This window comes from Corvus moneduloides, chromosome 17 (assembly GCF_009650955.1).
Source record: "Corvus moneduloides isolate bCorMon1 chromosome 17, bCorMon1.pri, whole genome shotgun sequence".
Lineage (NCBI taxonomy): Eukaryota > Metazoa > Chordata > Aves > Passeriformes > Corvidae > Corvus > Corvus moneduloides.
Genome location: NC_045492.1, coordinates 2,523,510 through 2,645,405, shown reverse-complemented (window position 1 = coordinate 2,645,405; position 121,896 = coordinate 2,523,510). Strand labels below are relative to the sequence as shown.

Below are 121,896 nucleotides of genomic sequence, written 5' to 3'. Positions count from 1 at the left end.
CCTTGCATGTGGATGAGGGGAAGCAGATGAATCCTGTCTCCCGCACAGCTGCAGCCTCCTCCCGGCCCCGGCAGCCCCGCTAAGGAGTGCAGACGTGCTCCCAAGATTAGCTGTCTGGCAGGTGCTGCTCCCAGATAAAGCCCTGTCTGCACGGCCCCGCTCGCTCCTGCATAGGATCAGGAAGGCTGTTCAGACACTTTGTACTCCAGCAGGATTCAGCCCGCGGCACTTCACTGGGTTTGGGTGGGTTTGGGTGCCCTGCACAGCGGGATAGCCTCAGGGCAAGGGGTGTGTGCTGGGAAAAGTCTGCAGGTGGAGCCAGAGCTGGTACCTGCGCTGGAAAATCATCTCCTGGCAGCGAGGTGACAAGAGAGCCGGCAGGATGCAGACCTGCACCCCTGTGCTCAGTTAGGTGCAGCATGCGGGTGTCCCCGGAGCACACGGACCGTCCCTGTCACCGCAGCTGGTCCTGCCTCCCGCAGCTCCCGCACGGACTGTGCTGAGCTGGCACTGGAATGTGTGCAGGGCATGAAGGGGAGCAGGACTTCCCTGGGGTCTCCTGCCAATGCCCCTGTTGCCAGTTCACTGATTTGTGCACAAGATGGTGAGATGGTAGCGTGGCACAATCTTCCCGTGGTGGGGACAGGCAAGCTGGGGAAAGCCCAGAGCCCCCCTGGTTCTGCTGCCCTGACCCTACTGTCCCTTACCTCTGGCACCTGAGCCAGCACTGTTGCTCTGTGGAAACCAAAGCCATTTTCTGGAAGCACAAATCGAGTATCTAAAGCTGGCTTGTGGCAGAGGGAGCTGCCCTGGTTTAGGTGTCTCCTCTCAGATCCCAGTCCCAAAAGCCAGGCAGTGCCCGTTCCCTTGCATCTTTTACAGATGACACCAGCCCTTCTTGTCCCAGGACACCAGATCAGCTCCTCTTTTCGATACTGGGCACAACAGACTCAGAAGTGTGACTTCCTCCTGTCCTCTGGTGGTATTTGTTTTTAAAGCTCACATCATGCTGAGTGTCTCTCAGTGGAAGCGATGGGCATGGAGCCCATTCCCCTCCTGCTCTGCTCTTCACACCCAGCCAGGGCAGTCTTGTCTCATCCTCTGAGCCAGAGCACCACAAACACTAAAATTCCACAAGGCTGTTCCATTTCCTTCACTCAAACCCCGTGGAAGAATGGAGAGGCTGAAGTGTTTCTTGGGAGCCTGGGGGTTATCAAGGAGTGATTTGGGAACAAGCCAAGCTTTAGCTTCTACCTATCCTTAGTGTCTGCAGCCAGCCCAAGTTCACTTCCCAGCACTCAGAGCATGGTCACTGGCACTGAGAACCCAAAATGCCAGAAATAAACCTACAGGTCACTCAGAGCTTCACCTGGAGCAGAACGAGGGCTCAGACAGAGGATGATGCTTTGTGAGGAGGAAAAAACCCTTGAAGGTAGGACTGGAATCAGTTTGGAGGTGTTAATTTGGCTTCTCATGGGTCCAGGCTGGACACTCCAGTATTCCAGCAGCTATAAAGCTGGAGGTTTGGTCTTACAGACACTCAGCAATTGCTTCATCCCCACTACCACAGCAGTCACCTCTACAGCACATTCCCTTTGAACTTATAGCTTGGAGAGGCAGCAAAATCATCCACAGACATCCTTATTTTCTTTATTTGTGTATGTCATGTTTAAAAAAAAAAACAAAAAGGGGAAGGGGTGACAGCCATCCCAATTTGTTTCTGCAGTTGGCACCCTTACCCCTGCAGGAATTAAATCTGATGGTGGGGTCAAGGCAGCACTGGCTGTTTCCAAGCTGGTAACACCAGAGCCCAAGCCATGCCAAAAATGCACCTTGTGCATGGCTCCTCTACATTGAGGACTACACACATGCAATCATCGAGCATTGCTTCATATATGTTAGCTTAAAAATGATAACATTTAAAAAAAAGACAAAAATTTAGGATTTTTATTTTTAGAGAAAGCACAGTATTGTAATATTCAAAGATTGATTATACAGAAATAATGACCACAAGAATGCAATTCATAGTGGACAGAGCTACATCAACAACCCACTGCCCCCTCTTTTTTACTGTTTTAAACACCAAACCCGAGATAGTTCCACAAGCATTCGGATCAGTGTCACACAAGTTACCTGAGTTTATGTTCTTTATTCTATGCTGTCAGAAAATCAGGGCCTGGATTACACAGCAATTATGAACATAAAACATATACCAACAGCAGCGGTAATAACACCTGTATTATAGAGTTTTTAGTTTGTTTTTCTCCCTCCTCATCACCAGAGATATGAAAATTCTTCTAAGTAAAGGAAAAAAGTTACCTCTTCCACCAATCTGGTAGGAACACACAGGTTGGAAACCCAAGATTAACACCCCAAAAGTATTAACAGTGGCAGACAGACATTATGCCTTATTTTTCCTCCTCCCTTATCTGCTGGGTTTCAAAAGCAGCATCAGAAAACACATTCTGCCCAGGCTGGCATGAGCCAGGCAGACAAACACAACCTGACAAGTAGGGAGCAGCACATGGCTTGGGGTATTATCCAAAGGTCACCTTTGTGCTGATGCAGGGAAAATGAGTTGGAGTCCCAACAGTTGCTCCTGACTGAGGGATCTGCACAGGGTTCTGGTTACTCCACCAACACCAGCATCCACAGCAGCTCCCAGCTGGCTGCAGAGCTCAGTGTGCACAGGGGTCTGCCTGCTTTGGGTCTCTTTCACCAGCCAGGGATCATCCCTGCCCTTCTACCCACACCCAGCTCAGTTTAAAGCAGAGCTTGCCCTACTCTACCAGGGCAAGGAAGTCTCACAGCACCAGTATCAAAGCTCCTCTGCACCCTCTCCACCCTGGCACAGGGTGCCCAGAGAAGCTGGGGCTGCCCCTGGATCCCTGGCAGTGTCCAAGGCCAGGCTGGACAGTGCTTGGAGCAGCCTTGGATAGTGGAAGGTGTCCCTGCCCATGGCAGGGGTGGGATGGTTTTTAAGGTCCCATCCAACCCAAACCATCCCATGATTCTGTGAAAAATGCCCTGAACAGGGACATTTCTCTGGTTATTGCACAGACACAGGGATGGTGGCCAGGACAAATCCCACTGTCCCATTACAGACACAGGTTCACACCTTCCAGCAGCCCCAGCCTCCTCGAGCCCTTCTCTGCAGGACTAAATGGACAAACACAGGTTTTTCTTTCAGAAATACCCTCTCCTTCACTGCCAGCATCCAACACAGCACAGAAAACCTCCTCTAACCCAAATGTCAGGCAGCTGTCTAATTTTCACCTTTGTTAAATAATGCAATTGTCCCGGAAAGGGTTCTCCAGCCATCCCCAGAGCCAGCCCCAGCACACAAGCTGTCCTCCAAAGGGAAGGGAAGCACAGTGGGTATGCCAGGGCAGCAGGCAGCGGCAGTAAATAACCCTGAGCCTGCTTTGTTCCTTCATAAAATAAATGATTAATAGCCCAGGATAGTCAGGCTGCTTGAAAAGCTCAGAATTGCTGAAAACTTTTGATCAGTTTGATTCATTAACCTTTAAAACTGCCTCTAAGAGAGGCTTAAAATCTGAGGGAGAAGCATCATTTTAAACACCTCAATTTTATCCAGTGATCCTCTCTTTTGACAAACTGAGCTAAGACTGAGACACTCTGCTCCTCTTTAGACACTCAGCATCAGTCAGGTGTCAAGGGAGAAATAACAAGGGAAAATAAAGTTGCTGTAGACAAACAACCCCATGTTCATCTTAAAATTCAAAACCAGTCGGGGCTGCAGGGGAGAAAATGGCCCTTCTTTGTGATTCTTAAGCACTTGGCCGATTCGCAGGTGGCTTCCCAACTGTCTCTTTATTTCTTTTGCTTTTAATGCTAATAAAAAAGGAACCCAAACAGGGCACTCAATTCCCCACACAATGCCCTGGGGGAGGGCAGGGAGTGTCACTTACAGATCCCAAAAGTCTGACTCAGACAAATTACTTCTAGTTCACTTCCCTACTACACGCCTGCATTGTTCCAACACCTTGGCAGCAGAAGGGGCTCATCCCCAGCTATCTGGTCCCAGGAACAGCCATGGGGGCTGATGTCATTAAGGAACTGTCCCAATTACTTCCCTGGGGAAAGCAGTGACTTGCAGCTTAACGTCCTGGCCCAGCACAGCGGGAAAACCAACCGTCAGCAAAGTCCCAAAGGCTGTGCTCCCGGGAGGAGCTGCAGCTTCCAGGGATGGCAGCTGCCTCCTGAAGCTCAACTGCAGATGGTTGGAGGCATGGGCAGGGTTTCCTTAGAAAGTGAGAGATTCCCAAGAGAAAAAGGGCGTTTTGAACCAAGGATAAGTCGTGGTCACTGCCGCCAGGCTGATTCCAGACACTGGTTTTTGGCTGGGATTTATTTTCTAGAGAGGACAGAGGACAGAGAGCAGTGTGAAAAGGTCAGGAAAGGGCACTTGTCTTTCTCATGGACACAGAAGTGCTTCACCAGCAGCCACAGCAGTACAATCCCCAGCAAAGGAAAATTATTGCACCTCTAAGGGAATCACAAGGCTTTCTCAGAGAAAGAAATGCCAGCTACAAATTAAACAGATCAAAACCTTCTCACAGACACCCAGCTCACAGAACCAGCCCACAGCATCCTTCGCTGCAGTAATTACACATGGTCAAGGATTTGTGAGTTTAATAGTTTTAGGGAGCAATTCCCAAGCTACAGCTGTCAGCTTGTGGAAGGATTTTCTGAAATCCCATCAAAGCTTGTAGGAATTCAGCAATATTAGCAGAATACCAGTGCTCTTATTTGGAACAATATTGAGGCTTCTGACAGAAAAATTGTGATGCTTCAAATACCCAGCAGTGGTGGAAATAAAGATGTTTATAAAGGAATCAGATCTCACCTGTAGCTTCAGCAGTTTTTCTGTATTGAATCTTTATGCTTATCTATACAGAGAAAAATATTTAACTGGAAGAAACAAACCCAATTCCTAATTTTTCAGCTTTCCTGGGGTCTGATTAAATACTGATGGATGTTCCAATTCAATTATTCAGTCCAGACTGTAATAGCAGTTAATTAGAAGTTAGCAATGAAATTAGAAGTTAAAGGGATCATAGAGAGTTATTATGACAAAGAACTATCTTGGTTTTTGGGCACCATGTACATCATGGATTCACATGGACAAAGAAAAGTGGAAAAATAAAGAGCAGAGAAGCACTTTGATTATGTGCAACAGCAATAAAGGAGTTTAGGAGGACAAGGAAAAATGACTTAAGAAGAAATTCAGAATTTTTTTCTACTCAGAAGCTCCCTGAAGTTAAATGTACTGTTCCAGCTGTACCACTGAATAGGAGAAATTGCCAGAGCCTGGAGGGTAAAGAAAGCTCAAAAGAAGATGAAGGGAGCATCAGCAGGATTATGCAATGACATGGGCAGGTCAGGAAAAAGCAGCTGGATACAGGGAAAGTGAACAAATAGTCCCAACAGAGCCAAAAGGGAACAGGGAACTTAATGACTTTCTTGGAAATACCACCCCATCAAACCCAGTGTACCAGGAATTATTTCAATGCACATCATTGAGTGAACTGTGTAGTGTTATATGGCCCTGTACCTTGCATTATTGAGTGTGAATTCATTAATTGATTAATTAAACCAGTTTTTGTGCTTTCTCAGCTATCTAGTCAATCTTCTGCCACAGCCCAGTGTGTGCTGCCCTATGCTGGGGCTCAGCTCAGTTTTTGAGAGGAAGATAATTAATAAATTAATTCATGGCCTCAGCCTGGCTCAGCAACGAGCCTGCACAAACCACAGGTACAAAATCGGATTCAAATCTGGTTACAGCCAACACGTGCCACTGGTGTGAAGGGCAGATTCTGGACCTCAGAGAAACCCATTCCATGTTCCACCAAAATAAAAGTGCTTGTTAAATGTTGCTCCCTTGGACACACAAAGTCCCCAGCATGAGATCCAAGGCCTGGCTGTGGAGGAGCCCAAGTTGTGTAACTGTTTTTGGTATTAAGTTCAAGTACCTTTAAAGAGCTTTACAAACAAGTTTAAAAGAATTACAGAGTATTCAGTAGTGCACTTTGCAGAGGCACAGATTCAGCCCAAAATGCCAAAGCAAAAATGGTCTTTCCAAGCCTGATTTACCAGGCTTGTGCAAGACAATCTTAACAGTTTTATTCTCACATATTTTATTGTCTCCCTGAGGGAAAACTCTCGAGGAACTCTCTCAAGGAGCACACAACTGTCCTTGTAATAGTTTAAACAGGATTTCCAGCCATCCACAGCAATCAAGAAATGACGGCCCTGCTTTCAGAGTTCAGCAGGTTCCCCACTCCCTTCGCTCCTCGAACACACCACGGTGAGCACAGCAGCACAGAAGAAACCACTTGTGAACATTCAGATGAGCTCTAGAAGATGTTTTCATACTCTCCACTTAGTGTCAGGCTGTCATTTTATAAATATATTTAGTTTTTAAAAAGCAAACCCCAATGCCACACTTGTAGGGAAAATAAGGCCTCTTAAAAAAGACTGCAACAAGTTTCTTTGGGGTGCATGCTTGCTCAAAAAAGGAGCCAAAAGACTGAGCAGAACATTCTGGCCAGGAGACAACAGCCAACTCTGCTTGATAAATGTTAATTTAAAAAAAAATCACAGGTCAAGAGCAACAGAACAACCTTTTCCCTCAGCTGCTGGGGGGTCCCATCCCATTCCAAGGCATTTGACAGTGAAGCACCTACTTGCTGTCTGTCCTTTTGTTGTAAATGAGGAAGTCAGACAGGTCGTGCCACACCTCACTGTCCTCGTACAGGTAGGTCATGGAGGACTGCAGGGAGGGCTGCAGAGTCTCCTTGTGGTATTCAAAGAGCCACAGGACTGTTCCCCACACCAGGGCAGCCACGAGAGGGAAGGGATCCTGCTTGGGCTGTGGGATGTAGCCCTTTTCCACAGCCAGCCGAGACAAACCGAACAGGATCCGGGACAGCAGGTACATGATGATCTGAGGAGGAGAAACCCAGAGAGCAGGGGGTAAGTACTGAGCACAGCCAGCTCCAGGGATTCAGAACTGACAACCCAGCCAAGAGGGGCAGGAACAATTCACCCACTTCAAAGCAAGCAGGCTGTAATTTCCCGTATCAGCAGGCTGCAAAACCACGGGTGTTTGTGTCTTCCCCACGGCCTCAGAGTCCTGCTGCTCTGATTTAGCAATCAACAGGCTGCACTTCACACAACACATCTGTGCAGCTGCACAACTTTTGTCTTTGCCCAGTTCCTGCCACCTCAGATGCACTGATGCAACAGTCCCAGAGCAGTCCTGCCAAGCAGGTGTGAACTGAGGAGTCTGGACACAGCCTAACACCACACTGAAGGCCTGGCTTAAGTCAAGCGCTTTGGATTAATCTGCATCTCTGTGCTTCACTCATTGGTTTGTGACTGTGTGTTAACGCCCAGCTTTAAATCAAACATCCCCTGAGCAACTCTGCTCAGTTTAACCAGTTTAGTTGTCAGTTTAACCAGTTTAGTTCAGTGCAGCTCTAACTCATCAAGTTCTACACTCACAACACTCCAGACCAGGAGCACACAGCACACAGGCAGTGACCACAGCTCAGGTGACACATAGGATAACCCCACATCTTTGGATAACCTGACTGCCCTTCCCAGGAGCTCAGTGCAGCTCTGGAGGCAAACCTGGGCTTCCAGCACTCCAACTGCCCACACTGTTCATGGCAGACACACAACTACCTCTGGGATTTGAGTGCAGAGCAGTTGAAACAGCAATCTGTGCAAAGAATACAATAAAAGAGCAATGCTATGTGGTCAGAACCACCAGAAAAAAGGTGCCACCAACCACTTCTTGACACACCTGTTGTTTTTCCTGGCCAAAGAAACTTTCAGCAAATGCCTTTACCTGGCTGTTGATGGGATTGTTGTCACCAAACACCAGCCAGCCCCCAATGCAGGCTGCAAGGAAAGAATGAAATGGGATTTTTTTCCCCTGCAGCCGGGACTGCGCTGCCAGGAGCCCCTTGTAGGTGAACACAAAATAGGCCAAGTTCCGGGAATGAGCGTACGTAGCCTGGGCAATGGATTTCAGTTTCTCCCTTAAACTGAAGGAAAGAAACAGACAATTAGGAGAGCGAAAAGGCTGGACCCCTGCACTCACTCAGCTTGGTCACTGCACTCCTGACCTACACTGATGGCTTGGGCACTGCAGGAATGTCTTGGGAAGGAGAAATCCCCTCACCTCTGGCTCACTCATCAGAACAGCCCTACCCAGACTGTGGACTGTGCCTCTGTCTAATTTTACCACTACTCAAACAGCTCTTTAAGTTTTTGGGTTTTGTTTTTTTTTTTTTTTACTAAATGCAAACCTCTGGCACTCAAGGAAAGGCACAACGTGCACAGCCATAGTCTGGGTTCCCATATTTCCACACAGAACAGAACATTGCTGTTGGCATCTGCTAATCTGCCCTCTGGTTCTCATCAACGATTCCTTAAGTGATTAACCCCCTCATTTATATGTATTTGTATGTGCTTCACTATCAGAACAAGGCTCAACCATGGCTCACACATCCTTCTGCTTTTTAAACACTCTACAAACATGAAAAGCAGACAGCTGGGATGAAAACGTTTAAAGCAGCAATACAGAAATGCAGAATTAGGGTTCATACCTTCCACTCTTGAACAGGAAAGTCATCACCAGAGCGTGCGGGGCACGGATTTTGGCTCCATAACTGCAAAGGTGGACAGATATTTCATAGAGATTGTTTTATGCTATTTCTATTGTGTTTTTATTCTATTAACAGCCGAAAAAGGCTACTTAGCCAAATATCTATTGCTTTTAAGCTAGCCCAGCAGCACAGCAAACCGCGAGGAGCCCAGCCAGAGAGAGAAGAGCACACGCACCTCAGCGAGCCAGGCCCGAAGGGGACCCCAAACCCAGCTCAAACCACCCCAACTGCAGGTGAGGGAGGCGGAATCGCCTCCGCGCACCCCTCCCACAGCATCCCCGGCCTCCCCACCGAGCGGGGGGACCGAGAACCCGTCCCCCCGTGCCCGGCACTCACACAGCGCCGTTGCGGAAGCCCTTGATGACGGCGAGCGCGGCATGGTAGCGGCGCTTCTGCAGGAGCGCGTTGGCGGCGCGGAGCAGAGCGCGGAACGACTCCGCACCGCCCGCCATGGCACCGCCCGCCATGGCCCCGCGCCGCGCGCCGCTTCCGGGGGCGGCGCCCCGCCCGCCGCGTTCATAGGCTCACACTCCTGTCAATCACTGTTCTGGACCAATAAGCGGTACCACTTCACCCTCTCATTGGTGCGGAGCACCTGCCTTGCAGCCAATGGAAGTTGAGCGAGGTGTCCCGCCCACCCGCTTCGTGAGGGCGGCGGGCACCGCTGGGAGCCCGGTCCGGCGCAGCCCGGTCATGGGCTGGGGGTCGTGGCCACCGTGGCCGTGCTGGAAGCCCGAACAGGGCAGGGGCGGCCGCCGGGCAGTCCCCGCCCGCTCTCCGCCCGCTCTCCGCGGGCTGTCGCAGTGCCGCTCCGCCGCGCCCCGAGTCGAACACGATCCCCCCCCGCCCCCGGGGCCTCCCCCACCCCTCCCGCGCTGTAGGCCCGTAGCGGGCGGCGGGCGCCCCCTGGCGGCGTCGCTGCCGCCGCCGCTCCAAGATGGCGCAGGCGATCTTCGAGGCGCTGGAAGGTAACGGGGCCAGACCGGGGCCGCGCCGGGAGCGCCCGGGCCGCGGCGACAGCCGGGGTGCGTGACCCCCGCTCCTCTGAGCTCCCCCTGTTCAGCGCCGCCGCCGCGCGGGACGAGGGGCCGTGGCGGGGCCGCCCCGTGAGGCCCGGCCCGGCGCGGCGTGGGGCGCTCCCGGTAGCCCCGGGCTGTCTCCCGCGCTGCTTCTCCGCTGCCCGCACGGCGGACGCAGCTGCAGTCCCCGCCGGCAGCCCCCACCGCAGCCCGGGGCTCGCCACGCCGTCCCCGGCTCTCTGCGGCACCTCTGGCACCTCCGGTCCCCCGGCCCTGTGCCACCTCCTGCCTGTGCGCCGCGGCATCCCCGCACCGCCCGTCGCAGTGCTCTGTGCACCGGGTATAGCCCTCGTTAACCGCGGGCCCTGTGCTCGGTGCGCCGCATCCCTACCCTGCCCCAGTGCCCCATGTCCCAAGGCATCCCATTCCCTCCCCGCCCCTGTGCTTGGTGCTCTAAGGCACCTCATCCCTACCCTGTGCCTGTGCCTGGTGCTTCTGGACACACCATACCCATCCTGTTCTTGGTGCTCCAGGGCACCTCATCCTCTCCCTGTCGCTGTGCCCTGCACATTGGGGCATTCCCATCACCCCCGTCTCTGTGCTCAGGAAACAGCCCCACCGATCCCCAGGGCATTCTCATCATTCCTGTGCCTCCCGTGTCCCTGCATGCTGGGGTCCCACATCCTCACCACGCCCCAGGGATCACACCATCGGTCCCACTGCTGTGCCACGCTCCGTGCCAGCCCCAGGGATAGCGCCTGGGTGGGTGCATGTGTATTTTGAGGGGTGACTGTGCTCTTCGGCACAGCCTGGGCAGTGCCTGTTGTGTGGGTGAATGGGTGGGTGATGAAATACATCTCAGTTTAGTGTTGGGACACTGTTACAGCCAGGTGCCATCTGAGGAGGATGTGCCAAGCTGTGGCAGTCTGACGCTGGGCTAGGGGTCAGCCTCTTTGGAGAGAAGCTATTTCACAGGCATTGATTTCCTAAATTGGGTTACAGATGTATTTTCCTTTACATGGGAGAGGCACCACTGCCTGGAAAGCCTGGCACTGGGATTGTCACCTGTGCTTTCGAAAATCACCTGTGACCACAGCAGCAGAGAGAGGAGCAGAGGATAAATATTTTTCTCTATTTTGTCAGGTTACTTGGTGCATTTGCTAGCGCCCTGTGTAGAATCAGGTCCCTATTTCCTCTCTGCAATCAGCTCCTCATTGTGTGAGTTTCCTTGCAGCATTCAGGACAGCAAAGCTTTTTAGGTAATTAAAGAAGTGTGGGTTTCTTTTTAAGCCCACAGCAATTGGCAGCTTTTAGTGTCTGAGCTTGTTTGTTTTGTCTTGTTGATTGGATTACAAGTCGATGATGACTTGGCATTCTTAGAGCAGCCTGGTCTCAGAGTGCTGCAGGGCACAGGTGCATCTTCACCTGTCACTAAAGTACCTGGTGCTCCTGTCAGAAAAAAAGACTTTATCACAAGGGCAAATTAGCACCTGGGTGACATGGACAGTCTTGTTCCATCTCCAGCTGAGAGAAATTTGAAAGGGGAAAAAAAAGAAAGCACGGATCAGTAGTCCTCTGCTTTTATCTTGGCTTCCCCAAATCATCTTGGTTTTGTCAGGCTCTGGGCACCTCAGCTCCTGCTGCTGCCAGGAGAGAGGGAGCTAGCTGGGTTTTTTAAGTTCCATGACTGTGAAGAGCATCCTGCAGACTGGTGCTGGCTGTAGGCAGGGCAGGATCGATCCAGAGCTTTCTCCTGGAGTCTGTGGATTTCTGTGAGTGGCATCCATGTAACCGAGTAACTGCCAGCTTGTCTTCACTGGTCACTAACCATGACCTCAGGGGTTTCCCTCTGGGGAAGTGTGGTGTTGTGCAGTTACTCAGTGAAGTGCAGGGACTCTGAATTGCCAGATAAATTCTGTTGCCGTGGGCGATTTTTCTCCATCAAGAGGCTGAGTGCAACATTGACAATGTTGCTGCATCATTGTGTTCAGGTCTTGGCCTCTCCTCAGGCTTCTTCCTCCTAGTGGGATCAAGGCAACTGTGGCTTTTTTCCTTGGAAGATCTGACTGTGCCAGAAGGAAACCCAGTTGTCAGGCACATCAAGAGTGGGACTGTTTGTGCAACCTTTGCTATCCCCATACTATACTTCACCTGAATTTTTGATCCTTCTTTTCCTTTTAGCTTATTTTTACTGGAGAAGGGCTGCTCCATGTCACTCTCTGCTTTGGCTGTGCTGTCAGAAGCCTGCAGTGCTGCCTTTGCAGTTGGCCAGAGGTTACTTGTGCAGGAGGAGGTGTGTTTTAAAGCAGGGCTTTGGCTGGAGTGAGGTGATCCTCCCGGGAGTGTTCCAGTGGCGTTCTGCCGGCGGGGCTGAGCTGCAGGGCTGGCTCCAGCTCTCCCTGCAAGCCAAGGCTTGCAGAACTGGACCTGCAGCTTTGCTGTGCCTCTGTGATCTGTGAAAGGCTTCCCATAGGCTTGGTGGAAATTTGATGGGAGTGTGTGATGTAGCAGTGGGATCTGCTGCCTTCCAGGCAGCTGCCTGTGCCCTTGGAGGATGGTGCTCTGCTCTCTCACAGGGACACGGGCAGGGTTTGCAACCTCTTCTCAGTGAAAGGATGAAAAAGGTGTTCACAGAGTCTTAATGTGACGTTCTTCACACTGGAAATGCAGCAGAAATGAGTATTTAGGGTATCTTTAAAAGGCTGTAGATTATATGGGTATTCCCCATCAAAAAGGTAACATTCCAGTTATTCAGGAAAAATTTTATGAGAGGAACTTGGGGTAGTGGATGCTCCTGCTGAGCTGTGATCTGCTGTGGTGCTTCACTGTCCTTCCTGCTGCTGGGCAACCTCTCCTCATCTCAGCACAGTCCTCGCCTCACTGCTTTGAAGTGATCAGACAGATTGATTTTCCTTTCCTGTGGCACATAATTCTGAGTTCAGAGCTTTGCAGTTTCGTCTTGCAAAGATCTGGAAGTGAAAAACCACCTAAGACCCCCCCCACCTTTCTTCTCTCCCTTAGTCCACAAGGTGTAACACACAACCTGGCCATGCCATTTGCTTCCTTTGTGGATTCTGTGTCATAAAAGAGTGGTAGGAAGGAGTGATACATAAAAATCACCCCATTCTGGTATTTTTCTTCCAAAATCAGATTGTCCTTTGTGTCTTTACATTCGCTTTCTAAAAAGAAAGAGTGTGTCCTGCTTAATCGACAGTCATGTGCTGCTGGCCAGGTTGTCTCCCTAGATGTGCAGTCCCAGTCTCCAACATTTTAGCTATAGTGAAAAATGTTTGTGCCAAAGCAAGCAAGCTGATTCTAACAACAAATCTGACTGGGCGTGTGTGCCCTGTGTCTGATCGGATCTGGGAATGCTGGCCTTGAAAACAGGGAGGCATTTGTGACACTGCTGCTGGGAGAGCTGCTGCACACAAGGATTTTGTCTGCTCCAAGCTCAGTGTCTGTGCTGCATCCACCCAGGCTTCTGCCCTGTGACATCCCCACATTCCCTGTGACATTCTCAGCTCTTTTCATACCTGTGTTATAAGCATCCTTCCTCTCTGAAGCAAGTGCCTGAAATCTCTTTTGGTTTTCCTTGCCCTTCTTCCCTTCCCTTTTTGCACCAAAGGAATTATGAAGACAGGTGGGAGTGTTGCTGTTGTGTGGTAGTTGATGCTGTGGAGTAGAGGGTGAGAGGATGAGAGTGGCTCTGGGAGGACAGAGCAGCAGCTGGAGAGTGGCTCAGGAGAGAGCTCCCAGTGCCCAAACACTCCCTGTTTGGCTGTGTTCAGTTTACCATCCATGCTTGTGTCTCCTTTCAGGAATGGATAATCAGACAGTGCTGGCTGTGCAGTCCTTACTGGATGGGCAAGGAGGTGTGACGGATCCGTCTGCTCCAAATGTCAACTCCTCCACCACCATCCAGCCCATGGGTGAGTCCTGGTGGCACTGGGAGAGAGGAGAGGGGCAGGCGGGCCGAGTGTGTAAGGTGCTGCTACGAGTGTTGTGTGCCCTCAGCAAGACCAGACAGAGCAGGAGGAAGGAAGGGACAAGTGCCCAAGCGAGCAGTCATGTTTTTGGAGGTGGTCATGACAACAGACTTGACCATGAGCTTCCAATAAAGGCACAAAGGGAGGGAGAAGCCACTGCCCCCACCTCTAGCCCTTGTTACTGTTCACTTCTTTTATTTAATATCCACTCCTCCTCTGGAGATGCTCAAGTGCTCCAGTCCTGGAGCACCTCTGTATGAGTGAATATGGGAACTGGTCATTTACATGCAGGTGGTCCCTCACTGTGCTGGACTAGAACTTGCTGGCTGGATGTGGAGTTATCCCCCAAGGAGTTACAGTCTGTGTCCCCAAAAATGGTCAACTTCAGGCTGACTCAGACAGGAGGAATAGCCTTGTGAGTCTGCCTGAATGGAGTGCAAATGGTGCGTGGTTTGCTAACGCTGCAGATTTCAGCTGGGACATGTAACTGGGTTGTCTTCTTTCTGCTTCTAACATCAAGCAGAGGTGCCAAAAACCAGCAGTGTTGTGGAGGGGTGGCTTTAGGACACAAGCTGACAGTGACTTTGTGCCCTTACCCAAGGTACTTCTTGTGCTTTCTGCAACCTGAGTAATAAAATGTGCCTCAGCCAGCATAATGCTGATGCTTTGGAAGGAGCTGCTTTGACTAAAAGCAGAGAGTGCTACAGGAGAAAGGTTGGTTGTTCCTGTCTTTGGGATGAGAAGACAGACAGTGGGATTAGTGTGTCCCAGGGAAACAGTGGGATTTGTGTATGGGAGCAGGGCTAAGATGGGCTCAATCCCATCAGTTGTCTTTAGGGAGAACTTGGGCTTGGAGAGGGCGGACAGCTTGGCCCTTGCAGCTGATCTCTCCTGATGGTGATGTCCTTGAGGTGCTGAGATCCAAAGGTGCCTGTTACACCCTACATTGTGTCTGCTGAGTGGAGCACTGGGGAATGCAGGAGAAGGCCTGAAGCTCTGCTCTTCTTCACTGCAGATGATGAAGACGTGTTCCTTTGTGGGAAGTGTAAGAAGCAGTTCAACTCCCTGCCTGCCTTCATGACCCACAAGAGAGAGCAGTGCCAGGGCAGTGCTCCATCCCTCTCCTCGGTGTCTCTGGCTGCCAACAGCGTGTACACCCCATCCATCACCTCGGTGCAGCAGGCTCCCAGTGCTGGCCGGCAGGTACCGTGCTGGAGGCACAGGCTCTGCTGCTCTGCTGCTGGGATTTGGGGCTGGGGGGGAATCGGGGTGAGGCTTTTAGATCCAGTGGTGCCTCATGACTGAGCTCTTTTCTAGGAGGCTCAGCTGTTGTTCCTTTGTTGGCTTTTCACCCCGTGGTTCAAGTGGGGTCTCTGCAGTGAGGTGTCCTCCAGCAGGAATGTCTGTCTGACAGCCTTTTTCCAGGACAGGACAGAAGGGATTTCATGTTGTGTCTGTGCTGCAGCCAGCCCCAGTGTCACTGGCCACAAGCCTGGGTGCACTTTCATATTGCTCAGGAGGGCATGGCTCTTGCTGTCCCCTGGGCTGTGGTCTGGCTCATGGGTAGAAGAGGAGCAGCTTCATCCCTGCATCCCTTCCCTCATTCCTGAAAATAAGCCCATGTAACGTGGTGTGATGAACGTTGGGGGAATATCCCCTCTGGAGTAATTCTCATCATTCCCTAGAGAATTCTCCAGTGTGAGTCCCTGGTGTATGACATGTAATGTGCCTGCAGTTGAGGCTTCCAAAAGTACTTTCAAACCAGCTTCTTTTTTCCAATTAATGTAGTTCCAGTGGATGGTGCTTCTTCCCAGGACTGAAAACACAAGTTGTTTCCAGCCAAAAAATTCAACAGTCTTCCTGCCCTGCTATAACCTGAGTCCGGTCTGAAGAGATGAGCCTGACATTTACTGTCTGCAGCCAGAGCATTCTCCCTGAATTTTCCACCTTCCCTTGCTGGGGCAAGCACCCAGGAAAGGCCTGAACTTGTCCATGACCAGTTTGTCCTGCAGATCTTGTTTAATAACCCCTGATTTGAATTGCAGCCAATGGCCACTTTCTGAGCCGCTGTGACATTTTTTTCTGCCTTTCTGAAGAACATTTGTGGAGCTAGAAACTCCCACAGACTCAGCAGGAAGCTGCAGATAATTGCTGTGCTCACTGCTGACCGGAGGCTGTGAAAGCAGAGACCCTGAGGTTCTGTAAAAAGCAGTGTCATTGGTTTTTGGGTATTGTTTTGTCCTGTTGCTGGTAAACAGTGTATCTTTTCTTTCAGCAAATCTCTACATACATCACAGTTCCCCCATCACCTTTGATTCAGACCCTGGTGCAGGGGAACATCTTGGTCAGTGACGAGGTGCTGATGTCAGCCATGTCTGCGTTCACCTCCTTGAACCAGCCCATGCCATCTGTGCAGCCCCCAGTGCAGGTAAGGGGCACGTGTGGATCCAGGGAGTCATGGGTAGAGCTCACCCAATTCCAGCCCCATGGCCATGGGAGTGACACCTTCCACTAGACCAGGTTGCTCCAAACTCTGTCCAGCCTGGCCTTGAACACTTCCAGAGATACTGCCCACACTGCTGAGGTGCCTCCCAGAACATGGTTGGCTTTCAGGGCTGCAAGTGCCCACAGCTGGGTCATGTTGGGCTTCTCATCCACCAGCCCTCCCAAGTCTTTCCCTTCAGGGCTGCCCTCAACCCATTCATAGCCCAGCCTGTACTTGTGCTTGGGATTGCCCTCACCCAGGTGCAGCACTTTGCACTTGGTCTTGTTGAACTCCCTGAGGTTCACACAGGCACACCTCTCAAGGCTGTCCAGATGCCTCAGGATGCCCCATTCCTTCCCTCCAGTGTGTTGACTGCACCCCACAGCTTGGTGTTGCTCGCAAACTTGCTGGATGCTGACATCTTTGTCATGTGGTCTCTCCAGCTTTTTGTTGAGCCCCCATATAGTGATTGGCTTCCAGGGCCCTTGTCAGCTTACTCCATGGGTTCTTCTCCTGGGAGGGTTGTTTGGGCTCCCTCCACGCTGGCTGGCCTGTACACACTCTCCATGCTCTGAAAATATTCCTTGTAACCAGAAGGATTAAAAGCTTTAAAAACAAAGCAATAAAAGCAGTGGGGCTTGAGAGCTTGTGTTTTGGAGGAGGCAGTGTGTACCTGTGGGTCATGCCAAGCCTCCAGCACAGTCTGGTCCAACCTGCCAGCTGGATGTGCTGTGTTGTGCAGAGACATCACCGCTGTTCCTGCAGGCAGATTGGGATTTGGAATGTGTGTGAGGGAGCAGCCCCTCCAGCTCCTGGCTGCTGCATTTCCAACGTGTTGTGTGTCTCTCTGGTTGCAGAGCAGCATGAGTATGCACGCTGGGGCTGGCTACCTGTCCCAGCCCCCCCCTCCACCGCCGCCCCCGCCACCACCCCCTCCTCAGCCTCCGCCTCCCCCCCCAAGCATGGGGGCTCCTGGGCAGCCTGGCACCGGCAGCGGGGTGGTGGAAGTGTACAGTGCTCCTGCTCCCATGGCAGCATCCAGCACCGTGGAGATCCAGACCCTGGGCATGCAGCCCTATCCGCCCATGGAGGTAAGGCCGGGGCTGCTCCTAGGGATGTGTCCTCAGAGAATCACAGAATGGATTGGGTTGGAAGGGACCTTAAAGCTCATCCAGTTTCAATGCCCTGCCTTAGGGAGGGACACCTTCCACTGGACCAGATTGCTCCAAGCCCCATCCAATCTGGCCTTGAGGGACATAGAATTATAGTGTGGGAAGATGGGTTAGGTTATTTGGCAACAATTATTTTCTCTGGGAGAAAGTAGCAAACAGAAGGAGATCAGTAAGATGATGGGGATTCTGAGAACAGGAGAAACAGCTAAGAGGGACAGAGGACTGGCACAGGTTTAGGAGATCTGAACATTTGTTTTTGGCTGAGGGATACCTGCGTATGTTGGGAGTGAGAGGGAGTTGAGGTGAGGGGCTCACCTTCTGTAGAAGCACAGAGCACCACACTGCACGGTTCAGGCTTATGTGGAGAGAAAAATTCAGTCTAAATCTCAATGAGCTTAACATGGTGGCTTTTGCTAAAGAATGGCAAGGTGGATTTACTGGAAGTTCCAGTGGTCAGAAATGGATGGGGATGTTGGATAAGTAGTGGTCTGTGTTAATTTATCAGGGTGGGCAGCAGAAACGCCCTCAAACTATCACCTCAGACTGATCACTGTCTCTAAGTGCCCTTTCCTAATTTTGATGCTGACATAAACAGCCATGCTTTGGCACCTGGAGTTTCCTTGTGCCTTCCTTGCCTTCTGCAGTCCTGCCAGGGCAGGCAGCAGGACCTGCCACAGGGTCAGCAGTGATCCTTCTGGTAACCGGCTCCAGAGGGATAAGAAACTCTTCCAGGCATGAGACATAGATGAGGGACAAGACAGCTCCCTCAGAGTGTTTCTTTGCTGTCCTGTTCCTGCTGTAATAGCTTCTGGATGCTTTTTGATGTTCAGCAGGAGAGTTTCACACTGTGCAGGGTGTTAGTTTTGGTTAGAGACACATTGTTGGACTGGTGAACCAGAAATTTGATCCAGTTTGGCAGAAGGCAGAAAACCCATCTACAGCCTAGTGTGGGTGGAGATGGAGGTTAGGGTATGGTATAACTCTGTAGCAAACCTGTTCCACTGATGAATTGCCCTCTCACAGGTACCGAGCCAGTGTGTGGAAAGCCCTGTGTACCCCTCTCCCTCTGTGTACAGCCCTGGGAAGCAGGGGTTCAAGGCCAAGAGCACCAGTGCTCCCACGCCCCTGAGCAGTGCAGGAGGAGGCTCTGTGGTTGGCTTTGATTCCCCTGCCGCTGCCAAAACTCACCGCTGCAAGAACGAGGGTGGGCTGCAGGAAGGTGAGTCCCTTACAGCTCCTGCCCTGTGAGTCACTGTGCTTGTCCCAGCTGGGCTGCAGGAAGGTGAGTCCCTTACAGCTCCTGCCCTGTGGGTCACTGTGCTTGTCCCAGCTGGGTGGCCAAGCCCCAGGCTCCCCAGGCCCTGAGGGGTGGCACTGGCTGTGCAGCTCTGGAGGGGGAACACAATGCCCTGCATGAAGCTGACGGGTAACCTGGTGAGTTCACAGCAGAACCAGAGCTGAGGCCCTTCCTCTCACTCATGCTGTACCTTTTCCCAATGCCCAAAGTGCCTTTAAGGTTAGTGCTTTGTAGCTGGAAAGGTCCCTGGAAGGCAGTGGTTGTTGCCTGAGGGGGATGCCCTGCCCCACCAGAGTACACTGCTCAGGATTTGTAGAGTTGGCTCAGGCTTTGTTAAATGAATGTTTGTGCCCATAACCACTCCCCAGTCTGACCAGGCAGATCTTATCTTTCCATAAGCTCTTTATTCTTGGTCCTGAACAGTCTTGTCTTGGGGTGAGGGCCCTGTGAAGCAGTGGGGACAGGGCTGTGCCATGTGATCTCATTCTTGTGTGTGCTCTTCCCTTTAGGCAAACCCAAGTCCCCCAAGCTGAAATGCACATACTGTGACAAGGCCTTTACCAAGAACTTCGACCTGCAGCAGCACATCAGGAGGTAACAGTGCCCTACCCTGGACACAGCAGAGTGGCTGCGCTGGAGGCGGGGTACAGCTCTGTTGAGGGAGTCTGTGCAGTCCAGTTTGTTATGTCCCAGAATCTGTGCTGCAATGGGAGGGATTCTTCATCCCTTTCACCCCAGGATACCTTTTCCCCAGTGACTGGAGCGAACACTGTATCATGGATGTAATCATGCTGATTATGTGCTGGGACTGGAGGCTCATTTTCCTTGCTGATGATACCTTGACAGCCAAACCTCTTGTCACCTGATCATTGGAGTAGCAGCATTCCCACTGCTTGCCTCTGCATTTCTCTTTTCTCTCCCTCCCTAGCAAGCTGCAGCCTTCCTGTTTGCTGCTGTTAGCAAGGTGTAAGCCAAGCTCAGTGTCTATACAGGGGGCTCTAATCAGAGAGATTTCCCTGGCAGGAGGAAGCTGAAATCTGTAGAGTTTTTTCCCCCAGTGGAGTCAGCTGGACTCAGAACAGATGGGAAGAAACAAGTGGTGGTTTTTGCACCCCTTCCCAGCCTGGACTCTTCACTTTCTCTTGAAGCAGAAGGGCAGAGTAGAAAGACCTTACTATGGACAGAGGAGAGCAAATTCAGGCAGATCAGGGGTTTGCAAGCTAGAAGAGGTGTGTGCTGGAGAGAGAAGGGTGACAGGGAAGAAATGCTTATACCCTTGAGAAAGTGATGAGGTCCCCAAGATCTGTGCAGAGACCTGGCACTGAATGCCCTGATGTTGCTGCAGAGCTGTTTTCCTCTGCTGCTTCTTCCTTTGATGCCCCGTCATTCCCAGACCCCAGGTGTTTTGTCTGTGCACCAGCCTTGTTTCCCCAGGCCTCTCACAATCCACCTCCTCTGGTGACTCAGGTCTCAAAGCCCTTGTTTGGCAGGCCCAGGTGTGATCTGCTAAACCAAGTGCCCAGCACTGTCCTTTGGCAGCCACCCCCCATGGGCCCTGCCTGGGGGCTGCCTCCTCTCTCCACCAGATGCTGACCTGCTGCCTCCTCCTTCAGTCACACAGGTGAGAAGCCCTTCCAGTGCATCGTGTGTGGCCGAGCCTTTGCCCAGAAGTCCAACGTGAAGAAGCACATGCAGACTCATAAAGTGTGGCCTCCAGGGCTGGGCTGCACCATCTCCCGCAACTCCATCACTGTGCAGGTCATGGCCTTGAACCCCAACCAGCCTGAGGACGAGGAGAACACAGGTTTGCTGCCTGGGGATGGTGTGTGTGGGGCAGAGCAGTGGTGTGAGGAGGCTGCAGGTCTCTGCACCCCCACACAGGGAGGGAGGGGAGCTGTGTGTGCTGTTTGCATTCCTTGGTGGTGTTTAGCAGCTCACACTAAGTGGCATTTGCTCAGCTCCAGCTGGAAGCTGCATCCTTTCATACCCCCATGGTGGGTTCAGGTGCTGGTGGAGAAAGTGGCTCCAAACTCTGTGCCAGTATGTGCATAAACAGGGTAAGGGGTCTTCCCCTTCTCACTCCCTGGCAGTGCAACTTTGGCAGTGCACGAGCCACACCTGACAGCTCTGGTCTAGAGGACAGACAGCTGCTGCTTTAGAATAGCCCAGTGCTCTGGCTTTGCACTGTGCAGGTCATGCCCAGGCTGGATCTGGCCACAGTGGCCACCTGTAAATACTTGAGGCACAGAAGAGCTCCTTGCTGGTGTCTGGATCCTCTTTCTGCTGTTGGCCCCAGTCCTGGTAGGGGAGGGAATGCAGTGACAATGTCATGTCTAGGACAAGGGACAACTGGAGCTGCTCTTTGTAGGCATTATGGACTGTGAGCTACTGGCTGAGCTTATCTCCTGTCTTCTGCCAGTGGTGGGAGTAAATCTGGCTCTGGTTCACTGGTGGAAGCCTGTTCTCTGACTGCTCCAAAGAGCACAGGAAAAAGAGAATGGGCTAGGAAGGGGAAGATGGAGTAGTCAGAGCCCTTAATAATCTGTCAACAAATTTAAAATGACCCTGTTCGTGAGATTCATTTGATCTGAAGAGTCTGTCTTTGAAAGGAAGAGCCTGGCCTGGTGTGTCCTTGGCAGCATGGTGCTTGCAGAGCAGCTTTCAGAGCTGTCTCATGGCAGGCTGTGACTTTCCCTCTCTCCAGGTTTGCCCCAGCCCTCCAGCCATGCGGTGCCCCCGCCCCAGGATCTGAGCCCCTTGGAGGAGAACGAGGAGGGCAAGCTGGAAGCCAAGCAGGTTGTCCTGATCGACAGCTCTTACCAGTGCCAGTTCTGCCCCAGCAAGTTCAACACCTACTTCCAGCTCAAATCACACATGACACAGCACAAGAATGAGCAGGTAGGGACAGAGGGTGCCTGTGTGGGCAGCAAGATTGGGATTGGCTTCATATAATGCACCAGTTACCAGGGTCTATCCTGAGCCTTTTGCTCTGTAGAGCTGCCAGTTCTTCACATGCAGCTCAGCTCTTGGGGTTGTAGCTGTGTGGTCTGGGTGGCTTTGAAAAACTCCTCTGTCTCTACCCTGCTGAGTGAGAATTCAGCCAAGCAGGTTTGGGTGGCTGGAGAGGATGCAAAGAAGTGAAGTGTGTCCAGTTCTGGGCTCTTCGCTTCCAGAAAGACATGGAGGTGCTGGAGCATGTCCACAGGAGGGCAGCGGAGCTGGGGAAGGGTCTAGAGAGTACGGCAGAGGAGGAGCTGGGGGGGACTCAGCCTGGAGAAAAGGAGGCTCAGAGGGGACCTTCTGATTCTCCACAACTCCCTGAAAGGAGGGGGCAGCCAGGGGGGAGTCAGGCTCTGTTCCCACAAGGGACAGGACAAGAGGAAACAGCCTCAAGCTGTGCCAGGGGAGATTCAGGTTGGACATCAGGAGGAATTTCTTCACTGAGAGGGTTGTCAGGCATTGGGGTGGGCTGTCCAGGGAAATGGTGCAGTCATCCTCCCTGGAAGTGTTCAGTAAATGACTACACATGGCACTTGGTGCTGTGCTTTAGTTGACAAGGTGGTGTTTGCTCAGCGATTGGACTTGATGATCTTGGGGGTCTTTTCCAACCTTTATGATTCTATGAAATCCGAAGTTTTCGGCGTAGGTGGCAGCTCTCAGGTCATGGGACAATCACTTGTGGGGTGTTGTGGTCCCATCCACTCAAGTGGTTACAGTCTGTGTTTCTTTCCAGAAAGGAAGGCAATTCTGCCTGTTGGCAGAGGATTTTCCCTGGTTGTTTCCATGGTGAGCCTCTCCAGTTGCTCTCCCTTCTCCCAGGTGTACAAATGCGTGGTGAAGACCTGCGCCCAGACCTTCCAGAAGCTGGAGTCCTTCCTTGAGCACATCAAGAGCCACCAGGAGGAGCTGAGTTACCGCTGCCACCTCTGCAGCAAGGACTTCCCCTCACTGTACGAGCTGGGCGTGCACCAGTACTCGCACAGCCTGCTGCCCCAGCACAGCCCCAAGAAGGACATGGCCGTGTACAAGTACAGTACAATCGCTGCTCACAAGGCTTGTAGGAGTGAGTGGGTGCAGAGCATGCTTGGTGGGACCTTAGAGGGGACAGAGGGCCCTGTGTCCAGTGGCCGTGGTGCTTTTGGACATCCAGGTGGCCCATGGGGGGGCCCCTCCACCAGACTGCAAGGGTCAAGTACTTTGAATGCAGGGAGTCTCTTTGAATGACAGTGAAAAGCTGGGATTGGGTATGTGGGAAGATCCCATCAGTGCAATTCCTCTTATCACCAGTGGGCACGGCTGACCTGCCCTGGGCTGGGTCAGAGACCCAGGGAAGCCCTTTCTAGCCTGTTTTCTCTCATTCTTCACCCACAGCAAAGGGATTGTGGGTTGTAAAAGCTGTGCCCAGAAAAAAATTTCCTATCCCTTTGCTGCAAAAGGGTCTGTTCCTTGGAAAGCTTTTCTACTAGTGTGGAGGGAAAGTGTGAGGCGTTCCACAAGGAGCTCCACAGAGCTTTTGAAATGCCCATAGAGATGTTCAGGAAGAGTAGGAAACCCAGGAGATACTGGAGTCACTTAGGAGCTTCATGGAATAAATACCTGCTAATTCTTGCCTAGACCATGGTTTTTGGTTATCCTTGCTCTACAGAGCTTTGTTCTGCAGCTTCTTGGTGGGGATCCCTGAGATCAGAGCCTGGCTTGTGCTTGAGGTTTTAGTCCGACCTAAGGAGAAGGGGTTTCACAGCAGGAACAGGGTGTGAGTGCCTCTGTCCTCACTGCTGATGGTCTGTCCCCAGTGCCCACTGTCAGTCAGCTTTGGCAGAGCCCTCTGGCAGAAATGCTGCCAGGATGTGTCACTCCTGCCATGCTTTGCCCCCCCTCTCAGCTCCTTCATTGGGACCTGGTGTCTTCAAGCAATGAAGGTGGAAGGAGGTGTTTGAAGTAAGGTGAAGTCCTTACCTAGGGCTTGTGTGCATGAGGAAGCAATGTGGAATATGTGCTCAGGTCTGGGTGCTCCCGTGGCAGCCTGTGGGAAGTGCACTCGTATTTAAAGGCTTCTCCACCCAGTTTTCCAGCATTTCCCTCTCTGAAGGATGCTAAGTGTGAGTGTGAGCTGGCATATGGGTTGCTGAGGTTTTAGAGCACCTGAGTGGTTATTCTCTGTATCAACCCTGTCAAAGATCACCCTGGAAGGTAGCTGGGCTGGGTAGGTCTGCTTGTAGTGTGGGGTTTGCTGCAGGAGCCTTGCTCACAGGCTGTGTCCTTTCTCTCTGCACCAGGTGTGTGAAGTGTGTCAATAAATACTCCACCCCCGAAGCCCTGGAGCACCATCTGCAGACAGCAACGCACAACTTCCCCTGCCCTCACTGCCAGAAGGTGAGTGCTGACCATGGCCTGAGCCGGGCCTGGACACCTGGCAAGGGCTCTGAGGGGAACCCTTGGCTCCATGAATAGGAGCCTTGAATAACAGATTATGAGGAAGCAGAAAGTGAAGTTAACTCTGTGGGGAATGTAGGAACTCCTGGGGTTCCTTGCCCGGTGTTGGGGTCCCTCCCCTGCCATGGAGCCCTGGGAGAGGGGCCCTGAGGGCACAGACACGGGGTTTCCCTGCCCCTGCTCAGCCTCGTTCCCATTGGTTGGTTTGTGTTCCCTGCGCGGGCAGAAGGACCCTTGGTCCCGTGACTGGAACAGTTCCTCGGCAGAGCTCCGGCCATGCGGCTGGAGAAATAAACATCTCTCTGAAACAGCTATCAAGAATCTGTCTGTCCGTATATATTTCCTTTCGGCGTGACTCCTGGTTTGATATATGTATGTTGCAGGATCCCCACTGCAACAGCCCAACCCATCCTACTGCTGGCTTTGGTGGGATACTGGGCATCCTTCTGGGGAGCTGGTCCTCAGCTCTGTGGTGTTACATACTTGACAGCAAGGTTTCAGCTTATGTGTTTCTTAAGAAAGTTTTGGCTTTTTTTTTTTGTTTTGAGTTCTTGTTGGTTTGTTTTGAAGCTGTATCTGTACTTTCTTTATATATCCTGATGGTTTTCGCAGTGCATCCTTCCTGGGAAAGCAATGACTGAGCTTCTTGCTCAGGTTTTCCAGAGAAGCTGTGGCTGCCCCATCCCTGGAAGTGTCCAAGGCCAGGTTGGACAGGGCTTGGAGCAGCCTGGGCTAGTGGAAGGTGTCCCTGCCCACAGCAGGGGTGTTGGGACTGGATGATCTTTAAGGTCCCTTCCAACCCAAACCATTCCATGATTCTTATGTTTTCTATCCAGGCTACACCTCCTATGCCAGCTCCACGATGTCCGGTGCGTGGTGCCGGCTCTGAGCCGTGTTTTTGTGTGTTCCAGGTGTTCCCCTGTGAGCGGTACCTGCGCCGCCACATCCCCACACACGGCGGGGGCAGCAAGTTCAAGTGCCAGATCTGCAAGAAGTTCTTCCGGCGGGAGCACTACCTCAAGCTGCACGCCCACATCCACTCGGGTACGGCTCCCCTGCTCCCAGTGCTCGTCACCTCTGTGCCACAGCCCTGGCTACCCTGTGCCCTGGTAGCGGGAGTGACAGAGTTGGCGCTGAGTCATTTGTAGTAATTTGGTTTCAGATCAATGGGTTTGGTTCAGCCTCGTGCCCAGCACTGCACTAGTTAGAAATGGGGGACACAGGTGGCTTCCCCACTTGCTGTGGTGGCAGAACTAAGGAGTTTGGTCCTGGAGAGCAGGAGCAGTGTGCAGCATGGGTTGTACCCATCCATTTAATGTTTTATTGAGAAGCGGCTGAGGGAGTTGGGGTTGTTTGGCCTGGAGAAAAGGAGGCTCAGGGGAGACCTTATCACTCTCTACAACTCCCTGATATGAGGATGCAGCCAGGTGGGGGTCGGTCTCTTCTCCCAGGGAACCGGCGACAGGACAAGAGCACACAGCCTTAAGCTGCACATGGGGAATTTCAGGCTGGACATTAGGAAGAAGTCCTTCACAGAAGGGGTGATTTGGCATAGGAATGGGCTGCTCAGGGAAGTGGTGGAGCCACCATCCCTGGAGGTGTTTGAGTAAAGACTGGATGTCTTTTCGTGGTACTCAGTGCCATGGTCTGGTGACAAGGTGGTGTTAGGTCATAGGTCAAGTTCTCAAAGGTCTTTTCCAACCTAGTTAATTTGGTGTGATTCTGTGTGATTTGTCCATTGGGCAGTGAAGTTTAGGCAAGTTTATAGTGTGGCACAGCTGGCCTGGTGCCCTGTCCATGGCTAGAGCAGCCTGTGTGGCTGGACTGTCCCTGACCCCTGGTCTCTCTCCTCCCCAGGTGAGAAGCCCTTCAAGTGCTCAGTGTGTGACGCGGCGTTCAATCGCAAGGACAAGCTCAAGCGCCACATGCTCATCCACGAGCCCTTCAAGAAATACAAATGTCCCTTCTCGTACGTAGTGTGTCTGCACATGACAACGTGTCTGAAGGGGCTTGGGATGGGGCTTGGGATGGAAGGAATGTCTCCTGCAGGTATCCTAGGGGACACTGTGGCACCTACCAAGCCACTGCTGCTTGGGGAGGTTGGAATGCTGTGTGCTGTTGAACTGGGAACCCAAGAGTCCCAATTCTTTGTTACTGTCTTCCTGTAAGGCCACATAATTTCATTGGTTCATTAGCCCTGTAAAATAACTCCTGCCTTCATGGGAGGCTTGGGGGAGCACTAGAAATAGAAGGAGCATTATTTGACCACAGAGGTTGCCTGGATGATGGACTCTCACTTACTGCCATGTCTCCAAAAGCACTTGGCAACACAGGACAACACAGCACTTGGCAACATATACAAGCCAGAGTTTAGGAAGGTGCACCCCAAATCCGTGGCTCAGCCATGGACCTTCTGAGATAGCCAAGACTGACTGGCTGTTCTCCCTGCTCCAGCCACCTTGTACCTTCTTCCAAGATATTTCTGTCTCCAGCTGGGATCTTGAACTTGCTGCTTTTGGGAGGATTTATAGTGAGGCACAGACCATGTGCAATACAGGAGAAGCCACATGTCCCTGTGGCAGCCTGTTTATTCCTTGCCCCTCCCCAGAAAGGCCGAAAGAGTGGAACTCCTGCTGAGGCTGCACCGAGATGAACATCTGGGTGCTGCTGAGGAGAAGGGTCATGGATCTCTTTAGGATCTGGGATCTGTTCATACATTGCTCCTCAGCTGATTCCCACATCTCACCAGCATTTGTTGTTGTTCCAGAAGCCACACAGGCTGCAGTAAAGAATTCAACAGGCCTGACAAGCTGAAGGCTCACATTCTGTCCCATTCAGGTGAGTGGTTGGGAATGCAGTGACTGGGATTCCCTGTGGTGCTGCAGGAGCATGTGACAGAAGGACTAAGCCTGAGAAATAAGAATCATTTACTAGCTTTAGATTTTTTCTCTCTGTTTTGCTGCAGGCCTGTTTAAGTGAGGGTCTGTTTAGGATCATGTCTAAGCTTTGGGCTGTTTTCTAAGACAATATAATCTGTAGGCAGGCCTGCTGGTGACACTCAGAAGCTGAGCTGGATTATTTGGTCTATTTGCTATCAACTGAATATCCAGAGTGTTCTCTCCACTCCTCCCCAGTCCCATCCCACATGCAAAAGGAGATCTCATGGGATTTGATTCCCTTCTCTCTGTGTTCCAAAAATTATGCTCCCAATCCTGATAAAGACTAGTAATTTATTCCCATGCCCTAGGGAACAATCAGACTTTTATCTCTTGGGGTAGAACTGGAAGTCTTTCCTTGTGCCCAAAGCCCTGCAGAGTGGGATCAGATGGGATGGGCTGATAGTGTAGTTATGGGTTGTTTCCAAGTGTACATTCCCATATTTTGTAGCGGAAAAAAAGTGAAAATCTCTTTATTTACTAAATACACTTGGAAAAAACCAATACTTCAAGATTGTTTTGCATTTTCATCACAATTACTTGACATGTATTTCTGGTGATATTTTAATGCTCTTTCTTGAGGCAAGAATATTTATTTCCAGTCTGCAGCTTTCTCTTGAGGGGCAGTGGAGGGACAGGCACTGATCTCTGCTCTCTGTGACCAGGGACAGCACCCAGGGAACGACTGGAGCTCTGCCAGGGGAGAGTCAGGCTGGGTATCAGGGAAAGAAAGGTTCTTCCCCCAGAGGGTGCTGGGCACTGCCCAGGCTCCCCAGGGAATGGGCACGGCCCCGAGGCTGCCAGAGCTCCAGGAGCGTTTGGACAGCGCTGCCAGGGATGCCCAGGCTGGGGTTGTTGGGGTGTCTGTGCAGGGCCTGGAGCTGGGCTGGGTGATCCTTGTGAGTTCCTTCCAGCTCCGGACATTGTATGACTCAACAAAGGGTGAAATCAATGGTTAAACACAGACATTCAAGCTGTAGCCACCCACGCTTTGCTGTGTGAGGCACAATGTCTCTTCCCTTTTATCCAGGAGCATCTCCTTGGAGGAGGAGGTGAAGCTGTCCTGCTCTCCCTGGTGGGATGGCTGGGTCTCTAACTAAACTCTCTGTGCAGGGATGAAGATCCACAAGTGCCAGTACTGTAACAAGTCCTTCAGCCGCCGCGCCCACATGGTGGAGCACCAGCGCTCGCACACTGGCAACTACAAATACCGCTGCCCCACGTGCAGCAAGGGCTTCACGCGCCACAAGTACATGAGGGACCACAAGTGCCGCCTGGGCTCGCCCAAGGACAAGGAGCTGCAGCTCAGGAAGGCCCAGAAGAAGCGGGTGGCACGCGGGCGCAAGGCCGGGCTGGCCCTGCCCGGCACGCTGGGGCTGCCCGAGCTCAAGGACGGCGCTGCCGGGGAGAGCCCCCCCGAGGGGGGCCCCAACAAAGAGCCCTTCCAGGAGTCGGACGCCGTCCTGTCCATCGTGGTTGGCGGGTCGGGAGCTGCTGACTCGGAGCTGGTCCCTGGGCAGCCCAACAGCATGGCCTCCAACCTGGCTCTGGCAGAGCTGCAGACGGCCTCAGACGGGCCCTGCACCATGCTGGCTGTCCCTGTGTACATCCAGACCTCGGAGTGACAATGCCCAGAGCCACTGTGTGGCTGGGGGCTGCTGCTGGCGCTGTCTGATTTGGTGCTCAAATTCATCCCTGTGGAAAAGACCAAAGCTCTTCTGGGGAGGTAGATGGATATGGGAGAGAATGGCTTCCATCTCCACTGGTTCTTCCCATCCTTGGGCAGAGGACTGCTTGGAAGTCACTGATGCCTACAAGGCATGAAGAGAGTGGCTCCATTATTTCTTGTCCCTCTGCACCACGGGTCAGCTTAGGGCAAGAAAGACAAAGATCCCTGAATCAGGGTAAGAAGAAGGACCATGCAAACTTGCAACAAACAGAGCTGCTGAAATCAGGTGGCTTTGCAAATCACAGCCTGTCCCATCTGTGGTTTTTCTGGCCTAAAAGCTGTATTGCCCAGTATTTGGGTGGCCCTTCTGAGAGCAAACATCCTTCCTAGTGGAAGCAAGTTCATCCTGATATCCTTTGGGAACACTGTTCAGAAATACCCTGATTGACTTATGTCTGGTATCTTCTCTCTGTCTCTCTCAGTAGAAAGATCACCGTGTCTGTACTACAACATTATAAACACCCTGGACCTCACGTGTGGAGTCAGTGTGTGGGAACGTGTGTGTGTGTGTTGGCTCTTCTCTCTGGGTGCTGTTCTCTCCACAGTGTTTGTTCATGGTTTTTCCCCAGATTCAGGGATCTCTGAGTGCCTTAGACATCAATAAGTCAATCCCTGTGAACAGTTAAATGTGACCCCTGTGTTCAGTGAGGGCACTGAGGGCTGGGTGAGGTGACCTGTCCAGGGTCACACAGGAAAGCTGTGATGCATGCAGGAGGCAATGTTGCAGTGTCAGCTCTGGGCCAGGTGCTGCAGAGAAGCTCTGGCAGCTGCTTCCCAGCCTCTACATCCCCTCAGTTCAGTTCTTGTCAGTAGTTTCAGTGGGGAGTTGGTGTGGTTCAGCAGCAAGGAAGGCTGGTGTGACTGGGACATTTGTTGTCCTCTTGGCTTCTCTGATTTCCCAAGAAGAAATCCCAAATCCAGCAGAGGAGCACCAAACGCAGGAACTGAAATTGTGCAGTGTTGGTGAGGGAGGTGCCTGGGCAGCTCTGGAGCTGGATAGGTCAGGGAGCAGGCAGGAGTGCTGCTGCCTGCTCCAGTGCCCTGCCAGGCTCCTTCCTTCCTGTACTGCCCTCAGCCTCTGGTTTTCCACTGCCACAGGATCCACTGGCTTTTGGGGAAGGATCTGCACCCAGACCTGCACATCCCTGCTGCCTCCAGGCCTTCCTGGGATGTGTCCTCATGCTCTGCTGTCCCATGCTTTCCCCTTCTCCAAGTGTAGGGCAAGCCAAGCTGAGCTTTCCCTGGTGAGTTTGTGAGTTCCCTGTGAGTTTGTGAGCTGCTAAAGGTGTCTGTGGATGCAAAGTGCTGCATTCCCAACCTGTTTATCCAGAGGTGCTTCAGGGTTCAGTCACTCCTGGGTACAGAAATCCTGGCTGTGTCTGGGACTCTGTGGCTGTTCCTGGCCACTGCAGCAGTCAGCCCAGTATTACTGGTCTGACTGGTCTGATCCAGCCCATTGTTTGAGCCCACTGTGTTCTTGTCTCCTTCCTTAAAATCTTAAGTATAGCAGCTTGCAGAGGGCTGTACCCTGTGCTCCCAGACTGTGCCATCTAATGATGGGTTACACTGTCACTCCTGGGACACAGTCCCGCAATTCCAGTCAGGATGGGTCCTGCCACCAGTTCACTTTGCTCACTCACTTGCTAACTTACTTGTTCATTTCAGATTTTTTGTGATGTTTCTTCACCTCCAGCTGTTGGTAGGTGGGAGGAAATGGGAGCTCAGGGCTTCCAGGGGAGGCTGGGAGAAGGGGTTGTTGAGGGTTTACACAAGGTTAAGGAGAGGTCTTGCCCCTGCCTCATAGGAGGGGATAGAGAAGCTGGAGCCAGGCTCCAGAGGTGCACAGGGATGGGAAGAGAGGTGACAGGGACATGTTGGAACATGGCAACTTCCAGTACTTAAAGGGGCTTACGAGAAGGCTGGAGAGGGACTTTTCACAAGGGCCTGGAGTGACAGGACAAGGGGGAATGGCCTCAAGGTGATGGAAAATTTAAATGTGATATTAGGAAGAAATCCTTCCCTGTGACAGTGCTGAGGCCCTGGCACAGGGTGCCCAGAGAAGCTGTGGCTGCCCCTGGATCCCTGGCAGTGCCCAAGGCCAGGTTGGATGGGGTTTGGAGCAAGCTGGGCTAGTGGAAGGTGTCTCTGCCCATGGCAGAGGGGTGGAACAAGATGATTTTTGTTGTCCCTTCCAACCCAAACCACTCTGTGATTCCATGATTCTAATTCAGTATAAGGAAGAAGGCTGCAGAAATGTCCTGAGATCTCAGTACCAATTTGGACAGAGCATCCTGCCCTGAGCAGATGTGCTTGGGATGAGCTGACTGGGCCGGGGACATCCAGGTGGTCCTTCCTCCTTAGGTGTGTCTGTGCTTCTGTGCAAGCTCTTGTCTGCTTTGAAGGGCAGAGTTTATTTACCCACAGTGTTTGTTTTACTCTGCTCTCCCAGGAGGGGAACAGAATCAGGAAATAGTTGGCTAAATATACTTTTCCTCTTTTCCTCCCCTCTGTACCACACTGTATGTGTCATTATGTGGTCTCTGCAGTCGGGTCTATTTTGGGGTTGATGATGTGTGGGTGCAGCTCCTTCAGCTCAGAAGCACCGTCTGGAGACATGGCCTGCCCTTCCCAAATCCTGCTTTCCCCCAGCTCAGCAGGATGCTGGAACCCAGCTTCCACTGGCTACACTGGGTGTAATTCAGGGAGTGGGAGCAGAGCCACACAGCTGCCTTGTGTGTGACTGTTGAGGGATACAAGGCTGAGGACTTTCCTGAACATAACTGGGACAGGAGGGCTCAGAGGTGCCACCCTGGATGCTTGATAGGTGTTTGCATATGGGGTGGTGTTGAACCAAAACAAGTTTTATCTTGAGCAAAATGACTCTTCTCTTAGAGGAAACCTTGAGTGATCGTCCTCCCTGCCCCGCTCTTGTCCAGCTGCTTCAGCTCCTGCAAACTCAGATGTCTTCAAACTCTTCCATTTCCTGCAGGGAAGATTTCTGCCCAAATTTGTTGTTTCTGTTACCACAGCAGAGCCCTGCCCACTGGCCAGGGTAGATTGAAGGTGCTCAGGGCACTGATTTTTCTCCCAGGACCGGTTCCATCCTGTGTCCTGGGCACAGCTGTGTTCTTTACAAACCCACCTCTGGGAGCATCTTGGCATTTTCTGAAGTTCCCAGGAGAAGCCCAGAGCCAGAGCCATGCCCTGGGAGAACTGGATCAGAGCAAAGCTCTGTGGTGCTTGGTGACAGCAGACACTTGTGTGGGAGGAAGGGCAGGTAAAAGCTCTCGCTCCTCCTGTTCTCCTCAGCCCCCTGTGCTGTCAGCTGGGAGCTTTCCGGCCCTGGCAGTGTTTCCATCAGCCTCAGTGGATTTTTCCTGTGTATTTGCCTTTCCCACCTATCTGCATGTTAGGGAGATGGAACAAGGCAGGAGCCATTACAGGGCTCTGTTGCTGAACTCCCACCTGCTACGTGGGATGTTCTTTGTGTTTCCCAGAGCAGTGCTTTTCCCTCTTACTCAAGGCACAAAAATGCTCTGTTATCCAACAAGCATTTATTTGGGTCATTTTTCCTCTTTTCCATGTGGTGTGTGATATCCCAGCTCTGCTCCAAAGCAGTGATTAATTTTCTTGGGTGATTTCCAGTGACAAACATTATTATTATCCAAGTGTGTTGTTCATTAATGTTGTCACAACCCTGCTGTGACTAGAGATGGGGGTTTATCCCTTTTACAGGTGGTTGAGGCCAAGCACAAAGAAACAGAAGTCCAAAGTATCCAGGAAAGGCTGGCACCAGGCTGAGGTACAGACTCCATTTCCTCATGGAATTTTGTACGTAGGTACTGTGAAATTATGGATCACAGCATGGAATTATGTCCATGCTGCCCCCACAGCTCTGAGCACGTGACTCAAAAGTCCAGGAAATGAGTTCACAGCGAGTCACCACCAATTAAACAACCATGGGTTTAAAAACTCGCTTTTGTACAGTTGGCAAGTTAGAAAGGGAAGGTTAAAAGAATAAATTCTCCAGCACGTTATCTCAACAGGAGCCTGGAGCAGGCTTGAGGGGTACATAAAGGGGGGTCACCCCAGCAGCGCGGATGGGTGCTGGAGGAGGAGGCGACTGGCTGGGATTCACACCCAGCCCGCTCCAGGCTCCGTGCCCAGCTCTGGTCCTGGGCAGGCTCCCGTGGTCACTTCTTGACCACTTCAGGTGTGTCCAGAGAAGGGAACAGAGCTGGGAAAGGAGCCCCAGGAGCGGCTGAGGGAGCTGGGAAAGGGGCTCAGCCTGGAGCAAAGGAGGCTCAGGGGAGACCTTGTGGCTCTGCACAAGTCCCTGACAGGAGGGGGCAGCCGGGGGGGTCGGGCTCTGCTGCCAGGGAACAGGGACAGGAGGAGAGGGAACGGCCTCAGGCTGGGCCAGGGGAGGCTCAGGGTGGGTATTTGGGAAAATTTCTCCCCAGAAAGGGTGGTCAGGCCTTGGCAGGGGCTGCCCAGGGTCCCCATCCCTGGAGTGTCCAGGGAAGGACGACGGGGCACTCACTGCTCTGGGTTGAGTGACACGATGGGGATCAGTCACAGGTTAACCCCTCAATGACCCTGGCGGTCTTTTCCAACCTTAATGACTCTGTGACCCTTCACCCCCGGGCCCCTTGCCCGACCCCTGCCCGCCTGAGCCACGGTGTCAGCCCCACCTTCCTCCTCTCGCACGGTGTGCGGGAGTCCGGGGAGCATCCTGGGGTAGGGCCCAGGCAGCAGCCGCTCCTCCCGGACCTTTCCCGGCCGTGTCCCCCCAGCCCCAGCCCCTCCTTCCCTGCCCGACACCCGCCCCGTGACGTCAAACCGCTCCGTGACGTCGGCCGGGCCCCGTGACGTCAGCGCGCCCCAGCGCCACTGCCGGGTTCCGCTCGGGAGACACCTCCTTCCCGGCGTGCCCCGCGCCTCCCTGCGGCCGTGCCTCCATCTCCCAGCAGCCCCCGCGCACGGAGCCCTCCGGCGCGCGCGGCGCGGCGGCGCAAGGCACGACGGGAGTTGTAGGCGGAGCGGGGGCGGTGGAGCGGGGGCGGCGGGGCGAGGCGGGCGGGCGGAGTCGGGTGGCGGCGGCGGCGGCCTCGGGCCTCGGGTCGGTGTGTGCGGGGAGCGGAGCGAGGGGAGCAGGCACCGCAGCTGCACGGCCTCGGCCCGGCCCGGCCCCGCGCAGCCATGTCGGGGCTCTTGGGGAAGCTGTTCGGGACGGGCGCCGGCGGGAAGGGCGGCGGGAAGGGCCCGTCCCCGCAGGAGGCGATCCAGCGGCTCCGCGACACGGAGGAGATGCTCAGCAAGAAGCAGGAGTTCCTGGAAAAGAAGATCGAGCAGGAGCTGGCGGCCGCCCGCAAGCACGGCACCAAAAACAAGCGCGGTGAGCGGGGCGGGGGCCGGGCCGCGCCGCCCCGAACCCGGGCAACAGGTCGGGAGCGCCCTGGGCGGCGCGGACTCGTCCGTGCGGCTTTATTTTACACCCGGAGCCTTTAGTTTATACTTTGGTGCCTTTCTGTTGTACCTATTGCCATTATTTTATGCCTCAGCGCCCTTCCCGGCGGGATTTACGCCCCAGCCGTGTTTCCTCACTCTGGAAGGGAGGGACACTTCCCCTTCCCTCGTGGGGAAAGCCCCGTGTGGGTGTCGCGTCACTGCCTCGTGATTCCGATGTCGCGATAGTGCTCGGCTCCTCCGTGGTGTTCCCTTCCCGTCCCCTGCCCATCTCACTTTGGGGAGAGGTCAGGAAAATATCCCGGCACTGGGTGCAGCTGGAAAAGCTGGGTAGCACCGTGGAATCAGGCCTTGATTTGCTCTGGTGGTGGTTTTTAATTCCAACCAACAAAACTCTTTACCAAAACCCCGCTTAATGTAAGGGTTTAGTTAGATCTATGTTTATTTTTGTTAGCTCTTACCAAAAGTTCTGAGCGTGTCGGGGAGAGCAGGAGTTACAGCTTTGATGTGTGTGGTGTTTGTTGTCCGTGGGATGAAGAACTTCCAGGGAGAAAATTGGCCAGCATGAAAAGGGTTTCTTGAAAACAGGCAAGTTAATATTCCCTCTTCTGGGAAGAGCTTGGGTTGTACTTATGCTTCGTTTTGTGTTCTCAAGGAAATATTCATTCTTTTAGAAACAGTATTTGTTCTGGGGTTTATTCCCACTCCTCAGTCCCCTCCAAGAGGCTCTTCCACACACACTCCTAAAGCTTATGAATGGAATTGGTGTTTCCCAGGTGGAACTTGGCTTCTCTGGGCAGGTCTGGCTGTGTTTTCCAGGCAGTGCTTGATGTGTCTGTGTGTCTGGAGATAAAGCACTTGTCAGGTTATGTATTCCAGTGCTCTGAAAACAAACTTCTTGTGTGTTTTAGCATGGTCACCAAAAGTTTTCAGGAAAGCACATCCTGATTTCTGTGCGGATGTCGCCCTCTCTGTGCAGGAGCAGGAGTGGCTTTGCCTGTAGCACAGGGAGCTGCAAGCACACGTCTAGCAAGGGTTAATTGGCAGTAATTACCCTTAGGAGTTTCATGTCACTACTTCAGTCAGCACTTTAAGCCTCCTTCCACACTCTAGAACTTCCCTGTGTGACGTGGATGGAGCCAGCGTACAAGGGCTCAAGGATGTGTCAGAGGACCTCAGCAGAGCCTGACTTGGTGCTTAACCAAGTCAGTTCTAAATCAAATACATTGCAACAGTTCTAGTAAGTGAGTCTGTGCTGTGGTTTTTGGCCTAGTTTGGTAATGAGCTCGAGAGGAGAACTAAAATATGTCTCTGCAGTTTCTTCATCTTCTGGGTTACACCGGGCCTCTCAAACTTCTAAACTTTCTGTTCAGGTCTTTGTCTCGCTCCACTGTAATGCCATCCATCCCTCTCTTCCTCCCTCCCTCTCTGCTGCCCTTCAGAACCTCGGGTAGGGGAGGGATTAAATTTCCTTGGAGGTGGAGGAAGGAGAAAAACCTGCCCATTCACCGGCAGGATTCTGGGTCAGACTAATTGAGGGCTTGCAGCAGCACAGGATCCTGAGGAGTAATTAAGGAGCTGTGAATAGGAGGAGGGTAGGGATGGATTTCTCTTTTTCCATTTCTGGGGCTGAGAGGCCAACTGTTCTTACTGGGCTGTGAGTTAAGGCAGCTGAGTGTGCCTTGCTGGGAAGTGAATTCCCTTCAGGACACACTCAGTTTTCCTGAGTTCAAGTTGTCAGTCATCAGCTGAGCTCCTACAAATTGCATTTTTTTATAGGCAGTTACTGGATTTTTCCCTGTCTGACTTCAGGCTGGTTTATAATCCATAATCTATGCGATTTTGATGCAAGGTCACTTAAATCCATATTTTAACTGAAAATAAAAATGTATTGGTTTTAGGTGTGAAAGTCTGTCATTTTAACGGAAATACTTTGATATAGTTGGAATGCTTTCAAGTAAACCTGAACAAAAGATAATTAGCTAGAGATTATTTTGTTTAAGTGTTGGATCAACCTTTAAAAAATTAAATATGAAGAATCCCTAGGCTTAGTTCTCCAAGATGTAATCACTTCCCTCTGGAGATGCTGCGTGTCCCTGTTCCTTGAGAATCTCCTGTGGGTGGTGCACATTTGTGATCTCAGCTGGGCAGTGCTACTGATGCTCCTGGAAGCTGCTGCGGGAAAGCCAAAAGAAGATGATGCAGTGGGGCAGGGAACTTACCTGGAAGCTTAAAGCCACCTTGGGAAAACTTGGAATGGCGTTTTTGTTGTCCCAGAGGGAAGACGGGTGTCTGGCACACTTGAGGAAACATTCTCTGCTCCCCAGCACACTGAGTGATTGTTCAGGTGCCAAGTGAGCTGCTTTCCAAAGGCTCATTCACTCATTCCTGCAGCACTTCTGGAGTCTAAGGAAAGCTTAAATCTAAGAAACTTAGAGGCTTCTGGTTCCCATGCCTGCCCCAGGCATATGCAGGGGTTTGTTAATTTATCAACTCATTTTAGATGTGTATTTTCGTGATCTGCATTTAGGGTATCCAGGCTGTGTAACCAGACAACTCAGGAAATTCTGAGGTTATAATAAGGAGCTTTGTAGTAGAAATTTCCTCAGTCTGTGTTGTTTCTTGGCACGGGAGGCTTTCAACTTGCATGAAGAGTTCTGAGTGTGCTGGGGAGACCAGCAGTGACGACTTTAATGTGCTTGCCATGTTTTGTCCATGGGATGAAAAGCTATCAAGATTAATCATCAGTAGGAGGGTTTTTTGAAAACAGGCGAGTTACTCTTCCCTCTTCTGGGAGGAACTTGGGTTATGCTTGTGCTTTGTTTTGTGTTCTCATGGAAATGTTCAATCTTTTGAAAACCCCACCCCTCTGAGAGGCTCTCCCGCACTTTTGCTCTACCTCACGAGTAGTGGATTTATTCCTCTCAGTGAATTTACAGGAGCAGCAGCAGTACCGACTGATTTGAGCACTGATCAGCCAGTGTCTCACTGCATTTTACATCTGCCCTGAAAATAAACTTTGCTCTAACATAAGCAGAGTGCAGCTGTGAGCCTGTCTGGGAGCCCCGTGCTGCTGCTGCCTCCTTTTATTCCGCTCCAGTTTGTCCGTGGCGTTGTTTCATCTGGGATGTTTTCTCAGCGCTCAAACCTCGTGGTACAAACTAAGCTGCTCCATCTATTCCAAGGGTTCTGGAGCTCTAGGGTTCAGTGTTCAGCTTCAGAGCAGTTTAAGCTGATCCTAATCGCTGCTGCTCTGGTGTTTGTGCTTTTCTGTGGCTGTGCCTGATCACGCAAAGCTGAGCTGCCAGAGGAATAGCACAGGCACACAGAGGAGCAAGGGGTTAATTCCTTGAGCTCTGACTACCTTGGGTATAACAATGCCAGGGTCTGTTTCTCCTGGAACCCAAAGCTCAAGTGATGTCTCAGTATGAAGATTACAGCAGGGAGAGAAACTCAGTGCTGCTTTAGAGTGCCAGTGTTAAAAGCAGCTCGCTTGAGCTCAGATCCAGGGTGAGCGGATGCAGTTATGAGCCTGCCTGCCACTGATCTGACCTTTCTATTAATTAACACCACGGTGTTAATAGATGGGTGAAAAGCCAATATTGTCCAAAATATAATCAGACTTTAGCAGGAGAGTGGACATTTCATGGATTTTCCCTCCACTCTGGTTTCTGTTAGCAAGTGGTTTTTCTTTTCTGATGTCAAAGTTTCTCTTTTCAGGGTACATAAATACAGTGTTGGTTTTTTTTTTTCCAGCACTGAGAACACAAAATAGATGCAAACCCACTCCTGGATTCCTGCTGTATAATTCAGGCTTTTCCTGGAAAGAGAACACTCCTCTTCTCCACCCAGCACTAAAACTAAACAAACCAGGAGGTTGGGCATAGGCTGAAGTCCTGACTTTAAGCCCACTTGGGGCTCTCAGTGCTGCCTCTGGTGATGGTGTGTAATGGAAATTATCTGGTTACATCCCTTTGCCTTTTTTAAGCTGTCCCATCAGTCTGTTGATCTGATTTCCCTGCAGCTGGAGGATTCTGGTGTCAGAACTGCCCCTGTCAGTGAACCTGCCTGGAATGTCCAGCTGGGACTGGCTGAGTGAGGCGGCTCCAGGAGCAGCCCTGCCTGGTCCTACCTGTTCCTCTGTGCTGCTCTTGGTGTTTATGTGGGCAGGGCATGACTTGGATTAGTTTGCTGAGCCAGACAAAACCCAACTCCTAAAAAAAAAAAAGGAAGGAAAAGTTGTTTTCCACACTTAACCACACAAATGCTGGAGCTGGCTGGGGGAGGGAGGCAGGAATGTGACGGGAAGGAGGAGGGAGGGCAGTTCTGCCTCTCCTGGCAGCAGTCCCTGCTCAGAGGCACTAACTGTGATAGCATCTGAGGGTGACGTGGGCTCTCCCAGCAAGGGACGAAGGGATCATTAATTAAATCACGGCAGCAGTGCCTGCAGGATGGCTGTGATGGTTTTGTTTAGGACGCTGAGTGCTTCCAAGTGTGGCAAGGATCTGGCACTGAGGGAGGGGAAAGCCGCAGCCTCAGCTCTGGGCATGGGCATGGCCTCAAAGGGTCTGTGACAGTGTGTGCGAGGCCTCAGACATTGCTTGTGAGCGTGGTTTAAAGATCCTGCTTGGCTCTCGGCAAGAGAAGTGATTCTGCTCCCAGAATCCAATCATGAGACCCTGCTTTTGTTTCCATGAATCGTCAGATGCCTTTGGAGGGGAAGCAGGAATCCTGCAGCATTTCCAGCCCATCTTTAGGCCCTCAGCCTGCCTTCTCTGTGTTTTAAGTCACAGTGTAATGCAAAATTGATGTTCCAGGTGCTTATCCATAACCCAGGGCTTCAGTGTAGGAATGTTGATGGCAGTGCAGGCTCAAGTCCTTCATCTTCCCCTAAGGTTGATGGGCATTCACCACCTGCTTTGGGAGAAGTCATAATTGCTCTTTTAAATTAGATCTTAAAAAACTAGAGGAAACTTCTCCTTTGGATTCTACCCTACCTATGATCAGCAGAGCCTTTCGGAGACAAGAGTCTCTGGTATAAAATGGTTTGGGAGCACTGGCAGGATTCACAAACACCTTTTTAAAAACTGCTTTTAAAAGTGACATAAACAAAACCCAAACCCCTGTGGTTCTGCCAGATATTGCCAGCTTTGGTAACTGTATTTGATGCAATATATCCTTCCTCTGTTCCTGTTCTCTGTCAGGAGGGAAGCTTGGCAAGTTTGCAGCCACTGACTTCGTGTTTATCACTTTTTCTCTCAAAATGTATTAGATGTTAGAGTCTAGTATCTCATTAAACTCCAGGCCTAATTACTGAATCCTGCTCCAGGGCTCTTAGGCTAGTTCAAAAATTATAATTTTCAGGTGATGCAAATTGTCAGTTTGGTTTAACCCTCTTTTTACTTAGACTTGTGCAGAGTTGTGGAGTGTTTATCTGGACTGGGACATTGCTGGCCTTTGCACTTGTATCATTCAGGTCCCTCTGTCAACCCTTCTTGCTCCCAAAAACCCAAAACTGCATTGCCCTTTCTTGTTTTTGGGGCAGTATGTGATGCTTGTCCCAGAGACTTTGGGCTGTAGTGTGAGCAGCAGGATATGCCCTGACTTTCGCAGCCAGCAAAGTGTGGGTGTGAGTGGGGTTTAAAGTAAAATCTTGTCATTTACTCACACCGCTTAAAAATGGTTGATTTTTGCAAAACTAAAAGCTGGAGCAGCTCTCATCCCTGACTTTCCATCAAGTTTGCTGCCAGGTGTCCAGCAAACTGGACCTCCTGGCACAAAGTACCTGAAACAAACAGGATGCAGTTGGAGAATCCTAAGTAGGGCAGGCATCGATGTTGACAGACTTTTGCCTTACCCTGAGACAGCCCAAGGCCACAGCAGAGCTGGTGATAAGGAGATTTGTTCTGCTCTGAGTCATCCCTGTGAGTCTTTGAGCAGGAGCAGGGATACAGTTCCTGAAGGAAGGACTGGAGCCCCTCTGCTCTGGAGCCAGGCTGGGAGAGCTGAGGGTGTTCACCTGGAGATGTGAGGGCTCTGAGGAGACCTTAGAGCCCCTTCCAGTGCCTACAGGGGCTCCAGGAGAGCTGGAGAGGGACTTGGGACAAGGATCAGGATGACAGAGTAAGGGGGAATGGCTTCACTGTGACGGAGTGGGATATTGGGAAGGAATTGTTCCCTGGGAGGGTGGGCAGGCCCTGGCACAGGGTGCCCAGAGAAGCTGTGGCTGCCCCTGGATCCCTGGCAGTGTCCAAGGCCAGGCTGGACGGGGCTTGGAGCAGCCTGGGACAGTGGAAGGTGTCCCTGCCCATGGCACTGGCTGATCTTTAAGGTCCCTCTCAACCCAAACCACTGTAATTCCATGGGAACCTTCCTCGTGGCCACTACCAAGGGCAGTGGAGTGGCCACAGTGACCCAGCACTGGTGGGACACAGAAGAGCAGAAGTTTCCCCTGGGTGAAGCTCAGTGCTAGGCTGTGGCAAAGGCAGTGACAGTTCTGTCCATGATGTCCTTCCAGTTGGAAGCCCAGTTGGAAAAGCTCTGCTGTGGCTTCCCCTGGGTTCACTGCTGAGATGAAGCCTTGTCAATAGCCAGTTTCCAGGAGCTAACACAATTATAGGATAATTATGTGGGCAGCTGTTGTCTTGCAGCTCTGGACTGATGGCAGTTTGGAGTTTTCCAGATAACCAGTATCCCCATCTCTCTTGCGTTTACTGGACTCAATGATCTCAAAGGTCTTTTCCAACCTAGTTTATTCTGTAATTCTGTGTGATAATGAGATGTGCATGGTGATCCACGTGTGCAGCAAGCCAGGGCTGTTTCACTCCTGTGGTGGAGTGTAAGTGTTACCAAACATCCACATTGTGTGTGCTCCTCGTGACTTGGCAGGATTTCATCCAGATTTAGGGACTCTGTGTTTACTTCAGGTGAGTGCACAGGGGTTGTTGCTCAGGGGTTGAACTGAAAAGAGAAATGCCAGAGTGGCAGGAACATCAGTGGTATTCAAAAATTTGGAGGTGATTTTGACTGGTTATGAAATAAAACAAGGTAATACAAAGCAAACTTCATAGTGGGCTGCCTGGGAACTGTGCCCAGTCACTGCATCTCCAGTGAGGGTGGTACCTCCTTAAAATGCCTTGGCAGGCTCTCCATGGTGGGCTCTGCACGTGCCCTGTCCTGGGAGGACAGTGAGAGGCAGAAAGGCTTTTTTGTGAGTGCTTCCCTGGCAGCCCCATCAGCAGGAACAGAGTTTATTGCTGGCTCTGGAGCTGATCCCGGCCTCAGAGCATGGGATTGCCATTAAAAACTGCAGTTCACCTCGAGAGAAGTACTGCAGCATTGCCACTGGAGTGTTTGGAGGTTGAGTCAAGAAGTACAAACTTCTTAAAAATAAATATGGTTTGTCTTACTTGCCTTATAACTTTTGGCTTTCAAAAGGTTTGTGTTCTCAGCTTTTCCCCGTAGTCGTCAGTGTTGGAATCTCAGCATTCACGAAAAAAGTAATTTTTCACATCCCAAAATATCTCATCTGGGGAAGTTAGGCTGTTAAGAGAATGCTAAATATTATGACAGCATCAGTGAAATTCTTGGACTTGGCAATGCTCTAATAATAATGGTTCAAGGCTGGAAAATGCCTGCTGGATTCCGAGGCAGCCACTCTTTTAATTCCCCAGGAAGAAATGGTCTTGAAATGTGCCACTTCAGGGTAGGATCTTCTGAGTTTTGAGAATTAATTACAAAAACACTGTTCAGCTTAGGGAACTGGGTTGGTTGGTTGTTTTTTTTGCTATGAGAAAACAGCATTTTGAGATACTTAAGAGCTACTTCTATTCCTGCAAAGCCGAACCTGATGCATTTCTGGCAGAGATTCAAAGGAAGATTCTGAGTTTTCACTGGAATTCTATTTAACAAACTACCTTCAGCAACCACAAAATGAAGAAGAAAACCCAGGAAGAGTATTTGCAGGCTTTGAGAATCTCAGGGACACCTTAGGGAGCATGCAATTCTCATCCTAAAAGTTTAAACTTTGGTTGAATATTGAATAATTATCTCATTTCACATCAGAATTTTATGTGTGCATCAAAGAAGGTGCAGATTTTTAACCAGCAAAGTTAGTGGCAGTTGGAAGGGGTAAGAGAGGATAATTTACTCAGGCAGCCTTGGAAAATACCTAATTTAATTTGGAAAGAAGAAATGTGTTTTGGGTAGATCAGCTTTGCAGATGCCTTGCAATCCCCTGCTGTCATCCAAAGGCATGCAGGAGCCCAAGGAGTGAGGCAGTGAAAACTGGGAAATGCAGTGCAAGCTCTGCTTCCAGAGGGTGGATCAGATTTCAAGTAATGGTTTGAAGCTTCAGGCCTGGATGGTTTTGGCTGAACCAGCATTTCTTAGACTCATTCCAGCTCCTGGGTGGAACAAAGCTGTCTCTGTAACTGGGATTTCTTTTCTGGTTTTCTCATTTGAACTTCAAGGCTCACTGTAGATGACATTTTTTTTCCCTTTTTTTCGACAAAACTGTCCCAGAGTTGCCTGGAGATTATTTTACAGAGGGTTATTGACCACAGCAGTGTTGCCTTGACATTCAAGGGACAGAGGAATCACCTTCCAAGGCTGAAGGAACCCCCTCTGAGCTGTGATGTGGGACAACATCTGCAATCCCTGGTGCAGAGGCTGATGCTCTGAGCAGAGCCAGGGGTGGTGTGAAGGTGATGGTTCCTCCTGTGTTTGCGTGTTGCTGTCTCACAGCCCTGACTGCTGCTCTACAGATGCTTTTTTCTTTATCTCTTGTTTCTTCTCTTTTGTACATTCATAGATTTTTAGAGCAGGAGCATTTATTGTTTTGTTTTCTCTCTTGCACAATAGACTGAATGTGCTGGCAGTGCTGTGCTCAAGAGGCAGTTGTAATCTTGTATTTTAAAAGATTAGGCAGAAACCTTCTTGCATTCTTGGCCTGGGTTTGGGTGCTTTATTGAAGTAGTTTTAGTCAGTCACAATCTCTGAGCTGGGAATAGTTGCCTTCCTTGGAGGGTAGGGTTTGGAAACTGTATTAGAGAGTGAATAAACAGGCATAGAAAGACAAGGGGAGGACCAAGCCTGAACTCTGCCCACGATTCCCTGCTAGAAGTGCACATTTCCCAAAAGAAAGGCACAGGAGGCTGCTGCAGGCACTGGAGAGAGGCCCTGGTATGGGGAGAAATGTGTGATCATGACTTCAGACGTGAAGTGACTTTTAGACCTGAAAACATCCCTGAGACAGCAGAGCTCTTCGGAGGTGATCCTCACGGGAGAGGAACTCCTGCTGCTGTGCACAGGATCAGTGTTGGAATCAGTGAGGATTTATTTATAACCAGGCTTCGGTACCTCTGTGTCCCAACCACTTGGCGATCATGATGCTTAAAATCACACCTGACTTTTTGTGTTCTGAGGCTCACCTGGCCTGGGATGAGCATTCCTTGGTGTGGCCGGGATGCCTTTGTATTGAGCCAGCACGGACAATCCTGGTTTAACAGTTCCTGGAGCTATCAAACCTCTGCAGAAAGATTCTTACTCAAGGCAAAACTCAAAGTTTGGTCAGTCTGTAGTGGGGTTTATATCCACCTTTTTATCTGCTCGTAGCATTGGGGGATAATTTGTCAATTGCTTTAAATTCCCTTCTTAGGGTTTTTTTTGGAGATCTTGAGGGCAGTTTTCTGGCTTTCAGTAGAATGAGAGATAAGGAGTTGCTGCCTAAGATAAAGCTCCCCACTGCAGGCAAGGCAGGCAATTACTCCTTCCACCTCCCAATGCCCCTTGTTCATCCCGTTCCAAGGACAGCGAGGATGTTGTTCCTGATTAAATTTGCTGCCGAGGCAAGTGCCAGGAAGATGGAATGGTATTTTCAGAAGCAGCAAAAAATAATGACGCTTCTGTCCGTGGAGCAGATGATAGCTGGATGCACAGGGTAACGTGCAAAATGCTCTTCCACTATTAAGTTGATTATCTCAATCCTATTTAGTGCCTGGGCTTGCAGCTCGAGGGGCCAAGGCACCCCAGTTTGGGAAGCTCCTCTGCAGCTCTTGCACTCTTTATTATTTTGGCCTGGCTGACATTTGGTGCACGTTATTTTCTGAGGCTGCTCTGGAGCTTTCTCATGCCATATTAATATTGCTGCTGGCCCTGTGCACTGGCATCTCTGCTGCTGCCATTTCTGCCAGAGAGAAAGCAAGAATTAGATGTGAGAGTAAGTTACTTTTCCCCTCAGCTGGAGTAATCAGAAGCTATTAACTCCAGAGTCTTCCTCTGGAGGAGAAGCCTCTCTGTTTGAGGTGTCAGTGTGAGTTTTGGGAGGATTTTGCAGAGGCAGGAGACACCGGCACTATGTGGGGACAAATCCTCTGGCATCACCAACACTTTGACCTTGGTCAGGTGTATTTCTGAATTCAGTGAAACCTCTGAGTTTATTCCCAGTGCTCTTTGGTCCTCTCAACCTGAAATGTGTTTTTGCCAGCAAAACTTGAAGTTCCAATTATGCAGAGAGCAAAGCCTTGTTCTTCCAGGTTTTTATCTGCTGATCTAAACTTTCCTACTAATGATATTTAAAAGCATTAATTCCACAGAATTGCTGTGTGCATAAATATCCCAGGAACACTGCCTGTCCTACCAGTGTGTAAGGAATATTTATTTGCAGCAGGGCTGTTGATTTTTAACAAAAACCACTGACATTCATAGTCAGTTTTTCCTCTCTGAATGCAGTACCAGGTAGTAAAATTGTATTTTTATTATCCTGCCAGCTGCTTATCACAGTGAACATTCATCTCATTTGACTAACAAACTGCTGTAAATATTGCAAAAAAAAAAAAATTAGACTTACAACAGCTCATTTAATAATAATAATTTGCCTATACACAGGTTAAAATAATTCAAAATACATCAAATTCTACAGATGGCATTTCTGGAGGACAAAGTGAAATTATCTGAGTGAGCAGTCATGTTTGTCTGACTGATCTGCTGACTGAGGAGGAGAGGCTGGCTGAATGACTCTGCTCTTTCCATTTCTGGGTGTTCATTAGTCAGGAGTAGCGACTGGAAACCGTCACATGAGTTCCTGCTTCTCACTTCTGTTCGAGGGCTGGGTCGTGCTGTGGTGGTATCCCAGTGAAACCCTGGGATTCTTGGGAATCACCATGGTCAAACAGAAAGTGTAGAACTTCTGCTGGAATTTCTAGCAGTAAGGGTTGCCCCAGAAATTCAAATAAATAGAAAATTAAAATAGAATTTTGCAGTTCAAAGACTGGAAATAAAAAACCCAACCAACAACCAATGACAAATCATCCCCCCCCCCCAAAACCCCAAACCAAAACAAAATACAGAAGAAGGAATAGCTTTTTATGTGTTAAAACGTGTGAAAAATGTTCTTTGAATGTAGTTTTAGGCATGTTTTACATTCAGGAAACTGAAGCAGCCAGCCCAGATCTCACTGGACTCAGCTGCAGTTTTATCCCTCCCTGGAATCTGGTGTTTTCTTTGTGAGAATTTCTCTGTAAAAAGGAACTGCAGAGATCACAGTCTGGTGCTCATTAACAGAGAGAAATTTGACATTGCTTTGCCAATGGAAAAGAGGTAATAAACCATTGATAGCCATTTAACTGGTCAGAGCTCTGTGGGGCAATCTTCATGAACAAAAATTGCCTCCAACATCCCCCTCATAGCTGATAATAAAGACAATTAATGTATCAAAATGTCACATGGAGGAGGGCATTTTGAGCCTGCTCACTGTCTTCTCATGGAGGTCAGGAGTCACCCAGGTAGTTTTAAATGTATTACCTTTAATATAATAGTAACAACAACAATAATAATAAGTATATATAACTGCTTTTCCCTCAGTCACGTGTATTCTCTGAAAGCTTTATTATAATTCAAATAAAATGCAGCTAAGGTTTGTTATCTTCTGTTTGTTTCTTTAGAGGATCTTTTAAGTGCTTGCAATTCATGCTGCACATTGGACTTACGAGTTAAAACACCCACTGGGCCTGTTAAGGAGACGGTGTGGGTTGTAAAAGTTGTCTAAAACACCCTTTATTGGCAGGTTCTTGCTGTTGTCTTGTGAAAACTGTCCGTGGAATGATCAACTATTTTTGCTGTTGTTGAGGGTTGTATGAAATGTTAAATCCCCTCTTGAAGCAGCTGGTGATGTGAACTGGTACTGCTGGGGTTTTTTTTTATAATAGGGATATTCCAGAGTAAATTCAGCCACTTCTGCAGTTGAACCTCTGGATATCAGGCCCTGTGCAGCAGCTGCTGTGAGAGGCTGGCCCAGCCACCTGGAAATCTTGCGTGGCTTTTGGCTCTGAGATAAGGAGTTTGTTCAACTGCTGGAAAGCTGAGATCAGCTGTTTCTAGAAAAATGTGTTGGGGATCTCTCTAGCAACACGTTCTAGGGCATGGGTGAGCTCTGGCTGGCCAGAGGATAAATGCTTTAAACTCGGTGTATGGTCACAGGTCCTGCTGAAGCAGTTCCGCAGCAATTAAAGCTGGGTATGAATTGCATTGTAATTAATGTGATTACTGTCTTGGAAGCAGTAAAGGCAAAATTCAGGGTGTGGGTGCTGAGGAGAGCCTCTTCCATGGCTGTTTGATGTGATAGCAGCCTTTGAGCAGGGCAGAGAGAGGCCCTGTGCTGCTCTGATCTCAGACACACTCGATTCTTGCATGTGCGCAATACCACAGGACATCTGTACCCCACTGTCTCTGGTTCTTATTTATTTTAAAATTCTGGAAAAAGATTTTTTTTTTTTGAGGAAAAGAGCCGAGATAATTCCCTTCAGATTAAGTTTTTATAGCTTTGACTTTAATAAAAACTTAATAAAAATGTGTTACTCTGGCAGTTCATAAGATTTCAATAGGTTCCTGATCTTTGTCCTTGCTTTGGCTTTAGGAAGGAGAGAGGAAAATAAGTATCTTCCTTGGTCTTAAGGGGTAGGAAATGTTTGCAGAAAATACCCCAAATCCATGTGAAGTTTAAGGGCAGTGCAGTTCTGGTACAGAAGTGGTGTGGGTGGGAATGGGAGGGACAGGGTTACCTAACAATCCTGATGAGAACTTCTGATCGTTCACGATGATTCTTGCAATGTTTGGTGTCTGAGCAGCTTGTTTTAAAGTACATGAGCATGAAATGTAGACAAACTGTAATTGTTCTCAGAGAAAGCTGTAGTGGGGAGCTGTACATAAATTGTAGCACTTGACTTGGCTTTATATAATGTTTTATAATGCTATAAAATCTCTGGTTTTGCCAGTAAATCTCCACGAGGCACAAAATTCTAAATAAAGGGTGTCCCCTTGTTGTTGGGCATTTCCCCAGCATCTGTCACTCTATAAACACTCTTATTAACAGTTTTTATCTTTCTGAGTAAGAAAACTTCGTATATCCTAATTAACCCATTAGTGCAGAATGAACCAGCTGAAATATCCCAGTAATGTGTTGCTCATCACTTTATCATCTGGCATAAAGCTGGAATGTTTGGGATATTTGTGTCGTGCCTCATTCTGCAGAGCAAACACTGTCCTTTGAAAACCCCCTGTTCTCACTCCTGTCAAACAAGTGGATGTTGGACTGGCCCCAAAACCAGGGAGATTTACTGGCAACTGGAGTGAAAGTCAGTGCAGAGGCTTGTTTGGGTCCTGGGCTTCTGTTGGAATAGTTGAGGTGTTTTTGCTGGCTTCTGTTAAATCATCCTGAGCTACTCTGTGTGTTTGGCATCCTTAGCTGAGCCTTCCCATAAAAAAAGTGCTTTTTTATTCTCTAACACGTTAGTTAATTTGAAATTAGCCAAATATAGCATATTTATAACCAGTTGCAGAGCTGAAGCTCTGTTTAGGACTTTCAGGTAGCAGGACTTCATCTTGCAGGACTGACAACATCTCAGGATGGCACCTGCCAAAACACCCGGGGTGCCTGTGGGCTTGATCAGCTTTTAGGAGAGCAGTGATTCCATGTGTGCTGCAGAAACATATTGATCACATCACTGAGTTATCAGCCCTCTAGAAGGGGAGATAAGGGAACCTGTCTCTTGTCAGGAGTTCCTACTCCTTGTTTTCTGCTCTCCTCAAAAAATTCTGCTTGGAAATAACATCTCTTAGAGATTTAAAGATTTAAAGCTTTTATTTGCTGCCGTTCCTGGTGTGCGTGACTGGGCTTTTGGGTGGGCCAAGACTGGTTTTTAGCAGAGCTGATCCTGTGTCACATGAAGTGGTTTCTGCTGTGAGACTCCCAGAGATCAGAGCACTGAAGAAATGAAGTCTGTGTGTGGCTGGGTTCAGGAGCTGAGGGTGAGGCTGTTGGAGCAGCAGCTTGGGGCCGAGGTGAGGTTTTAAAGTACACGGGGTATGATATGGCCAGGGCTGTCATGGAGAGGACAGGTCAGTCCAGAGCAGGAGGGGAAGTGGCAGTGCCACAAAGGGAAGCTGTACTCGCATCTTACTCCACGTGACACTTGGTGTTTGTTGCTCCAAACCCTGTCCTGGCCTTGGACACTTCCAGGGATGTGGTATCGAGCACGTCTCATACAGCTACGTGTAAATGTAGTTGGTGTTCCCTGTCAGTGTTTCAGGAATGGCCATGCCCATGATTTCTGTCCAGGTGTCTTGGGAAGAGCTGGCTGTGGGCTGTTGTCAGCTGCTGGGTGCTCCCCTGTGTGGGTGGGGAGGGGTAGAGCAGGTTGGACCAGTCCTCCCACACTCATCCCACAGGTGGGAGCTGTCCTGGGTGGGCTCCTCCTGCAGAGTGCAGGAGTTCTACAAGTGCTCACAAGCAGCAAATTGCTCAAACCGCCTTCAGTGAGGGCTTCTCTCAGCTCAGGCTGTTGTGTGGACAGCACCTTCTAGGAGGAGTAATACAAAATATACATAAATACAATCATTTCTAGAATGTGTATTTCCCAGCATTAAGTGCAAAGCTGAGGGAACATTTCTCCTGGGATTTGAACAAGTTGCTTCTCCCAGGCATTCAGCAGGAGGGGGGACCTGCAGCAGCACAAAGACCTCATCTGGCAGGAGCTGCACCAGCAATGCTGCCTTCCTTGATGGGATGAGGGTGAACAACGGTGTTTTTAAGTGGGTGAGCTTGGATGTTGAAGGAGGCAAATGCAAGGGTGGGGCAACATAGTTGATCTGGGAAGAATGGGCAACAAACACTAGAACATGCTAAATACTTCTCTGGGCTGAGTGGCACTTGGTGCAAATTGGTGAACGGCTGTTTTGGGCATAAATCTCATCAGTCCTACCCTTTCCTTTGCTGCGCAGCTGCCCTGCAGGCCCTGAAGCGCAAGAAGAGGTACGAGAAGCAGCTGGCACAGATCGATGGCACGTTATCAACAATTGAATTCCAGAGGGAAGCCCTGGAGAATGCCAACACCAACACTGAAGTGCTTAAGAACATGGGTTTTGCCGCTAAGGCTATGAAAGCTGCTCATGACAACATGTAAGTTATTCCCTCCTGCATCTTTCCATGGGATCTGTAGTTTGGTGTTTGTTAGGTCTGCTGAATGCCAGGTGTTTCAAACCAAAGGTGGAGCTGGAGTAGCAAAACCTTCTTTTGAAAGGCTCAAACTTGAACTAAAATTGAACAAAATACACAAATATTGATGCTTCCTCAGTTTACTACTGTTTTATTTTCTGTGTTTATCCAAAAGCTGGGTAGCACCAGTGTGGTCTAAAGAAAATGGGAGCCTGCAGCAGTTACAGATCCATCTCGTAGCAGCAAGAATTTTAAGCCTCAAGGGGAGACTTAAAACTTTTTTCTGTGCAGTGGAGTTGGTGTATGTAGCAATAATTAAAGGTAAAACTGCATTATGGGAATGTTGTGCTTGCTCCAGAAGCAAATATTGTGGATGTAATAATGCTGAATCAGGGAAGAGAGCAGATTATTATTAATATCAGTGGTGCAGAACAAAACCTCTCCTTGGTGTCCGTATAACTGCTGGGAGCTAAGCTTGCAGGGAAAAGTTAAAAATACATCTACAATTGTGTTGAGAGCAGGGGGATAAAATCCAGACTTGCATGCAAAGTGTGTTTGGGGAAAGGGCTTTGGAAATATCACCATGGTGTGGCATTTCTACAGAACCCAGGAAATACAGCGTGGATTGGGAACGTGCCTGCTGGTACCGAATTCTTTCCTTTCTTTTCTAGGGACATTGATAAAGTAGATGAATTAATGCAGGACATCGCAGAACAGCAAGAGCTGGCAGATGAGATCTCTACAGCCATCTCCAAGCCAGTAGGATTTGGGGAGGAATTTGATGAGGTATGGCTTTGTTTGCTTGTGTTTTTGTCAGTGAGTCGTGGAATCCTTTGGCTTGGGAAGCCTTGGGATCAGGGAATCCAACCACTCAGCCAGCACTGCCAGCCCCATCACTAACCCTGAGCACCACATCTGCATGGCTTTTGAATCCCTCCAGGAACTGTGACTCCTAGGAGATGTTTCTCTGGAGCTCTGCATGCTGTGTGTGCCTGGGTGCAGTACTGGGGTGTGAAATCTCTCCTGGAACTGTTGGTGGCTGTGACCTGGACTTTATGCTCAGAATGGTCTGGATGGCCTGACCTGAGAATATTTGGACTTGGATCTCTCCTTGTGTCCTCTGCTTTCCCCACCCTCCTCACCCTCCAAGAGATCAAGTAGAGGAATCACATCAGAATCAGACTCCTCATCTCCTCCCTTTGCTCTGATCCTGTTCATTTGTGCTATTTTCCATAATAATATGATCAGCTAAATCTGCTTGTTAATAAATATGACTTAAAGTTCCTTCTTTTTTCTTTTTTCTCCTTGAAAACCTAGGATGAACTCATGGCAGAACTAGAGGAACTAGAACAAGAAGAACTAGACAAAAACTTGCTGGAAATCAGTGGTCCGGAGACAGTACCACTACCAAATGTGCCCTCAATATCAATACCCTCCAAGCCAGGTATGGATCAACCTTTACTGAAACATCCTGGATCATTTAAAGTGTGCTTATTTATCTGCCAGCTCCTCGGATCTGGGAGATCTGGCTGCAGGAATTGCTTCCTGGATCCCAAATCACACCCAGCACCATTTCTCTGTGAGGGGCACCTGCCTTTCACAAGAAGCACAAAAATCATTCCCCGTCACAGGAGCAGTTGTTTGCTGCTCCAGCTCATCCAGGTTCTCTGCAGCCTGGATGATGCTCAGGGTGCAGTGGAGGTGTGGGAGAAGGGAGCCTTTTTCCAGATGCTGCTGGGCCAACAAGGAAGAAATCTTGACAGACACCCTGAGGCTGTAAAAGGGAGGACAGAGTAAATTATCTCATAAAATCCTTAAAGCTGGAAAAGACCTCTGGGGTCATCCAGTGCCAGGCAGGTTCAGATTCCCCCATGGATCCTTGCTGCTGCTTTGGGTTTTAATTTGATCCCTGCTTTTCTGGCCTTTGGGAGGATCTTCCTTGGGGTCCCCTCTTTGGGAAGTCTGTGGCCTTCTCTGCAGTACCCAAAGCGAGGATCATCCCGGTCCTAGAGCACACATATCCAGGGAATTACAGCTAGCTTGAGGATTTTACATGGAGGATGGACAAGAAATGTTTGTATTTACACAGATGGTTCAAAGCTGCTCTTAAATCTGAACTGATCCCTCTTGTATGAACATTCCCCATGGAATTCAGCTGAGTTGGGACACTCCTGGCAGCACTGATGGGAGGGTATGAAGCTTTACCAGCCCATTTTGCTGAATCTGCCTGAAAACGATGAATAAGCTGTCAACTTTGCAGCTCTAGTCCATGTCCTTTTACTTAGAGAAAACAAGTCCAAAAAAACAGTGGATGAAAATAATCCCAAGTGGTCAGTGTATCTATAATTATCCTGCTGCCTTTCCTGGCTTGGATGGACGTGGGAAGCAGCAGGCACTGCCGGCCACCGAGGTTCTGCTTTGTGCCACTGCTCCTTGTGTGTTACACTGCTTTTATTCTGACACCACTGACTTTGTGTGTTGCTAGTTGTGTTCTGTGAGGCAGAACTGCTGACCAGAGTTGGGGAGAGGGGAGAAAGCTCTGTCAGAATACGTGAAGTCTGAGCCTTTATCTGATTCAGGAAAAATAGATTAAATGAACCAGTGCATTGCCTTTTTTATTCCCTGGCTGATTTAATGAGGTTTGTTCTCTAAATAGATTTCAAACACAATGTCGTGGACCCAAATCTACTCTCTGCATTTTGTGACTGCACACAAGTAAGAGGTGGTGTAATTGTGGACAGATTGAAGGAGCTACACAGCATAAAACTTACAGAAACTTCCTGAAGTCATAAAAACTTGTGCACAATTTTGATAGTAAAAACTATGAGCATAAAGCTCAGTGTTTCACAGGATTTATGCTAAGCTGCTTTTGGATGGAAATGAGAATTCCATTAATTCCATTAATGTATTTAAGTGGCAGGCTACTTTTTGCTTCAATAAAGCTGCCTCCAAGGCTGGCACTTGGGAAAAACTGGGATTCTGGAGTGACGTTGGGTGGGGATTTTGTGTGGGTTTATTTTTTTAACCTAAATTGTTTTTCACTTAAAATTGACTTAAAACTGGGATTAAAAGTTTGCTCGTGATTACCATGGGTCAGACTTCCAAAGGGAATGCTGTCCCTGATGGTTCAGGTTCATGTGTAATTGTCCTTTTGGGAATAATAATGTGTCTTTTGAGGTAGAGCTGACTCTGTTAGCTCCTTTTCCATCCATTGAAGGGAAAATGACCATGAGCTTTCCTGCTTTTCGGGTTCTCAGGATCTGTCTGGATTTTGGCTTTAATCAGTCTGAATGAGGAATTTTGTTGCTGGTGGTGTCAGGAGAAATTCAGGCAGGAGCTGTTTTTGATTAATGGAGGCTGGAGGAGCTTAATATAGAAAACCAAGTTCTGGCCTTGTACAAATGTGGGGTCTGGAGCTTGGAGCTGACTCAGTTCTCCTCACGTAAACGTTTCATTTGGAATGACACAAACCACTTGGACCAGGAATTGACTCTTTTTTTTTTTTTTTTTTTGGCATTTTCCAAAATTATTGCAGCTATTTGTGGGTTCAAACATTTTTTTGTTGAGTTCATGGAAACTGGACTTGTCATGTTATGACAAAGAGCAGAATTTTCTGCCCTGGAACAACCAGGAATGAGGAGAAGGCAGCGTCCAGGCTGCTCCCTGCCATCCACATCCACCCAGCTGCCAGGGAGCACAGCAGAAGGAGAGTGGGATGTTCCCAGGGCTCTTCAGCCCCTCCAAATTCTGTACCTGCCTGACCCAAACACCTCATTTCTTGCATTTGCAGTACTCAGTGATGGAATAAGGAATTTACTTTTGATGGGGAAGAGATTAATACTGGAGACATCAGATGAGTTTCTGTAAGAAGCTGCATCCCTCTCAAAGGGGCTTAGAGGCTTGGAAATTATGGAAAAATATCCCACCTTAACTTCCATGCCCACTGCCTTCCTCAACTGTGTGAGCTGTTGTCTTTTTCCCCTCAAAGTGGGAACATCAGGAAGTTTTGCTCTTTCAGCAAAGCACCTTTTACTTCAGGTCAAAAAGGTTTTGTTTATTTTCTGTCCACAGCTGGCCTTAGGTGCTTCATTTACTGGTTGGTCAGTGGCACAGAGGCCACTGCCTTCTGTCAAGATTCCCACTCACTTGTTCTCTTTTGTGGTTTTGCAGCCAAGAAGAAAGAGGAAGAAGAGGATGATGACATGAAAGAGCTGGAAGCTTGGGCAGGAACCATGTAACCACAGCAGCACCTGGCTGGAAAAAAGACTTTGGTTACCTATTCTGGGTGCAAATGTGTTTTGTTGGGGAGAAAGCATAAGCAAAATGTCTTTATCTTTAATTTTAACCCAGAGCAGTGGGAACTGCATTGCTGTTTTCTGCATAGCATGGTCTGCCCAGAGGAGAGAAGGGGGAGCAGGGAGAACTGCCTGCTGTTGATACGGTTGAATTTCTGTAGAAAAGGTATGTGCAAAATCCAACACTCAGCTTTTGGACTGTGCTCCTGCCACTGCTGGATCTTCATCTTCAATTTGGGCCATATATTGAATTGAAATAAGCTGAAAAAAACACTCTGTAATTTTAAGTCAGTTTTAAGTGTGTCTAGGAGTCTTGTAAGGCATTTAAAATCCAGGAAAAATCGTAAGCCACCGTCGGCTTCTTTATTGTGTTTTAGGTGCAAGAATGCTTTAGGTTTTTAGTTCTTTGCCAGTTCTATTTATATCCCTTGACTGCTGTGTGGCCAGCCCTGTGTCTGTCACCGCAACGACGTAGTCACTGTGCCCATTTTAATTGGTGAGAATGATTGCAGTTGATCCACACTCTCTTGAAAGTAGGGATGGTTTCAAGTTCAGTTGTACATTTTTCTACATAGCACTACAATGTTTATTGCTTTTTTGTGATAATTGATAACCCATTCAGATACATGCACACAATTATTTTAATTAAGAAACTACTATGGATTGCACTGTATTAAATATCTCGATTAATTTTCACCTGTGGCTGCTGCTGTCAATTCTATCCTGTTTAAGTGATCTGGCTGTGGTTTAGCTGTAGTTTAGCTTCTTTCTACATGAGGGACATCCACTTTAAAGCCTGCTGAGCTTTGGTTGAGCTCTGCTCCCAGGGAACAAGGCACAGGACAAGAGGAAAGAACCTCAAGCTGTGCCAGGGGAGGTTCAGGTTGGACATCAGGAGGAATTTCTTCACTGAAGCCGTTGTCAGGCATTGTCAGGGGCTGCTCAGGAAAGTGTTGGAATCCCCATCCCTGGAGATATTCAAGGAACAACTGGACGTGGCACTCAGTGCTCTGGGCTGGTGACAAGGTGGACATCAGTCACAGGCTGGACCTTGGAGGTCTTTTCCAACCTCAGTGATCCTGGGATTCTGTTCTGTGTAAAATCCCCCACACTAAGGAGAAATCAGCTGAATTAAGTTTGATACAACAGGTTTAGGGACAGAGCTGGGGCCCTGGCTTTGTTTTTCATCATGGCAATGATCTCTGCTGTGCACTGTGCTAACAGATGTTATTAAAGCAGCTGTATTTTATTCCAGGAATTACAGGGGAGCATCTCAAATGCAGTGAAGGGTCCCAACAGGAGCATTCAGGTGGAGCTGGGAGGGGAAGACCCAATCCTATCAGAACCGTTAATGCTGTTCAGGCTCCTGATGTGGGAGCTCAGCAAGCGGGAGCACCCAGAGGCAGCACCTGGCAGTGCAGCTGGTCCCTGGGATAGCTGGGCTTTGCTGTTCACTGCTGTACCTGAGCACAGAGCCTGCTCTGCACAGCAGGGGAATCACAGCAGCGAGTGTGTGCTGTGCTTCCTGGTTACTGAGCCAGACAGCAACGACAGCCTCAGCCCTTGGAACCTCTTCATCCTCTTATTCAAGGATGGGCTGGTGCCTTAAGCCTTCAGTTTATCAATATGTCTGAGGACTGATCACCTTTCTGCTTTGGGTATCACTGAGTTCCTTAGCTGTTGCTTAACACCAGTGAACAGCTGAGATGTTTGCAGTAAACATTTTGCTGCCTCGCTCCGACTGGTGGTGAGGGCAGAACTTCCCTGTCCAGAGCACCACAGGGCAGTGCAGGAGGAAGCAGCTGTGCCTGCCAGCAGTTCCTGGAGCTGCTGCTCAGGGGCCCAGGGTTTCCCTTCCCTGGGAAAGCCACTCCAGTTCCTGCTGGGAAACTCTTCTCATTTAACTTGCCCTCATCAGACAACTCAAGTTGCAGCTGTGATGGTGTTTTCTCGTGGAGCTGTTAAAGGAGGCAAAATCTGGGATCCAGGTGTTTTCAGTTTATGGATAATCCTTGTTTCTTTCCTCTGAGAAAGGTGGAAAGCATTGTCTGTGTTGTATGTGTGTGTGTGAGAGTGATTCATTTAAAGCAGGGTGAAAAGTTGTGGCTGCCCCTGGATCTCTGGAAGTGCCCAAGGCCAGGCTGGATGGAGCTTGGAGCAGCCTGGGACAGTGGAAGGTGTCCCTGCCCATGGCAGGGGGTGGCACTGGATGGGTTTCAAGATCCCTCCCAACCCAACCCATTCTGGGATTGTATAAAAACACAGACTGGGCTGAAGGGCCTCATCCCTGCTTCCCCCTTGGAATACTTTGAGCACAGAGGGAGCGGCTGTTGTGCAGGTGGAGGAGCCAGGACATGGTATTTGTACTCGGATCCAAGGGAAGCACAACGCCGGGAGGGGCAGGGAAGCATTTTGTATTTGTGCTGCACGTTGGAGTCAGGGGAATCAGGAAGGAGATCCCTCCTTGGTGGCTGCTCAAGGCTCAAAGTCCACTGACACCGAGGATCTGTGTTTGTACCTTTGGAACAGGGTGAACACTCACAGAGCACTTGGACAAGCTGGGCCAGAGAGGCTGAGGTGAGGTGGATAAACTGAGGATAAACAAACCTGAGCAGACATCACTCCTGGGGCTGGAGAGCCCTCATGTTGTGCTGGGGGACTGTTCCCTCGACGAATGATGGAAATCCACAGCTCTGCCCAGTGCTGCTCTCTCTCAGATTATCTCCAGCTGGATCTTTACCTTTCCAGGTGTATAAATGGCTCTCCTGGGTGCCTTTCCTGCTCTTCTCTCCAAGAGATGCTCTTCTGGGACTGTTCTAAGACACAGACATTTAACTTCAGGGCACTGTTAAAGATGCAGGGAATGGGGGGCTCCATCAGCCACTGGGGAGGCAAATTGCTCTCCAGTTGCTTCACTGGTGAGTTGTTAACTGCATGTTTGGGTTAGTAGTGGGTTCTGAGGAGGTGCTTGGTGCTGAGAGCTCTCTGGAGAGCTTTTGGCCTCACATGGAAGCAGGTGGGTACAGGGGCATGCCAGGGGGCCTCTCAGGATGCACTGAGGGGAATGTCCTCACTAAAATCTGTCATCTACCATTTGGTACTTGAAGCATTCGAAGGAAAGCACAACTTCTCCAAAAAATGCCATCAGGTCCTTGTGTGCTCTGCCTGCAGGGAAGCGTCCCCCGGCGCCACACAGGACATGACACTTCCTTAGGAGCGAGAGGTCATGGCTGTCAGTGCCATAAATCAGGTGCCTTCCCCCTGTGCCACATCCCCCCTTCGTGTGACACCTCACTCTTGGGGACCTGGTCATGCTCTGGGACCAGCTGACCTTGTTTCACTGCCAAACCAGCCCTGCTGCAGCTCTCACAGCAGCACATCGCAGCTCCCTGGCTCTGCCCCCACCTTGTCTCACCCAAGTCACTGTCTGGCTGCACCTGCCCCCAGTTTTCCCAGCCCTAACTGGACCCTCAGGCTCTGGAGTCCTGCAGGTGTCTCAGTGCTGGGCTGTCCTGCAGGGCTGATGGGTGCCACGGTGCTGGTGTGGGTGCTGTGGGCTGTGCTGTGCCCCAGGCTGCAGCTGGGAGCCCCAGCCTTGCTTGCTCTGGAGGGAGCTTGAGGGACAGAACTGGTGGCCTGGAGGTCACAGCCTGGGCTAAGCTGCTCATGCTTCTCTCTTCCTCCTCTCCCTACCTCGGACCTGGCCCCTCTGCTAAACCCCACCACAGAATCCCAGTGGGCACTCCCGTGATGCTGCAGCTCCTCCATCCCCAGGCACAACCCCTGTGCCACATCCCGGGCTCCTGGGGACACCGCTGTCGCTCTGGGTGGCTGGTGCCAGGTGAGTGTTTGACAGCTCAGGGCATCCAAACAGCAGGGAGGGCTGGGGACCCCTTTGGCTGCACCAGGGCTGCCTGGCTGTGGGTCCTCCCAGGGTGGTTCCATCCCTCCACAGCTCCCCTGGGATGCACTGCCCACTCTGGGGGTGCCCCCAGGGTGTCCCAGCCTGTTGGGTTATTATGGCAATGTGGCTCCAGCCCCACAGATGCCAACACCAGAGGCCACTCTGTAATCCCTTTGCAGAAGTGTGTTTAAATCTCATTCCTTTCATTAAAAGCGCATTGAAGGCCCTGAACGCAGCGTGTTTATGGAATTAACCTGTAAGGATGAGTTTATTCCCACTCCAGAGGTGTAACACCACTAATTGATAGAACAGGTGAATCCCTTTATTAGGGCCCTGCTGAGAGTTAACACTTGTATGTGAGCCCAACACTTCCCCTCTCCCCTGCTTGTTATTTTTATCATTATTTTGGTTCTTATGACAAAATTGCACTGCTCATCTGGAAAGCTCTTGCCCTTCTAAATCCTGCTCGCTGCTCAACCCTGTGGCAAAGAAAAGAGCTCTCAACTTCATTTTCAAACATCAAGGTCCATTAAATCAAAGTGATGCTTTCCAAATCTTGTGGCTCTCAGCAGCCCAGCCCCATCCGTCCTTCCCTCCTCTGCCTCCAGGCCTTTAGCTCTGCTGGGCATCTCCCAGTCTGCTCAGCTCAGGATTTTGAGGCCACATTTTAGGGCATCATCATCAGAGGTTTCCCTGTCCTTGTCTGCGCTGTGGGAGCCTGGTGACCTTCTCCTATGTGTCACCTCAGAGCTGTGGCCGAGAGCTTCTCTCGCTGGCTGTCCCTTGGGAGTGAAGGAGGGATGGACCTGGCTGGGGCTGGCTCATGTCACCCTCCTAATGTCCTTGGGGTGCTCCTGCCCTTTGCTGAACTGTTCACCTGCACTTGAATTCCATCCTCCTCCATAACCGGCTCCCCGTGGGTGATGGGAGGAGGTTCTGCAGAGGGATTTGCTCAGCAGGGAACAGGCACATGATGTGTGCAGGGCTTGGGCAGATCTTCCCCATCCACAGCGAGTTCTCCAAATGGCTTTGGGGATTAGGTAGAACTGAGGCTTCTAGAGCTTTCTAGGGTGCTGGGTCGGCAGTGCCCTGGCTTCAGGATCCCAAATGTCCCAGGCACCAGTGGGGTTTAGGCTGGGCTGCCTTGCAGAGACACAGCCTAAAAGCTTGTCCTGCCTTGGCCCATCATCTCTGCTGTGCTTGCAGAATCCTCAGGGTTGGAAGGGGCCTTAAAGCCCATCCCATCCACCCCCTGCCATGGGCAGGGACACCTTCCACTACCCCAGGCTGCTCCAAGTCCCGTCCAGCCTGGCCTTGGACCCTGCCAGGGATCCAGGGGCAGCCCCAGCTTCTCTGGGCACCCTGTGCCAGGGCCTCCCCACCCTCACAGGGAGCAATTCCTCCCCAGTCTTCCCCCTCTCCGAGCCGGCTCAGCCGCTGCAGGGACACACGAACACCTTTCCAAGCCATGCCGGAGCACGGGACGGTCCCTGCAATTTCCCACTCGAACACTTGGAGGCAAAACTGCCTTTCTGGACAGACAGACGTGGGACACCGGGATGTCTCCCTGCTGTGGGGGTGCCGGCACAGCTGGCACAGCTGGCAGCATGGCAGCGGCTCCTGCCCACCCTTCCTGGCTCTTCCCCTGAGATTCGGGGGCCACTAACCCCATCTCCTGGGCACAAAGCCACTTGCCCCGGGGTGCTCCGCCAGTCCCCGACCTTCACCGGGGGGCAGAAGGTGATGGGGCACAGGTGACGCTGCCGAGGGCACTGTGACAAGATCGCCCCACACCCAAAAGTAGCAGTGGCTCATCACCCAGCATCCCCCTTCTCTGGAAAACCATCTCCCAACAAAACACTTTCTGTGCCTCTCTCCTGAACCCCGTTAAACTCCTGTAAATTCCAGACCAATATTTCCCTGCTGTGATGGGGTCACTGGCTGCTGGCTTTTAATGAAAAACATTTGTCACCACTTTAACTTTCAGCCCCCTCTTCCCCCAAGGGAAAGCCCGGCTCCAGCCCCTGTTTCCAGGCACTCAGCTGCTTTCCTGGGCACCCAGAGCCTGCACCAAATCTCAAGGAAGGTCCTCCTCGCCCAATCCCTCCGGCCGAGGCCGCCGGTGCCACCGGGATTTGGAGATGCTGTGGGTGCCTAGATGAGCATCCAGAGACAGCGCAGCTGCTCCGCAGGATATTTTGGGAGAACGCAGCCGAGTAAAGGCTTATCCGAGAGGGATTTGCCAGCAGAGGGCAATGCCGGGATGGGTTTCCCTCCCTGCGCCGCTCAGGGTGTTGAACCAGCGCCGGCGTGGGAGGAGGAGGGCGACAGATGCTGGCATCGCAGCCCCCAAAAAGTGCCTCAGCCCCGGCAGGAGGAGACCTGCCCAGCACGTCCCTGTCCCGGCAGGGAGGGCTGGAGGTGACACTGGGAGCTGCCTTCCTCTCAGCGGGGTTGGGGTATCCCAGACCAGGGTGGGCCAGATCCTGGAAGATGCCGAGTGTTGGGACAGCTCACATGGATCAAGGCCTGAGCTTTTTGCTTAGTGCTGGGTTTGGCAGTGCCGGGTTAATGGTTGGATTCGATGATCTTGGGGGTCTTTTCCAGCCTAAGGGATTCTGTGATTCCAGGTGCCAGAGTCCCTGGGATCAGGCACAGCCTCTCCTGGCTCCTGTCCTCACCCGTGCCAGGGAGGGTTTGGTCTCTGCTCCACCTGACCAGTAATGACATGGAGATAAAACACAAAACACCCTTATTTATTGCAACATGGAGCAGCTCTGCCTGGCACATAAGTTAAAACACAAAGTTAAAATACAAAGAAGAGGGAGGAAAAGGGAAAAAAACCCAGCATTTTTTAGTTGAACAGCTGGTGATGCCTCAGTAGCCACCTCCACGGGCTGTCACAGCACTTCCCAATCCAATAACTGACATTATTTTTCAGCCTCATTCAGTTCAGTTTCACCTCAGTCCTGAGCAGGAGCAAATATTGACAAATCTCATATAATCCCACCAGTACAGTCCTTGAGAAGTTCCTTTTGTTTGCAGGGAGCTTGCTACCATCCATATCCCCTGGCCAGGAGCCAAGGGACACGAGCACAAAGTTAAATTGGAAGAGCAACAGCACAGAGGGCAGAGGGGCCGTGTGTGTGTGTGGTTTGCTGGGAGGCCTTTTGGGGACCAGGGATGCTCTTCCCACGTGCAGACCACGGCTGTCAGGGCTGGGTGGCTCTGGGGGCATCCCCCTGTGCCAAGGGACTCCAGTGTCCTGATCCCACTGCAAAATCCTCCAGGGCATAGCATGTTTGCTATAAGAGAATGTGACAAATCTTCCCTCACCCACCTCTTCCATCCCTCACCTGACATTATTCTCCCCTGCCAAACCATCCCTCAGCAAGGCCAGGAGGTCCTAAATCAGCTCTTCCTCAGCACCACGGCTCATGTTATTGCTTGGAAAGTTTGGGGTGCTTTTGTTTTACCCATCTGTCAAACCGCAATTCCAGCTCAGGGAGAGTGATGGGAGCATCGGGATAAAGACAGAGGGAGATCTGCAGCTTCTCCTGGACGTGCGCTGACAGGGTCCCCATCACTTCTGTGCGGCCAGCGAGGAGCTGGGGGCTGTCCTTGCTGGGGCTCTGGGGCTTGGTGACATTGTGGGGATGAACTGGCTCCCTGCGGTTGCTCTGCACACGCTTGGTATTTTAATTGCAGGGGCAAATCCCAGCAGGCCCTGTCCCATGGGAGCCCCTGAGGGAGCAGGGCCGAGCCTGCGAGGTCCTGCAGAGCCTCGCCCGCGGCTCCTCCCTGGGTGTCCCCGGCGCTACCGAGGGACTGCGGGCACCCCCTGCTCCCGGGCACCCCGAGGGGCCAGGGCCGGCCTCAGCTCAGGGCCTCTGCCTTGGCTCGGGCTCCAGGAAGCCCTGGGGACAGTCTTGGCTCCGCGGGCACCTCAGGGTGCTGCAGGCCCGGCCTCAGCTGCAGGGAGCCGGCGGGGCACGGACGCTGTGTCCCCACGGGCAGGGTTTGCTTTGGAGCCTGTGCTTGGGGGAGCACGGGGAGCTCCGAGCTGAGCTGGGCATGGACCCACGGCCCGGCCCTGCCGCCCCTCGCAGCCGCTCCGGGCTGGGGGCCGGGGCAAGGGGACCCCCGGGATCTGCTCCTGATGGATCCCTGCAGACTCCACAAGGAACGGCCGCTGGCAGCAGGAGTCTGCCCGGCGCAGGCTTCATTCCTTTGATTTTATCCCTCTGCACCAGAGTGCGTTTAGCTCCTCCCCAGGGATAACACAAAATTCCCTGCTGTTGCCCGTGAAGCTGCAGCCCCTCCAGGGCTCATCCCTGTCCCCAGCTCTGGGGTCCTGAGCACAGGAAGCACCTGGAGCTGCTGCAGGGAGTGCAGAGGAGGCCCCGGAGATGCTGCGAGGGCCGGAGCCCCTCTGCTCTGAGGAAAGGCTGAGACAGCTGGGGTTGCTCAGCCGGGAGGAGAGAAGGCCCCGGGGAGGCCTCACTGCGGCCTCTGTGGCTGCGGGCTGGGCATGGGAGTGTCCCTCGGCACGCAGGAACCTCAGCCCAGCCCTCTCCTTAACTAGTAAAGGAAAAGAAAAAATATTAAATGGGCAAAGAAAAGGGGAAAATGTGTTTATTTGTGTATCAAGAATTTGGGGTTAAAAAATGAACCAGGTGTCCTCAGGTCTTTTAGGTGATTCAAAGGACAGGGACAATAAGTCCAAGTACTTCCCAGCTGTAGAATCCCCATATTTCCTTGGAGGCCAGCACTGGGGACAGCCAGCTGCCCATGCTGGGGACACCATCCCTGAGGGCTCCGGTGGTTTCTGAGGTTTGGAAGCATTTTTTCTCCAGCTTGTTTTCCTGCTGGCAGGTGAACGGCTTCCAGGGCATCTCTGCTCTCCCGAGCAAGGCATCAGAGGGGTTTAATGCAAGTTGTGTTAAAACCTCTCTGTCTTTATGCACAGCCATAAACTAATCAAGGAAAGCTGAACTCCTGGTAAAAATCATTGGAACACTTTGGACTTCAGGCTTTAATTTTTATCAAGCTTTAATTTTCATCAGGATTTAATTTTATTCAGAACACCTAACTTTTAGGAGATACATCAAGCTTTCATTTTTATCAGGAGCTGCTGGTGAAAGCTTGATGCACTGATCATGGTGAAGGTGGTGGACCTTGTGGGGGTCTCACTGCATTCCCTGGCTTGGACAAGCTACCGTCAGTCCAAGTGTCCTGAACCAGAAGCCTGATGAGGAGAAAGGTTTATGGGAAAACAAGTTTCAATAAAACCTTTCAGTGCTTGTTATAAATGTTGGGAAGAGATGCTGAATATTCCTTGCTCCCCAGGTAAAACTAAAAGAGTCTTTTAAGCATGGAGCTGAGAATAAGCCAACTGGCTGGAGAAGAGGATGATGGCCAGAAGTGGACACTGCCCACCAAGGCAGGAGAGGACCATGCCCTCCCACCCCATGAGAAACCCTGGTGGCTGTGCTGACCCTCTGCCAGGATTCCCTGGGGCTGCTCTGTCTGAACCCCCCCTCACCTGGCTGTGCTTGTCCTGCCTCCATCCTCGTGTGGTTGCACTCCCAGAGAGGTGATTGTGAGGGGCCGTTGGAAGAGCAGATTAACGAGCGAGACACTGAGAATTAAACCAATCCAAATCCACACACTAAGCAGGGCTGCTATCAAGTGCTGTTCCTGAGGGAGATAATATCCCTTCCCCCTTAATTTCTTAGTAAATCCATTATGATTAATGCTATTACAGTGGGAACACTATTATTATAAATACATGGGTGATGGCAGAACTGCAGCATTAATAACCCTGGGTATTACTTAACTAATTAGCTGCTGTTTTTGATAGGACTCTTACCCAGCTGCATTAAGCTGAGCCTTGCAATCACAGCCTTCTCTGGGCTGTCTGTGCTGCAAGGACACAAAATGAGAAGCATCTCCTTCCTTCTGGCCAAAAGCCAACTCCCCGTGGCACTGTCATTCAGCTGAGCTCCCAGCGGCTTGGTGGCACCTGTGGAAAGCCTGGGACACTGCTGGTGGAGTCCTGGGGTGTTGGAGACCAGCAACAACTGAAGGAGGGAATGGAACCAGGACCTGGCATCTCCAGGTGAAGCTCAGCCCTCGGGAGCTGCCCGTGGGAGGGACACGAGAGGCCACTGCAGCCCACGGGGACCTGGGCCAGCTTGGGAACATTCTTGTCCCTCCTTGCGGCCTCATGGCTTCAGAGCTGCTCTGAAGGATTTCCCAACACCTTTCTTTTTTTGCTGTTTTTCATAGATCTGTAGAGTCATTAAGGTTGGAAAAGCCCTCTGTGATCAGTGACTACCAACTGTTCTTCCAGCACTGCTAGGCCCACCACTAAACCATGTCCCCAGGTACCACATCCACAGGGGTTTTAAATTCCTCCAGGGATGGAGACTCCACCACTGCCCTGGGCAGCCGTTCCAATGTTTGACAGCCCTTTCCATGAAGAAATTTTCCCTAATATCCAACCTAAACCTCCCCTGGTGCAACTTGAGGCCTACTCCTTTTGCCCTGTTGCTTTTTGGGAGAAGAGACCAACTCCCAGCTGGCTCCACCCTCCTGCAGGAATGGAATGAGCAGGAGCCCTCCTTAGCTGGAGGTTTGCTCTGCCTTTTGCTGGTCCTGCCTTTTTGCCCTGCCCCTGCTCCCCAGGGACCCTTTGCTGTCCCCAGGGGATGCAGAGGGCCCTTCCCCTCCTCCCTCCCCATCCCCTGCTGCTCCTGACACAAACAGATCCTGAGGTGGCCTGAGGGCTCCTTTTCATGCCTTCAAATTAACACCTACTTAAAATTCACACGCAAAACCATTTTTAATTTCCTTAATTAAAATTATTTCCTCGTTAGAGCTGAATAATGGGATTTGAAGCAGAGAAGTAACAGGGTGTGTCAGGCTGCATGGGAGCCCAGGCACTGGTGAGCACAGTGAGGTCCTGGGAGTGATGGGATCATGTCCCACATGTTTGGGGAGCCAGAATGAGCCAGGGCTCAGCATCCCTCGCACCTCCAGGGAGTAAAATTAACCCAAGTGGCAGCTTAAAATGACATCCCAGCAGTACCTGCTTTTCCAAAGGTTGGAGGTGATGGATTGCTCCCACTGCCTCCCCTACAGCCCAAAATGACACCCAAAGGGGATGCTGAGGGGGCTGATCTGTTTTCACTGCAGGGGACACTTTGGGAGTCAGGGTCTGGGGTGAACATGGAGCAAAATCATCCCAGGACCCCATGAGATGGGGTGAGCTCCTCCCTGTGTGCTGCTTTGCCCCAAGATGCCTCTGCCCAGAATAACTCTGGGGTTTGGGTTTGCAGGGGTTTCTCAGCCTGGAAGTTGTGCCGGTAGGATGCTGGAGAGCCGTGTGCTGGGGGCTCTGGTGAGCATGTGACGGGGGAAGAAAAGGGAGAATACATGATAATGATGAGTTAAAATGTGTTTAATGAGCTCCTGCTGCCCTTACACACCCCAGTGCTGGGGCTTATGGATGGGAGATTCTGTAGCAAAGAGATGGATTAGTCCCACTCGGATCTGATGGAAAGACTACGTAGTGAAAGCACAGATTTCCCACTCAAATCTCCAAAACCTCTCTGCTGTTCTGTCTGGATTCCTCCTACCCCTTCCCAAACTCTCCCCTGTGCTGTATTTGGGAGTTTTTAATGTATTTATTTAAATTAATAATAATTTACCCATTAAAATGCTGCAGATCAGTGGGTTCTTCCTGAAGGAGGAGCGTGTTCGGCTCCGGAGGGTTCATTAGCTGCGTGTTAGGATTGGGAGGTGCTGTGCACAGAATGATTTATACACATCCCTGCCACTCGAGCCAATCCAGCCTAGAATAATTCAAAACCAATTCCATAAATCACTTATTAATTATTACTGAAGTATTTATGCAGCAGAGGTGCCTTCCTGTGAATTGTTGGGGTTTTTTACCAGCATTTTCTGCAGGAACAAAAAAATGTTGACTCCTTGGTGCATCCTGAGTGCAAGAAGATCCAAATCTTGGGAGTCCCCCTGCTCTGCCTGGCTGGGGTTTGAGCCTCTTGGCCTCTTGCTGCAGCCCCCAGCCTGACCACAGCGTGTCTGCCTGCTCCCTGAGTAACGAGCAGGTATCCTAATTAATCCTCATTTCCAGCAGCAGCCCAAAGGAGCTGCAGGATGAGCACGGTGCCATTTGATGCAGATGAACTGTGCTTTGGTGGGAATTCAATTACACAGCTTTTCCTTGCTGAACATAATGCATTTGGACGATACAGTAGTTCCAGTGTTAATGAGATGCATTTTCACTGCTGTGAAGTCTGTATTTCTCCCTGCACTTAGTGCACAGCATCCACATTAATTACAGTTCCAGTGGAGAAAAACCCACAGAGCTACTACCTGCGTTTTCCTCCTGGTAATAGCAGTTTCCTTGCATGGCCAGGAACATTATGGATTCACTTCTCAGCCACATTTTATACCAAACAACTTGATTGCGATAGCAGGGAGAAAACAACTCTGCTTCCCTTCGGCTGCTCAGGCTGTGCTGTAAAAGGGTCATTTGGGGGCGGTTGGATCAGATGCATTCAAGTCAGAACATCCGTGGAATAAAAGCATTTCTAGAAGTTGTTTTAAGAGGGTTTTGTAAGACATACAGAACTCAAGGCCAATTTAAACCAGCAGCTGATGGGCCCACACAAAGATGGAGCATCCCCTTGGGATGGGGGGCTGTGTCTGGCTGGAGCCCATCCTGCAGGGCACCCCACAGCCCTGGAGCCAGGATGGGAAACCACACATGCTTTATTCCAAGGAATGAGCATGTTTGTGCTTTGATTTCTTTTTTTTTGTTGCTGTTTTCGAGAGTTTTCAAACTCCCAAGCCTGGCAGCATGGAATTTCCCTGATATTTCTCCAGCAGGAATTGTGCATTGGGGAATATCCCACTGTTTGCTGCACAGCCCCACATTTTGTTGTCACCATCCCTGGAAGTGTTCAAAAAACAAGTGGATGTGGCACTTGGCAATATAGTTTAGTGGGAATGGTGGTGTTTGGGTAAAAGTTGGACTTGATGATCTCGGAGGTCTTTTCCAACCTTAATGATGCTGTGATTCCATGGAAAGCTGAGCAGTTGTAAGGTGTGTAAAGCAGGAGATCCCAGGGAATAGCACTGCAGAGATATTTATTAAAAAAGTGAAAGGAGTGAGAGGGATTTGTCTGTACAAACAAACTGTGGGTCTGTTGGCAGGTAAAGCCAGATACTGAGAGATGAAAGAAGCAATGGGAAGAACCATAAATTCCATAGGAAAAGAAAAAGGAGGAGTACACATTGGAAGGAGGTCTCTATTAGGTGAGAAGTCTGTACCTCTCAAGTACCTCAGCCAATGGGGAAAGAGAAAGGGAAATGTGGCTGGGAAATTAGGATAAAAAGGAGGCTGCATCCTCCAACAATTTGAGAGACCCCATGGGAAATGCCCATAACCTCTCCCTTTATTCAAATAAAGTAACAGGACTCCTCTGTCTCCTTTTTGGACATAAACCTCTGTTGTTCGTGGATTAATTTTCCTGACAAAAGTGAGCAAAAGTGTTGTAGCACGATGTGTAAGTCACTCTGTGACCTTCATTTAACGCCACTGCCTCACCTGTTAATAGCTGGAAATCCCTTGTAGCCTCTTTAATGCATCATGGCAATTGGCATGGAAACAATTCACAGTTATTAACAGTTATTTCTGTTAATCATTCATGTCTTTATTCAGGTGTTTACACATCTCCCTTTGTTTAGATCTCCCCTCCCTCTCAGGAGTTGAAACTCCTGGAATATTGGGTGTGGTTAAAAATATAATGCCGTGCACAAAGTCTTGGCTTCCCTGAGGAGGAGGGGAAAACACTGGGATCCAGGGCTGTGGTGGTGGGCATGGATGGCAGAGGGGCTTTAGGAAAAGGATTTGCACAGAGAAGTGGGGAGAGACATCCTTGGTCTCTGTGTCCACCTGCGTGTATTTGGGGAAACAGCAATGAGAAGGATCTCATCACACTTTTTCCTTCATTCCTTTGGAAATTAACCTTGCCCTTTTTCCAAAAAGGCTTCCTTATTTTTCTTTTTTCCCCCTCTTTTGACACTGACATTTAAAACAACACCAGAAGCTCACCCTCTCACGCTCATGGTGCAGTTCCCTGTTTGCTGACAGCTTCCAGCAAGAATTTCAGGGGAAATCACCATTTTCTGGAGCTCTGAGCAGCTCTGGTGTGGTGGAGGCTTTCAAAGACAATGGAGCAGGTGTCAAGACCTGAAAAGTCTGAATCCTTCTGTAAACCAGAGCTGTGTTTCCATCACCTGAGCCCTGGTGCCTGCACTGCTCTTTCAGAGGTTGCACTGCTTGTGAGCAACACCTTTTGCAGCCCCTCCAACTGGAAAACTAACAAGAGGATTAAAAAAAAAATAGAGAATCCCTGTCCATTTGCTTCCTCCCTGGTTGGAAATGCACCTGAGCTGTGTTTTTATGGTGTCACCTGTGTCACCTGCAGCAGCAACAGCTGCACCTGCACTGATTTACTGATGGGGGGAATTGTGAAGCACAAGTCTCTGGAAATGCTGTGACTCCAAGAGGCAGAGCATCCCAAAATGTGGAGACAGGAATAAACGCAGGGTGCGTTGCACTAGATGGAGCTCCAGGACAGCTGCCTCTCCTCAGTGCCCAGCTCCTGCTCCTGCCCAGCACTGGAAGGTGCCTGGACACAGGGAGCTGCTGGAGGTGACCTGCACGGGGACATCAGTGGCCACCCTGCCCCTCCCAGCAAAGCCCCCAGGATGCCTTTAGCTGATGTTGTTTGGTGCCTCCAGGCTGGTTTGGCTGCCTGCAGAAGGAAAAAATAAATCCCAAAAATGTGAAATATCAGCTCCTCCTTCCCTCTTCCATCCCTTTGGTCAGCTCCTTGCTGGAGGCAGGAGCATCCCATCCTGCTGGGAATCAGGACAGGGAAGTGCTGGTAGATCTTGCCCTCAGCTCACCTGCTGCTGGCTGAATCTGGAGGAATTTACTTGAGGGTACAGATTTGTCTGCTTCTTTAAATAAAACTTGCCAGCAGGTCTTGTGGTTCAAATTTCCCTTAAATCTGGCTTGGCAGGCACCTCTGGAGGTTTAATTGTAGCTAATAGGAAGTGCTGGGTTTGGGAATTAAGGGGAAATGAATAGAAATGCAGCAGGTGAATGGTTGTGGTGGAGCTTTTCAATATTTCCAAAGTTCTTGGGCTCTCAGTGCGATCCTTCTCTCCAGGCAGGAGTGGTTTTACAAGAAATTCCACTTATAAATGGTACTGAAGCCTCTGTGAAGACTCCAAAAGAATGACTGTGATTCTTTTTCTAGGCCTTCTGAGTACAGTGCTACTGAGGGGCTCTGGAAATCGAAGCATTGTCTATTAAATGAAGGTGGTGTTGGGCTGTGCAGAGGCTCCCCAGGTATCTGCTGTTGGAATGGGGTATCTCTCTTGCTTGAGGAGTGTCTGGTGTTCAGTGTGGCCCTCAGGAGGAGAGTAGGACTGGGTAAAGCAGGTTTTGCCATCGAAGAGATCAGCTATTCCTGTGAGCAGCAGGGAACTGTGTCTCAGCCAAAGCTCTGCTTCTGGGGAAGGCTCCAAGTCTGGCTCTGCGTTATTTTTTTGCATGAAACTTTGCTAATTTTGTGGCCATTTTTGTGTGCCGCTGAAAGCTTTCATGGAAACAGGGGAGCTGTGCCCTGGCTAAGGGTGGGGGAGGAGGGATCTCCTCCTTGGGGTGAGGGCTGGTCACCCCTGGAGCTGGGGATGGTCCCACTGGGTGATCCCCCTTTGGGTGCTGGGGAGTAGGAGCCAGAGGGGTTTTTAAATTTGGACCAAAATCCAAGTGCCTGTGCCTGGGCTGCGAGTTTGGTTGAGGTCCTGCTGCTCAGATCCTGTCCTGCTGCAGGTGGAGATAGGGATGGGGAGGGTTGGAGCACCTCTGATCTCTAGAGACAGACTAGGAGAGCTAAGGGTGTTCAGCCCTGGAGAAGAGAAGGTTCTGGGGAGTCCTTAGAGCCCCTTCTGTACTAGTTTGAAAACAAACCAGTGGGAGGCACCAAGTCAGAATAACAACTTAATGGAAATTAAAGAAAAGGAGAAAATAGTAAAAGAAAACACTGGTTCAAACTGACAGAGTCAAGATACAACCTGACACCCTGTTAATCAGGGTGGTGGTAACAGTCCAGCAGAATGGTGGCTGCAGTCCTCTGAAGCGGTGATCCTGTAGAAAAAAGGGTCTGCTCTTCCTCAGAAGGTCCAGTGGTGGCTGTGTAGCTCCTGTCCTCTGGAAATGCAGTGGAAAGGTTGTCTCTGGTGTTCAGCATCTCAGATTATATCCAGGATGGGATGCTTGGTTCCTCCCTCTGGGTGGAGCATCTCACAATGGGGTCATGAGTCATGAGGCCAAGTGTTGATTGGGCTCATTAACAGAAGATAGTCCGGAGGGAGTTATCTCTGAGTCATTCGGCAGGACAATGATGGGCCATTAACAGAAAGATAGTCTGGGGGGAGGAGGCAAGGAAACACTGCCCCACCTGATTTCAACAGCTCATGAGGATGGTAATAGAATACACTGCAACCCAGGACACCTTCCCATGCCTGAAGTGGCTTATGAAAAAGAGGGAGAGGGGCTTTTCATGCAGGCAGACAGTGACAGGACAAGGAGAATGGTTTTAAACTGAAAGAGGACAGGTTTAAATGGGATATTGGGAAGAAATTTTTTACTCTTGGTTGTGAGGCCCTGGCACAGGGTGCCCAGAGAAGCTGTGGCTGCCCCTGGATCCCTGGCAGTGTCCAAGGCCAGGTTGGACGGGGCTTGGAGCAACCTGGGATAGTGGAAGGTGTCCCATGGCAGAGGGGTGGGACTGGATGGTCTTTCAGGGAAGATCTCTTCCAACCCAAACCAATGTGGGATTCTAAGAGCAGTTTCGTACCTGTGAACACATCTGCCTTTTTTGGGCTTTTGCTGGGAATTGGCTGTGAAGCCCAACCCTGTGTCCTAAGGCATCCCAGGCTCCTCTAATCCCTCCCACCTTTCTCCTCACAAATGCAGGTCTTCTTCAGGGTCTTTGTGGCAAAGCACCCCCAGCCATCTGCTCAGCCTGCCTGAACTTTGCTGTTCATTCTCCTTCCCACGTCTCCTGCACGAACGATCTCAGCTGGGAGGAGAGAGTACCTTGCAAATGCCATATGCCCAGGCTTGTGCCGTTGTGCTTTCCCACAAGCAGTAAAATCTCATAAGCAACCTGCTTGGACATGATTGCCAGCCCTGCTTCACTCACCAGAGGGGAATGGAGATTTGCATCTATTTCAGAGAGGCAGCCGTGATTTTGATTCCTTTTGTGAGATTAATTGAACCACGACAAGTTTTCTGGCTCACCAGCTCCAGAGCTGTGGCCGTAGGAATTCTCCCTCTTCTCCTGCTTGAAAGCAGATGGCAATTGATTCCATAGTCATGGTGGAATAATGTGTGTTCCTGTGCCTCTGAGGCTGGATGGTCAATAGGGAGCAGTCCATCTTCATGTGATTTTAAATATCTTGGAGGACCCAAATGCACAGAGCTGCGCTTGGGGACTTCGTGTAGATTTGTGATCCTTTTTAGAGGAGCTGAGGCCATAAAATGGTGACTGGAATTCAGGGGGACATAAATAGCCCATTTTTATCTGTGGCAGCTGTAACCTTGCTTGACTGTTGCTCGTGTTATTTAGAGGGAATATGGACACGTTTGGGTTGTTTAAACAGTCTGGAAGTTCCAAGACGGGATGGAGGAAGGAGTTCTGATAATGGAATCAACTGCACAAGACTTGGAAAGCAGCTGAATGTCCTCTGGAAGAAAAAAATGTTATTTTTAGGCCTTTTTAGTGGTTTATTTATGGAAGGAGCTCCTGCACTCTGGAACAGAGCTGGGCTGGTGGGAAGAACATCTCTGCCTTCGTGGGAAAGTCACATGCCATGTTTTAATGATTTTTGGAGGTGACTGTCCAGCTCTGGGGCTCCCCTGTGGGTGAAAATCATGTTTGCTATAGTTCAGAGCTGGAAATCTCTGTCCCAGAGATGGAAAAGAGATGGAAAGCATGAGGTGGCTCTAAGATAAGCACAGCTTGCTCACTTCTTGCTCCTCTGCAAGGTCAGCTCTCTATTTTGGGTTTTTAGGGAGTCAAATCATACATATGAATTACTTCTCGTACAAAGTTTTCAATTGTCAACAGAGTGATTTGTGAATAAATGTTTTCATTACTTGGCTGGCTCCATGGATGGATGGATAATATCCATCAAATAAATTATTCATCCCTTTCTCTCCTTGCCATCATCAGATAAATTCCTTGTGATTTATATTTGTTCATTATTCATCTGGCTACGAGGAACAGACATATTAGAGATGGGTTTGGAGCTAAATCTGCTTTATTGAACCCAGCAAGGGAGCTCTGGTTGATATTGGGGTCTGTACCAACACAAACCTCATCCCATGGACTCCGAGTGCCCTCTGGATGCTCGGAGTGGCTCCATGGGTGATGAGAGTCAGAGCCCTCGTTCCTGAAGGCAACCTGCTGTGTTTAACAGTGGAGAGGAAAGGGATGACCAGTCTTTCTGGCAGTTTTTGCAGTGTTTTACACAACACTGGGGCTGAGGCTGCAGACCTTCCTTCCTCTCCCAGGCTTTCAGCTTCCTCAGGCTGCTTTTGCTCCTGACAAAGGCACACCAGCCTCCTGCAAAACACTCCAGCAGCAGGGATGTGAGAAGGTTTTCCACTAGTGCCAGAGGAGGAATGGAGGGGGGAAGAAGGATTTCGTTTGGCTCCTCTACAAAAAGAAGCAAAGAAAACCATCACACAGAAGCCAACTGAAGGGACAGAGATCAGTTGCTCCTGCTTGGAAGTGACCTGATTTATTCATCTGATTTTCAAGTGTTTTTTGCTTGAAACTGAACCAGCTTCAAACTTTTCTGTGGTTTTTTGGTGTTATTCCAGTTCTGAAAAGGGCACCTATGGTTATTTTCTTTTTAACCACTGGGGAAAGCATCTTTCAATTCCCTTCCCCAAGAAAGACAATACATTCTTCAAACCATTTTCCCTCTCAAACAGTTCAGGCAGACACGAAATACAGAAAGTTTCACCTTTAAATAGTGAAGAGCTGGAAAAGTTACCTAGATGTGAAAAGCAGAGGTGACAACAGAGCTTCTTTGTATCCTTAACTCGAGAGTGCTGTGCCAGGCACCCGCTTGTAAGACCTGGCTGATCCCCGTGAGGGGTTTGCAGGCAGCCCTGGAACACCAGGAAAGCTTTGATTTTTCATTCCCGACATCAAATACAGACACCAGCATTGGGATGCAGCTGCAGAGAAGGAAGGACAATGGAGGGAACAGCCCTGTGACTGAGGGGATGAAGGGAAGTGCATCCTCTGCAGGGAGGGAGGAGGAACAAAAGTGGTTCAGGAGTTTCTCCCAGTGCTTCCCAGCTCACCACCAGCCCATGCTGGTTTTCTCTGTGTGTTGTGCTGCAGGGATGAGCCCAGAGATGCTCTGGGATGAGCTCATGGCTCCCATCCCTCCCAGAGTACCCCACAGCAATGCCCCACACAGGTTTTCTGTCTGTTATGTGCAGGATCCACTTCAATGAACACCCTCAGCTGCTGCAATCTGTGTGTTCCCTGAAGAAAGAGAACCCTAAAGAAAGAGAATATGGCACCCAGCAGGGGACCTTCCTGCCTGAAGGACGTACTGGAGTACAATTTGTGGAGTGATTGATGTATTTTAGTTTTAATTTTAATGATATTTTCCCCCTCTTGTCAGTGGTCTTATCCAGGGGACACATCAGTCTTTGAGCCCTTTCCAGTTCAGAAATGAATTTCAGCAGGAATGGTTTCCTTTGCCCACATGGGCGGCAGTGGGAAGGGGAAGGAGCAGGGTTTGCTCTGCTTGTTTTGCATGCCTTTGGCCTTGGAATTCGGGGTACCAGGGAATGCAGGAGCTCTCACTCAGCCTGATGGGGGACCCTGATGGCTGATCCATTAAAACTTGGTGCTGGAGAGGCTGTGAGAGACTTTTGCACAAAATTAAGCCTATTTCAGTGTCCTTTTCCAAGCTTAACAGGTTTTGGGAGGAATCATGGGTTGGCACTTTTTTTTTACTATTTCTCCTGCTTTTTTCCCCACTATCCATTGCAAAGAAAGCTCTTTGACACTAAGAACTTGGAGTTATGTGTAGGATGGAGGGGGTGAGGAGTGTCCCGCTGGCTGGTGTGTGTCCAGTAGTGCCCATCTCACCAGCTGGAGTCGTGGCACACCTGGGTGGGAGTGGCTGGACTTGGGATTCTCTTTGTGCCACCTCTCTGGTGCCCCAGATCCATTTAACAGCTGGGATTTGCTGAAGTTCAGGCACAGCCCTGCTGTTCCCACAGGCCACAGGGAGCAGAGGTGTGTTGGGAGGGAAAGCACAGGTGAAACCAACTCTGGTTATGTTTGAGGTACCTGATGTGAACCCCCCTTCACAGATTCACGGAAACATTTGGGTTGGAAAAGGTCATGGAGTCCCAGCTGTGCCCGATGCCTACCTTGTCACCAGCTCAGAGCACTGAGTGCCACATCCAGACCTTCCCTGGACACCTCCAGGGATGGGGATTCCAAACCTCCCTGGGCAGCCCCTTCCAAGGCCTGACCACCCTTTCTGGGAAGAAATTTTCCCAAATACCCACCCTGAGCCTCCCCTGGCCCAGCCTGAGGCCGTTCCCTCTCCTCCTGTCCCTGTTCCCTGGGAGCAGAGCCCGACCCCCCCCGGCTGCCCCCTCCTGTCAGGGACTTGTGCAGAGCCACAAGGTCCCCCCTGAGCCTCCTTTGCTCCAGACTGAGCCCCTTTCCCAGCTCCCTCAGCCACTCCTGGTGCTCCAGCCCCTTCCCAGCTCCATTCCCATGTCTGGACACTCCAGCCTCTCAGTGCCTTTCTTGTGAGGAGCCCAGAACTGAATCCTGTCTCCCGTTTTCCTGGGGACACACCACAGCACTCGAGATTCCTCAGCAGTGCCAGCACAGGGGACAATCACTCCCCTAATCCTGCTGGCCACTCTATTTTGGATACAAGCCAGGATTGTTCTCCTTGCCCACCTGGGCTGGCGTTCAGCTGCTGTCACCAGCACCCCCAGGTCCCTTCCCAGCCATTCTGCCCCAGCCTGGAGCACTGCAGGGGTGGTGGCCGAAGAGCAGGGACCCTTCCTGCTGTCCTGACAGAGCCGGGCAGACACCAGTGACCACGGACATGTGGTGGCTTCATGTGCCCTGCAGCTCCTGCAGCGTGCAGAGGCTGTGCACACGTGCAGGGCAGCAGGGCTGGCACCATCTCCAGAGGTTCTGCTGCCTCCTGGCTCTGCTGGCTTCCGTCACATCCCGGCTGGATCCTTGGCATGGAGCAGGGGGCATGGGGTCAGCACACAGACCAGGGGTGAGATGGCAGCTGCGAACCTGAATCCCATTAAATCAATGGCACAAGGAGAAGGTGAAATGTCTCCCAGACCTGCAAATCCAGGGAGGCTTTTCCTGCAGGTCCTTCAGCTTTGGAGGAGAAGCTCTTCCTGGTCAGAACCTGCTGCCTGTGCACAGGAGCGTGTACCAACAATTGCCATTGGTGTAACAGATAAACTTGTTCTTCAGAGCTGAATTTTTTGTTATTGTTGCGTTTGGGTTTTATTTTGGTTTTTGATGTTTTGGTTTTTTTGAGGTGGGGAATATTGAGTTCTCAGCATTTCCATTGTTTGGTCAAAAACATGGAAAATTCCATCCTCCCATAAAGTTGGGAGAGGGCAGCACTCCTCTGACTTGTCCAATATTTTCTAGAGCTGTCCTAAATTTTAGCATGAGGTTGTCCCTGGCCTGGGAACTGCATCTTACAGGCATTCCCTGCACAGAGCACGTTCATTGGGTTACTTGGTCCCTCAGAACGTGCAGGTGACACTGAAAAGTTTTGGGCCAGGAAAATCCCCATCTGCTCAAGGCTGCCTGCAGTCTTTCACAAGCCTCTTACAGGAGTTTGCTGGGATATATTTTGATGAAAATCCCATTGGTCACTTCAAATTAAGCAGCAAGCAGTTGCACTGCTCTGTGCTCAGCCGCTGCATCTCCTGCAAGTGTTGGAAATAAGTCTGATGGATGCAGGCTGGGAAGTGGGAAGATGAAGACTGGTAGGGCAGCTGTTCCCTGCTGATGGAGAGTTGCAGACCATTCTCTCCCAGAGAGCTGAGAGGGGCAGGAAAGCCCCTCACTCGCACTCCCTTTGGGGCTGGTGCCTCTGGAAAAGCAGGATTTTCCAGCCTGTTGCTTCCAGAGTCCTTTCACCTGCGAGTGCTTTGCAGGAGTGTCACCTCCCCCGTGTCAGAATAAAGGGGATTCTTGACACACTCCCTATACTGAGAGGGCAGCTGGTGTCTGGATGGGCTGGATGGCCTTGGCAAGGTGACCTGGGGGCACTCACACCTCCAGCTGCTGGGCCAGGCTGCAGGAATTGCCTTTGCATGGCTCTGGGTATGTGTGGAGGTCCTTAAATCAACAGCTTGTTCCACCAGTCCTGTCCCCTCTCAGCAGCTCCTCCCCATCTCTTGGTGCCCTCCTGGGAAGAAATTCCCCCTGCTCAGCATGGATTTGGGGGCAGCGTGGTGAGGGGGATTGGCACCTTTCCCTGTTGGGCTGAGGGGTGGGCAGCCCATGTTTCTCAGGAAGCTTTGCAAGGCACAGGGCAAGAGCTGCTGCAATGACCTGCCCAGGACACCCTCAGGGCTCCTTGCTCTGTCTCTGGAGTGCATTACAAGATTTTTTAGACTTTTTTTTTTCTCCCAAGAAAGTGGAAGAGGCTGGACAGGCTCGTGGAGATGCAGAGAGGCAGATTTCCCACAGGCAGACCCCGGGGCTGCTCCTGGACAAACATCATTTTCTTTTGGCTACAAAGGGCTCTTCCCACACAGAGCCCCATGGGTGCAGGGTCACTTTTACCAGGGATGCTTTGTCATTTTTCTTTTGCTAACAAGAGCTCCAGGAGGTTTCTGCTGAGACTCCCCCCTCATGTGCAGCCCAGGTGTTTCCAGCTCAGCTGCTGGAGCTTCCAGGAACAGTTTTTCTAACACTTATTTCACCCAGAATATTCTGTAGCTCACTTAAAATTAAAAATGTAAGAGTTGGGTAAAACAAATTGTATTTAATATCAACTTAATTAGCCCAATGATATTGCACAGATGGTATTCTGGATTTTCATGTTTTATTCAAGAAAGTTTTAGGGTGTGGGATAATATATCTGAAACTGAGGCAGAATTCAGCAGCCTCACCGTGACATTTAAACCAAGTCTGCTGCAGAGCTCGGGGGCCTGGGCTGTGCTCTCTGGTTTTAGTGAGGCCAGTTCTGGTCTTGGGTGGGCAAGAGTAGATGTGGAGATTCCCAACTGGACTCACAGGTAGGAATAAATTTGGATGATGGAAGACAGCCTAATAGAGAGTAAATGATAAACAGCCTTATAATGGGGAAAGGCAGACAAAAAGCTGTATTTCTTGGAGTTTCTGTGGGCAGAGCAATTGGTTGGGCCAGCAGAAATGAAGAGAAGGCTCCAGGGAAACCTTAGAGCCAGTGTCTAAAGAGGCTTCAAGAGAGCTGGAGAGGGACTTTGGAAATGGGCATGGAGTGACAGGACAAGGAGGAATGGCTTCCCACTGCCAGAGGGATGTTGGTTAGGTGGGATATTGGGAAGGAATTGTTCCCTGTGAGGGTGGGGAGGCCCTGGCACAGGGTGCCCAGAGAAGCTGTGGCTGCCCCTGGATCCCTGGCAGTGTCCAAGTTGGACGGGGCTTGGAGCAGCCTGGGCTAGTGGAAGGTGTCCCTGTCCATGACAGGGGGTGGAACAATGTGAGCTTTAAGGTCTCTTCCAACCCAAACCTTTCTGTGGTAATTTTTCCTCTTCAGCCCCAGTTACCATCAGTGCTGTTTTTTTAAGTGGAGACCAAGCGAACCAATTTCCTGAGCTCTGTCCCTTTCCTTCTCTGTGGTGTGATGTCCCTAAAAAGTGATGCCTTGGAGGCTCCCTGTAGCCCTGAGCTCTGAGAGAAGATCTTGTCTCTCTTTTTTCTAGGACGTAGCACAAGCCTCAGCCCTGGCCCTGCCTCTCAGCTGCCCTCTGTTCTCTGAGCCTCCTTCATCCGCTGCTGAGTATCCCTGAAGAGCTACTTAGGAGCAGCAGTTTTCCTTAAGAGCCCAGTGAGGCTCCTGTGAGCATCACAGCTGGATCACAGTGTGCAATTCCCAAATTCCCTGCTGTAGCTGACAGCTGGAGCAGAGGAGCTGCAGGGCTGGGCCAGGCCATGTCCCCGCTCCCTGTCCCAGCTTCACTGTGGAGTTTCCTGCCTCAGAGCATGCCAGTCCCCCTTTCTTGGTGACCCTGCTCTGCTCCCAGCTGTACCAGTCATCCCACTTTCAGGGACAATAGCAGACTTTTCCAAAATCCTTCTGCTTTATTGAGCCAGCACCCCCCCAGATTCCACAGGGAAGGGCTGTGCCCAGGATTTCTGCTTCCACTTCAGTGTTTTGTCCTTGTGTGACCTTCTGGACACTGGATGAAGGAGGTGTCCATCCAGACAGGGAGGGTCTTCCAGTGCCACTTTCTGGTGGAAGCAGGGTTGGCTGCCAAAAATTTCTCTGTAGTGTCAGAGTGTGCTTCTATTTTGGAAAGGAGTGAGCAGCAACTTCCCGGTGGGCAAAGTCCTGGGCTGATTTGGGTTCAGGACAGGTGACATTTGGACCATCCCCTGTGAGCAGGTGAAGCTGCCAGTGACCCCAGCACCAGGGAAGTTTCCTAGCAGGCTGTGTCCTGCAGGACAGGAGAGCTGTTGGGTGGCCAGGTGTCTCAGTGTAAGATGTAACCAAAATCGAGCATTCTATCACCAGCTGTTGAAACCAGCTGGGGCAGGGTTCTTTATCTCTTCCATGACACATCCCTGATAACTCCCTCCGGGCCATATCTTCTGCTAATGGGCCACCAAGCCTCACTGCATGGCCCATCAAGTTACATCATCCCACCGGGAGATGCTCCGCCCAGGGGGAGGAACCGAGCGTTCCTGCCTGGCTCTAAGCTGAGGTTTGGAACAGCACAGGCAGCCCTGACCTCCTGGCTTCCCAGAGGACAAGAGCTCCATAAGCAGCACTGGACCTGCAGGGGAACACCAGACCCTTCTACAGGATCACGGCTTCAGCAGAGCCACATCCATCACTTCAGCAGGGCTGCAGCCACCATTTAATGGGGCTGCTCCCACGCCCTGCCCGGCAGGTGCCAGGCTGTGTCCTGACTCTGGCAGTGTCTCTGTACCCCTGCATTGATTTTAATTTTCCCATTAAATTGCAGTTCTGACTTGGGGTGTCTCCCTGCTTCGCTTTCAGACAAGTACACCAGTCTTTGAGGAGTGTTGGCCAGGAGGTGTGGGGAGACAATTCTGCTGCACAGAACGTGCTGCAGGAAAAGCCCTTCAGCTGAAGGGGTTCAGTAAGAGACAGCCAAGGAAGCTGAAGAGAGAATCAAACTGCACTGCTCCCCCAGGGAAAGCACTTCACTCACAGCCAGGGGGGTTGGGAAACACAGAGAGGCTGGGGTTGGGGTCTCCTGCAGCTGGGAAAAACCTTTCCATGTGAGCAGCCAGATCCCGACCCTGCTCCAGCCACAGAGCAAACGCTGCTCCCCTGTGAAACCACACCACGAGCCCTCCAACAGCAGAACTGTGAAGTGATGTGCTGCTGATGGGTGTGAATCAGCAGCTCCTGGGAGGACTGGGGGCACTGGTTTCTGCACCTCCTCAGATGTGATCTGCAGGTGCCCATCTGTTCAAACCCTTAATTAACATCCTGCTGTGTGTGTGAGGAGTGCTTGACAAACCTCAGGTTAACCAGAAGTGGCTCATGGCCCTGTTGGGATGGGTCTTTAAAGTTTAGGTATGTGACAAGGGATTCAGTGAGCGAAGTATTTCCAGAGTCCTCTAGGCAGTACTGAGTGTGACAAGCAGAAACTCCATTTTCATGGCTCAATTACCCCAGTTGTGCCCTTTCTCTCATCATTCCCAGTTGTTTTTAATACTCCCATGTTCTGAGTTGTGGTTCTTGTTCCAGAGATAGGAACAGGGAACAGATGTGTGTGGGTTTTTTTGGTGGTGGGTTTTTTATCCTTTTGTACTGGAACTGAGCGTGTCTGACTCTGCAGTGATCATTTGCATCAATCCAACAGAAGGGTCATTTCACTGGGAATATGAGAGCAGGGGTGGCACCAGCCCCCACAGAGCCCATTGGTGCTGGTGTTGCTCTGAACCCACCTGATTCCTGGTGGGATCTGTTCAGCCAGAGCAGTTCAGCACGTCCTGCTCCACCTGAGGTGCTGGGGACACCTCTCCTTCTGTCGGGTCTCTGTGTCAGGGCTGGGAGGAGGCAGATGCTGCAAAGAACAGAAGAGCAGCTGTGACCTGCTGGGAGGCACAGGGTGAGGGGCAGGAACACGGATGGATACTCCAAAGCACAGGAAAAGGGGATGTGCTGGGGGTAAAAGCAGAAGGCAGCAGTTTGAGTGAGCCCGGCCAGGGACCTGCACCCTCTGGGCCTGCTCCTCCCAGGGCTGGGCTGGCATCTGGGGGACAAGCCCTGGGCTTGGTTTGGTGCCTTGTAACCCTCAAAACTCTTCATGCTCAATCCCCAAACTCTTCAGGCTGCAGTTATCCTGTTAGATTAAGTCACATCATCCTTTCTGTCCATGAAGGTCCATTTTTGCTGTTGACCCCATCCCACAGGACAAAATAGTTCTGTTTTCATGGCCTGTTTAATTTGTATTTTTCATGGGTGTTTGAGCAGTCATTTCCACCTTTCTGGGTGCAGAGTGAAGTGCTGGAAATCAGGAATGCCAGTGTTATATGTGTCTCTTTTAAGCATTTCTCTAATCTCTGCCTGCCTTTGCTGCTGCTGCAAGACTCCTCTGCCCCTCCAGAACCACAGAAAGAACATCTCCCAACATCCCTACAGAGCAAACAAGAATTAGGTTGTGCTTTGAATTTCGATTTGTTATCCTCCTTCCAACACTCAGAGTGGCAGGGAAAGAGCTGATGGAAGCCCTGGAGCCACCTCTGCCAAGGGAGGAACAACCACATCGAGCCTCTTTCCTGGTGCCTTCCTCAATGTATTGATCCATGAGCTGCCACATGTGTGTAGGAGCAAGATTTGGGTGTAATCCTGATTTTAACCCATCAGCTCCAACAATAAATTACTTATTGGGGGTTTTACTGATTCTTTGACACAGATGCTCAAACTGAGGTTGTGTCCTGTCCATGCCCACCACCAGCTTGTCCCAAGCTGCAGACTTCCCTGGGAATCTTTGCCTTGGATTTGGCCCCTTGCTGTCTTCTCTTTGTGTGCTGGGTTCAGCTTGCCACCAGCAGCCAGCTGAAGCTGAGGAAGCTCCTGAGAGCAATTTGAGTTATTACTTAATTGGCCAAGGCAGTGGAGAGAGAGGTTGTCACTCCAGAGGGCAGCAGGACTAATTTGGAGGTTGATGTCTGGAGAGAGCTTCGTGGGTGGCTCTGGGTGTCTCTACAGCCCCCACAACCAGAAGCTCCTGGGGACTGAGTGAGATTGGGTGTAGAGGGGAAATCTGCATCATCCAACTTTGTGCTTCTCCAGTACAGACATGTCCAGTGTCTGAGGCTTCCCTTGGAGCTGAGAGAAAGGAGCGAATTTTCCTGGAGTGCCCTGGATTTAGATAGCTGAAATGAGTGAGAATGTGTGTCCTGGAAAAGCCTTTTTTTCAACATGGAACCTCCAAAAGCTAGCTTGGACAGAGACACCTGAGTAGTTAATATCTAAATTCAGGCAAATTTAAATGTGTTTCTTCCCTAATTTTAGCTCAACTGGGTACATCCACCCAGCTAAAGCAGACCCAGGCTCTCTGCTCTTTCCGCCTCCCTTTCCTCTGCCCCCAAACATGATGTGAAACACTGTTTTAAAATGTTTTACCCTGTAAAACATCATACTGCACTGTTCCCTGTTCACTTTCAATTTTATGCAACTTTCTCCGCTGGAATAGGCTCAACGATCCCAGGAAATAATTGGTGAGCTTGTTAGACTAATGGGATTTTTATTTTCAAGGCTATAGATCAAACAAGTATGCCTGAAAATTCATTATACATGCAATGTGCACAAAATAATTATTCCTTCCCATGGAGGTGCTGAAGGAGACGCTGTGATAAAGGTGTAGCTTTAAAAAACCCTGCTTGATTTATCATTTCTAAGGCAAAGTTCCCATGAGATGCACTAGTTCAGTTTCAGTGACAGTCACCTGGCTGGCCAGGGGGCAGGGGACAGCCTGGCAAGCACTTGGACTTGCTTTTTGGACTTGATTTTTGGTCTGGATCTGAACAGTCCCCGAGTTCTGCTCCTTGTTTTTAGCAAAGAGCCCCAGACGTTGCTGGGAGCGGCAGAATTTTGTGTTGTTTCCAGGTGGTGAAAAGGGGATGGTTTCCCACCTCCCTCTTCTCCAGGGCTCTGGTTTTCCATCTCCTTCCCCTCTGGGGAAGCAAAGGAAACCTCAGTGTGCAGCCAGGAGGGGAGATTGGCTCAATCCTGCACGTGGACATGGGAAAAAGGGGACGTCAGCAGTGGAGAATCCATCCCAGAATGAAATGATGGATATTGACTGAGACATGGGCTGTGCTGGATCATGTTCAACCTCACCATCCCAACCATTTTGGGTCTGAATTGCAGTGTCTGGGGTTGTCCTGGTCAGGGCTGCTGGGATCGTGTCAATGAGCTGAGCTTGAGCAATTAATTCCATGGGTTTTGTCCTGTGAGGAACCAGGTGGAGATGTTGGCAAGGGGACTGGAGCACCTTCCCTGTGGGGACAGGCTGGGGAAGTTGAGCCTGGAAAGGAGAAGGTTGTGTGGAGACCTCCCAGCACCTTCCCAGTGTGTGAAGGGGCTGCAGGGAAGCAGGAGAGCGACTCTTCCTCGGGAGCTGTGGGGACAGGACGAGGGGGGATGGGATCAAACTGAAAGAGGGGAAATTTAGGTTAGATATGCCCAGAAAGTTGTTCCCTGTGAGGGTGGGGTGGCCCTGGCACAGGGTGCCCAGAGAAGCTGTGGCTGCCCCTGGATCCCTGGCAGTGCCCAAGGCCAGGTTGGACGGGGCTTGGAGCAGCCTGGGATAGTGGAAGGTGTCCCTGCCCGTGGAATGGGATGAGCTTTAAGGTTCCTTCCAACCCCAACCTTTCTGTTGGTGAATTATATCTTCAGTGCATTTGCAAATTGAGATTTATTTTTGCATCTTTGTTTGAAAACTAGTTTGTCTTAAGGATATTTTGTGTGTCTGTGTTGGAGTTGTCCACACATTGCTGCTCTTCTCTCAAGTGTTTTCCATTTGTAGAGCTGGCCAAAGAATTAATTGTTCACTGAGAATTTCTGTAGGAAAATCTTTTCTAAAAAATCACAAGTGGGGAAAATTGGTGAATGTTTGAGATACGACAGGAGAAAGAAAAAAGGAAGAAAAGCAAAGGCAAGTCATAAAAAGGATCAAAAGCATGAGCTGTGACATCTCAGAAAGGAAAATGCTTGATATACCTTGGAAAAGCTTGAAAATAAATCTCCAACATAACTTAAAAATAGTTCTTCTCATTCTGCAGGCACAAAGACTAATTGGAAGTGACACCATTTAAGAATGTCGCTTCCAGTCTGTCTCACTCCCCTGGTATTTGTTTGCTGGGCCAGGGTGGGATCTCTCCATGAGCAGGCACAGGGAATTTTGTCCCTCATTGGAGACTGGGCTTGGTGCCCCAGTTCCTTCTGGGCAAGCAGCTCCTGATCCCCATGGATACACCCACAAGTGCAGAGCAGGGATCTGGACGTGGGATTTCCAAGGCAGGATCTGATCATTGACCTGTTTCCCACATGTGCTAATAATTTAATAAATGATCAAACCACTGACCAGCTCCTGATAGGAAAAGCTGCTCTGCAGAGCTGAGCTGTGCCAGTGGGCACCTGGGGCAGCCCATGTTCAGCCTGGAAGCTCAGCTTGAGCAGGGGGAGCTGTGGGATGCAGCACTGGAGCTCCTCGTGGGGAAATGAGCCTTGGCTGCACTGTCCAGTGCGATATTTCCTGGCTGGACTGTGGCAAAGGCAACGTCACCACGAGCAACCCGCCCAGGATGGATCTTGTGGATGAATCCATCATTCAGGGTGCCACGGAGCACTGCTTTGGGCTGGGCTAGAGTCCAGTCCCTTCCCAGCAGCTGGTTTGGGGCTGTGCTTTGGGTTTGTGCTGAACACAGGGTTGATAATACAGATGTTTCTGTTGTTACTGAGTTTGCACAGAGCCAAGGCCTCTTCTGCCCCTCGTGCAGCCACGCTGGGGAGGGGCTGGGGGTGTGCGGGAGGCTGGGGGGGGACACAGCCAGGACAAGTGACCACAGCTGACCCCAGGGATATTCCAGCCCTCATGGCATCATGCTCAGTTGTATAAAGTGAGGGAAAGAAAGTGGAAGTGAAGGACATTTGGAGTGATGGTTTTTGTCCTCCCAAGTCACTGTGAGAGGAGGCCCTGCTCTCCTGGAGGTGCTGAACACCTGCCCAGCCATGGGACACAGTGAATTAATTCCTTTTTTTGCTTTCCTTGTGTGCGTGGCTTGTGCTTCCCCTTTTAAACTGTCTTTATCTCAACCCTTGAATTTTCCAGCTTTTACTCTTCCAGTTCTCTCCCTGATCCTGCTGGTGGGGGAGTGCCAGAGCAGCCAAGAGGGACTGGGGTGAAACCATGACACAGACCACGGGTTTGCTGAGGGAGGGAGAGGCAGTGGGTTGGAATGAAGAGTTCCCATCACGGTGCACTGAGGGAGGGGATGATGAACAGGCCAGCAGCACTTGTGCCTGGAGGCTTCCTGCTGGGCTGAGGGCAGTGGCTGCACCCCCCATTCAGAAAACACACTCAGCATCTCATGGGGGAGGCCTTTAGGCACAGTTTCTGCTAAAGGTTTGCAAACATCTCCCTGGGCAAAGCATCCCGGGCAGTTCTTCCAAAGGCCACAGCAGCACCTTTCAGGAACCCACGGTTTATAACAAATTGCACACAATTACTCTGCAGTGCATAAGCAACACGCAATCAAGTGTGCTAACGACCGGCAGCATTAATTACTGGCCATTCCCCTCAGTTGCTTCTAACCTCTGGTCCCAGCTGCAAAACCAGCTCACATGGTGCAACCACTGCATTTAGAGGCCCAGAACATCCCTGTCCTTTGGGTGACTGTGTAGAAGTTGGATGACAATTGGTAGCTCCACGGGGGAATTGTAAAGCTTGGCTAATTAACCTCCGAGTGGTGTGGAATCCTCTGCTGGAGGAGCTGTGTGAGTGTGAAAAGCTGCTGGCAATGCTCGAACTTGGTGTTGGTTTTATACAAGGGGCATCACAAAGGGGCCTGGACACCTTCTCCTACTCCAGGTTGCTCCAAGCCCCATTCAGCCTGGCCTTGGACACTTCCAGGGATGGGGCAGCCACAGGAAACCTGCCAGGGCCTCTGCATCCTCACAGGGAAGAATTGACATAATTAATGTAATTAACATAGTTCCTTCTGAAGGTCCAATGATGAGCATCATCTCTGTAGCTTTAGCTGATGAATTTCAACACTAAAAGGCACAAATAAAACCCAGAAGAAATGAACATTTCCTCTCCTGCTGCCAATTATTGGGCAAGGATTACGCCACAGTGTGTTAGTAGAATTAAATATCTATTTGAACTTTGCTTCTCGTGTACTTTTTAATTTTAATATTATTTATTCTTTGACTTTCAATAATTCATTGAGATGCGTTCATATCAGTAATTAAAAGATGTACAGTAAGAAACAGAGCTCACATAAATTATTCCATGGCATTCATTATTTATTTGACCACTTATAGCTGTGCGAAATTTACTGAGAAAATATGTACATTCATTAACACGTGCATTACAATTTCATTAGTGCACTTTCTCAATGAGTAAAGATACTCAGATTTGGGTGTGTGAGCAGCTAGAGAGGTCTTGCTTGTGCCTTTTAAATGATTTACATTTAACAAAGAGGTCTGTGGTTGGGAACCAGAAGGAGCTGCTTGTGGGAAGCCTTTCTGCTGGCCTGACACATGTCATGGCAAAGTGGTTTTATCCAAAGCTGCCAAGATTCCTGAGCCAAGCTCGGGGTCGGGTGTTTGGCTGTGTTGTACAACCACCGACATTTGAGTAGAGCAAGGAACTAGAGAAAATCCAATATTTAAGGCCCTCTGGTTTCATCTCCTGTGGTTGAGTCTATCAGGGAGTGCAGTTGCCATGGTGGTCCCACTGCATTTCTTGACTGGTGCATCCTGGTGGATGAGGCTCAGGACAAGACCCTGGAGAAGACTCTCAGAGGGGTTCTGGAGGCACCACTGTCCCATTTTACCTGCTCCACAGACTCCAGCTGAGGCTGCCGTGAAGTGACTCCGGTTCCTGGAAAAGGTCCTGTGCATCAGCGCTGAGGCACAGCTCAAACAATGAGGAATTTCTTAGTGCCAAATGGATTGAAGAAAACCAACCCAACCAAACAACTCACAGATTCTGTCATAGTCTGAAAGGGAAGAGAAACATTTTTAATCAGTGCCACAAAATTTACATCAATAACAAGTCCAGTAGAGCACCAAGAAATTTCTGCAGGAGTAAACTGCACTCAGTGCAAAAAGGCTTACATCCACTCCTGGAATTTAATGGTTCAGCTGGCATGTGAAAGCTGCTCTTTGGAGGTTTAATTATTAAGGTCAAATTAAATTTCAGCTGTTGGAGCAATGAGCTCCCTCCCTCTGCAGATTCCAGCTGAGGGATTCCTTGCTGGGGAATGCTGGAGAGGATTTTGGTGTATCCACTTGAAATGTATTTCCCATGGGAGCCTCCCGGCTAGGAGTGCGTTCAGAAGGCATTGTATCTTGGATAATGAACTATTCAGGAGGCATCATTCATTTCGGGAGTCTCAGGTGTGCCTTTTTCTGGTTAGGAACTACTCATGGTGAAATTTGAGTATGAACTTCCTCACGGTGAACTGTGGAGTTCCTGGTCAAGGAGCTGCTGCTGGAATGAAAGGAGTGCTCCACTTCATGGTTCTGGAGATTCTTCTTCCCCCAGCAGGAGCTCTGCCTGGGACTTGTAATGGGAAATGGGGGTGTTGCTGTGTGGACACTTGTCCAGGTTGGTCACCAGAGGCACATGAAGATCAAAGAGAACCAAGACCCCTCCAAAACTCGCTCTGTCTTTCCAACCAACCCCAACCCACAAAGTACATCTGTGAGTTTTTGTAGTTTTTGAATTCCCAGCCACAAAACACTTCTAATTATTTGGGCCTGGCTGTGTGCACTCAGAGGGTGGAGCAGCTGAAGACACACACAGGTTTTGGGAAGCAGAGGAGGAGAAAACAACCATCTGTGTCTTGGAAGGCTGGAGTGAGGTCTTAGAGGAAATCTGCCTCATCTTCTCCTGCCTCTCACAGAGACTGGAAAAGAGCCATGAGGCTCTGGATCATCCTCCCCTGGCCTGCCCAGGCATGGGAACGCCAGCCCTTGTGGAGGGCTGGGAGCCCTTGGCACAGGAGCCCTTGGCACAGGAGCCCTCTGCACTCCCTTGGAGGAGAGAGGCCTGAGGGCAGGACGATCTTGCCCAGAGATGAGCAACCTTCCTCTGGGTCATGGTGACAGTGAACCACCCCCAGCACGCCTTGTTTCTGTATGGTAATACCCAGTACCCAGCTGGCCAGTTGGTTTCTACCCCACCCCCTGCCTACCCCATAGAACCTCTGCCCCCCAGCCCTGATTAGGGAGCCTTGTCCTGGGCACCCCTTCACAGGGGCTGCTGGACAATGAAAGCTGCCTCTGTGGAACTGCTGTACGAGGCTCCTGCCTCTCTGTCCCCGAGTTCTCTGTGGGTGATTTCACAAAGAGCTGAATCACAAGAGCTGGGATCACTTGTAGCTGAGAAATCACTACACTTGCTGAAATCACCTGTTCCCCAGGGAAGCCGGCCACCACTCCTGGAAGAGCTATTCCTTGCAGGACACTCTTTCTAGGAAGGTCGAGGCACACTGGGTTGCCCATACCCCGTTCCTCCTTAGAAGCAACAATCCCCCTGTCCCACAGGGAGGCAAACTCCAGAACCCCCATAGCCTTCCCCAAACACCTGCATTCGGGGGATTTAGGAGCTGATTTCCCAACAAAGGCCATGGCAGGGCTGCACTTCGGGCATTTGTTTGTTTTGCCTTTACAGCTCAGCTGCCAGGATGCAAAAAAGAAATTTGTTTGGATGGACACAAAATACATTTCTTGTGTGTGCAGTGAAGGTCTGAAGGAATTCCTGTTTCACTGAACCATCTGCTCTCCTGGGAGTGGGAATCACAAGAAGGGGGTCTTCTCTTCCTCCTTGTTCTCTTCATCATCCTCACAGGTACCTTGGAGGCTGGGACACTTCACCGGGGCAGGGACACGCAGGCTGGGTTAGAAAAGGCCATTCCCCACTTCTCTTACATCTGAATTATGGTGACCTTGCAGAGATGCATCCCAGAGGAGCCTGCTGCTTCCTGGCAGGTGGTGGAAGCAAGTGGAAGCATTCCCAAGAAAAAGGGGGAGAAACTGAGTCTGTCTCACCTGTGTCCACAGAGCAAAACTTCAGATGGCATTTCCTGTGTATTCCCAACTTCATGGCCAGAGTTGAGGCTGGGTTTGAAAAATGTGGATTTACTTCTTTTATAGAGGACCATTTATTTTTTTTCACAGCAGAGGGACTCTTGTGAGTTTCCTGCTTGAGACAGAGTTTGAAAAATACAGTGCCTTGTCTTTCAAAAACATCCTGAGGAGCCACTGCAAGGTTTCAGATGAGGGCCACGATTATGCTCTGGAGGTTGTCAGAGGGAAGGATGCTGTTCAGTCTTTCCCTGTTCTCTTGACTGGAGCTGGCATGAAAATGGATTATTCTAAACCACCTCTCTGTGTGGCTGTCCCATTTGTCAGGTTCCTGCAGTCACATTCCCTGCTTGATGTTTTTCATAAACTGCACTCCTTTTCCTTGGGTTCTGGTGATTAATTGTAATGGCAAGTGGAAATATTCCAAAATAAATCTATTTTCATGGCCCTCCACAAAGCCCACTCTGAGAACACTCTGCAGATTTAGCAGTTTGGAAGGAGGTGGGGCAGCACAAGGTGTACATCAGAGCAGCAGCTCTGTGGTGTCCACATGTTTCAAACCCAGCCTCAACTCTGGCCATGAAGCTGGGGATACACAGAAAATGCCATCCAAAGTTTTGCTCTGAGGACACAGGTGAGACAGACTCAATTTCTCCTCCTGTTTCCTTGAGGATACTTTTACTTCCCAGCAGTTATTTTGGTGGGGTCTGTATTTTCCAGTAAGGAGCAAATCATTATTATTATTCGGTCCAGAAAACAAAAGGAAAATAGGCAGGAATCATAGAAATGTTCAGGTTGGAGAACATTTCTAAGATCAGAGCCAACCATGAACCCAGCCTTTCCAGGCCCCCCAGTGATTCCATGGACAGGGAGGTGTCAGCAGCAGCCCCAGAGCTGGGCAGTGACAGAGCAGGGGTGAGGCCAAGCCCAGAACTGCTCGGGGTAATCGTTGGCAATGACCCCCCCACATTCCTGTATCCTCCACTTCTGGTACCAAGGCTGCAGTTTTCCCTGGAAACGTGCCTTTCCAGCCCTGAAACTCCTCTCCGCTGGAGAAGTCCCAGCAGCAGTGCCCTTCTTGCCCTCTGTGGATGCTGCAGGGCAAAGCCCGGGGCCCCTTGGTTTGGGTTTCTGCAGCTCTCCCCATCCAAGAGAAGCTCTGCCAACACCTCCTGCTTCTCTTACATCCTTGCACGCTGTGTCTGGTGATCTAAGATCTATTTCCCAACCCAAATGATCTGCAGTGAGCACAGAAAGAGATGAAAATGAACTCCAGCAGGTTCCCTTTTTCCTGCAGGAAGCTGCGGATGGGCAGCTCCTTCCATTGAGGTGCCCTTCAGCCCAGCACTGGGACACGCCTGCTGAGCTGGGCTCAGCTTTATTCGCTCTCTCAAAGTAAAAGATAGGGCAAAACTGGGACAAAACAACAAAGAGGGAGTGACAAAGAGGGAGAGCCTGGATTTGAGTTGATAGAAACCCCAGGAACCACTGTGCAGCCCAGTAAATATTGGAATGACATTACCTGAGCTTGGAGAAAAATTGACGAATTGTTAGGTTGAATTCACATCTGTAGTGGAACTGGAGAGCAAACACCACGGAGACATCGTTATTTCCTTTCATCATTTTCTTTGGCAACAGAATCAGAAGGAAAAAGCTCCAGAGTGACTCTTATTATATCTTCCCTCCCTGTGCCTTTTCTTTCTGATTCCCTCCATTGTTCCCAGCTCTGTCAAGATTGTGACAAACTTAATTAGCAGTGAACAGTAGGAATCCCAGATGACATATCCATGGTTTTTTTCTTTCTTCTGACTTCATGAGAGCTTTCTAGTCTTTAATGCAGAGTGAATAAGGGCAGGGAGCAGATGGTGCTGGTGTCCAAAATCAGCAGCATCTGAGCCCGTATCTCCTTGAGATCTTCAGCGTCAAGATAAGATGTGGATAACGAAACGTCCCGGAGCGATGAGATTCGGGCTTGGAGATTCAGAAAATGGGATTGTGCATGGACAGGCACAGATTTGCCACTTGGGGCGGTGTCATCTGCCAACCTGTTCTTGAAAATCTGGATTAATTTCAGGACTGCTCACAGCAGTGACTGCAGAGCCCAGGGCTCTCGCTCCAAGCTCCTGGCACGGAGATAATGCACATTTATGGCTCCTGCATCTGTAAATTTGATGCTTGGTTGGCTATAAAACAAGAGCTGGGTGAAACATTGTCACGAACAGGGTGCTTGCCCTAAAACCATGTTTCTGAGGGCGTGAAACGGCCCAGGGTGAGGTTCAGTGAATGGTTTTGAGCGAGAAAAAAGATTTAAAAGAAAAATGCCCTAAAATACTTCGAGCATTTTTAAGTGAGGTTTTGCCCTTTGATCTTTTCAAAGGGAATTTGGTTGTCTTGCTCTTGGAGACAGTTTTGGCTGCAGGGCTCTGGAGTGGAGGGGCTTTTCAGCATCCTCAGCAGTTCTCCAAGTTCAGGGAAGCTTGTGGCCAGCCAGGTTTTGGGCACCTGTGCTCCCATTGCTGCAAGAAGCAGGGAGCCCTTGCCCTTCCCTCCACCCTGCTATAATAATAATAATAACAACAACAACAATAATAATAACTACTATTTATTTATTTATTTTTACAATAGTGACACCCAAGCAATCCATTGCTTTGCAGGAAATGTCAAGATTTTCTACACAGGCACCTCTTTCTCCTGTGCTTCCTCTCTTGAGAGATGGACAATGGTCATGTGCCACTCTACCAGAGCAGGAGCTTTGCAAACACACCAAACTCTGGAGGTTTGGTAGAAAAAAAGCAGCAAATCTCTCACCAAACCCTCTCTGAACAACTGCACTCCCTCTTGCTTTAACTCCCTCAAGCTGGATATCTCCGTGCCTCCTGACTTTTACAGAGCAGCTCCTGCTTGGAAACTTCTGGGCCAGCTTCTTTTGCCTCTGAGGAAATCAATTTTCTACCAGGATTTGTTTTTCTGGGCACTGCTGGAGCTCAGAGCGTGGCTGGGGCCCTGGGCCAGCTGCACTTCAGTGAATCAGGGCTCTGAGCACGATGCAGCAGGGTTGGGACAAGAAGAACCAGGACAGTTCTGGCTTTGGGCTGTTCATCAGCCTCTCAGCTGAACCCAAACCATTAAAATAATTTAAACTGAAATCCTGGACTCCTGGATGATGAAAAGGCTCATGTGGGGGTGAGGGCTTCGCAGGACTCTGGGTATGTCTCACTGCCCATCACTTTGGGCACTGGAACCTCTGGTAAAACCCAAATTTTATGGTTGTTTGGCACAGCTGGGGCATGTGCCACCTCCAGCCTTCATAAAGGAAACTCCATTTTGTTATTTTTAATTAAACATAGGCAGCAGATGTGCAAAAGAACCCAAATCTAAAATTCTCTCCTAAGCAAAAAAGTGACATCATCTTATGATTTTATAAAATCCATTTTTTTCCCCCTTTTATTCTTTTTCCTCCATCTAAAGAGAATGGGGAAGTTGCAGGGGAAGGTGGTGGAAGCCTCCCCTCCCTTGGGCTTGTTGAGTGCAGTGTTTATTCTTGCCTTTGGATGAGTCCTCAGGGAGGGGCAGGCCAGGCTTGCCAAGGCACCTGGGCTGAGAGAAGAGACTGTTTGCAAGCGGCATCTTCCAGCAGAATCCCCAAGTGTGACACATTCCTGTCACTTCCTCCTTTGCTCCATCCCCAGCAGCTGAGTTAGAACTTTCTTCAAACAGGCTCTTAAATGAGAAAGCGAGGAATGGATGGAGGCTGTGCCTGATCAGCAGCAAGGGTTGTGATTCTTGGAAATGTGGAGGGAAGGACTCAGGACGTTCCTGTTCCTCAGGGAACAATTTCTCTATGGCTGGTTTGGTTTCCTTACACAGAAAACAGCCCTTTTAAAAGGTCGTATTGCTACTCGGGTTTTCCTTTGGGAGCCCTGGCACTTTCCCTTTAACACGGAGGAGAGGATGGTTTAAAATAAGCAGCTCTTGAGCCAAGGGGGCTCTGGGGAGATGGTGCTGGGGCATGGGGAAGTTCAGCATTTTGGAAAATAAAAATATTCCATGCCTTTCCTGGCTGGAATTACTGCACGGAGAGCAGCTCTTTTTGCTTTGCTGCTCCAGAGTGAGCACAGGCAATGCCTGTCCTTCCAGGGCATTCCCAGCCTGTCACCTCTGCTGTCAGCTCTCCCTGCTCCTCTCACCCACTGAGGGGAGGTGATGCTGTCCCCAGCTTGACATCTCGGCGTGGCTGGGACGTTTCCAAGCTCCCTGCCATGCACTGGTGTACTAGTTTGAAAACAAACCAGTGGGAGGCACCAAGTCAGAGTAACAATTTAATGGGGAAATTAAAGAAAAGGGAAAAAAAACTAAAAGAAAACACTGTTTCAAACCGACAGAGTCAGGATATAACCCGAGTCCCTGTTAGGCAGGGTGGTGGTAGCAGTCTGGTGGAATGGTGGCTGCAGTCCTCTGAAGCGGTGATCCTGTAGAAAAAAGGGTCTGCTCTTCCTCAGAAGGTCCAGTGGTGGCTGTGTAGCTCCTGTCCTCTGGAAATGCAGTGGAAAGGTTGTCTCTGGTGTTCAGAATCTCAGATTATATCCAGGATGGGATGCTTGGTTCCTCCCTCTGGGTGGAGCATCTCACAATGGGGTCATGAGTCATGAGGCCAAGTGTTGATTAGGCTCATTAACAGAAGATAGTCCGGAGGGAGTTATCTCTGAGTCATGTGGCAGGACAATGATGGGCCATTAACAGAAAGATAGTCTGGGGGGAGGAGGCAAGGAAACACTGCCCCACCTGATTTCAACAGCTCATGAGGATGGTAATAGGATACACTGCAACCCAGGACAACTGGCCACTCCTGACTGGATTTTTTAGCAATAGCTCGTGGTTTCCTGACATTTCTCCTGCTTGCTGCCCTGCCCTGCCCTGCCCAGAGGGTTTTTGCACAACCACATCTTGTGTGTGTGAGCACAGCGTGGCCCAAACTCTCCGTTCCACATCAGTGCTGCAAATACAGATTTCATGGATTGAACAGTGAAGGAGAAATGGTTTATGAGAGCCCCTCCATGACCCTGGGCTACTCTCCCCGCCCCAGCCCAGTTGTGTTGCAGGGGGACATGAAGAAAAGACCCAGGCAAAACAAAGAGGGTGGTGAGGAATGGAAGGAACAAGCAGAGCACGAGAAATGGAACCAGCAGCAGCTGGGCACGAGCAGCCCAGCCTCCCTCAGCAGCTGGATACTGAGTTTTTCTAAACTGCTCATTAATTTTTCACATCGCTCTTCAGCGACTCTATTATTGGAGTTGGAATTTCAGCCCACTGTGTGACAAATCCCTCTTCCTAAATTCTTGTGGGGATAGAGTGAAGAGATCCGTCTCTACCCAGACCTAAATACACCACATCAGAGTCTGCTGGAAGGCACTCCAGTTCCCCTCCTTTTGGACAATGCTCCAGGCACAGGGGGGGATTGTTGGGGTGTCTGTGCAGGGCCAGGAGTTGGACTGGATGTTGTTTGTGGGTTCCTTCAGCTCAGGATATTCCATGATTCTATGATTCCTGAAAGAGAGATCCACTTTTTAAAGCAATTTATTTACATTCCCAATCTGGCTTGACTGGATCCACATCTTGATGATGTTCCCTGGATGTCATTCGTGTTTTTCAGACAATTCTCTTCCCATTACAAGGAACCTGTAGGATTTATGAGGAGCCGGAGTGTGTGGCTTGTTCTATCTCTCATTAGACTGTCAAATCAGCAGAAAATCTATCATGTTTCTTCTGCTTTTCTTCTGTATCAACAGTACTTAAAGAAAGGACATCAATTGGAAATTAAAGAAATTTAGTTACAAAACTCATAGGGAAGCACCAGCAGGAAAGATCAAAAAAGCAGAGAACAGAGAAGGCAGAAATAAAATAGTCTGACAAACATTAGAATCAATATTAAAAGAGGAGAAAAGAAGTACAAAAGCCTCAAAAAGCCCCCCAGAAACTGTGTAAAAAAGCAATGTCTGTCTTTAGAAATGAGAAATGCAAGGAATGTAACAAATGATTTCAGATCTGATCCTGTGAGAGAGAAATCTGATTTCAAAAAAAAAAGCAGCAGCTATGGAGACAGTTTGATAAAAGGCTGTACAATAAAAGATTTGAAAATTGCATCCTCCAACTACTTTAGAGAATAGCAAAAGAAAGGGATACATATTAAAATACACTAATGCTGCAACATCTAATACAATGTGTTCTGTTAGTGAGAAAAGAAAGGTATTTTGACAGGTGTATCTAGATTTACCACCAATCTCAGTGACCCCATCAGAAAAAAAAAAAAAGGCACTGAAAGAATAATTTTAAAATAGCTCCAACAACTGACTGGGAAGAGCATGGAAGCAAACAGCTCCCAATTATTTCCGTGGCTGGAAAAAGATCAAACCTTATTTCGGTGCTATTTTTATGGGAGGCAAAGTAGGGCAGTCCTATCCCACTGCTTGGGATAATCATGCAAACAAAGGCTCCTTGAGAGCACCACTGGAATAAAACACCAGCACCTGGTGGGCTGTGGGCAGAGCCCCAGCACAGCTCCCTGGAATACAGGGGCTTCTGGAAAAGTCTGCAATCCCATGGAGCAGGGAGAGGAGCTCCTGGCCACGGCTCACCGCTGCCATCACCGGAGCTCTGCGCCTCCAGGCACTCAGAAAGGAGATTTACAGCAGCAAGGAAAATGCACCTTCTCCTCCCGGAGTATCCTGCAGGGTGCTGGGGCAGGATGGCCACGAAGCCATGGCTTGGAAAGGGGCTGCTGGAAAATCCCTGTTTGGAGCTGAAGGCCTCACTCTAAAGTCAGCTGTAACACCTTGAACTTCTGCCTTCAAAAATCCAAACCACTAAAAAAAGCAATGAAAAAGCTGGTGGGACATGGGAAAGCAATCTGTGAGTGTTACAGGCAAGTTACCTTTGATTGCATCAGGTTATCCCATAATACTCCTACATTTCTAAGCGATCTCGAGTGCCTGGCATCGTTAAGATTGGATGTTTATTTGCAGAACCAAGCATTAAAACTCTTTTAGCCCTCAGGCCACCAGGTCTGAAATTCAAATGCAAAATAGCTGGGCTGGTGCACAGGCTGCTGCTTCCATGGCAGTGATATTCCCAAAACCTTCCTGCTGCTTCCAGACCAGTGATATTCCCAAAACCCTCCTGCTGCTGCTTCCATGGCAGTGATATTCCCAAAACCCTCCTGGAATTCTGCAAGTAACACCTGGCACTGGAGCTCCAGCTGGAGGGCACGGGGGATGGCTGTGGTTCATCCTGACCCTGATGCCATTAAACTGCAAATTGAAATTAATCTCCCAGCTGCATTTAAATGGTGGCAGCACATTCCAAGTGTTCTGTGGCAGTTGAAAGCCTCAGAGTTTGGGTTGGGCAGCTGGAATTCGACTGGACAGCCTTCATTCAGAGCCACCCACACAATCCTGTGGTCTCCCTGCCGAGGGGCACGACACATCCTCTATAAAATGATGTTTCCAGACCTCCAGGATGCTACGTTTCACCATCATCTTCCCATGAAAGCCTCAAGCCATGCCTTGGGGAAAACAGGCTTCTTCTTGGGATCAGCCAGTGGTACAGTCTGAAGGACAGGAATGGTCAGGTGATTTCCAAAATACAAAGAGAAAGGATAATAAATGGGAGGATTCAAAACACCAAATTGCCCCAACCACTCTTATCCATCCCAGCCTGCAGCTGCTGGGAGTCTCTTCTACCTGGGAGAAGCATGCCACACTTTCCATGGACTAAGAGGGATCGGTGTGAGGGACCCCGAGACAGTGACGGTGGATGAAGGGAACAGGGATTTTCTGGGGGTTTATCACAACTTGTGCCAGGGGAATAAGCAAGATAAGACCCAAACCCAGAGCAGGGCAGTGGAAGCACTGAGGAAGGGGTCTGAAGATCATCACTCCTGAGTTACCCACTCACCTCTGGAGCAAAGCCCAGGAGTTCAGGGCCAGCTTTAACAGTGAAAAGCTTAAATACACACACACACACACATGCACACACAAAATTTAGTTAATGGTGTGCTTTCTGAGCTTTTCTTTCTCATTTGAGCTATATTTTTTATTTTGTAGACAAACTGAAAAGATGGTGAGCTGAGGCTGCTGCTCTGCCCAGAGAGGGGTCCCTGGCAGGTCTTGAGTGGGATCATCTCCCTGGTGGTGCCAGGTACTCCAGGAATTTCAATGGAAAATGAGGGGCCATACAGGACTGGAATAAATTTCTCAAAATTACATCAGTCAGCAATAAGGAAAAATCATAATTGCTTGTGGATAAACGATGGATCAGATGTTATTTCACATTGCAGAGTAACTGTCTCCTTTGGGTGTTTTAGCTGAGCTTTCTGCATCCATTACTAAATTTCAATCAGGTCTCACAGAGCACGGGAAAGGTCTCAAAGGTAATGAAATTCTTGCAAAATGTTACAAAAATAGGCAGCTGGCTAAGAGAAAGGCAGTGGAAGCATCCTAAGTGATGGAGACATCGCTGCGTGAGCTGGGAGTGCAGCAGCCAGCGGAGAATTGGGTGGAGAGTGTGCAAATCCCAGGTGGAGCTTAGCCAGGACCTGGAATAGTTAGTCATGAGACTAAACCTGCTCCATCAGCCACTGTGTGGGGACAGTGTGTGGCCAAGGGACACAGGGGATTGTGCTTCTCCTCAAGTGCTCCACAGGCCTCTGGAGCACCAAGGCAGAGAACTTCTGGCCTTACCCTGCTTTGTGCAAGAGTCTGGAGAGATCTTTGCTGTTACTCAGGGCAGGAGCAGGTGGGTGCAAGCAGCACAGGAAGGGTGGTGTGTGTTATTTATTCATGGTCTGGAACTGCATTGGGCACTGGAAAGTCACCGTCCTCTGCTCTTTTCAATGCATCTCGTTTAATTCCTGTTTGCAAACAAGTGTTTCCTGGGTCCTTTCCCCCATAACTCCCAGTGAAAATTCAACAGGGAGTTCCAAAAGACTGGAAATGCACATTTCCCGGAAATTTGAATTTTTACTGATTGTTTCTGGGTATTTAAAATAACTCTGGCCTGGGTTGCAATTATTCTGTTAGAAGGAAATTCACCATTGCCCCATCCCTGGAAGTGTCCAAGGACAGGTTGGCTGGGGCTTGGAGCAAATTGGGATAGCACAAGGTGTCGCTTTAGGGAAGCTGGAATAAGATGAGCTTTAAGGCTCCTTCCAGCCCAAACCATTCCGTGATTTTATGATTCAAGGGAGGTGTGAAAGGAGTTTTCTACTTCCCCTATACAATATCCCATCTTTAAATCCAAGAGGTAAAGCACAAAGGCACTCGTGTCCTTGCTGCCCTGCTTCATCCCGGCCGTCCCCAAGGACATCACCGGCAGGAAAGCTTTTCCTGGTGGATTGGTGCTGTCACCCAGGTGTGGCTGTGTCCACAAGGACAATCTCCCGGGCATTGGGATTTACAGGGAGCTTACAGGTCCCCACAGTTCTCTGCTCAAAGCCCTCCCCTAGCCCCTCAGCAGTGCAAATCCCTTCCCTGGGATGTGGCAGGAGATCCGTCACGGCACAGCTCCCACCCCTCCCCTGGGGAGCTGGGATGTTCCCCAGCCCTCTCAGGGATGCCAGTCCACTCTGCAAGCCGGTGAAACAAGCAGGGGTGTGCAGATTCCCTCATTTTCCCTCTCCAGCCCTTCCCCGTGGGACCCCGGGAGCGCACAGCTGCGCTGGTGGGAGCAGGAATCGCAGCTCAGCAAGGCCTGACTTGCTAAGGCAAACAAAATATTGCTGGAATAAATACAGGAAAAAAATGGCCCCAGTGTCCTTCCTATTTTTATTTTCTTTCCCAGCCAAGCTGCCTGCTCTAAGGGCTTTGGATTCCTTCAGCTGCAGAGAGGGGCACGTGATTTATTGAAATTGGAAAGCTCGCAGACAAAAAAGGCTGTGAAATTATTTTGTATCTGACACAATCATTAGTGGTATTATTTCTTTTGGAGCTGGGAAGGACACTTATAAAACATCTAACAAGCTGCTAAGGAGATTGCCTAAAGCAGTGATTTTCAAAATGTGCTGCTGGAGCCCATTCTTTGTGCTCTGCACATACATCAAGCTCCAGTTTCTTTTTATGGAAAGGACTTCAAATAATATTTCTGAGGGGTGTTTATGACAGTTTGCTGGTCACCCTCTTCAAATATATGCCACCTGCTGACGGCATGGTACAGAGGTGATTGAAAGAGGCCAGGACACTCTAAGCAAGTGTGTTGTGGGGCAGAGGGGCACCCAGAGCTCCTCTTCTGCTTTGTGAGCCCCTCTGTGCACGTGCACCACGCAAACCCTCCAAATGCAAGCACTGAGCCAGGTGTCAGTCTCTAAGGATGCTCTTGGAGGGGTGTGGATGGTCTCCTATGGGTGTCCCCCTGTGCCTGCTGCGGCCAGAACTTGTCCAGTGGTCCAGCTACAAGGGATGCTGGTGGAAGGCACCTTCTCAGGGGACAGGCACCTGTTTCATCATAGAATCATCCCAGGACGGGTTGAGAAGGACCTTAAAGCTCCTCCAGACCCCAGGGACACCTCCCACTGTCCCAGGCTGCTCCAAGCCCCATCCAAGCTGGCCTTGGACACTGCCAGGGATCCAGGGGCAGCCACAGCTTCTCTGGGCACCCTGTGCCAGGGCCTGCCCACCCTCACAGGGAACAATTCCCTCCCAGGGAACAATTCCCTCCCAATATCCAATCCAAACCTACTCTCTGTCACTTTGAGGCCATTCCCCCTTGTCACTCCAGGCGCTTGTCAATAGTTTCCCTCCATCTTTCCTGTTGGCTCCTTCAGGCACTGGAAGGCTGTCATTAGATCACCCCAGAGCCTTCTCTTTTCCAGGCTGAACAATCCCAACTCTCTCAGCTTTTCCTCACAGCAGGAGGAAGAGCTGTGAGGAGAAGCTCCATCCCTCTGATCGCCTTGGTGCCTCCTCTGGACCCACTCCAGAAGGTTTCATGCCCTTGCTGGATGTATTTCCCCCAGGTGTCTGGAGGAGGAGCAGGATGGGATGGAGAGCAGAGCCCAGCCTGACCTCCTGGCAGCTCTGCTCCCACCTTGCTCCTGCACGAGCTCCTGCTACATCAGAGACTGGCTGTGCCTCCTCCTCCAAGGATTTGGCAACTTGTGCTGGCCAGATCTGCTCTGGGCAACTCTTATTTCTCTGGCTGAGGGGGCTGTGACTCAAGCAGGACGTGCTTTCCCAGTGGTGAGTGTGGAGTTCACTATCAGTAGCCCCAGCTCTCACCTGGCACTTGGCATCAGCAGATCCCAAAGCCTGTTGTGGGAAAAGGTCAAACCCATGGACCCCATTTGAAAGGTGGAGGAGCTGAGACACAAAACCCAACAGCCTCAGACAGAGTCACCCCACAGGCAGCTGGCAGGGCTGAGGACTCAGTCCCACCGTCCTCAAGGCCAGCCCAGTGCTCCTGCCTCTCCATTCCCATCATTAGCACTGGGATGGCCAGTTCCAATTGCTGTGAGACGGCTGAGGGTGGAAGGAGCTGTTGTCATGGATACAGCATCCACAGGCTGTGCTCCTGCTCTTCCACAGGAGCTCTCTGGGCTTCAAACACCAGTGCAGCCATCAGCACAGCAATGGTGATTAATTTACAGCCCAAACTTCCCTGGCACCTCTGGCACTGACCGAGCTGGTGGCTTCTCCCGTTCCTCCAGCACCAACAGCTGCCAGGACCTGGTGGAGTCCCCTCCCATCAATTCTGTCCTGGATTTACACACAACTTGTGCCCTTCCCAGCACCACAGCACCTCTCTCTCCCTGCCCCTGCCTTGGGTGGTGCCTTTCCTTCAAAACAGGTGGTCTCAGCAGGGAAGAGAGACCCCCCCCCAGCCACACACACACAAATGCACCCCCTGAGGGGGTTGTAGCTGCAGAGAGACCCAGGTGAGAACCAGCCTGTAGTGCTGAGAACTTGGCTGAAATTGTGTGGATTATGGGAAAAAGGTGCAGCCAATGCCTGTTTTGGCCTCTTCCCGTGCCATTTTTCTCTCATAGGATCATGGAATATCCTGAGCTGGAAGGGACCCACAAGGATCATGGAGTCCAGACACCCCAACAGTCCCACCCTGTGCATCCCTGAGGGCACTGTCCAAATGCTCCTGGAGCTCTGGCAGCCTTGGGGCTGTGGCTTGTGCTGTGCTGATGAGCCAGATGGAGCTCATCCTCAGGAACACGGGAGCTCCCATTTCCACAGGTTCAAAATCCAATTTGCCCTGTAAACATCCTTAGAAGGTGGAATCATAAGCATGGAATCATGGAATTATGAAGGGTGGAAAAGGCACTTAAGATCATCCAGTCCAACCATTCCCCCAGCACTGCCAGCTCCACCACCAAACCATGTCCCCAGGCCCCACACCCACAGCTTTTCTGAGCACTTGCAGGGACGGTGATTCCATCAGTGCCCTGGGCAGCTGTTCTAATGCCTGACCACCCTCTGGGCAAGGAAATTTTTCCCAATATCCAACCTCAACCTCCCCTGGTGGAACTCGAGGCTGTTACTGCTGCAGGCAGAAGGGACTGCCTGGACATCTCAGGCCACCAAGGACCTTTTAGTCCCTGTATGAGGTGACTGCCTGGTCATCCAAAGCCTTGCAGGAGCAGTGAGAGCTGAGCAGTGGGAGCTCTGTGCTGGAGGGTGACACATTCCAGGGCTGCTGCTGTCACAGCCCAAACCAGAAAGACAAACCTCGAGGCAAAGCACAACCACTGCTCCTCCCTCCAGGTGTTCCGGGCTGGTGGATCCTCCAGCAGCACTTCAGCACTGCTCCAGGGCTTGTCTGGAGGACAGGGTGTACTTGGGTTTTTTTTTTCCCTCTCCTGCAGCACAGACCCCAGGGAACATCCTGAGACATTTCAGTGATTACTCTGGTGGCCTCTGTTATGGTGAGAGTGAGCTCTGATAAGGGACAGTGTGTCACAACCCCCGGATTTCCTGCATGAGCCTCCAGCATTGTGCTTGCAGCAGCTCCATGGCCATTAAAACAGGTTTGTTTGGCAGCCTCACAATCACCCAGGCTCCTCACCCAGCAAACTGCATCTTCGTGCAGCCAGGGCCATCCCAAAGTGGTTTTTTTATCTTTTTCTAACACTGAGTTTACCATTAAAAGTGCCTGAGAAAGCACAGATAATGCCATATATTTAGTGTAAAAACGGTGATCTTTGGTACTTAGTGTCTGCCATCAGAAAAACCATTTTAATAAATAAATAAACTCAATTTCTTGCAATGCTCAGAATGCAGGGACAAAAGGAGACCTGTACACACCTGGTCACAGACCCCTGAACGTGGCTAGCACAGGATTGTGGCACCTCAAATTTAGAGATTAAGTTCCCTTTAAATAACCCAAAATCTTATTGCTCATCCCTAATCTAGGAACATGATTAATCATTAAATATCACTAATTAGGAACGGGAAACTGCTTTGCACATTCCCACAGTCATTGCTGATGGAATGGAAGCCTCCAGGTGAAGCTGCTTTACACATGGCAAGGTGTACCTGCCTAATTACAGAGTAATTAACGAGCCACAGCAGGGCCCATTTCAGTCCTAATCCCCTCTAATCGGCCAGGACAGGGACTGGATCCTTCCTGCTGCTCCCCAGAGCTGCCAGGCCCTGAGGGTCCCTCCTCACCCCATCCTGGGCACTATAAAAAGGCAGGAGGGGGTGATGGGGCATGGTGGGTGTTTGGTTCTTCCTTGCTGGTGGTTTGCTCACTTCCTGCAGGTAAAAAAGGTCCTGTTCTGGAATTTGCAGGGGGAATATTCAGGTGTTGGGGTGTGATAACAGCAGGGCAGAGCCTTGAGCTCTGTTTTCCCCCAGTTCTGCTGTTGTTATTTTGTTTGTTCAAGAATTCCTCGGTGGGAAGGAAGGAGATACCTTGTGCCTCTCCTAAATATATGGATAATATTTGGTCTCTGGGGTGAGGGAAGAACGTCCTCCTTGTTCCTTTGATCATCATAAACCACTTGAAACCAGGTAGATTTGCAAGTGGCACAGATCCCCTCCTATGAGGCCATTTCAGGGGTTTCCCCTGAATAGGGAGTAAAGGAACTTCTCTCTTTTATGACCTTAGAGGGAAGCGTCCCCTTGGAAGGGGGATCTCTCCCTAAAGCCTTGGTGTTCCTTGCAGTCCAGCTGCCATGGCCTCTGCTATGCCTGACAAGGAGGAGGTTGTCCAGAGCCCCCCAGAGACGGAGGAGGAGGTAGGTGCTCCCTGTGGGGTGTGGGGAGGTGGCCCTGCTGTGGCTGAGGGGAGCCCTCAAAAAGGAGGAGTTTCCTCTGCTCAGGCGGTGTCCTGCAGCTTCTGGGTGACAACGTATACAGAAATGTGAGCCTAAAGTCCCTGTAGCCTCTTAGGCTAAGCAAAACTGGCTGGTTCTTGGCTAGGAAAGATGTTTCTCTAACTCAAGATTCTGGCTTGCTGCAAGCAGTGCTCCTATGGAAAGATTCCAATGTTCCAGCATCCCTGAGACCTGCTGCTCTTGTGACCAGCAGCATCCCTGCAGGCGAGGGTGAAGCCTGTTAGCTTAAAACCAACTCAGCCCTGCCTGGTGGGGCTTTTCCTGGGACATTGGCTTGTTGGATAATCATTCCAGGTGAACTGGAGATGGGTATGTGGCAGAAGAATTGAGCTTGCCCCCAAACTTGGATGTTCTTTGTGTTAGAGGAAAATTTTCCTGGGGTGGTCCATCATTAATGCCAAAGCTTCCCAGCTCATGTCACAGCTGAGTTATGGATTTAATTAAGTGTGTGAGCAAGGCAAGAGTTTCTTCCTCAGCCAGGCCAGGTGATTTGGTGACATCTCCCCCCAAACAGGGAATTTCAGGGCAGAACTGCTCAGGGCCATGGTTGGAGCTTCATGGCTGCATTTTTCTTTGCTCTTCCAGGCTGCAGTGAAGGAGTTGGCCAATCTGAGCCTGGTGAGCTCTGCCTGTGATGTGGTTTCTGCTGCTTATGCCTCCACCAAGGAGAGCCACCCCTACCTGAGGTCTGTGTGTGATGCTGCAGAGAAAGGAGTGCAGAGTGTGACCGAGGCCACGGCCAGCTGTGTGCAGCCAGTGCTAGCCACCCTGGAGCCCCACGGTAATGCCCTGGGGAAGGGCGGGCCCCTGCCTGGGAGGGACTCCCTGGCTCCTTCCACACCTGGGAGGAGTGCTGGGATGAAGAAATGCACCTCTCCATCACCACAGTGAAGGGACAGCTCCTGGCTTCTAAATAAGGCTAAAGCTGAGCCCTGATCCCAGCGGTGTGATGGAGACTTGGGGATTGGCTCTGATGCTGACCTCCCTGAAACTGATTTTTGCAAGATGGAACTTGAGGTGAAATTGCAGAAAACCAAGTTTTGATACTTTTTTTGGTTCTCTCTTCAGTTGCTGCAGCGAGTGAGTATGCTTCCAAGGGTTTGGAGAAACTGGGGGAGAAGCTGCCACTCTTTCAAAAGCCAGTGGAACAGGTAAGAATTCAAGGCTATGCTGTCCCTGGCAGGCAGAGGGGCCTGGTTCTTGGGGGGTTTCTAAGCCTGGGAGTGATGTAGGCTCTTGTGTGAGGACCTGAGTGTGCGATGCAAGTTCCTACAAGAGTGAACACTCACCTGACACTGTGCTATTTGTCCTCTTGGTGCAGTTCAGAATTTCGGTGTAAGACACAACCCACTGCATTATCTGCCATTCCTCCTCTTCCCCAGATTCTCTCTGACACGAAGGAGCTGATGTCATCCAGAGTGGCTGATGTGAAGGATGCTGTGAGCAGCAAAGTGCTGGAGGTGATGGATGTTACCAAGGAGGCTCTGCAGAGCAGCATGGGGGATGCCAGACCCACGGTGCCCAGCACTGCTGGGGTGGTTCTGGAGCCTGGAGTGGGACACACAGGTGTCTGTGGAGCAGAGGCTGTGCTGGGGAGAGCAGAAGGTGGCTCTCTCCCTATTGGAAATGATGAACTAGGTAAGGAAGGGGTGTCTGGGGATGGTCAGCCCCATTCCTCACCCCACTACTCTGGAATGGGGCTAATGGGAAGAAGAGAATCCCAGAATGGTTTGGGCTGGAAGGGACCTTAATGCTCATTTTGGGCTTCTCACCATGGGCAGGGACACCTTCCACTCTCCCAGGTTGCTCCAAGCCCTGTCCAGCCTGGCCTTGGACATTTCCAGGGACCCTTGCCCAGCTTCTCTGGGCACCCTGTGCTGGTGCCACACTGGAGAGTACCTGGCTCCCAGTCTGGCATCTCGTGAGCCTGTTACTGTGGCACCTCTGGTGACTCAGGCACTGCCTGTGTCCCCAGCCCAGCTGGCAGTGTGTGAGGAGGGCACAGACGTGGCACCCCTGGAGCAGCAGCGGGAGCAGAGGAGGTACTTTGTGCGCCTGGGCTCTCTCTCGGAGGAGCTTCGCCTCTTTGCCCACCTGCACTCCACAGCCAGGATGAAGCAGGCTTGGCAGGGCATGCAGGGGGCCCTGGCACAGCTCCACTGCATCATCGAGCTGGTAGGTAGAGCCCAGATCCTGGCAGGAGGGGACCAAAGCCTTGGTCTTTTCTCCCCTTCATTGCTGTGCTGAAAAGCTTTGCAATTCCCCAGCCAATCTGTCTGTCTTGACACTCTGATCTTCCCCTGCCACAGATTGAGGCGTTTAAGCAAGGATTTGATCAAAAGCTTCAGGAGGGGCAGGAGAAACTACACCAGATGTGGCTGGACTGGAGTAGGAAGTACCTCAAAGAGAGTGGAGATGAAAGCCCTACAGAGCCAGAGGTGCCCTCCTGGGGAGGGAGGCAAAGGGCTCTGGTTATCCCCTTGGGGTTTTTTTTAATTAACTGACTTATTCCTGATCTTGTCCTTCTTGCCTCCTCCCAGGAGATGGAGTCTCTGACCCTGCTCATGGCATGCAGGATCACCCAGCAGCTGCACCTCACCTGCTGTGGGGTGGTGGCTGCCATCCAGGGCCTTCCCTGCAGCCTGCAGGACAAGGTGAAACAGGCTCTCAGTGCCATCCAGGAGCTGCATGCTGCTTTCTCAGTGGCAAAATCCTTCCAGGATTTGTCCAGCAGTGTCTTGAGCCAGAGGAAGCTGGCTGTGATCCAGGAGTACATGGAGGAGCTGCTGGATTACCTGAAGCACAACACTCCTCTGTCCTGGCTGGTGGGACCCTTCTCCCCCAGGGAGGAGGAGGAACCCTGCCAGGAGGATCGATCCTCCCAGAAGGGGGCAGAGGCAGCAGGAGCTGGGCATCTGGAAACCTCCAGCACCCCCATGTAAAGGAGAAAAGAGTAATTGCTGTTGGCATTAAACCCTCAGTAAGTGTAAAGTGTAGAGAACTGTCTTCCTAAAAGCTGCTGCTACTGGGTCATAACTGCTTAAAATAAAGCTGCTGCATACAAACCCCCTGGCTCTGGTGTCTCTTGGACAAAGACTGTGAGTATTGCTCAGTGGGTGTGAACTGTACTCTTCCCATCTATTCCTCGATGGAATTCCACTGTGCCCTCGGGGATTCAGGAGGTGCAGTCAGTGCTACAGAAAGGATCACAGTAAGCCCTGACATCCTAGGAAGCTCTAATTCCTCCTCTCCCCCGAGCCTGGCGGCCCTGCTGGTCCTGTCCCATGCTTGGGGGAGCTGCCAGAGCCCTGGCATCCCTTGGCATTGCTCCTCCAAGGCTGAGTTCTCCTCCTGTGTTTATCTGCTGCTGCCTGGGGAAGGCTTCAGCTTGGTGGGATGGGAGGTGTGGGAGAACTGGCCTGGGAGAGCTGTGGCCTCTCTGATGGAGAGGCACCGGGGGTGGGTGACAGGCACTTGCTGTCAGCACTGCCCTCTCCTGACCAGGCGTTTCTGGGGAGCTCAGAGCTCTTCCAGTGCCGTGTCCAGCTCCCTTTGGAAGAGGCTGGGGAGCCCAGTGCCCTCAGACTGGCCCGGAAATGGACCAGGTGCCTGTGGGACTCAGAGATGAAAAGCTCTGCTCCTGGCTTCTCATCCTTCTGTCTTCAAGACCAGAAGTGGAATCTGCTCTCATGTGAGTACTGCTTCTTCCAGAGTTATTTTTTTAATTTAAAGATAATTGAAATTATTCCATGAGGGTCAGAAACAGGGACTGGGGAGGGGGCTTTTTTTGTGGATGGTGAATGTGGGTTTGAAGAGGTGGAACTTCCTCCTCTCTTACGTAAAAGTGATCACTTTTCCAGCAGCACTGCTCCTCCTCCACCCCTGTGTGTCCAGGCTTTGTGCTGAGGCAGGACTGTTTGGGCAGCAATTATTCCTTGATGCAACACAAATCCCTCAGGCAGGAAAGGTTTGGATCCTGATTCCCTGAGCTCAGCATGCCTGGTACCAGACAAGTGTCTTCCTCCTGTAGCAACCAGTTCATGCTGAAGGCAAAATAATCAGGCAAATGAGGTTGCCAGGCCAAGGTGTTGCTGAGGTGTGAGAGATAAATTGCAGGGGTCATCCCTCCACTGTGTGCTCTCAGGAGAAAAGCTCAGCAGTTCTGCCTCCTGTAACTCCTGCTGAACTGGGGGACTGGGAATTGGGGATATTGGAGCCAGTCCTGCTGCTTGGTGGGAAGTAAACAAGTGTGTTGTCTTCTTACTGGCAAAGTTGTTCCTTACCACCTAGGAATGCCTGAAATTTAAACTTGCCTGACTGTAAAAGTGAATTTTAAGGAATAGCTGGGCATTCCTGCACTTGGTATTGTCAGTGCAGCATGTCTGATCTGTGTTAGCATAGCGCTTATCCCAGCGAATCCTGCTGCTTTTGCCCATGGATCAGTGGGATGTGTTCTTGCATGGCCATTAAACCTATTTACTGTGAACATTCCTGGCTGCTTGTGCCTTGGGCCCACAGCTCGTGGGACCCTGTGTAGCTGCAGCTGGGAACTCCAGTGCTGTGTGTGGCTGGGATCTGCCTGTGCTGGGGCTGCTAATGAACAGCCCAACACCTGTAAAGGCTTTTTAGGCCACGGGGACTGCAGCAGAGGAGCTGCCACAGGCTGAAATGACCTTCTTGTGGCAGCTCCTACAGCTCTGCTTGAAAAGAGGAGGCTTCCCAAGCAGAGCTTGGGGAGTGGAAGCCTCTCCCTGTTTGACTGTTTAACACCCAAAGATTCAGGGAGCCGCGGGGACTTCCTACACCAAGCAAGAAGGAAAACTCTGAGTAGCTGCACATGGGAGTAGTTTGACTTTCTCATCTGATCTGTTTTCATCTGTGCTGCAGAGACAGCAGGGGATCAAGGTGGGAAGGAGCTGGGAACGATGAATGCACTGGCTTCCTGCGGTGTTTAAGGCTGAAACTCCTCTGGGCTCTGGGAAAGTATCCAGGTTGTTCTTCGTTGTCTCTGAGCTTTTGCCCGACTATCCATGCTTATTTTGAGTAATTTTGGATAGAAATGAGCAATGTGTTGGTAATGTGACAGCCCTAAGCAAACACCTTGGCAGGGAAGATGTGCCTTGAGGCACCTCCTCTGGCTCTCAGCAGCCCTTGGGAATGATGCAGTGTTCCTTGCTTCTGGTAATTATTGCCCTGGTGATTGGGTCTCGCCTTCCCCTGCTGCTGCTGTGCCCCCGTGTGCCAGCTCAGTTCTGGGCTGGTTTAAGCTTTAAATGCACTTGCAGGGGCACTTGCTTCTTGTTCCACTTCTGGTGGATGCCACCGTGTCCCTCTGCCAGTTTGCTCAACGTTTTAATTATTTCATTCTCACATTCATGTCCTGCTGATCTTCCTGCAGCCCCTGCTGTTCTCTGCTCAAATGCCTGACCTGGAGGTCAGGGAATGAATGTGCTGGTGTTGGGTGGAGGCCTCCTTGGGCATCACTCCAGCAGGCTCACACTTTTTATGAGTGCAATTAGGAAGCATTAACCAACTTGTTCCATGTTTTCCCACCTGGCAGGGGGAATGGCTTAAGGAGAGTTTCCCAAGCAGCTTTGTTAAGGCAATAGATCGGGAAAGTGAAGTTCTCAGCAAGTGCTGAAAGGCAAAAGCTCTGTAGCTGCTTGCAAGGAGCTTAATTTCCCCCTCTCACTTCCATGTTTCCTGTCACTCTTGGTCATTGTCATCCCTCCTACAAAGCTGTGTTGTTACTTGCTGCAGAACACACCGAGTTTGTAAAGGTTTGAGGCCTCCCTGAAGGGCCGCTTGAGGAGCTGGGGCCCTGCAGAGCCAGGAGCTCTCTGGGTTCCAATTTCTGTGTCACCCTAAGTTCTTGTGATTGGAAAACTTCAAGACGTTCAAAACTCATTGGAATTAATTTGGAATGGGATGGGTTGAAGTTGCTGTGGCTGATCAGTGTGGGAGTAAAATCAGATGTGGGCCCTGCTCTGGTGGCTGATGTGGGCAGGCAGGAGCTGTGCGCTTGGCCCTGTGCTTTCCTCGTGTTCCCTCCCCTGTCCCCTTCCTTTCCTACTACATCTCCTCTTGTTAGAGGAAGCCAAGAGTTCCAGGGCAGGGGAGAGAAACCTGGAGGGATTTCCCTGCTGTCTGAGCTGGATGGTGCCAGCCTGCAGCAGCCAGGGGAGATCAGTGTGGGTTTGGGAGCCCTGGAGAACACCAGTTTGTTGGAGAGGACGCAGGTGCCTGCAGTGCCGTCACTCTGCAGTGCCCTGCACTCCCTGTTGAAGCATTCCAATGCTTTTCCAGCCAGAATCTTTGCTGCTGTCAGCATTCAGCTCTTCCCTCGTTCAGATGCTTCTGCCAGGGGCCTCTTGTGGCAGGTCCTGGCTGGCCTTTGAGCTGGACTTTGAGCATTCCTTTGCTTTCCTTCCCTCTGCACCCTGAGGATGGTGCAGGAGGTCAATAAATCTGCTTCAGGCTGCCTTGCAAACCAAGTGTGAGCTTGTGACAATTCCAAACGATCTTTGCAGGGCTTGTTAAAGCCCCTGATGCTTCCAGCACTGACAGGCTGCTGCCCTGATCGATGCTGGGCTGCCCTTTGCTGCAGCAACCAGGGCCCAGCTCCTCCTGTGGGTACAGAGCACGGCCAGCGAGTTGTTACCCTGCTCTGCTGCCTCTGGTCACTGGAGCTGCTCCTGTGGAAAGCAAAATCCATTTGCAGGAGCAGCTCATTTGCAGCATTGGCTTCCTGGACTCCCTGATTCCTGTCTTTACTTAGATACAGCCATGGCTTGAGCTTCTCCAGCAGTGGAGTTCAGGGGTGGTGGTCTGGAGGGTGATTAACCTGCTGGATGCTGACACGATTGGATTTTGTGCCATTCTCGGCATGGATTTCACTTTTTAATTTGTGTTTCTGTTATTCTTGCTTCATAAAGTGACAGGAGCTTAGTGCAGGAGGCACAGATTCCTGCCTGGCTCTCCCCAGGTGCCCTGGAAGTTGGGGTGCCATGGGAGCTGTTAGAGGGGATGATCTGGGAAAGGAACAGCTGGGAAGGGTGGGAAGAACTTTGAGACTAAGGCCAGGATGAGGTGCAATGGCAAAGCATGAGAGACCTGGAGGAGGAGACACCAGGAGGGCTGGGGACAGCCAGAGGTGAGAGGCTGGATGGAAAAACAGTGGAAAATCCTCCAAGATGGATTGGGATTAAAGGTGAGAATTCGGTGAGTGAGGGGGAGGAGGGGTAAACTGAGTGTCTGGAGGATGGGAGCAGAGAAGCAGCAGGGAATGCTGGACAGAGATGGGCTCACCTGGGGCAAGGTGCAGAAGTCTGGAGAGCAGGAGAGGAACCAGATGGAAAAGAACTGGAAGCTCATTTTTTAGAGTTATTTTAAGGGCTCTGTGTGTGTATCTTATCAAGTTGACTCACTGGGTGTCTCAGTGCGAGGCAAAATACCATCTCTGCCCTTTGGCGAGTGAATGTTGGAGAAAACCCAATTCCTTTGCAAGGGGAACCCCAAAATATTTACACTGCACATGAGCCCTCCTGCACAGACCATCCTGCAGGGCGCTATCCCCGCGTACCTCGGCTCTGCAGGATCTTTCCATGAGGAAACACATCCTGAGCTCTCCCATTTGAGCAAATACCAACTACAGCAGCCTTTTCCCTGGCAGAGAAATCCACCATTTTGGGTCTGCTGTCCTCCCTAGAACCCTGCTCTGCCTTGTGCTGGCTGATTTTGGAGGAACACCTGGCCGGCAGCTCCCAGGCACCTCTCACCTGGGGCACGCTGTGCTGTGTCCCCTCCCTGCTCTGTCTCCCCCGTGGGATGGCGATGGCAGCTGGGAGCTGAAGGTCACTGGAAATGTCATCTTCATTTAGCTGCCTTGATGGGGTAATTACAGCTGGAAATAGAAGGCTTGCTAAACAAATTACAACCCAAATGCAGTGTTTACCTTGTGAGAGAGTGATTGGGAGCATCTGTCACTTCGTGGAATAGAAAAAAAGCAGCTTTAGGGGTGTGAAGTATTTTTGCTTGTGATGTCTCCTGTTGGCTGCCTTGTGTCCCCTCCCACTGACCCCCAGCAGATCAGGGCGTGACACTCAGTTTGGGTGGTATTGTGGGTGCTTTGGGCCCCCTCATCCTCCTGGGGAGGCTGAACCATGGCCCCAAGGAGGGACAGTGAGCCTCAGGTGCACAGAGCATGAAGGGTTTTATGCTTCACTGAAGGTTTGGGCACTGAAGAAGTGGTTAAAGCAGGGAAGGATCAGACCTGAGGTGGTCCTGAGCCTGTGCACTGGGATAGGACACGGGGAGTGGCTTTGAACTGAAAGAGTGGAGGTATAGGTGGGAAACTGGGAAGGAATTGTTCCCTGTGAGGGTGGGGAGGCCCTGGCACAGGGTGCCCAGAGAAGCTGTGGCTGCCCCTGGATCCCTGGCAGTGTTCCAGGCTAGGTTGGAGGAGGCTTGATGCTGACAGGAGCTCACAGGGCTGGCTGGAAGCCCGGACATCCCACTTGAGACAACCATTGTTGCAATTTTGTTTTGTATTAAATTCCTGCTTTTGGACCTAGTTTTATTCTCTGCCTGCATGATGGTACTGGGTTAATGACTGGGCTTGATGAGCTTGGAGGTCTTTTTTTAGCCCCTTCCACTGCTAAACCAGCCTTAAGTAAGAAATTTTCCCTGATGTCCACCCTGAGCCTCCCCTGGCCCAGCCTGAGGCCGTTCCCTCTCCTCCTGTCCCTGTTCCCTGGCAGCAGAGCCCGACCCCCCCGGCTGCCCCCTCCTGTCAGGGACTTGTGCAGAGCCACAAGGTCCCCCCTGAGCCTCCTTTGCTCCAGCCTGAGCCCCTTTCCAGCTCCCTCAGCCACTCCTGGGGCTACAGCCCCTTCCCAGCTCTGTTCCCTGCCCTGGAGATGCTCACCAGGTTGGATGATCCTATTGTGCTTTCCTAAAAGAAGGACTGAGAGCTAAATATTCCCACCTCCCTTTGTGCCCATGCTGGATTTTGACGGACACCCCTCTGACTGTTGCCTGCCCTTGCCCCTGCAGCACCAGGGCCACCCTCAAGTGAAGGCTCTGCTTTGGTTTTGGTTTTTAATTTTTTTTTTTAACATTTGTTTTTCTTTCCTGCTCATACTGAAACAGCCCCGGAGCACACCTGCTGCTGGCTAATCCATAAAGCAGTGCTGGAACACAGCAGGACAACCCCTGAAGTGCTGTTTTCCTGTGGGATTGGAAGGCTTTGAAGGATGAGTGCTGTGGCACAACCTTCACTTTCCCAGAGGGGTCAGGCACAGGTGCTTGAGACAAAGAGCTGAAGTCCAGACTCATCAATAAATGGGAATTGGGAGGGAGAGGGCAGGACCAGCAGGTGACACTTTGGGGTGTCTGGGCTCCCCCAGCTCCCTGCTGCTGTCACTCAGAGCTGTGTCCCTGTGCCTGGAGCAGCAGGGGCAGAGGGGTGATACAAATGGAGATGGGAACTTAGATAAGTCCCTGCCTTTTGCCTAGGCCTTTGGAAGCAGGCAGGAGCTTTATTGGGGTGGCCAACACCCCAAAAACCATTCTTGTTCACAAGTTCTTTAATAATGCCCAATCAGGTCTATTACAAAATGAATTATTTATTTAACAGACACAAGCCTAACAGACATAAGATGACTTTAAACAGACTATTTACTGCACAGGAATAAAACACAGAGAACACTGTAGTAGATAACATACATTGCATCCTAATCCATGCTATTTCTTCCCTACCTGTAAATAGGTACCTGAATTGTGCCCTGTATCTCCCCATCCAGTTGCTGATGGGGCACACGTCGTGTCTCAGGTTGTCTCAGGTTGCAGTGTAAGATGTAACCAAAATCGAGCATTCTATCACCAGCTGTTGAAACCAGCTGGGGCAGGGTTCTTTATCTCTTCCATGACACATCCCTGATAACTCCCTCCGGGCCATATCTTCTGCTAATGGGCCACCAAGCCTCACTGCATGGCCCCTAAAGTTACATCATCCCACCGGGAGATGCTCCGCCCAGGGGGAGGAACCGAGCGTTCCTGCCTGGCTCTAAGCTGAGGTTTGGAACAGCACAGGCAGCCCTGACCTCCTGGCTTCCCGGAGGACAAGAGCTCCATTAGCAGCACTGGACCTGCAGGGGAGCACCAGACCCTTCTACAGGATCACGGCTTCAGCAGAGCCACATCCATCACTTCAGCAGGGCTGCAGCCACCATTTAATGGGGCTGCTCCCAGCGCCCTGCCCGGCAGGTGCCAGGCTGTGTCCTGACTCTGGCAGTGTCTCTGTACCCCTGCATTGATTTTAATTTTCCCATTAAATTGTAGTTCTGACTTGGGATCTTTCCCTGCTTTGCTTTCAGACTAGTACACATCACTACCCTTTCCCTCAATTTCTGGAAAATATCTACAAAGATGTAGGAGAAGCTCCCCCACAGGTTTCCAGGACGTGTGTCAGGGGCTTCTACTTCTGTGACAATTTGTGTGTCTTTATAGTCATAAAGAGCAGTGTCTTTGGTTAATGATATTTATTTTTCTTTTATCTCTTCCCACATCTGCCCTCCAGCCCTAGCTGTTGCTTCTTGCTGGGAGGCCCAGGAGCTGACCCCTTGCTGGGCCTGTGACCCAACCTGGGCTATCTTTCCCATCTGCACCAGCCCTCTGTGGCAGAGAGAGGGGGGCACATCCTGCCACCAGGGAGCCTTGCAGGACCAGGGAATGGCTTCCCCTCTCTGATCCTGAGCCCTTCTCATCCTGTTTATCCAGCTTTGCATGGAGCTGGTGTTTTCCTTCAAGGAGAAGGACTGATGGTGGGGTGGGAAGGGGCAGGGATGGTCCTGGGAGAGCTAGAATGTTCTGAAGGAGTGGTGGGAGACACTCATCAGGGTGAACCGGATTTGCTCATAACCTTCCTACACGTTTCTTCCTTCACCTGGAGAAGCAGAATGCCTTTATTTTATTAAATAAATAATAACATACACAATATATAAATATCTACATCAAATAAATATATTTAATTTATTCTATGATATGTTTAATAATTTTTTTCAACTAGGCCTATGCATCACTACTGAAAAGATAACTGAACACATTTGTTTTTCTTAAATTAAGAAAATCAAGAAAAATTAAGCAAATCAAGATTTTTCTTGATTTTCTTAATTTTTCTTGAATTTCTCAGATCTCTTTGCTACTTTCACATCACAATTCCATCCGTTATATAAAATACACCATTTTAATATAAGCTTAATCTAAAATATTTCTTTAGTGTCTCATTTTTCTCAGCAGCCCTCAGCAATCCAGGTTTCCTGGTGTGACTAACGCAGTTTCCTGCTGAGGAAAAGCTGAGAGGCACTGATTTCTTGTGTTATGGCCTGTGGATTTAATATAGGAAGAAGGTCCAGAGAGAAACTCTGTGGTTCCCAGGGGAGCCTGGCTGGCTGTGTTCTCAGAGACACACACAGAGTACAGGAACTGCTGGTATCGCTTCCCCGGAATCCACTCCAGTTTGGGGAGAAACCATAAAGGTGCTTTATTTTTTGTTTTTTTTCCTTTTTCTATTTGATCTCCCTCTCTTTGGCTGTTTTGGGGAGGGAGGAGATACCTGAGCAGGAAAAGGAGAGCCCTGGTTTTGGTAAGTGCTGCTGGCTTTGCAGGGGCACCACTGGCTGCAGTTCCTCAGGGATCCCAGGAGGTGCTGGGATGCTGCTGTGGGAAATCTGGGAAATCTCCTTGTTTGTCCCCTCACCCCAGCTGGCAGACAATGGCTGGGAGCATCTGGGAACAGAGAGCTCCTCAGAGCTGGAGGAAAGGGCACCAGGCAGGGATGCCGCTGGCATTTATTGACATGGGGACCCTCCTCCCTGCGGTGCTGGAGCCCCTTGGATGAGAGGAACTTGTTCCTGGAGAGAAGGACCTGCTGTGACCTCCCTGGGGGGCTCCTCCTGGGAATGGGGGCTGCTTCAGCACTGCAGGGAGGTGGAGGGGCTCAGCCTTTCCTGGGGTTCTCCCTCCTCATTGAGCTGCATCTCTCAGAGTTCCTTTCCTTGGGAATCTTTTACAATGACTTCCATCCCTGGAAGTGTCCAAGGCCAGGTTGGACAGGGCTTGGAGCAACCTGGGCTAGTGGAAGGTGTCCCTGCCCATGGCAGGGGGTGGGATGAGCTGAGCTTTGAAGTCCCTTCCAACCCAAACCACAGTTTCCATCCTGCTTTCTCTGGAATTCGTGAAGAATTCAGCTGGACGTGCACTTCAGTGAATCTTACAGCAAAGCCCTGCTTCTCTTTGCTCCTTCTCTTTTGACTGAGATTGTTTGGTTTGGGAAGTTGCTCTGTTGGAAGCAGGAAGGAAATTTTCAGGCTGTTTCCCTCCTGGATCAGATCAGAGGCTCCATTTCTAGTTAGGTACCCACAGCAGTGGGGCATCTGTGGGGGGAAAAACATTCCAGTGGGGCCTCCAGGTCTGCCCGATCTTCCTGAAAGGATGTACCAAGGAATTCAGTCACTAATGCAGTCCCTCAGGCCACAGCTCTTAGTGATTTCCAGGGCTTCTGCTTTTAATGAGGGGAGAGCTTGCAAAAGGTCAACCTGCACAGTTGTCATTTTTCAGCTGCGTTCCCAAACTGGTGGAGCTGGAGGAGGTTTCAGCATTTCCTGGAGGTTGCAGAAGACTTTACTGCCTTGTGGACAAGTCCCAGCTCTGGACAGAGGTTTAAGCTGAGGTCTTCAGGTGGTTGTGCTCTGTCTCTTTCAGCAGGAGACGTGGAAGAAGTGTCTGAGTCCTGAAAGAATAAGATCTGTCCTAAAATATTGGTGATAATAATCATAAAATCATGGAATTGTTATGTTTGGAAAAGACCTTTGAGATCATCAAGCACAACCATCGGCCACATTCACCACTACCCCGTGTCCTCAAGTGCCACAGCCACACGTTTTCAGAACACTTCCAGGGACAATGACTCCACTGCTTCCCTGGACCCCATTCCAATGCTTTACAACCCTTTCAGGGAAGGCGTTTTTCCCAATATCCAACCTGAACCTCCCCTGATGCAATTTTAGGCTGTGCCCTCTTGTCCTGTCCCTTGTTCCCTGGGAGAAGAGCCCAACCCCCAGCTGGCTGCACCATCCTGCCAGGTAATGATATTTTCCAAGGTCCAACCTGCCTCTTAACACTTCCAAGCAACCTGTCTTTAATTATTTTGAAACAAAGCCAATGATTTATTCTCTCTGTCCAGGCTGTAATTGTCATGTTTCTATCCTGGCTTTCCATGGACCTCTGCTTCCCTGTGGCAGAGGAGTGTGCCAGCCCCAGCTCTGCCTGGCACCGCGTGACAAAGGGGTGAGCTGGGAGGGGGAGGCTTTCTGAAATGGGAAGGGATTTTTCAAATGGAGAAATCTCTGCCCTGAGTCCATCAGTCTCTGTTAGGGAGGCACTGGGGAAACAGGGGCTTAAAAGCAGTGAGGTGACACCTCGGGGGTGCTCGTTTGTGCTTCCAGGGCTGGCATCAGGAGGAGGAGCTGAGCATCCTTGTTGGTCACACCTGGAACTGGCACAGCCCCAGCACAGGAACGGGGCTGTGGGAGCTGTGCTGGCAGCTCTGCACCATCCGTGTCCACCTGTGTGTTCCTTGTGACCCTGGAAGCCACAGCATCAGTAAGGTTGGAAAAGACCTTCAAGACCATTGAGTCCAACCTTTGACCCAACACCATCCTACCTCCTAACCCAGATTGTGAAATCTGCTCCTTTTTTTTTCTTTTTGAACCTTCCATGGATGGTGGCTCCACCACTGTCCCGGGCAGCCTGTTCCAAGGCTTTCAGTGAAGAAATTTTTCCAGATCTCCAGCCTGAACCTCTCCTGGCACAACTTGAAGCTGTTCCCCATGTCCTGCTGCAGCTACTTGGGTGGAGAGGGTGACCCCCACCTCGCCACAATCTCCTTTCAGGTAGCTGTAGAGAGCAGAATTGAGATCCTTTTCCCATTTCTGTCTCTTTTCCCATTTTTGAGGTCCTGAGCAGTTTCTGAGGTCCTTTTCCCATTTCCTTGACTTTGCTGGACACCTTCACACCATCACTGTCTAAAGGGACCTCTGTGTGAGGCAGTGCCTGACTTGCAGGGGTTGCTTCTCTGTTTTAAGGTGGGAAGAAAATCATTCTCCCCCCATCCCTGATGTGAAGGCAAAGGCTCCGTGCTGCCCACGAAGTCCCTGGGAAGGCACTGGGGATGTGAGAGGAGCAGCAGCCCTGTGGGCTCCAGCGTAACTCGGGGTCACACAGCTGCACCCAGATGTGCTGCAACCCCTGGGGCTGCTGAGCAGCTTCTCTCCAGGAGCAGGGAAGACACCCTGGAGGTCAGTCATGTGGGGAAAACTCCTGGAGAAGTGACACAGCCATCTATCAAAGCTGGGAAGGGATTCCAAGAGGATTTTACAGCACTGGCACAATCTGTGACCTCGTCCTTCCCAGCAAACACAGCTCCCGCTACCCTTAAAGAGGTGCAGAAGAGCAGGGACACTTTTGGGATAAAGTGAGGGTGTTACTGCTTCCCCCCAGGGCCTTCGGGGGCCTGGGCAGCTCTTTCAATCCTCCTGTAACTCTGGGTGATTTGTGTGCTTATATGAGCTCATTTTAGTGTTTCTCTGAAAATGCACAGCAGTAATTTGGTAAATAGAGAATTACCAGGACCTGAAGTACTCCAGCCCTGGCCAGCTGTAATTTGCTCTGGGTAATCACTATTCTGCTGCTTCTCTCTGCTCGGTCTGAAAGTGCTGGGAATTTAGAGTAGGAATCAATTAAACAGCAAATAGGTTTCTTTGTCAAAATCAATTAAGTCCTCCTCCCAGCCAGTGCAGTGGTCTCCCTGGAATTTCATATTCTGCTTGGCTGCTGTTTCCCCAGCAGCTTTTGCTGGATAATGTTGATGTTTTATAGCTTGATTTAAATCATATGGATCAATGCATATGCATCCCTTATTTGGATTTTTCAATTACAGCCCTATATTTAGCCTAAATGAATTATCTGGGTTGTAGTTGCAGCTACACAGAGAATTTTTCATAATGCCCAATTCAATTTCTACGTTCTCTGTAAGCAGAAATGATTTCTTTGGGGAGAAGGATCATTAGGGTTGTTGTGCCCTTCCTGCTGGAGTCTGGGTTTTCCAAATGGGCCAGACCAGGAATTTTCAAACATCTTCAGCCTGTGGATTCTACTTTGGCTTTGGATGGAGATGCAAACACTTGGGAATTGTGGATTGTGCTGCTGTGGGTGAAAGTAATTTTTAAAGTCCCTTGGGACTCCTTTGACCTGGCTCATGGCCCTTTGCTCACTGTCCCCTCCCCACAGCTCTCAGCTCACAGCCTGAGATCCCTGGCCTGGATCTGAGCTCTTCCTGTTGCATCTGGATTTTAAACCATCCTTTTCCCTGCCTGCTGTAGCCCTGACCAACCCCAGTCCATCAGCATCCCTAAACCCCCACACGCCTTTGGGAATCTGGCCCTTGGCACGCCCAAGTTTCCACGGCACCACTGAAACGGGACTTTGGCTCTTAAATCTCCAAAGTGTCCTTGTTTTCTATGCAGTTCTCCACAGATAATTCATCCCCAGATCCCGTCTGGGAGAGTGAAAGAGTTCTGAGTTTTAAGCCAAGCTGTGGCTCATCTTTAAATCAGAAGATGTAAGTTAATTATAGATATAAGATATTCATGATATGGAGCTGTGCCAGGGGAGGGTCAAGCTGGAGATCAGGAAAGGTTCTTCCCCCAGAGGGTGCTGGGCACTGCCCAGGCTCCCCAGGGAATGGGCACGGCCCCGAGGCTGCCAGAGCTCCAGGAGCGTTTGGACAGCGCTGCCAGGGATGCCCAGGCTGGGGTTGTTGGGGTGTCTGTGCAGGAGCTGGGCTGGATGATCCTGTGGGTCCCTTCCAGCTCAGGATATTCCTGATTTTGTTCTATGCTTCTCAGTCTAACATTTCTTTTTGCACTATTCCCTGTGTGAAACATTCCTCAAAGTTCACCTTTCTCTCCAGGCTGCTTTGGAGAGGTTTGACCATCAGACTGTGGGTACTAAACCCTCCAACCACCCATTGCCTATTTAATTCTTAAAACCCAATGGTTCCTGCAGGATCCTAAAGGATGTGTTTAATCCCTGCTGCCATCCAGGGGAGCTGTGTGCAGACCAGACCTTGCCAGCAGTGGGGGAAAAAAAATTGCAAAAAAAGAGGAATTTTACTTGTATTTTATGGAATTGAAAATTAGTAAATATTGAAAAGTCCAGAACAATGTGACAGCTATTTTGGGTTTGAATTTAACTCCAGGGTTCCAATTTTGACAAATCTAAAAAGGGGGATAATTGCTAAAATGGTGTGAATGATTGATTTCTTTTTCCATGTGACAGCCAAACCCAAACTTTTTCAAGGAACTGTTGAGCTTTGGAGAGCTGAAACAACACTCAGTGTCCTTCTCCCAAAATCTAACTCTTAAATACTTTATGTGGCTCAGTGCACAGTTTTCCACTTAATGCAAAACATTTCATGCTGAAAATAGAGGCCTGGGGTTATAAACTGCTCAAGAAGTTGGTGTCATCTGAATTTTCTTGCTGCCTGAGGGGATTTAGGGGATCAGCCGTGTGCCCAAGGAAGGTGCTCTGGCCACTGGCAGTCCAAGGAGAGGGCCTGGATGCCCAGGGTAAATCCCACTTTTCCAGCGCTGTGAAGCCTTGCGGAAACAATTCCCTGTTCCCTAAGCAAGGCTGCTTCCCAAGCTCCCGCTCTTACCTCCAGGCTAATGAGCCTTTCCCAAGCTTTTACTCTAGGAATTAACAAGGATTAAAACTCCTCACAGCTGAGGAAATGCCAGAGGCAGGAGCAGAGTCCCTTTCCTGGAGGGGACAGGGCTCGGCCCAGGGTCAAACTCCTCCTCAACCTCATCCCTGCCCAGAGCAGGGACAGGGATTGTGTCCCAGTTGCCACAGGGCTCTTCCAGCCCCCTTTCCCAGGCGGTGTTGAGCCCTCTCCTGCCGCCAGGGATGTGCTGCTTGGCAGATTCCAGGATGTGGTGGTTCCTCAGCCTTACAGTCTTGGCTCCAGTGAAATTTAATCCCTTAACCAAGGCGAGTGTTACAAGGAATAAAGATGCAAAGTGTCATTCCAGGCTGTCCTTTGGAGCAGTTTGCTGTGGAGGTGCAGGATGTGGTTGGGATCCTTCCAGGAGAGGTGTGGGGGGTTGTTATGATCCGGTTTAAACCCAGGAAGGCAAAGCAAGCTAAATCTCTGTGCATAAACCGGAAAGAACTTAGAAGGTTCAAAATATTCCCAGAAACGAGATTAAAACCAAAACGAGATTAGATGTTGTTGCCAAAAAATTGATGTATTTTATTTAATAGTAAAAGAGGCAAAGAGAAGGAAAGAGAAAAGAAAGAAAGCAGCGTGTGTGGGGGTGGGGGGACAGGGAGCGGTGACAGGGGTTGGGTGGAAGCACATCACCCATCCGAGGGCCCCAGTGATGTCTCGTTGCTCCCCTCCATCTGCCCTGCTGGTGCTGAGGGTCCCCCGCCGCCGCCGTGGCCGCCACAGCCGCAGAGCCCAGAAGGCCGTGGGTCAATGCCCGCCGGGGCCGGCCGGGAACGCCCGCGTGTCTGCCTTGCAGGGGCCGGCTCGGCGCTGTCCCTGGCAGCACTGAGGGGCTGCTGCATCGTCTCTGGTGCTCTGTGCAGGGTCTGGGACCCCTTGGAGGGGCCGCTGTGACGGGCCGGGTCACCCCTTCTGCTGGGTCTGAGCTTCCCCCCTCGGTGAGGGCCCCTCAGCTGGGCCCCTCTGCACAGTGGAGGACGGGCGCTCACTGCGCCTCTGACCAGAGGCTTTTCCAAGATACCCAAAGCCTCTCCTCCCCCGCCCTTCGGTGCGAGGGTCTGGGCGAGCCTGGCAGCTGATAGCCCTGGGGCTGTGGTCTCCACCTTGGAGGTGTTAAGCCTGTGCTTTGTGAATGTCCCCAGCCCTGAGCTGTTACTTCATCAGTGAGCGGTGTAAGGCCTCACTCAGGGCCCCATTCCGGGTGCGGTAGTCTTGTCTGCAGCTTTTGTAACACAGTTTTAAAAGTCCTTCATGAAAATGTTTAAGTCATAGACTAAAATATTTCAGACTCTGACGGGGTGACCTGGACTTTCCTGTGCCCCAGATGAGCATTCCCAGACTCATACCTGGGCAAAGATCCGTATTATCCTATTTTGTGGCTTCACCTCCTTTGCTTCCCCTCTCTTCCCTCACTGTTTTTCTTCTGCTGCGGGGGGAACCAGGGAAATCACCTTTTGGGGACCAATTTACCATAAACTGGGGGAGTGGGGGAAGGCACAGCTTTCCATTAGCGAGTGACTGATCACTTTTATTGCTGCTGGGAGACCAAGGCGTCCCTTTAATCCCTGGAATTCCCACGTGCCAGTGATTGAGAGGGGTATTCAGATTCCTGCCTGCATTAGCATCTGACTTTCCCTTCCTCACTCGCTGCTGGGCTCTGTTTGCAGGGCTCTGAGCAGCCTCTGCCCTCTGTTAATTTAATAATTGCCTAATGTTGTAATACACACGTGCTTTAATGGAGCAATTTCCCAGTTCCCATCCTGGAACCTGTTTCAGCTGTCAATATTTCTTTGCAATGTCTGTGTTTTTCAGAGCCTTTCAAAAACAATGGCATGATTAAAATAACTTCAGTTAAGCCTGGTCCTTCAGCAGCCCGGCACAGTAAATATTATAAAATCCCCATATGTCTGGAACAATCTGGGAAGTTTTAAAATATTAAAGTAGCACATCCCCATCCTTGCAAAACGGCAGGCCTGATGGTGCAATTATCCAGTCTATTAATTATTATCTGGTCTGCTTAGAAAGTGAAAACTCTTCTTCAAATGGCATGAACTGAGATG

The 121,896-nt window shown here is 50.5% G+C and overlaps 4 protein-coding genes across 5 annotated transcripts; 3 read left to right on the top strand and 1 right to left on the bottom strand.

Moving 5' to 3' along the window:
- Positions 1-1,924: 1,924 nt before the first annotated feature.
- Positions 1,925-9,202, bottom strand: PXMP4 (peroxisomal membrane protein 4). Its single transcript, XM_032126709.1, has 4 exons — positions 9,039-9,202; positions 8,643-8,705; positions 7,880-8,078; positions 1,925-6,970 (listed from the first exon to the last, which is right to left on the bottom strand). The coding sequence occupies exons 1-4, from the start codon at positions 9,167-9,169 to the stop codon at positions 6,707-6,709; spliced, it is 657 nt and encodes a 218-aa protein (XP_031982600.1). The 5' UTR covers positions 9,170-9,202; the 3' UTR covers positions 1,925-6,706.
- A 363-nt stretch (positions 9,203-9,565) lies between these two features.
- ZNF341 (zinc finger protein 341) lies at positions 9,566-29,232 on the top strand. Of its 2 annotated transcripts, none has more exons than XM_032126708.1 (15): positions 9,566-9,670; positions 13,540-13,650; positions 14,723-14,910; positions 15,983-16,135; positions 17,050-17,283; positions 18,388-18,583; positions 19,171-19,255; positions 20,275-20,465; positions 21,366-21,559; positions 22,481-22,689; positions 23,938-24,034; positions 25,006-25,138; positions 25,952-26,063; positions 26,862-26,932; positions 28,144-29,232. In XM_032126708.1, the coding sequence occupies exons 1-15, from the start codon at positions 9,640-9,642 to the stop codon at positions 28,653-28,655; spliced, it is 2,517 nt and encodes an 838-aa protein (XP_031982599.1). In that variant the 5' UTR covers positions 9,566-9,639; the 3' UTR covers positions 28,656-29,232. The 2 variants fall into 2 exon arrangements, with proteins under 2 accessions (XP_031982599.1, XP_031982598.1); XM_032126707.1 differs by having other exon boundaries at positions 9,625-9,727.
- A 4,599-nt stretch (positions 29,233-33,831) lies between these two features.
- Positions 33,832-54,709, top strand: CHMP4B (charged multivesicular body protein 4B). The gene is made up of 5 exons (XM_032127038.1): positions 33,832-34,157; positions 49,505-49,682; positions 50,390-50,504; positions 51,036-51,162; positions 53,889-54,709. The coding sequence occupies exons 1-5, from the start codon at positions 33,962-33,964 to the stop codon at positions 53,954-53,956; spliced, it is 684 nt and encodes a 227-aa protein (XP_031982929.1). The 5' UTR covers positions 33,832-33,961; the 3' UTR covers positions 53,957-54,709.
- Positions 54,710-102,812: 48,103 nt separating this feature from the next.
- LOC116452632 (perilipin-3-like) lies at positions 102,813-105,986 on the top strand. The gene is made up of 7 exons (XM_032127267.1): positions 102,813-102,889; positions 103,577-103,765; positions 104,053-104,135; positions 104,367-104,622; positions 104,960-105,159; positions 105,294-105,422; positions 105,525-105,986. The coding sequence occupies exons 1-7, from the start codon at positions 102,823-102,825 to the stop codon at positions 105,924-105,926; spliced, it is 1,326 nt and encodes a 441-aa protein (XP_031983158.1). The 5' UTR covers positions 102,813-102,822; the 3' UTR covers positions 105,927-105,986.
- Positions 105,987-121,896: the final 15,910 nt, after the last annotated feature.

Bases quoted from the DNA above. Each gene is read 5' to 3' on its own strand.
- LOC116452632 (XM_032127267.1), top strand. From the start codon at position 102,823: ATGGCCTCTGCTATGCCTGACAAGGAGGAGGTTGTCCAGAGCCCCCCA. The intron at 104,623-104,959 runs GTAAGGAAGGGG...CTGTGTCCCCAG, and splicing joins TATTGGAAATGATGAACTAG to CCCAGCTGGCAGTGTGTGAG. The intron at 105,160-105,293 runs GTAGGTAGAGCC...CCCCTGCCACAG, and splicing joins TCCACTGCATCATCGAGCTG to ATTGAGGCGTTTAAGCAAGG.
- CHMP4B (XM_032127038.1), top strand. From the start codon at position 33,962: ATGTCGGGGCTCTTGGGGAAGCTGTTCGGGACGGGCGCCGGCGGGAAG. The intron at 34,158-49,504 runs GTGAGCGGGGCG...TTTGCTGCGCAG, and splicing joins CGGCACCAAAAACAAGCGCG to CTGCCCTGCAGGCCCTGAAG. The intron at 49,683-50,389 runs GTAAGTTATTCC...TTTCTTTTCTAG, and splicing joins AAAGCTGCTCATGACAACAT to GGACATTGATAAAGTAGATG.
- PXMP4 (XM_032126709.1), bottom strand. From the start codon at position 9,169: ATGGCGGGCGGTGCCATGGCGGGCGGTGCGGAGTCGTTCCGCGCTCTG. The intron at 8,079-8,642 runs GTATGAACCCTA...TCTTTCCTTCAG, and splicing joins TTCCTGTTCAAGAGTGGAAG to TTTAAGGGAGAAACTGAAAT. The intron at 6,971-7,879 runs GTAAAGGCATTT...TCTCCTCCTCAG, and splicing joins ACAATCCCATCAACAGCCAG to ATCATCATGTACCTGCTGTC.
- ZNF341 (XM_032126707.1), top strand. From the start codon at position 9,640: ATGGCGCAGGCGATCTTCGAGGCGCTGGAAGGTAACGGGGCCAGACCG. The intron at 9,728-13,539 runs GTGCGTGACCCC...GTCTCCTTTCAG, and splicing joins GGGCCGCGGCGACAGCCGGG to GAATGGATAATCAGACAGTG. The intron at 17,284-18,387 runs GTAAGGCCGGGG...GCCCTCTCACAG, and splicing joins AGCCCTATCCGCCCATGGAG to GTACCGAGCCAGTGTGTGGA.